This window comes from Erpetoichthys calabaricus, chromosome 1, assembly GCF_900747795.2.
Source record: "Erpetoichthys calabaricus chromosome 1, fErpCal1.3, whole genome shotgun sequence".
In the NCBI taxonomy this organism is placed as follows: domain Eukaryota; kingdom Metazoa; phylum Chordata; class Cladistia; order Polypteriformes; family Polypteridae; genus Erpetoichthys; species Erpetoichthys calabaricus.
In genome coordinates, this window is record NC_041394.2 from 305,578,397 (window position 1) to 305,701,110 (window position 122,714).

Sequence of the window (122,714 nt, forward strand, 5' to 3'; positions counted from 1 at the left end):
TATTTTTTGCAGTTTACTCACATGTCTTGATACCAAGGCTTCTTTAAGCAGAATCCCCAAAACCCCTTTAATTGCCTATAATTTCCAAGGCTGAATCCCCAGAGCTTCCTCTGACAGCTCCACATGTCTCACCAGCTTTGAACACTATTACTTAATTTGTAAATCATGAGATGCTGAAGCTCCATATGACTGCCTGGAATCAGAATAGAGTTACGCAAATAATAGCAATTTAAGCAGTGGAGCACAACATTGTTAACGTGGAATTTTATCACTGCCCTAATGTATACATGAAATCAGAACTTTTTACACATATACTAAATTTGTATTTCACTGAGATATCAGGCAATCTTAAACTTGTTCTGCTGTCCACACACTGTACAGCACACTCGTATTGTAGGTTGCCCTCTTCTGGATCTCATCTAATGCATCTTATTCTCCACTGCTCACATTTCTTTTATCTCTCAACCTTCATGTCAGCACTGTGTCAGAAGCAGTTTTTTTAGTTACATAGACTGATGCTTTATTCTGATTTGTGTGGCTTCCAGTGTTTTTGATGCACTTTTTCTTTTTCACAATCAAAAAACTGACAGTCATAATGTTAACTACAACATTTAAATAAAGTATACGTAATAAACCTTATTTATATAAACTTTATGAAAAATCAGTTTATGTAGTGTGGCAGGAGGCTGGGGGCCAGACCCAGCCGGGACGCCTGGATGGAGATCTATACGTCCCCCGGGCCATGAGGGGGAAACCACCCTGGATAGCAAGGGGACCACGGGGAAGTAGCAGCGAGGCTCAAACCCGTGGGGGCCCATGGCTAACGCCAGGGGGCACCCCAAGCCTCATAAAGCCCGGGAGATCCTATAGTCGAGGAGCTGGAGTCGGGTGCTGGAGTAGGACAAAGCTCCAGCGGATGAAAGAGAGGCAGCCCACGGTCATTGAAAGGCCCGAGTAAGGGTGTTTGGTGCTGGAAGCACTGTGTGCGTGTGGGACTTGTGTCTTTGGGGGACTTTGTCTTTATTAAACGTGTGTGTTTCAAGAACTGCCGGTGTCAAGTCTGTTTGTGTCCAGGCTGAAGGTCTTACAGTAGATTCTGGAGTCCTTGCATGGATTTGGAGGTCCCAAAACTCAAAATCAGAGGTGCTCTGTTGAACTCTGGTTAATTCCAGTACAGATCAAGAACTATTGAGACCCAATATCTCTTCACTGGACCAGACACCTTACTTTGTTTTTCATAACAGGATGCAAGACTGCATCCATAACATGTTGGAATTCCTGCTGCAAGCTGTTAGTTAGCTGGAATTCTCCCAGACTTCTACCTATCCTATTGTCTTTTCTATGTTCAGATAACCTCTGTCACCAGCTAGTTTGCCTGCCTCTAACAATCTTGGGGAACACCTCTTCTTTCTGCTTAGGCCACAGATACAGTAAATCTTCTTTATACTGATGAGCCTGTCTACGTTTTGAAACAGTTGCTCTGGTGTCTCAACTGGAAAGGTTTTCTATTCCCGGCATGGGTTTATCTTTGCGAGGACAAGTTTGATCAGGCACATCACCTGCCTTGCCTACTTCATATACTTATTTTGATCTCTGTCATCTCCTCACCAGCCCTGCACTTTGTCACAGTATACAGTATGGAATATACATATAAATATCTGTCAATTGTGAGTTATGTGTATATGTGTACTGTATATCAACAAGTATATAATACAAGTATATGTCAAAATCTGTTTGTCTAGCATCTACAAATAAGGGAAAACCTGTTTTCAGTTAAACCCAGTTTAGCTGAAATTCAGGGAAAAGAGCTTACAAATTAGCTCTCCCACCAATTTAATCAAGCATGTTTAATCAATCCATGATGTCAAATATAAATAAAGATATACAAAAAATCACTGAACAGTGAGTGTGTTAAGCTAAACAAAACAAATTACCTAAACAGTGAAAGGCATGGTCATAATTTAACAGATGAAGAAATCTACAGTAGAACAATAAGTGAAAGGTAGTTTGCAATGTACAAATGAAACTGAAGCAACAAAAAAATCCCAATGAAACTCTAAATTAGCATTTAAAACAAATTCAAGGGGATGGCTGTTGTTATTAATTGCAAATGCAAATCTCATTCAACAAAGGTCAGTGACAGTGAAAATCTAGAAGAATTTCCATTAGAAAATAAAATAATTTGCAATTGCAAATGAAATAATTTCTAAACATTATTGTGGTGCCATGGATCTCTGTTGTGAATATTCCATAAGTATCTCAGATGAGAAGACCTCAGTGCTTCTGCACTTACATTTAAGCACTAGACCAATGGTCCACCACTTGGCATTAACCAGTCCAGCTAATCTCATGTTATGAACGAATTCCATTTCTGCAGATGTCTGAAAAATAATTCTGGATGTAACTCAGAACTGGCTCTGAGAAATGTCTATTGATATCAAACCAAAAAAATGTATAATGGTTTATTACCTATTTTACAGAAAACCCTTTCAAACATATTAATAAGTGTGCTTTCAATTACAAATTACAAAAAATGTAAACCACTTTTATAATAATACAGATAGAGAAAAAGAACAATAATGTTATAAAAATATACCATTAATTGATTATAAGATGCATGCTGTCTCTGCTGAGGGTGTTGCTTCCCTCTCCTAGGGAATACTCCCTGATATGGCCTGCTGTGATGCATATTTGGATGGTGGGAATTACAAGCAATGAATCCAGCTGCTCAGGTAAATGTCCAGATGCTAATAGAAGTGCTTACCTGTGACAGAGCTGTGTGTCACCAGTTACGTGTCACTGAATGGGTAAGAGAAAGTACAAAATAATTGTGAATAATGACATGGGATGTATTGTGTTTTACTATGCCTCAGCATAGTGATGGCTGCTACATTTTCATATGCTTCAAAAGCAGTTTGCGACATCATTAAGCAAATATTAGGAAGTCACTAGTTATAAATTAGGTGGAATTCATTTGATTAAAAAAAATGTGCTTGTTAGTATCTGTGGATTACCACATGCTGAAATTGCCATAATCCGATGTCTGTAGGTTTATATAAAAAAGAATATTTCTATATAATGTGTATACAGTATGTATACATAAACACACAGTATATACTTAGCACTGCTTTTACACAGCTTTAACAACTTTGAATGTTTTTGCCTTACTTTTCTTTGGTTGTAACAGTTTCAGTGGTTTTGTGTCAAGTCAAGCTTTTTCGGTTAACTGGTACTTCTAAAAGATCCTGCTGTGAGTGCCCATGGGTGTGAGCATAAGTAGGGCCAGTGATGAACTGGCATCTGATGCTAGGCTGATTCTTACAATGAATGAAAGTGGGAGGGTTAACAGTAAAAAGTGATAGTACAGTATCTCTCAATTAGGTAAAACAGGGTATGTTATAAAATATTTAAGAGATTTCTTTTCAAACGTTCATTCACTGGGAAGCAGGTTGGAACTAAACCATCTCAGAGCACACTCATGTACCATTTAGTGTTGCCAAATAAATGAACACACGTCCCCAAGGGAAAAAAAACAACATACAGTAGACATGGTGAGAACATGCAGAAAACATTTCCTGGGATTAGGATTCAAGTACAGGATGCTGGAGATGTGAGGCAAGGGTGTGGCGCCATAATTAAATATATAATGCCAAGTAGAAAAAGTAGGTTTTTGTGCATAATTTGAACATTTTGACTGATTGATGTTTGCCCCAAAATCAAAAGAGAGTTCACTTATGAGCTCCCAGGTTTTGAAGATGTTATGTGTTCAAAGTATGTTAAGGCTGAAAATATGTATTTAGAGATTTTCATAGCTTTGTATTCAAAGTTTAAAGATGACTTTGAATTGATATTTGAGTTAAGACAGCTCATAGAGAAAAATCGTGCATCTGGTGTTAATTGTTTTGGAGAAAGCGTGTAATAGAGTGCCATGTCAAGAGGTCTGGAGGTGCATGAAAGAGAAAGGAGCTCCCAAGAAGTGTGTGAGGATTGTCCAGGATATGGGGTAACAGACAAGATCCCAGTTAAAATAGGTCTGCACTAGGGGTCTGCTTTAAATCCTTACCTCTTTGATCTGGTTATGGATGTGTTGAGTCATGGGATAAAGATAGATAGATAGATAGATAGATAGATAGATAGATAGATAGATAGATAGATAGATAGATAGATAGATAGATAGATAGATAGATAGATAGATAGATAGATAGATAGATAGATAGATAGATAGATAGATAGATAGATAGATAGATAGATAGATAGATAGATAGATAGATACTTTATCAAGGGGAAATTCACATACTCCAGCAGCAGCATACTGATAAAAAACAATGTTAAATTAAAGAGTGATAAAAATGCAGGTATAACAGACAGTAACTTTGTATAATGTTAATGTTTACTCCCCCAGGTGGAACTGAAGAGTCGCATAGTGTGGGGGAGGAACAACCTCCTCAGTCTGTCAGTGGAGCAGGACAGTGACTGCAGTCTGTCGCTGAAGCTACTCCTTTGCCTGGAGATACTGTTCAGTGGATGCAGTGGATTCTCCATGATTGACAGGAGCCTGCTTAGCGCCCATCACTCCACCACAGATGTCAAACTGTCCAGCTCCGTGCCTACAATGGAGTCTGCCTTCCTCTCCAGTTTATAGAGGCGTGAAATGTCCCTCTTCTTTATGCTGCCTCCCCAGCACACCACCGCATAGAAGAGGGCGCTCGCCACAATCGTCTGCTAGAACATCTGCAGCATCTTACTGCAGATGTTGAAAGACACCAGCCTCATAAGGAAGTATAGTCGGCTCTGTCTTTTCTTGCACAGAGCATCAGTATTGGCAGTCCAGTCCAATTTATCATCCAGCTGCACTCACAGGTATTTATAGGTCTTGTAAGATAGTCCACGGTCCATACCACCAGGTATGAATCTACTCCCATCTCTGTCAGCTTGTCCCTGAGGAGCAGAGGTGGGATGGTGTTGAAGGCGCTAGAGAAGTCCAAAAACATAATTCTTACTGCACCACTGTAAAAAAAAAAGGATGGATTTCCCCCAGTGCATGTTTTTTACTGATGACATTCTGTTGTGTAGCTCAAGTAAAGAGGATAAATAGGAAGAAGACAGAATATATAAAAAGAGTGGATACATTTAAATATCTAGAATCAGTGGTAGCCCAAGATGGAAAACAGGATGCAGAGATAACCCTTAGAGTGCAGTGCAGATGGAACAGTTGGAAGAAGGTATCAGGAGATCAGGAGATTGTGTGATTAAAGAATTAAGGTGAAAGTAAAAGGTAAGTTTTTTAAGACAGTGGTAAGACCAACAATACATATGGAGCCCGAGACATGGACAGTAAGAGGAGAGCAGGAGAAAAAGTTAGATGTGGCAGAAATGTCAATGTTGAGCTGGATGTTTGGAGTTACAAAAAAGGACAGAATAAGAAATGAGACAATCAGAGGTACACCAAAAGTGGGAGAGATATCTAAGAAAGTACAGGTAAGTAGCCGAAGTGGTATGAACATGTGATGAAGAGAGACAATGAATATGTTGTCAAAAGTGGACTAGGATTAGAAGTACAGGGGAAGACTAAGCGAGGGAGGCCAAAGCAGATGGATAAAGTAAAGGATGATCTAAAGGAAAAGGACTTTACTGGAGAGAAGGTGCAGGTGTTTGGAGAAGGTTCATCAAGCACATCAACCCTACATAGAAATGAGAAAAGATGAAGGGGAAGAAGAAAGAGCAAATCTCTATGGTTTATTTATATGAAGAGTAACATAAATGACATACTAATGTTAACATTTTGCATGAGAAAAATATTTAAAACCTGCTGTTTTAAACAACAATTTTTTATAAATTTCATGTTGTTGAAATCACAAATGATGTGAAATCGTAACATTAAAAGAATAAAATAGTTTTATTATGACAAATAAAATTTCTGCAGGGCAGATTGGTGCTCTAGTGAGGAACCACGGGGCATAAAGTCTGAAACAAAAATCCACAGGCATAGACAAAGAGGCTTGTTCGGAATCCACATATAAAGGTGGGAGAACTATGGTTCTGTTTACAGGCTCTTGAAATCTTACAAGCAGTGAAATCTTCAGCTGAAATTCAGTGTTTGTAAAGTTCATTCTAGTGCAGTGAATGAGTACTGGATGCACTGTGCTAAAATGATTTATAATTACAGTTTCCCTCATGTTTTCAAAACACTAGAGTTTATATTTTACTTCCCGTTTTCATCTTTGTTTGATAAAACACCTCTGCCGTGGGTGATTTCATTTTTCCCCTTTGAATTATCAACGGGATGGAGCTTGTTTTAATATATCCCTCGCAGTCTTTAATCCTTTCATGGTAGAAACTGAAAGTAGGATCAAAGATTAGGGTAAAAATCTGCCTGAAGTCTTACTTGAACAGGATTCTTGCAAAAAGAAGACATTCTAAAAGAAACAAAGAGTGAAAAAAGAAATAAAGTAAAACATGTAATCTTATTTTGATAGAAAGGTTTTATTTATCATTATGACTTATTTGAAAAGCTATTGTATTTGTTTTTGTTTCTTATTAGGTTGAGCATTCACTTTTCAATATAACTCCATATCACTTTATATCTGAAGAACTAAAAGGAAAAGGTATTACTTGTTTTATGCTTACTGCGTTTGTTATGTAACTTCAGAGTGCTCAAGGTAAACTAACTAAACAGTGGTCTGTTGCCAGTCAGTCTGTTGGGGAAACAACAGTAGACCAAATTAAATTTAATGTCAGGGAAAGTAAATCAAGAAATGCAGACAAGTTAGTAGATGTACAAATTACAATTTAGGATGTCTTAATAGGAATGGGGGAGTTACAAATAGTCTGTATGAGCGCATGTGCCATGATGAGAACCAAGCATCAAAATATTAATGGCTATCTATCACAACAAAAACACAGTTTTTGCCTGTTAGCAAGATGACACACTAATAGAAACAGATATGAGACATAAGGCATTTGATCAGGATAGCTGCACTGCTGACTAACACGTTAAGGTGATTGCTTCCCAGACAATCAGAAAAATGAGGCAATAGACTGACTGCATGTTTATCAGTTGTACAGATATGGTGCATATGACCACCTCAGATGTCCTTTCTTTTCAATTAGTCTTTCGTTATTGAATTTACTTTAATGTTATTAATTATTTTATAATATTGTATGAAATATTTTTATTTTATTTTATATCGTTTCAATTAAGTATATGTCTCTTATATTCCTTGTCTCATATTTGTTGAGCCCAAAGAGGCATTGCCGCCAGAAGTCACCATCATGGGACTGTCCCCAAACCTAGGACTAAGCTGGCCACTGTGGCATTAGTGAAAACTTCCCTTGTTTGTCCCCCTGTTGAATTATTGGATTTTATTTCTTGTAAAAGCTTTTTTGATATTCTGGTTTTGACCCTTTTCATTTTATTTTTGAATTAAGATTTCTGAACACGGACTGGTTTTAATTTACTTTTAGGTTTACCTTTAGACATGACTTTTTCGATATCTTCTTAATTTTGTTTTTAAATGTTTTGTTAACAAATCTTTAAATGTAACAAGCGTTATTGTGAGCCAGGGATTTTTTACAGGTATCTCTTTCTTAATTTTGTAATCCTTGACTTTTTGGTGTGCAGGCCGCAAGCCTGTTAAGAATTTCAGGGCAAGGTTTATTTTATATTTCTAGCCTCACCTGGAGCTTTGATGCCTACTTTCTAGGTAGCGAATGTATTTTTGAATTTTATGAGCCAGACAAAATCAAAAAGTGTCATAGAAGACACCTGGCTGGGATGAATGACTCCTTGCCTAACTGGGAAGCCTTGAAATTGGAAGAATGGAATGAGCTAGCCTCCCGGGGCCATGAATTTACCTAGCCCAATAGGTGGCAACAACTCTTTGGCAGGTCTGCCGTGTATGCACCTGCAGGGCTGCGTGGGAGCCACCGGGTGAGATGGTGGAAGAAGTTGTCCCCAGTTTAGGGAGGTTGTGCCTGGTGGCAACAACTCTCTGGCAGGTCTTCCATGTATGCACCTGCAGAGCTGCATGATTGAAAACAGATCGACCCCCATCCCTGAGAAAGAGAGCATGGCCAATGGGGTGAACCTTAAAGCCTGTAAACATAGCTAGATTGATTAGTTTAATACGGAAATAGAGATGAATGGAGAAGAGAAAAAAAATGCAGAGAGAATTGCTTCCTCGGTGATTTAAGAGCTTATTCTATAATCCAGGTAACCACCCATACAATCAGATTGTGATTCAGACTGGGAATGCAATGAATGTAATTACCCCGATCTACATACAAGGCAAAAGTCTTGCAACATTCAAAGATGATGGTTTGGGATAAGTACACCATACAACATAAAAGAGCTTATGAAGCCTTGAACCAAAAAAAGCAAGATCTCAGAGATCGTAAAAAAAAAAATAGGAGGTAATGTCGTTTTACTCGCTGTACATTTTACTCAAACATTACCAGTTATTCCACGAGGGAGACCAGCAGATGAACTCAACGCATGTTTAAAATCCATGCTTCTCCCACGCTCGGTTCTATGTCGCGTGTTCTCGGGTTGGTGCACCAAAAAATGTATACATTTAACCATGTAATGGGCAAACAAAAAATGAGGTATACCCGAAGGCACTGCAGTAGTACTTAATGTAACTTTACTTCTTAAATGTTAATGTTTTACTGTTTAATAATTTATACGCTTCTTATATGTTGTTCAAATTCTTTTATCAAAATACCACTGACAGCGCAATGCACGATAACATGGAGTGAATACACCATACGCATCCGCCCACGGCTGACCTGCTGTGCGCAGATACGAGTTGATTCTACAATAAAATAAAATAAAGATAAAACGAGTAAAACAATCATCACCCATAAAGCGTGTGTGTGTGTATATATGTATATATATATATGTTGATATGTGGATGTTTATATGTATATATATATATGTAGATATGTATATATATGTGTATATGTATATGTATATATATGTTTATATGTGTGTGTGTGTATTTTATATATATAAAACACAGCAACACTCATAACAATGACAACACAATTACATTGACACTCATGTTACGTTATTTTTAAAATGTTTCCTTTTTTTTTCATAACCTCTTTAACACACTACTTCTCCGCTGCGAAGCGCGGGTATTTTGCTATATAATATATGTGTATATGTATGTATATATATATATATGACAGCAACACTCATAACAATGACAACACAATTACATTGACAATCATGTTACGTTATTTTTAAAATGTTTCCTTTACTTTTTCATAACCTCTTTAACACACTACTTCTCCGCTGCAAAGCGCGGGTATTTTGCTATATATAATATATGTGTGTATATATATATATATATATATATATATATATATATATATATATATATATATATATATATATATATATATATATATATATATAATACATATATATATATATATATATAATACATATATATATATATAAAATATATGTGTATATGTATGTATATATATATATGACAGCGACACTCATAACAATGACAACACAATTACATTGACAATCATGTTACGTTATTTTTAAAATGTTTCCTTTACTTTTTCATAACCTCTTTAACACACTACTTCTCCGCTGCGAAGCGCGGGTATTTTGCTAGTAATAACAATAAACCAAGGGGTATGATGTTAAACAGTCTCCTTTAGGGTAGTTAAAAAAAAAAAAAAAGAAATTAGTTTCTTCCACACATGTCTATAACTGTAATTAAAACATAAACAGAAAGCGTCCGAGTAATGAAAAGGATGTATAATTATGGTACCCGTATCATTACAAGTGGATCAGACCACAGGTGATATCTCCTTGCCATGCCATGACAGGATGCGACTTACTATTGTGTTTCAGAATAGTGTTGGGATCAGCTTTCTTAATTCCTTTTCTGCTTCCTCCTTGCTGGAGAAGACGTAGTATTGGCCTTGCACATCCACTTTCAGTTTGGCAGGATACAAGAGGCTGTATTTGATATCGGCTTGCTGTAACTGCTGTTTAATGTTGTAGAAGGCTGCACATTTAGCAGCTGTTGTGGGAGAGAAATCAGGGAAAATACGAATGTGGTTATTTTCAAATATAATCTATTGCTTGTGTCTGAGGAGTGCCATCACATCTAGTTTATATAATAATCTCTCGAAGCGGACAATAAAAGACCTAGGTTTAAAGGTATTTGATCCGCGTATGTGGTAAGTTGCTACTATATCGGTATCTGATTTAAAGTCCTCTCCAATTATTTTAGAGAATAGTTCAACTGCAAACTTCACTGAGTTTGGACTTTCACGATTCTCAGGTAGACCTTCGATTCTAATATTATTCCTTCTGCATCCATCTTCCTTAGCCGCAAGTCTGTCTCCAAGTTTTTTACATTCGGAATTCGCAGCTGTAGCTTTTCTATTGGCATTAGATGCCAATTGTTCCGCTATTTCAATTCGAGCCATGAATGTCTGCTTAACGTCATCCAGCTGATCGGCAAGTTTCCTCAGTTTAGACGTATTTTCTTGAATGTGTTTCTCATTTTTCTCCAGCATACCTTTAATGGTCGCATCAAAACGATTATATAAACGCATTTCCAAGTCTTTATTATCCTGCTGCAAGTCACTTATTTCTTTCTTCATATTTTTCTGGATGTCTTTCTTAAGCACACGTATGGCTGTGACTGTGGCCGTGGCCAATGTTGTGATCATTTCCTTCAGTTCGGACAAATTGCTTCGGATTTCGTGCTCCGTGGGTGAAGTAGCAACCCTGGTTATGGCCGATGCTCTAGGCTCGCGAGGAGTAGATGAAAGCACCGACTGCAAGGCCGTTTCTAGTTTCAAGTGATCTGATCTTCAGGTGAGCAGCTTTAAAATTTAAAGTGAAACTGATTAAGCAACCAGTCCGTTTATAGTGCTAATTACAATAGCGAGGATAATGTAAATAGTAAGGTGGAAAAATTTAATACTAACGTGAGAGCTGCTGTTGACATAGTTGCACCTGAAAAGACAGTTAAAAAATCTTCTAGCATTGTTATACCATGGAAGACCCAAAGAGAACATGCCGTAGAGCTGAGCGTAAATGGAGAAAAACTAAACTAACTACCCACTATGAGACACTTACTGAAGGTTAAAATAACAGAATACAATAACACAGTCCGTCTTGAGAGGCGCTGCTATTTCTCTAAGATTATAAATAACAATGCTAGTAATCCCAGAGTCTTACTCTCTACAATTGATCGTCTGCTAAACCCAGGTAACTCAAAGGAATGCCTCCAAAATACTTCCAGTGAAACTTGTGAGGCTATTGCTGTATTTTTCAATCAAAAATTAATGATATTAGAAATAATATAGTACAGTATATCTCCCCAACACTGTGGATCCTCTTAAGCCCCAGTACTCTGTTATAAAAAAATTAAATTCTTTCACCAGGATAGATTTACCTGATTTACATAAAATAATTTCTCAACTGAGACCCTCCACCTGCGAACTTGACCCAATACCAACAATTTTTTCAAAGAAGTATCGGGCATGCTAATTGATAGTATTCTTGACATAGTAAACTCGTCATTAGATACGGGTGTCTTCCCAGACTGTCTTAAGACTGCTGTAGTTAAACCCCTACTCAAGAAAAATAATCTTGACCCCTCTGCTTTTGAAAATTGTAAACCCATTTCTAACCTGCCTTTCTTAAGTAAAATTCTAGGGAAGGCAGTCATTATGCAGCTAAATGACCACCTCAATAAACATGCTATTCTTGATACGTTTCAGTCAGGTTTCAGAACAAATCACAGCATAGAAACTGCACTCTTTAAAGTAGTAAATGACTTGCAGGTAAATGCAGACAGAGGCCATTTATCTGTTCTCATCCTCTTAGATCTGAGTGCCACTTTTGACACCATTGATCACAATATTCTTAGAAATCGCCTTAGTTAATGGGTGGGCCTCTCTGGCAGTGTCTCAAATTAGTTTGAATCCTACCTGGCAGGTAGAAAATTCTTTGTTAGTTGTGTTAATTATACTTCTATGATACATGATATTCTATATGGTGCTCCACAAGGCTCTATCCTGGGTCCGCTGCTCTTTTCGATCTACATGCTTCCGTTAGGTCAGATTATCTCAGGGTGTAATGTGAGCTACCACAGCTATGCTGATGACACGCAGCTGTATTTATCAATAGCACCTGATGACCCTGACTCTGTCGTTTCACTAACACAATGTCTTACTTGTGTTTCTAAATGGATGAATAGTAATTTTCTCAAGCTAAATAAAGAGAAAACAAAAATTTTAGTGATTGGCAATAATGGATATAATGAGGTTATTAGAAATAAACTTGATGCATTAGGATTAAAAGTCAAGACGGAGGTAAAGAATTTAGGGGTAACTGTTAACTGTAACCTGAATTTTAAATCGCATATTAATCAGATCACTAGTACAGCATTTTTTCACTTAAGAAACATAGCAAAAGTTAGACCTCTTATATCATTGAAAGATGCTGAGAAATTAGTTCACGCTTTTGTTTTCAATCAACTAGATTACTGTAACGCACCCAAAAAAGACATAAATTGTTTGCAACTAGTGCAGAATGCAGCTGCTCGAATCCTAACTAGGAAAAGAAAATCCGAGCACATTTCTCCAGTTTTGATGTCATTACTGTAGATTACCTGTGTCGTTCAGAATTGACTTTAAAATACTGCTTATGGTTTACAAAGCCTTAAATAATCTCGCTCCATCTTATATATCGAAATGTCTGACACCTTATATTCCAAATCATAACCTTAGATCTTCAAATGAGTGTCTACTTAGAATTCCAAGAGCTAAACTTAAAAGAAGTGGTGAGGCGGCCTTCTGCTGTTATGCACCTAAAATCTGGAATAGCCTGCCAATAGGAATTTGCCAGGCTAATACAGTGGAGCATTTTAAAAAACTGCTAAAAACACATTACTTAAACATGGCCTTCTCATAACTTCATTTTAGTTTAATCCTGATGCTCTGTACATTCAATTAATTATCATAACTATTCATAGGGGCTCTAAAATCCATACTAACCCCTACTCTCTCTTCTGTTTCTTTTCCTGGTTTTCTGTGGTGGCGACCTGTGCCGCCACCACCTAATCATAGCACCATGATGTTCCTACATTGATGGATTAAAAGCCAGAAGTCTACATGACCATCATCATCAAGTCTTTCCATGAGAACCATAAATACAAAGAGGACTGTTCATTTATGTTAGGTAGAATGCCCAGAGGGAGCTGGGCGGTCTCATGGTCTGGAACCCCTGCAGATTTTATTTTTTTTCTCCTGCCGTCTGGAGTTTTTTTTTGTTTTTTCTGTCCTCCCTGGCCATCGGACCTTACTCTTATTCTATGTTAATTAGTGTTGTCTTATTTTAATTCTTACTTTGTCTTTTTTTCTCTTTTCTTCATCATGTAAAGCACTTTGAGCTACATTATTTGTATGAAAATGTGCTATATAAATAAATGTTGTTGTTGTTATTGTTCTGGAATCGGTGAGCTATCGTGACCTGCATCACTTGCACCTTTACTTCCATTTTTACTCTCGACTGGAGATGATGCAATGGAGCAAGGGTCCTGGGAAGTCTGTGCATTTGCCTGCCTGTTCCACGTAAGTCTCTGAAAGGCTGTACCTCACACTTGGGCTTGATGTCTGTCTGGACTTGGATGTAGCTTTAAGTTTCCTTTCCAGTTCTTTCTGACCCTCTTTTTTGTTACTCATGTTTATATACTGTAGTGGAAACTCCTCGGGTCGGGTAAATACAGGATACGTCAAAATAATAAGAAATATGTGAAAAAATAAAGCCGCTGCTAATGGAGCTCCGCTTCAGACGTCCATCTCCCGTAACGGACGAGACCAACTCCCTGATGAACACACCTTCTGAGCCACTGGGTGGAGCTGGCGGAAGAAGTTGTCTCCTGTTTAGGGAGGTTGTGCCTGACCCAGTAGTGCTTCCTGGATGCAATGTGGTGGCACCTGAAGTACTCTTAGGTCTGGTATAAAGAATTCTGCTCTGCTTCACCCAGGGAACTGATGTTGGATGCAAAGGAAGGACAAAGCTTGTCAAGAAGAGTTGAGGAGAAAAGATTAAGAAGTTTATTGTAACAATAAGGGTTATGAGCAATTGTGTCTGGAGTTGTGGTGCTGTCAGGTACCCTGCTGGCCACACAGGCAGAGACAAGACAGCTGCACAAACAAAGCTGAAGGAGAGTTGTATAGGGTTTGGTGGCTTTAGAAGCACAAGGCCAGAACTTCTAGAAGGCTGAAATTACAGGGACAAAACAAAGCCACCATGAGATTTAATGGTGTTCCTACTCAGTCAAAAACACTAAGTCTTTTGCTGCTAAAAAATGCTACAGTTTATTTCTTTATCTTCTCCCTGCTGATCACAATTTGCAGTATTATTTCATTTTACTTTATCTGCATAGAGGAATATTTAGATAAAAAATAAATAAATAAATAAATATACAAGTTAATAAATGCATTGTGCATTGTGACAATAAAAATATAACAAAATGATTTGTGAGCATAAATGCATTTTATCATTAAATATTTTTTAAAGTTTTTTTCTTATTTATGTACTAGGGCAGGGGTAGGCAACGTCAGTCCTGGAGAGCCGCAGTGGTTGCAGGTTTTTGTTCCAACCCAGTTTCTTAATGAGCAATCAATTATTGCTGATGAAACACTTATTGTTTAAGTGATAGTTTGATGCTTCATTTTAGTGGTCTCGCTTGTTAAGTCTCCCCGCCCTTAATTGCTTATTTCAATCTTAAACAGCTGCATTCAGTGTGTTAATGGCTCCTTATTTAGTAATAGGATGTAAAAGACAAAGCAGCCAGAAGTTCTCCATCGAAATAAGCAATTAAGGGCGGGGAGACTTAACAAGCGAGACCACTAAAATGAAGCATCAAACTATCACTTAAGCAATAAGTGTTTCATCAGCAATAATTGATTGCTCATTAAGAAACTGGGTTGGAACAAAAACCTGCAACCACTGTGGCTCTCCAGGACTGACGTTGCCTACCCCTGTACTAGGGGGCTTTGCCCCCTGCTCACTTTGCTTGCCAACCTCCAGGTTTTTTTTTCCGGAAATACAATTTAAAGAGATTTTTTTTCATTGGAATTGTTACATACAGTATGCATTATGTTCACGTTTACTTTAAAACTTCAGTAAAAACAATATTTGGAATGATCTTTTCTGATATAATTTTTATGGTCTTCCACTGTTACATTTTCATCTGCTGATATCTTTTTCTTTACCTCTGATTCGTCTATTTCAAATTGCTCCATCATTATCTCTTCTGTCTTCTAACATTTCTTTGATGATTGAAAGAGTCGTTTGTTCATTCGACTTTTCGGATAATGTTCCTTTGAACGCTTCTCATAATTGTAAAGCATCAACTTCACCCATCATTATTAAGTACACAAAGAAGTGTCTAAAGTTGTCAGGCATCATTACAAAAGTGGCATGAGACAATCATTTCAAACATATAGTCGTCCGATTTACATAACTCAGCTGCTTGTGCCGCTTCTTGAAAGGTACCATACGTAGTTTCATCTATAGTTAGAACATTTTCATATGACGTTGCACCTTTCGATTCAGGTAACAACAATTTTAAATGAAACCGTTCTATAACTTTTGGTGATACAATATTTAATTGAGCAACACTTTTACAATTCATTTTTCTTGGACTACCTTGATATGATGATGGTAATATTACTGCTTTACCTATTTTGAATTTGTCTGAACTATTGATATTTGAATTTTGAACGTGATCAATGAGACCTTGCATATGTTTCATTCTAAGTTTTGCTTGATTAGATTTAATAAAGAAGAGACGATTAGCTTTGACTTTTAGATACACATTAATAATGTAACTGAGCGGTTAGATGACCGTGTTCTTGTTTGAAAATGGTTGTAAGTAGGGCGTGCCAACAACTGAGAGGTCAGATGACCATGACTTGTTTGAAAATGTTTGCAAGTATGGTGTGAATTGCTTCCAAAGGATGTCAGTATGACCTGACTTGACGGTGTCACGGGACGTGAAAGTGTCTCTCTGAAGTGTCTCTCTCTGACTCTCTGTCTCTCTTCAAAAGATTTTTTTTTTTATAATGGAGAGATGTACTAGCTGTGTAAGCCTGTTGTGTAAAAAGCCCGGGGTCCTAGAAACTATTGAAATCGTCAGAAAATTGAAAGGAACTACTCTGGCCATCTCTCTCTTAGGAGAATTCGTTTGGCTGGCGTTCTCGCATTGCTTGTGCATTAGCGGCGGGAGGAAAAGTAAAAGGGATACCATTTTGCCGATGTTAGCGGCTGTCTTTCTTCGGAGGTTTCGTTTTGCTGACATGCTCGCCCCGCTTGTGTTATTAGTGGCTAAGTGACTTTTCTGTTTCTTTGGAGGTGGAGCCCTTACCCCAAGTCCACCACTCACTTCTGGGCCGGACAAACACACACATTTCCACATGTAGACATTTATATAAAAGATATATTCAGTTAATTCTGTATTTATTTTGATGACTGACAATGCACACAACATGAAATTTTCTTTGCAATAAAAAGTGTCATTTTCACCCATCAAAGTTGAGTAAGCAGGCTCAGGTAGATACTGTGTTTTGATTGGTGAATCATCAGTAGAGTGGATGTAAATTTTCGTCCATCAAGATCCACATTGACAGCAGATATTTTATATATGATGAAGAATTCAGAGCTTCCTGAATTAAAGTAACTGTTTTGCATAGCAATTCCTGACAACTCTTTCTGCACACAAATGTGCATGCTGTGCTATCACAGCTTTGCTCATTCACTTCTCAGACCTTTAAAAATTAGGAAAGTGTTTTAGGACTATACCAGTCTGCAGCTGCTGTGTATCAATTTAGGGGCCTTCAGCCTGTGACAAAAGCTGCTATCTGCTAAAAAAGAACATTTGGCTTAGCAAGAACTGGTACTTCATAAAAAAACAGCATGACATATCATAGGCAGCATTTACAGAAACATCCTATTCTCTGTTGGCCCTCTGAAGTTCTGAAATTGATTTCAAAATAGGTCCTGTATAACTGGTAAAGTATTATTATGTATTTTTTAATTTATGTGTGAACAATAACAATCAAAAACAATTTGATCCTGCCAGTGTCTTGCTAAAAGATTGGTCATAAGGTCAGGGGGTTTCATATGCATCATGATGTCCATACTATCAACACTGCATTACCGGTACAAACTTATGTATAGTACATATCTTCAATGAAATCCCAAAGTCCAATGTAGTGCACTATAAAAAATGCATATGCAAAAATTAGAAAAGAAAAATGATTTTGCTTTCACTTATCAAAAAAATTTGCCAGTGGGGTAAGCCAAATTTACTTGACAAGATTCCTCAAAGTAAGCCAAATAATCTTAAATACAAATTTCTTGATGAGTCAATAGATCATACCACTAAAAAAAAAAAAAGTAATGGCTTGATGTAAAAAATTATTCACTTTTATAGTCTGAGTACCACATCTAGGACATCAGGCTATGTGTGCTGTTATCTTTTTTGATCACATCACAAGTCATGTACCATATGACTAGCAACAAGGATCATTTCTGCAAGCAATATAGTGGCACCCTGGCACTTGTGTTAGGAAGTGGTGGTGCCCAAGCAAGAAAAGTTCCCACAAAATAACAGAATGCTGATGTCACCCTTACAGCTTTACAGAATACTGAGATTGATCACAAAATTGAGATAGATGGAAGGACTCACATTTTGTTTTAATACATTTCCAATAATACCAATGTGAGAGTTTTGCCAGTGCATTGTCCCCAGTTATCTGGCTAATTATGTACTCCGCACCATGATCTACTGAATGAACATAATATACATTCATTACCTGCTTCAGAAATAGTCCTGTGGTGTAGGGGAAGGTCAGTCAGGTTTAAATATTTGAAGCTGCATTAAATAAAGTATTAATCCTTACCTTTGAATCATCCATTTTGGTAAAGAAGGGCAAGAAATATTCCAATGGTTCTGAAATCAAAAAACAAAATGACTTTCTGTTTTTGGTCTTGTGATGCACTGCTTTGTCAGCATATTTTGTAAGGGCTTCTCCTGGCAAAAACTGACACCCAAACTTAAAGTTTAGTTAGCTAAAATGCTTTCTCAGTTTTAATTGGATACGAAAATTTTCTAAATTAGCATGTTGGCAGAAGTTTTGCTGACTGAATGATTGTTTTCTTCATGAGCATTAGATTTGCAGACAGATAAACATTAGTAACTGAAAGGAGTACTGTCTATTATATGAAACAGTAGTTTCTGCTGCATTATGTAATTTTATGCAACAATTTAACACTTTTTTGCTTTTGTTGCAGAAGCAAGGAAACTTTATGACTTTCAAGCGAAATATTTGTTAGCTTTGCAGAAAATGCTAAATCACCTTTGGCCCAACACATTAAAATCATGAAGAGGATTCTGAAAAATGGAAGTTTAGAATCCATCAGCACATGACATTTCTGTTCATATGTTTACCTTCTGAATTCTTGCCATGAATGAAACAAAATTACAAGTACATTTTAGAGAGATGATGCTAAAGCTACATAAGTACTCCTTCACTTCTTAATGAAACCATCACATGCAAATGGACTATACATATGAATTCTCAAAGAATTAAAAATTCAAATGCTTTAGTTTTAAATGTTATAGTTTTTTGGAGAGCGAATTTATCAACATCATAATTCAAAAAATGAATGGCATCAGTATTGTTATATAATTTAATATATTATCTAATGTAATGATGTAGATGACCACAGATTGTTTAAGAGTCACTATAACACTGTTATTGTTTTAAGTGGTGGAGAACTTATAGTCAAAATAATGATAATAATAATAAAAGTAAGATCAAACCAAGGCATCTAAACATAAGCAGATACAGCATGGTGAGTCTGTATTAGCAGTCAACCGTCCTTTTTAAATCATATATATGAAAGCACCAGGTGTGTTGTTCTCATAGCAGTTCTACAGAACTTTTGCTTAACTAAAGAGTACCACACGAACACTCTGGAATGAAATGAGGTTTTTTGGAAACTGTTTAGCAACACCAGTAAGGCTAAATAATCAGAAATGACAAAATAAAATAATTATTTTTAAATTTACTTTCTGTCTGTTTGGTGAATAAGACTTTTGTTTCTAACCTCTAAGTGTGGTGTTTTGGTAACAAGATACTTGTATGGACTGTTTGAAGTAGCTTTGCCAAGTTGCTTAGCATAGTTGAATTCAAATAAAAGAAATCTCATTGTTCATGGCATGGATGAATCTGTATAATCGTAAAAAAAGTCAACAATTCAACATTTGATGAGTGCTCATAAGTATCTTGTTTAAGCCTGACTGACCACCACCAAGCACTAATGAAAGTGCCCTTCCAACCTCGTCCTTGATCATCTACTATAGATGTTACAAGTACTGAGTACAGGCTTTGTCTTTCGGGAGTCATTGGGTTAATCCCTCCCGATCCCGACCAGTGTCCAATGGTAAAATTGACTTGAAGAGTTCATATTGAATGCATTTGAGTTGAGTGTATACGTTCTTACAGGCTACTGTACTTGAGAGTAATAGATTTCTGATGATGACAGCAAAAAAATAAATTCACGAAAGTAGCCTAAAATACCATAAACATATAAACGTTGATTCCTAAAATAAACTGACAAGCCTAGTATTATCACAACATTTTATGATCTTTAAACATTGCATAAACATATACATAAAATGCAATATCTCCATCCACGACGTCAGAAAGTTTTTCAAATGAGAAACCTGACTTTACAGAATTTTTTAGAAAGGCTTATGCAAACGTGAAAATAGTGAACAACCAAGAATGATATTTTGCAAGTTTTAGCAAAAGTTCTAATGGAACCTTATCTAATGAAAGCAAGTAAGATGGTTATATTTTTACTTTGAATTAAATCAGTCTTTAGCAATATGTTTAAAGTCTACATTTACAATTACACTGTTGATTATTTAATTTTATTTTGCTGCACCTTTTATTTTGCTGCTATACTACTTTGGTTGGAGGATTATTATTATTGTTGTTATTGTTGTGGTTGTGATTTATGAAAATGCCTTTTAATGAGTATTAAAAGCCTCTACTCTGTTGCAAATCAAAGACCATGCTCCTAAAACACATCAGAGTTTTTGATGCATCTTTTAGTAAAAGCATTACCATGGTTCTCTGCTATTGAACCTTCCTATACAAATAACTGATCTCTGAACTCATGCAACAAGTGTCATTAAAGGTAAGCTATTGATTACTGCTGAATTGCATTATTATTATTATTGACTAGACATGGGCCCTGATGAAGTCAGGAAATAGAATAATTTAAAAATATTTGCTATCTCTTGCCCTTCGTGTACGTTCAACGTCTTTCCCATTCATTCGTGTGTCAATATGAGATATTGAAGGCTAAAATAACAGAAAACAACAACATAGTCCATCTTGAGAGGCACTGCTATTTCTCTAGAATCATAAATAACAATATTAGTAATCCCAGAGTCTTATTCTCTTAAATTGATCGTCTGCTAAACCCAGGTCACTCAATGGAATGCCTCCAAAATACTTCCAGTGAAACTTGTGAGGCTTTTGCTATTTTTTTAATCACAAATTAATTATATTAGAAATAATATAGTACATCTCCCCAAACTGATCCTCTTAAACCCCGGTACTCCATTTTAAACAAATTAAATTCTTTCACCGGGATAGATTTACCTGATTTATATAAAATAATTTCTCAACTGAGACCCTCCACCTGCGTCCTTGACCCAATACCAACAATTTTTTTCAAAGTATCTGATGTACTAATTGATAGTGTGCTTGACATAGTAAATTCATCATTAGTTATGGGGGTCTCCCCAGAGAATGTCTTAAGAATGCTGTAGTTAAACCCTGCTCAAGAAAAATACTATTTACTCCTATGCTTTTGAAAATTTTAGACCAATTTCTAACCTGCCTTTCTTAAGTAAAATCCTAGAAAAGGCATTCATTATGCAGCTTAATGACCACCTCAATAAACATGCTATTCTTGATAAGTTTAGTCGGGTTTTAGAACAAATCACAGTACAGAAACTGCACTCGTTAAAGTAGTAAATGACTTGCGGATAAATGCGGACAGAGGCTGTTTATCTGTTCTCATCCTCTTAGATCTATAACTGATCCTGCCATTTTCATTAGCTTGTTAATTTGGTGGGCCTCTATTACCAGCCCAGCACACCACATCACAGAAATTGCACTGGCCATCACAGAGTTATAAAAGATGTGAAGGATTTCACTTCCTGCATTAAAGGAACATAGCCTCCTAAGGAATAAGAGCCTACTCTGCCCTTTCTTATATACAGTAGTTCCTTTGTTTTCTAAGACCAGTCCTGTCTGTCATTAATGTGGACCTTCAAGTACTTGTAGAAGTGCAGCACCTCTACATCCACCTCTAGTTAAAATTTAGCATCTATGGCCAATTGGCAGATTAAGATGATTCACAAATAAAAATATCAATCCATCCTTTTACAAACTTGCCATGAGCAGGTTTCAGGGGGCAATTTAGCATATCCTAATAAATACAAAAAATATGATACTGTTCTTTAAACATGTATCTACTTTTTAAACAGATGTTTATACTTGGGAGCATAACTGAACATGTTGGAAACAGATGTACTGTAAGAGGTACTTTAGGTAAGCTGATTTGTGCTTTCTATTCAAACAAATGAAGTTATATATTTTATTGAATTATAACAAATGGCAAGATAATAGCAGTGAAGCACACAAACTGTGGTTAAGCCCAAATTAGGAGACTTTATTTCAAATCATAAATGGCTGCAAACCTGATGTACCTGTTGTTAAAGCCACTGGAAACACTTGACAAAATAACAAAGTAAGTAACACGGTGGGACTACTCTAAACTTTGCGCTCTATCTGTCTTTCTCCTTCATAATACCCCACTCTAAAGAAAACCATTACTTGTATTTATCCTCTTTGCCTTCCTGAAGGTTTGCGAGTAACACGCATTGCCTGCCTGTCTGCCTTGCCTCTGTCAATCCACACCCTGGCCCTGCCTCTCCTCTAGGCAATCCACCAGCTGCTCTGGTATTTGAGTAGATTCTTGTTTATCATGATGTCTGAGAGTGGTAATGTGTAGCGTGTTGGATATCTATTTAGGCATTTCATTGTACTCGGTACAATACTACTTGGTTTACCACCATTAACTGGATAAAAGATCATTTTGTTTCTACTTGTTTATTAATAAGAAGAGTAAGGAATAATACCAGTGAATTACAAGATTTTTATTGGCTTTAACAATAAACAGCGATAACAAGATACTTTAAAATATTCTTGTACATGTGAAAGAAGTGCGGTGGGCTGGCGCCCTGCCCGGGGTTGGTTTCCTGCCTTGCGCCCTGTGTTGGCTGGGATTGGCTCCAGCAGACCCCAGTGGCCCTGTAGTTAGGATATAGTGGGTTGGATAATGGATGGATGGATGTGAAAGAAGCAAAGGTAGCTAATATTTTTTTTTTACATAAAAAATGTATAGCTTGATGAAGTGTGTTTCATTCTAATTATCAAAACGTTAGTAACAATATCTTTGACATACTATACAGAAAAAAGAAGACAATGATTGTGTGTAGCTCTTCTCATTGCAGTCTTTACAATGGCCAAAAGCAATTAATGCCAAACAAGTGAGTTTAAAAAGTATGCCATTCAATTGCTTTCACTTTCTGTTATGTAGACTAAAGTTATATGAGTACAGTGAATTTTTAGTTACTAAATTATGATGGTGATGATGTACAGTAGTCTCGGCTATACTGTTAAATAAAAAAGACAAAATACAGCTGTTGTTTAGTACAGTTTATTTTCTCTTATGTAATTCATATTCATTTTACATATTTAAGGTTTAAAGCAGTATAACACACATTTATAAAGCAGCATTAGTGAACAGTGAAGGAACCATACAGCTTATAGGATACTGTATATACTAGAAATATACAATTATGACATACTTCTATTTACATTCTGGGTTTGATATCACATTCTGTTCAAAAAATAGAACCAGAATCGAATCAGATCTCCTACAACATTTTAAGATGTTTGAGTCTTAACTAGACAGCACACACAGAGTATTCATAGCAGACTTTAGCTCTCTTTGAGTCGCTCCTTTACCAGCACAATATATCTAGACTACAAAAAGAAAGCTGTGTTACGCTCCAAAGACTTCACCGACCTTGATAGGATTAGCCACTAGATTTCCACGTACACACCAGTGGAAGTCTCAGTCTTATTTGCTCAAAGCTGTGTTAGACTTCTAAGACTTCATCCTCCTTGATGAGATTAACCAACAGTTTAACGCATACACACCCGTGGCACTCTCAGTCCTATTTGCTCAAACACCTTGTGTATTCTGCTACGCCCAATACATAAAACAATACAGGCTAACTTTATATGGGCTTTGAATGCAGGGACTCGGACATCACTGTCACTGTTTGTAACAGACTCATACATGGATGCATGGTCCCAGTTTCACACATAAATATGAGGAAACAGTTCACTGCACTCTGCAAAATTAGAACATGCCCAGATGAAAGGACTTGAAATGCTAAGGATTAGAAATTCCATAAATATTACACTGTAAAAAATGAAGCCTAAGCCAAGTGAAAAGTATTTAAATCATGAAATGAAATCTAGGTTTCCTTTTTGTAAGAATCATTGACTAATCCAAAAATGTATATTTACGATGATTTAGCTTACTTTAAAAAATCTTGTCAAATAAACTTTGCTTACTTCATTGACAGATATTTATTTTGCTAAATACAAGCAAAACAACCGCCATTTAAAGTTTTTCTGTCTAGTTTTTGCATATGGATTTTTTGCAGTGTACTTGTACTTGCAGAAATTTTTATCTGCTTCAGGGTTTAAAATCTCAGGCTCTATGCTGAAATACTGTTAGTGCTAAAGTCATCACTGTAACAGTTTTCATTATCAATTGCTATGCATGTCAAAGAGATTATAACACGATTTCACCTTATCTTTATTAATTAACATAAGTATTACAGGTTTGCAATATTTAAAACACAAGAGGTGTCAACAGAAAAAAGTTACCATACTTTTGTTATATTATAATTACAGAGTGGCAATGTACCTTCTTAATGTATACAAATGCAATTACACAATCTGGATAGCAGTTTGTAGACAAAATGTTAACAAAAGAATATGGGCATGTGAACAATCAGAAAAGAAAAAAAAATATCAGTCAATCACACTAAGTCTACACAAGAAAATGAACCTTTTAAAAAACATTTTCTTAATAATACTACAGTACAGTGTTTAATGGAGCATAGAGTACAGACCTTATCAAATTGTGCAATACAAGTCTACATATACATTTATTTATTGTTATGTTAAATTATGCACATTTTTTCTAGATTACTTCTTTTTGCTGCTTTTCTACAATGGTTCCCTGCTATTTAAAACAGTTAAAGATGTCTGGTTCTCCTTTACCATGTTAAACTTTTCTTTATTATACATCAGAGCATAATCTAAGCTCACATGTTGCAGGCTATTGTATAATTTGTGGTTATATAAAATGAGATGCTGAACCTTTAGTTGCAGGTTTCTCTAAGTTCTGAGCTGATATGCAGAGGAAGCCCTGCCAACATTAGCATTTAGATGTTTTTGAACTCTATGTTAGCATAACCTACTTCTACAACTGCTATAAAGCCCATTGCATTTTATTGATCATTATAGGTATGCTTGCCATTTCTTTTACATTTTGGTTGTTTTCTTAATAGGATGTGCCATTGCATTGCACACTTTTATGAGTCATAGCCAAAGTCTTGCTTATTTGCTTTGACAGTTTTGCTTTTGTGAAATGAAAATGCCCAAAGAGCGTTTGGGGGTAGTTGGTTTGGGTGTTCTGTCAAATAACTTATTTTTGTAAAGACTACGGCCCCAAAAGAGGTTTTTCTTTCTGATCACTGCTGACCCTTTACCGTGTGTATGTGTGTTGTATATATGTACACTTTACACTGTCCACTGCATACTATATACAGATCATTAGGGACAGATTGATATTTTTGGATATGGTGGTACTTTTATAGCTCTGAACCACCGATTATGAAACAAATGTTGACAATATGAAGGGTAATCACAATGACAACAGCTTGGAGTAGTACAACTTTTATAGTACTAGCAATAAAAAATTGAAATAAAACCTATTGGTTATTTTTTATGATTAGAAAGTAATAAGGAAATCATGTCTCCAAACAAGGTGGCGTGTTCGTACAGCGGCTGTTGCTGCTGTCTCAAGGATTATAAATCCTGTGCCCTGTGGTTGTCTGTATAGAATTTGCATGTTCTCACCAAGTCTGAGTAGGTTTTCTAAATTATCCATGTGTGCGTGAATGAGCCCTGTGACAGACTTTCATGCACTAACAGTGTTTTGTTAAGTTATGCTTCCATTGAGACACTTTTTGTCTCTCACCTGAGGCTTTTAAAATGCTGTGATGTGTTTTACTATTGAGAATCGAACATATGTTCTTTAAATTCTGATTAAAAAATAGCTGGTGACTTTACTTTTTTCATTTTCTTAGGTTATGTTTTATCTCATTCGACATTTGAAAAACATTCTGACGATCTCTCAAATCGCAAATTATTTTTAGGTGGCAGCATTGTTTATTACAAAGTTTAACACTGGTGGAATCTTAGTGTACAAAATTATATGGATATTGAAGCTTAGTAAAATATTTTTATCAGAAAAATAAAAAACATTATTTGGGTAAACTATATCATCACAGCATGGCTCATTTGCACAACAGTTAGTGTTGCTGTCTCACAGCTGCATGAAAACGTGGTTTACGTTCCAGTTTATCTTTGTAGCTCCCTCTGCATCTGCATGAGTTCTTCTCTGAGCGTCAGTTGAATGTTACACATACTCTATGAATTTTCCTTACCACAGCTGCAATTTAGCATGTACATTTGAAAAATCAATACACAGCCATTGAGCAAGAACTTAGTTGAAGTAAAAATAAAAGCCAGCTTCCACACTGGTCAACTTTTAGTAACACTGGTTTGACAGAAAAATCTCTGGATGATAAACTGTCACTGATGACCACAAATGTCAATAACATCTATAGTGAGGGCAAATTTTCATTTATACAAATTTATATTACAAAGTAAATATTTAATGTTTATGAAAAAATCAAGTTATGAAAGGTATTTGACACTGAATGTAAGTAGAAAAAGAATACAAAAATAAATTCTAATTAAATTAAGAAGTTTACATGTCTCTAAACTTATATGGGTGGTGCAGAGATCTCCAAACAAGGAGATAATGAGTCCTGGCTATGTGTAGAACTGATGCCAGTGTCTGAGTCTGTATCATTAACATCTGTTTTAGACATTGTTTTGGGAAGTCTGTTTTGTCCTACGCTTCCCTTTTTCATGTCTTTAAAGCTTAAAGAACAGAGGTGGTCCACATTGTCTGCAATATGGAGTGTGCTAAGCTGCCCAGCTAAAAGCTCACACTCTCGCATCTTGCTCTGCATAATCACTTCATTGTACTGAAGCTGCTTTTGTATTTCCAGCAAGTTCATGTGGACGGCTAGTCCCTTTTTCATGCTGTCCTCCAGTTCATCTTTAAGACCTTCTACACTTGTATCGTCCTTATATTCCCACTCAGAATTCCCTGCAGCCTTTTCTGTGTCATCAAAATCCTTCAAACAAATACTCTTAATCTCTTCTTCGATTTCGTTTGTTAAAACTTTAATAAGCTGCTTATGCTGTTCCAGTTCCTCCTCTAGTTGCAAAACACCATCATTGGTGTAAATGTACTCCTGTAATTGATAGTCACCGGGTTGTTCACTGTAACAAGTTTCTTTATCAGTGTTTTCTTCTGCTGACTCTGTCCATCCCATGCATACTTCCAGCTCATTCTTTTCAATCGCAATATCAAGTTCGCGCATTTTTCGTATCTGTTGTCTTATGGTGAGATCTTGTGATATTACCAGTTGAATTAGACTTTCCATATTGTTTTTGTCTTGCTGCACTGGTTCGTGTTTCATCTTTTCTAGTTTTCGAAATGCCTTTCTGACCATCTTTTTCTGCTTGTGTACTGGCAACGACTTCATGTATTGAGCAGGACCTTGGTCCCACCTTTTTTCCTTTGCAGCAGTTAGATTAGTCTCTGATGACATCCAAGCAGCATTCCGAACATAAGCATCTGTTTTGACCAAGACAAACTGAACAAATGTTTTTTCTTGCCCCCAGGTCCTCAGCAATTTTGTCATTCTTGTTAATGGGGGCAAAGCTCTTTCAAATCCACGCCATCTCTCTATAAGGCAATATTGCTTTGAGTCTCCAAATGAAACTCTTTTGTCTCCACTTGAAGCCTTTTGGTCCTCCAACAAGGCATTGATAACGTCAGCACAAGTGGTGTATCTTGTTAAACCAGAAACAACTTTTTCTTCTTGGGAAACCCATACTTGAATTTCTTTTCCAACAGATTCTACTTCTTTCTTAGCAGTCCTGAAAAAGAGTAGCACACTTGTATGAGACAGAGAAAGGTTAACTGTTCTGTTGACTGTAAAACAAAAAGTCATAACAACTGCACTCCTAAAACTTTACTGAAAGAATTTACTACTCACAGCACATTCTTCATACTCTTTCTGCAACACAAACTTATGATTTGTTTGTGCCTTCCGTGAAGGATAACAGATATTTATATGCTTGCTAAATATGCAGAAATACCAGTAAGAGCAGATAGTCTTAACAAGTTACACAGGTTCAACAATGAAGTTTTCAGTTTATTGTAATAATGATACACTTTCCACATTGTGTGTATCAGCTAGGCATTGTTCCTCTTTTTGTAACTCCTCACTCAATAAGACTCTAGCAAGGGAGAAGACTTAATACCCCATCCTAGGGTTACACTAAGCAATTTACTAGAATTCTGGGATGGGGGAGAGTGCTCAGTATCTACTACAAGGAGACCAGCAGACCCTGGTGTTTCTACACCCTAAGCTTTCCATGAGCCCTAAAGAAGCATTTTGATCCCTGTATTTCCTGATTGGGACAATATGCTGTCATCTATCAGTCATGTGGTCTTTTACTTTCTCTTGCACAACTCTCTTTCTTATTTCTAAAACTTTGAGTTGTTGAAATGGACAGATCTTTCCAGAGAACAGCAGTTTCAGTCAGTAACCAAAGTTTGCATCACTTTGTACAGGGCAGAGCACCTCCAACGGATACCTTCAATCTAATCTCACTGACTCTAATTAGCTTTTGGAGAATTCATTACCCTACAACAGAGTTTCATAAGCTTTTTTTCCAAGGGTCTCCCTTAATAATAATAATAATAATTCATTTTATTTATATAGTGCCTTTCCCATGCTCAAGGCACTTACAGAATCTAATAAAGAATGGCAGGGTATACAGTATATTGCATTGTACAAACCAGATAAATAAATAAAGAAGATTAAGACAGTGAATTCCGAAAAAAAAACCAGACAACATAATTGATGGTCTAGCACACACACACACAGGTTACATGAGCATCTTGACATGGAGGTAAACTGAGAGAAGGGTAATAAAGTCAAGTAGAGCTAAAAGACTTCCTGAACAGATGAATTTTGAGTTGGAGTCAGCTGACCTGATTAATTTCGGTAGGTCATTCCAGAGTCTGGGCGCTATACAGCTGAAGGCCCTGTCACCCATGGAGTGTAGATTAGTGTGGGGCACAACAAGATTGCCAGAATCAGAGGACCTTAGTGAGCGGGCAGGCACATAGTGATGGAGTAGGTCACTGATGTAGTTTGGCACGAGGTTATTTAAGGCTTTGTAGGTTATTAGTATGATTTTATATTTGATTCTGTAAGACACAGGGAGCCAGTGAAGACTGAGCAGGATGGGTGTGATGTGCTCGCTGCTGCTGGTTCGAGTAAGGACTCTTGCAGCTGAGTTTTGAATAAGCTGCAGCTGTGATATAAGATTAGAAGGGGCACCTGCCAGTAGGGAATTACAATAATCAATGCGGGATGTGATAAAAGCATTGACAAGTTTCTCAGCATTAGAGAAGGAAAGAAAGGAGCGAACACGGGATATGTTACGGAGGTGAAAGTAAGAAAGTTTTTTAATGTGATTTATGTGGGTGGAATAAGAGAGGGAGGAATCAAAAATGACACCAAGATTTTTTACAGTAGAGGCAGGTCTGATGAGATCACCGCCAAGATAGACTGGGAAGGAGCTCATTTTATTAAGTTGCATTTTAGTCCCAATTTGCAGGAGTTCAGTTTTATTGCAATTTAATTTTAAACAGTTCTGCTCCATCCAGGTTTTAATTTCACTAAGGCAGGTTGTGAGCTGAGAAAGCTCTGATGAAGTTCCACTTTTAACATTGAAGTAGAGTTGAGTATCATCTGCATAAAAATGATAACCCAGTCCATAGCTATGGATAATATGGCCAAGAGGAAGCATGTAAATACAGAAGAGAAGAGGGCTGAGGACAGAGCCCTGAGGAACTCCTTGTGTGACTGGCACGGAGTTGGATCTGCTGTTGCCAAGACTAACAAACTCTTGCCTATCAGTCAGATAGGACTTGAACCACTGGAGGGCAGTGCCAGAGATACCCAGCATGTTCTCCATTCTGGACAGTAGGATGTCATGTCTGACAGTGTCAAATGCTGCACTGAGGTCTAAGAATTAATATGCTGGTTTGTCCAGAGTCTGCTGCCATAAGCAAATCAATGGTTACCCGTAGCAGAGCAGTTTCACAGCTGTGCTGCGCCCTGAAACCACACTGAAAGGGTTCCATCAAATTATTAGAGGTTAAGTAATTGGTGAGTTGGGAAGCTACAACACGCTCAAGAACTTTTGACAGGAAAGGTAAGTGGGAAATAGGCCGGAAATTGTTAAGATTGTCAGCATCAAGACCAGACTTTTTTAACATTGTTGTTACAGAAGCAGTTTTAAAAGTGATCGGCACACAGCCAGTGTCAAGGGATGAGTTTATTATTGTTGTAACAGACGGGATTATGGCATGAAGGCATGATTTAAGTAGTGTGGTGGGGATGGGGTCCAGTATACAAGTAGTCGGCCTCATCTTACAAAGCAGGTTATTAACCAACGCAGATGTGACTGGTGAGAACTTAGAGAAGGAGCTGGATGGAGTGGGAAAACAGGGAGAGATATAAACAGATGATGTATTTATGTGAGTTGAATTATTTAGATCTTTAATTTTGTTACGGAAAAAGTGGAGGAATTCCTCGCACACTTTAGTAGAAGAGGTAGTTGGGCCAGATGCGGGTTCGAGTAGTTTATTAACTACTATGTTGATTGATTAAACAATCCACAGCAACCCATCAGCAAGATGCTTTGCAAAACATTCATGACCAATTCCCATTAAATACAACGGTGAGTAGTGACCCTAGCCGACCCAGTGGTGGCAACCTGTCACCCATAGTTTAAGAAATTGTGCCCTAGAGGTACACATACTAGACTGTAAACAATATATTGACAATAGGATGTTCAATTGTTTGTGTGATATTAGTTGTAGAAGATTGTGTTTGCCCATTAATGAGACTTAATTGAAGATCAGACCACATTTTTATGAGTAATCAGAAATTCAGATTACAACTGTAAAAGGGACACAGGTGAAAAAAGGTGGATGTTTTGCACAGTGGTTTACTTATCCTTTGTTTCTGCCCTCAGGCAAGATGACCTGGAATAATGAACAATTTGTAACATCATCAGTGCCCAGCTTCCACTTCCATCGTAAGAAAAAACAACAGGAACAACAGGAAGAGCCAGTAACTTTGTTACCAACATAATCACAAGACACCTCAATGTTGCACACGACTATTATCCTATCACTACACTGCAAATTGTCCATCCATCCATCCATCCTCTTCCGCTTATCTGAGATCTCCCAGGCCAGCCGAGAGACATAGTCCCTCCAGCGTGACCTGGGTCTTCCCCGGGGCCTCCTCCTGGTTAGATGTACCCGGAACACCTCACCAGGGAGGCGTCCAGGAGGCATCCTGATCAGATTCCCGAGCCACCTCATCTGACTCCTCTCGATGCGGAGGAGCAGCGGCTCTACTCTGAGTCCCTCCCGGATGACTGAGCTTCTCACCCTATCTTTAAGGTAAAGCCCAGACACCCTGCGGAGGAAACTCATTTCAGCCGCTTGTATTCGCAATCTCGTTCTTTCGGTCACCACCCATAGCTCATGACCATAGGTGAGGGTAGGAACATAGATCGACTGGTAAATTGAGAGCTTTGCCTTGTGGCTCAGCTCCTTTTTCACCACAACAGACCGATGCAGAGCCCGCATCACTGTGGATGCCACACCGATCCGCCTGTCGATCTGACACTCCATTCTTCCCTAACTCGTGAACAAGATCCCGAGATACTTTAACTCCTCCACTTGGGGCAGGATCTCGCTTCCAACCCTGAGAGGGCATTCCACCCTTTTTCAGCTGAGGACCATGGTCTCGGATTTGGAGGTGCTGATTCCCATCCCAGCCACTTCACACTCAGCTGCGAACCGATTCAGAAAGAGCTGAAGATCACGGCCTGATGAAGCAAACAGGACAACATCATCTGCAAAAAGCAGTGACCCAATCCTGAGTCCACCAAACCGGATCCCCTCAACGCCCTGGCTGCGCCTAGAAATTCTGTCCATAAAAGTTATGAACACTGCAAATTGTAAACATTTCAATTAAAAGGGGGTAGCCCATGGCAGCCCAAATTTGTTCACTTGTTCTCTTGTCTTCTGTCCACAAGACATTTACAATATATTAATAAAAAGAGTTGCTATATATTTGACTACATTTGTCTGTATATAAAGCCAAGGTGAATTACTGGAAGTCTCTGGATAGTATCTTGACTACTTTTAACTGCCCTTCATGAGCCAGCAAAATGCAGGAGCAACAAAGAATTAAACAGCATGCAGTCATCTCCTAAATTTGTCAACCATGAAATTTTGCATATAAGAGACTAGCCTCTGTAACCAAAAATTTCCATAGCAAAAGACTATGGAAGTCATTTTCAGATAAGAAAGTGACGATCAGTTCCCAGAGTTAAAGAGAATACAATAGTGATAAGGTTGCCACAGGTGCCATAGTGTACAGGATTTGCAGTTTCAGTACAACAAAGTGGTATTTCCTGCCTAAGAATCTCTCTCTATGATGCTAAGATAGTACAGTTTGGTGACTCCATTAACATCTGTGGCCTTTGAAAATTAGGTGAATTTTGTTTATAGAGGTTTGTATCTGCACATGGAAGTCTAATGGAATAGCAGGGAGAAAAGAATGGAAATATTTTTTTCACTGGGTGCCGCTAGCGATTTTGCAAGTGAAGTGTCAGTTCAGATACAGTACAGATATTAAGGCATTTTGTGAGAAGCTGGATGATGGAAACATTCTCTGTGATTTGGCTTCTTCTAATGGATCTCTCCCAAAACCCCAACTGATGGAATCTGCAGCTGTAAGGGAGAAACCAAGCCAACTATTTTTTAGGACATAAAGGGTGAAAGGGGAATTGTAATTTGGATACAATTACGCAAATGCTGCTTCCTAAATATCAGGACCAGTTTGTGCCTAGAGATCATAATATATCTTTGATTATATTAATGACTGATGAATAATATACATTGGCATTGCAGTTTAAATATATATGACATTGATTTCGAACACCAAAACACTTTTATTTCAATTTATAAAGAACTACTGAAAAGCATTTTATAATCTTTGTTGAGTGTGAGCTGGGACTCCCACAACTTAACTATAGTTTGTATTTATATTTTCTATCCATCATACCCAACTGACCTCATCATTGGACTTGTATTTAGAGATTTAAAAAAAATACAATTCTATATTTAAGGACTATACCTCTCTTAATTATATATCTGCCTTATATACTGTAAGTGTACATTACTTATTTTTGTATACTATTCGTATCTAATTTTAATTCATTTTTTCTTTGCAGGTGACTATTTCTTTGACATCTTGTAAAGCATTTTGAGCTACACCCTTTGTATGAAAATGTGCTATAGAAATAAATGTTGTTGTTAATAAGCAAATGTATGGTGACCGGATGAGCCTTCTATGTTATGATGTGATGAAGTTGTAAGGAATCTTTCTGGAAATGCACCATTGTATTGCAAGGACTTATTTTCTTTTGACAGATAAAGTGTATGGATTTACATATTTTGTAAAATGCTCTATTGACAACATTTGTCTCCTTGTCAGTGAATTATGTTGTTGATAGGTAATACACTCCCATATTTTTATTTCTTAAAAAGGACAGAGTATGAAGCTGTATATAATTTTTAAATTAAGTTGCAGGGAAACTTTTTAGTTCATGTTTTGTTCCATACGGTTACCCTGAAAGTTTTACCAGAATAAACGGAAGTGCATATGTTAATGCCAACAGCAATCTCTAATGCCATTCAGCTCTTCATTATCCCTTTCAAAATACTCAACTCATCAAGAAATAATCAGATTATAACAGACAGAAATGAAACAGTAAATTTACTGTTATTATGTTACTATGTTATTAATTACAAATGACAAGAAAGTATTTCAAAACACAAAACAACAAAACATCAACACATAAACCCCCATAGCAACTGCAATAACAGTAAGATAAAAACATAGAAGTCATTAGAAAATATATATATACAGTATATATATATTAAAATTAAGTGTTTTATTAATGAATCACAAATCTAATACTGAAATGCCATTTCAGATGACATAACTAATGTACAGTATACATAGTAATGATATGCAGTAATTTCACAGAAATAGTCTAGCAGGAAAAATTCCAGCCATTTCCTACAAAAAGGGTATAACAGTCCATGGTTTGTGCAAATGAAAATGTGACTTGCAAAGCATTCTTACACAGCCATTCATAGCCTTATTGGATAATACTGTTTTGAATAAATTCTCATAGCTGTTTGAAAAAAGCAGCAGAAACCATTTTCATATACAACTGACTACTCTTTACCCGTGTACTCCACTAATTCCAAAACTACAAAACACAACTTTTAGAAATCTCTGCGTTGAATATTAGTATTTCATTGTGTAGGTAAATTGCTATTACCTTACATTAAAAGCAATACATTTGTCATAGTAACAAACAATAACAGACCATTTAATAAAAATACTATTTTCTCTGACGTTTTTTATCTAGGGTAAAAAGAAGAAATCTTTCATTTTATTTTTGACTTCATGTACTGCAGACTATTTATTTTATTGTACTGTAATACTTTGCTTATATATTCAAGAAATATGGATTAAAGTATTAAATAACATCCTTGCATTGTATATATTTAAGTTCCAGTAAGCTTTGACTCATTGCGGCCTTAAAGAGGAAAAGGTGGGAACAATAAACTGAGACATGTACAGTATATTTTCAGCATGAAACTTCATTTAGTTAACAAATTATACCACTTAATTACAATCCCTTGATATGGGAAGACTAGTTACTTATTTTTTAATTGACAAGCAGAGAAGTGTAAATAAAAAGTATCAAAATTGGACTCTATCTATCTATCTATCTATCTATCTATCTATCTATCTATCTATCTATCTATCTATCTATCTATCTATCTATCTATCTATCTATCTATCTATCTATCTATCTGACAGAATGACTTGTCTGTTTATTTTTGAGCAAATAGTTTGAAAGAGTATGCAGCCACTGGCTTGCAGCAATCTGACAATTAAAACCTGACATTTGAGCATGCTCACTGTTACTGATGATGATAATAAGGTAACAAGCTATTTTTTTTTCTTTTAAAGATTTTTTTTACAGACTTTCATTCTTTTTAATCATTGTATGATATGCCTCTATACTGTATTTAAAGAATCAGCCAATAATGTTATATCAGAGCTTCAGGACCACTAAAACATACTTTCAATATACTTGTGAGGATGTCACTAGCTGTAAAAGTGGCATCTGGAGTAAAGTTCATTGTTCTGAAATCATTTAGGTTACAAATAAAAAAAACAGTGACATACTGTAAGTATTTTTAAAGATATGCTGTGAACAAATTGGTTTACATACTGTAGTCCCCTTGAGGGCATGTAATAATGTGAAAAGAACCCCTCAATTCATCGATCTAACGAGTCATAATTTCTACTGCTTGTTGATGTAAGTAAGGCATCTGAAGATGGATTTTCAGCTGAAATTCCCTGTCACTGGAGAACAAAATGATTTTGTATAGCAGAATTTGTCACGAACGAATGCTTGTAAAGTATATTTGGGAGGTGGTAAATGAGTTGAAAAAAAAGTGGCAGACTTTATGTGGGAAACTTTATCTGAGAATGCAGAGAGCTAGATCCAAATCTCAGTGCATCAAACAGAGTGAAGTATTTGTCAGATCAAATATAAGAGTCTATAAATTTAAAACCTTCTTAAATATCACCTTTCTGGGAATATTTAGAGTATAATTCTACATGCCACATTATGAATTAATTGCTTAAACACTGAGGAAAATCCCAGAACACTATTACTATTATTAATTATTTATCAAGGATTATATTGAAACAGGAAAGGTGAATGCAGGCTCACATATATTATTTATCCTGGCAAGAGACATTGCCGCTGTATTTCAGGTTCTGTAAGATTTACCTCATGGGCAGCACCAAACAAGCAAACTGCTTCCACTGTATAAAACGCGCCCATGTTCCTTTTGTGTTTTTTACAGCTAATAAAACTTTTCAATAGACATAGAAGGAAGGAACAAGAACAAGTCAGCTAGTTAAGCAGGGGCAACAGAAAAACTTAATGGATTTCGCTGAACATGTCTTTACACTACCCACCCTCATATTATCTACTCCAAGGTTTAGAATATGCTACAGTATGACAGTTTTGGCTGCTGGCACATAAAAAGTAAAGAAAAAAAGTCATTAGGTTTCAAAAGAAATCTGTTGTACAAATGCAACAGATAAGCAATCTGAAAAAAGTAACTTTTTATTAGATTACTGGGTAAAGTACAGAAAGCCCAGTAAGCAAGCAAACATAGCCAGATTCTCCAGTAAAGCTTACTCAACAGTAAAATATGCAGCTCAGCCAGAGTGACATATGTTTTGACTATATAAGTGAAAGAATAATAAATTAAACTGACATAAAAGGTATAATAAAATATAAAAAAAGGTTTGAAATTCATTTCTAGAATAGAGTATGCTTTGTTACTATACATAGAATAGAGCTTGCTTTGTTGTTGTACTAATATAAAAAAGACACTTGAATGAAGGTTTATTGGCAATCTGTCTGATGCCATTATTATTGTAAAAGGATGTACATGAACATGACTTTTTTACCTACCACAAATTTATATACATTATATAATTCCAATTGTAAGTATAATTAATCACACTGAAAAAAGGATCAGGAAGCATACAAAAAATTAGAGTATCAGCACTTGCTTCCACCCAAAGTATTAGCCCTATAGCTTTCTGGACTGTGCCTTTAAATGTTGATTATATTTTAACAAGCTAATTTCTGAAATACTGTACTTTGTACTTCTGACTGAATTATATTCAGCTTGTTATGGTGTTTTTTTAAGAGTGACAGAATAATAATAAAACTAAACGAAAATATAATAGAATGAAGCCATACAGAATTTCATCATGTTGCCAGGATAGGGTTTACGTTGCCACAACCTTGCAGAGGCAGAAATACAGTACATTCAAAACATAAAGAGAACAATGGAATAAAAAACCTTACAGACTAAAAACATAAAATCTCCTCAAAACCCTCCCAATTTTCTTCAGACAAAAGCTATGACCACATTACCATATGCATCATTTAGCTTTATGTCTGGTATGGACTTCAAAACTCTCTCTTTGTAATACATTTATCTTGAAAAATCATATATTGCAGGCATGTCAAACTCACTACCATTGGTGGGCCGCTTCGACTGCCATACGTGCGTCAGCGGGCCGTACTGTAACAAATACTGTTATACAAAGTTACTGTAGCTTTCTTTCCAATACTGAAAACTTTAAAAAATGTAACACTTAAAGTTTAAAGAAAAGCAATTTATTTCCATACAGTCTCCATACAACAGTGTAGAATTAGAGTCTTAGCCTCTTAGCTAGGTCCTTATTATATTATATTCATTATATTCATTGCTTATATAGGAGCCTTACAGTGTGAGATTTATTTCTTTTGTCCCGACACTTGGCATCTCTTGTTAGTAACTAGTTCGTCAATATCAGGCTTGAAATCTTGTGCAGCTGCAACTTTTATGAGGGATGAAAGGTGCTCGAAGGTAAGTCTTGAGCGATGTGGGGTTTTGGTAGCTTTCATTAATGAAAACAATTGCTCACAAAGGTAAGTGCTTCCGAACATTGACAGTACTCTCGATGCCCACTTACGGATGTACACATACGAGGGTGGCAGGTAAGCATACACGCCTGGCACACCAACTTCGTTGTATTTTGCCTTCAGAATAGAATCTGACTGCACTTCAATCAATTCCATTTGGATATTCTCAGGCGCATTCCCAACGTTGTAAGAGAACAGCGCAATGCCCTGTTTGTGTGAACTGAAATCACAAAAATGCTAACTGAATTCATTGGTCAATAATTCAAGTTGGAAAACAAATCCTCCAAAATCAAATTTTACTTTACTAAGTTTACTTCAAAGTTTATATTGTAAAATAAGCCGATATGCAAAAAGCCACCTGACCTACAATAATTTTACAAACTTAAAATCACACAAATATGTTAATAAACAACTCACCAACTTCCCGCGTCCACTTCAGATCTTCAGCTGTAGTCTGCACTAACTGTTCGTTACAATACTAGCACAAAATTACATGAAACTAGAGCAAAAAAACGTGAAAATATGCGGGCTATTACTATTAGTGATGGTCAGTTATGCCCAGTGGCCAGTCTCAGCAGCCCAGTCAGTAGTGTAGCCTTAGCAGGGGCAGCTCTAGGCTTGTGGCGGCCCTGGGCAGAGAAAGAATCGGTGGCCCCTTTGCCTGCCAATGTCAATACGGTATCTTATGCATGGCGGATGGCCACATCCGTTGCGGACACTGCATAGCCGCCTCGTGCTCATGACACGCTTCTATATGCGCGTGTCCGTAACTTGAAAACCAAGTGGCAGCTGTGAAAACATAAAAAGATGTAATTGAACAAAATGTATGTGTGTATAGAAAATAGGACAGAGTGATGAAACTTGTTTGTGTTTTGCGTACGTGACAAGAAGCATGTATACTTTCTGGAAGTTTCTTTTGATGATGTGTGTGACAAGAAAATATACCTTTAGGGTAATGACTTTACAAAATTGGAAAAGTACAATGAGTCAGGATGCTATTTTTTGCTTACGTGGTCAACGATCAGGAGATTAGAAAGGTATAAAAGAACAAGGACATCTGCGCTCGAGGCAGATGAAGCGCGGTGTCCTAGGACTGTGTTTCTCTGACATTTTACCCTTGCCTGGTATGTATTAATAAAAGGTTTTGACTAATTTTAATTTTCTTCTCTGTCTTCAGTCACAAAAAGTGTCCACAGTTTTGGCGCCCGGACGTGGGGCAAGAGACGGCCGGTCGACTCCTCCAGCGAGACCATTTCAGTGATCCGTCTTACCAGCGGACTGCCGTTAACTTGAGATATCCGGCAGCAGAGCATGCAGCTCCGGCAAAAGTTAGGACTGCCCTGTCCTGAAACAGTTCTTGCGTGAGGAGCCCCTGGTCTCCTCTTTGCTACATCCACGGTGACTGAACGGATTTCCAGACAGAGCTTGCACATTTCCAGGCTGGGGTAAGCACCGGGGGATTTCCGAATATTTTTTATTTTCTAAATAACGGGAGGGCGAGTTTCCTGTTGACCGTCTAGTCATACTCATATCTCAACGGGTTGCTTAAGGTGATGGAGACTTGACCCAAGCAGTTTGACGCATACGAAAGGTCTGACGAAAGGATACTGGCCTCACCCATATCCTAGACTCGGCTGGACGTATTGATGTAGTATTCTGCTGAACCGAATCGGACACGAAGTCACCTGAGCTGGAATCCAGGGATGTGAGCGGACAGGCTAACGGGACGAGTAACGGGGTGGTATGGAAATATAAACCGAAAAGAGCACAGATTACAGGATTGCTGTTAGGACGAAATAAATAAATCTACATACAGAATAAGCAACAAAACCGTGTTCTCCTGGGAACTGGGACAGGACCGATAGTTAGGTGTCTCCCCTTGAAACTAAGAAGGGAACAGTTTAGGTTTAGTGAGTGGCACACTTAATGCCTTGCTGATTCATACGTACAAGGGATTAGGCGAATCAGTATATAGTTGGAAAATTAAATACAGAACCCAGGAGAGCAAGGGGACATAATGGGAATTTATAACAGTAAGCCTGTTAATCGCCGCACAGGGGGATCAAAATCATTAGTGCTGGAGGGATTATTTTCGGAGGATCAACAGACGCCCCGTAAAAATGGGTCTCCTAGAAAATTTATAGAAAAGAAAACAGGTTTAGATTTATCCTATTATTTTTTTCCCCTCCTCAGAACCGACCTCAGACACCTCTATTATCCCCTCCTCTATCCTCCATTCCGATTGCCCCCCCCTGCACTACAACTAGCAGAAGTTTCCCCTGATGAATCCCCAGGCACAGATCACTATGACTCACCCTGTACTACACAAACCCCCGTCTCCAAATGCACTCGAAGTCAAACCTCCACTCACAAACCAGCTCCAACTTTTTTCTCCTCTAATCCTTCACATTCACTTACTTGCCCTTTAATAGAAGTTCCCAATCCCCATTATAACCCTGCCCATCCAGCTGGACCCCAAAATCCCACAACAGTTATGATAAATCGGAATTGGGACATCCAAGAACTAAAAGATGTCGTGAATGCATTTCCAGATCCAAAGGAAGTAGGAGGACTAAAATTTGTTGAACAACTTGATCAGTTAGATAGCATGTATAAGCCTAATGCTGCTGAATGGACCCAGGTACTTCGTCGAAAGTTTGGGACCACATGGGCCACTGTTAGCAGGGGTGTCCGCAATGACATTCCATGGGTATGGAACCCAGCTTTAACTCGAGGACAGGGGATAGGTGGAGAAGGCGAATTTAACCCACAATGGGAGGCGTTGAGACAAAATATTGCAGAAAAATATAAAAAAGGAACGGACTGGTCCCTTATTTCTGCTGCAAAACAAAAGAGAGACGAAACAGTTGATGAATGGGCACATAGGATTCAAGACCTTATGGCTAATCACTCGGGCTTGGGAAATGCTGATGACCGCACCCGAGCTGCAGTTCCACCTTTTGTTTCCGGCTTGCGCTTTGATATACAAAACAAGGTCCGCACTTCCTGTATTGAGTGGGAAAGTGCCACGTTTGATGAAGTCAAACGACATGCTGAACAGGCCGAATCGAACTCTCATGCCAAATTACTGGCAACACAGATGAACTATTATACCAGGAATGCTCCTGACCAAGGTCGAGGATATGGCTTTAGAGGAAGGGGACGAGGACGAGGAAGAGGACGAGGTGGTTTTAGAGCTCCTCCTGTTGACCACACTAAGAATCCTTTTATTCCCTCTCCCTTTAATTCCAATGCTAATTCCTTCTCTTGCTACGCCTGTGGTGAAACTGGACATTTTCGTCGAGAGTGCCCTCACAGACAGCAACAGCCCCCACCTCCCCTTATTCCACCTGTTTCCTCTGACACCCCTGACTAACAATACTGGCCATAGGACAACACTGGGACCTCCAGCCACTCTTTTCAACTACCTTTGCTCACTCATAATTCAGAGACTGATCCTTTACTGACATTGTTCGTTGATGGCACTGAGACTGTTTTCTTAATCGATACTGGTGCCACTCGCTTGCTGGCAAAGGTCCCTGCTTCAAACGAAAACTGTTACTGTACTTACTGCTTCTGGACAACCTCACCTTCTTCAAGTATCAAAACCTCTTCAAGTCCAGTCACGTCCTGGCGGACATACCTTACTGCATCGTTTTCTTTTGAATCAGCTTTGTTTTTTCTGTTCAACCCCCAAGTTGTTGTGTCAAATTACCCCTTATCCCAAACCCTCTTTTGCAGCATAGATATTTCCCCACACACCATTCTCCTCAAAGCCCTACACTCTTTTTCCCCTTGTTTTTTCCCAATTTACAGGCCCCTGACATTTTACACTGTACTGCCCAATACTTCCCTATAGAAGTAGACACCACCTGGCTAGAATTTTTCCTTACTTCTGGTATTTGCCCCGAAACCCTTCACATCTACTGTGTTTTTATTTCATCCACAAAGGCAGCTGCTTCTGTTCATTTTACATGCTCACAGCACATATATTATCTTGGCAAAACAGTGCCTCATATTTCCTTAGCTAAATCACACACTGTTAAATGGGAGGAAATAGGACCATGGGTGGAAAAATGCCTTGAAAGAACAGACTGGTTACAAGTTACTCCGGGTATTTTTGATACTCCTGACCATTTAATAACTAAAGTAGTGTTTCAAAGGATGGCCCACTGTGAGCCTCTGGTGATCCACCCGAAATCCTCCTTCCGCCCGCACCGTGCCCAATATCCTTTGTCTCCCGAAGCAGAGGCTGGCATCTCCGTCGTACATCCCGATCTCGTCAAACGCGGTACCGCCGATGGACATGGACCGTCATGCCTCAGGGATACAGAGAAGCCCTTTGTGTTTCTGGTTAAGCTCTTGCCCAAAAATTTAGAAGGCTTTTGGCCGGACGAGATACAGTATGTAGATAGAAGGCTTTTGGCCGGACGGGATACAGTAGCGCTACGAAAGAAAATTGTACAATAGATACCCAGAAATTGTTGCTGTTTTTGGGGGACAATAGATACCCAGAATGTTTTTGGGGGACAATGGCCATAAAGTTTCTAAAAGTTAAGCTGCAGCTAATCAAAACAACTGTAAAATCGCATTACAGCCACTGCAGACAGTGGGTTCTAAATTTTACTGAAAGAGCACAGCCGTTGCAACAATTGGCTGAGAAGGCTCTGTAACCTCAAAGCTACTCTTTTATCTGCGCCCGCGCTAGGTTTGCCTGATCATTTCTCGTCCATTCACTTTGTTTCGTGGACGAAAAGCAGGGATTTATGAATGCAGTACTGACGCAACAACATGGAGATAAACAAAGACCGGTGACTTATTTTTTCTAAAAAAAAACTGGATCCAGTGGCCGCAGCACTTCCTCCGTGTCTTCGTGCTGTGGCTGCAACAACAGAAGCTGTATTAGCAAGCACGGATGTAGTTCTCATGAAATTTCTTCTGTCCTTTTCTTTTTTCTTGTGAGTTAATATTCTCTGTGACTGTAGCCTCTTTCTGGGAATGCGGTCTTGCTGTGGTATCGTACCGTGTGGTTTCTCGATAGTTGGATTTGTCCTTGTTGTCGTAATTGGATCGCCACGGAAGTTTTTTTCCTTGTTGTCGCTGACTCAGTTCGCCAACGGAGTCTCCTTGATCTGGAAACCGGCGCCGTTTAGCTGAGCAGGATTGTGTTAACACCAGCTAACATCATGAGAGGCTGTTTTATGTTTGTTTGTCCTGAAGAGTTGAACTTGCTTTTCTTCAGAGTCCATTTGTTTCTGTTTCCTTTGCTGCATTGTTTCCAAATATAGTGTATATATAGAATAATACTGGGGTGAAGTGTGTTGAAAATGGTTTGGGTGATTTTGTGTGTTATAGAGTGTATTAAAGGGATCCCTATGAGTATCAGAATGTACTCTGTACTTTGTCAAATGTTACAATTGAAAAATGGAGCACCCTCAACCAGTTACGCAGTGGTCCAAGGGGACCGCCTGCTGGAGGCAAATCAAATTTCATCAAGCTAAGTGCACAAAACAGCTGAACTCGTAGCACTCACTTAAGCATGTCAGCTGTCCGAAGGGAAGATCGTAACAATTTATACAGATTCCAGGTATGCTTTTGGAGTCTGCCATGATCATGGAACACTATGGAAACTAAGGGAATTTAAGACCAGTCCTGGAGAGCTCTAACTAAAAACTGAAAAAGATAATTATCGATTTGTGTGATTGGTTTAGCGCAAATGAATGTCTCCACTTTTGTTTAAGGCTTGTAAATATACAAAAGTATTTTTCCTTTTAAACCCTGATCAAGTTTGAAGGGAAAATGCTCTTTTAATAATATTACATGAGAAGGGAGACAAGTTTTTTGGCGATAAGCGGAATGTGTCTAATTGTGATATGAATGTGTGTGTCTAATTGTGATATGAATGTAAGTTGTGTATTTTAGGTACTATAAAGGAAGAGCATGGTGACGCAGTGGTCAGCACACTTGATACGAATAAAGGTTCAAGCACGTATGTTTTCCTTGTTAATAATAAGCATGAAGGAAAAGACGCGTTTAAGTATGTTGCATAGATAACCTTTAAGCACAACTTAAGACCAGTACTGGCAAACCCATCCAACATCAGAAATTGATCGAGTCCCTTTTAGAAGTTATAACCAAACCATCGGAGCTAGCGATTGTTGGGTGTCAAGCTCACACGGGAAAACAGGATCCTGCTAGCAAAGGGAATGATAAGCTGACCACTTTGCTAAAGAGGCTGCATATAATAACACACCAATTTCTTTATTCCAACAGAGAAATGACCAGGACCCTGATAATCAAATTATTTCTTTACAGAATGCAGCCACGGATATCGAAAGGAGAAAATGGTCCAAAGAAGGGTCCCTCTCTGATGGAGTCTGGACTCATAAACACACTAACAAACCTTTTCTCCCAATGATTTTCTCTCTAGTCTTGCAGGTTTGCGAACCTCGTTGAAGGAAATCCACCAGCAGGTTGATCAAGCCTGGAGGACCAGCCCCCTTTCCAAGGATTTACCAATTCCTTTGGGCACCTGGATCCTGGTTCGAGATACTCGGAGGAAAACACTGGCATCAGCCTAGGTGGAGAGGACCATTCCAAATTCTTCTATCCACACCACACGCCGTGAAAGTTGAAGGATTGCCTGCCTGGATTCACGCCTCACATTACAAGAGATGGCACCCTTGATTGCTGTGCTACTATGTTTTTCTTTTCCCTTGTCTACTGCCCTGGTCACCTTGACTTTCCCGTTGGGAATTACCACATCAGTGCAGTTTGATTTCTGCTCTATTATCAACTGTGGGACTGGTCGACAAGCCCAGTGGACCGGATCTGACAAATACGTGTGTATGAGGGGAAGTGACTGCGACAACTGGCAATGGGTTTTTGCTACCACTGGAACTGAGGACTGGGGTTATCAACCTTTTGAGGCCCAAAAATACGGTTTGAAAAATCGGTTTTCTATCATAAAAGGACATGCCTCTCATTGTATGTGCTGACAACCATTGTAACTCAGGTATTTATGTATTAGGGGCATATGTATGGCACACACACCCATCTCCCCAACTTTTGGTTCAGATTTTTCTCCTGTTAAGATTATGAATATTTCCACCCTTTCATCCACTTTTTCAGTAGAAACTGGTTATGGAGATCAGAATAGATGGTTGCAGTGGGTTCTCTATTCAGCTAAGCAAGTTAATCGTTCTCATTGTTATGCGTGCGCTGCAGCCCGTCCCCATTTAGCTATAGTCCCTTTCCCATTATCTAACATTTCTGACCCCGTGGGGTTGCCCTGCCTTCTGTATTTATTCACTACTTCCAAGAAACCCCTCTCTGGTTCAAAGTGTTCTAATCTATCTATTCTTTTTCCCCCCACCCGTCACATGGATACCCCTATGTTTCAAACTCACGAAGGAAATTATACATGTTTCAAATCCTATGGAACGACATGGGTAGGAGAATTACCATTTTCTTTCTGTTCTCAAACTTTTCAGGTTAACTTTTCTCTGAACACCGTTCTGTCTTCCTTTCTTCTCTCCCAAACCACTCCTAGATCAGATATTTGGTGGATGTGTCGTAGGTCCAAATTATTTGCCACCTTTCCCCCTAATTGGTCTGGTACCTGTGCTCCAATCCAATTAGTTATGCCTTTTAGACTTCTATCCTTACCTCCCTCTCCTTACATGGCCCTGGAGTATACATAGATGCTATTGGAGTCCCTAGGGGTGTCCCAGACAGATTTAAAGCTAGGGATCAAGTCGCAGCTGGTTTTGAATCTATCATACCCCAAATTACTATCAATAAGAATGTAGACTGGATTAATTACCTTTATTATAACCAACAACGTTTCCTTAACTTCACCAAAGACGCTATTGAAGGCATACATGAACAGCTTGATCGTACTTCTCTGATGACTTGGCAAAATCGTCTAGCCTTGGACATGTTACTTGCCGAAAAGGGAGGTGTTTGTGCTATGTTTGGTGATGCTTGTTGTACATATATTCCAAATAATACCGCGCCAGATGGATCAATAACTCGTGCATTGGCAGGCCTCACTGCTCTCTCTACAGAACTTTCCACTAATTCTGGCATTACAAATCCCTGGGATCAGTGGTTTGCATCCTCCTTCGGATCCTGGGGACAATGGATAAGATCTGTTTTTATTTCTTTGGTTGTGACATTTTGTCTCCTCCTCCTGGTTGGTTGTTGTATTATCCCTTTGTTTCGCTATATAATATCTAAGTACTTTACCGCCTCTATGGAAAGGGCATATGTGCTACATGATGAGTGCATGTCTCGTATAGCTTCTTCCATTTTCTCTCCCCCTTCCCCTTCATCAACCATTTCAAGATAGAATTATATAGGCCCACATCATTTTTGTTCAAAAAGGGAGGAGTGTGAAAACATAAAAAGATGTAATTGAACAAAATGTATGTGTGTATAGAAAATAGGACAGAGTGATGAAACTTGTTTGTGTTTTGCGTACGTGACAAGAAGCATGTATACTTTCTGGAAGTTTCTTTTGATGATGTGTGTGACAAGAAAATATACCTTTAGGGTAATGACTTTACAAAATTGGAAAAGTACAATGAGTCAGGATGCTATTTTTTGCTTACGTGGTCAACGATCAGGAGATTAGAAAGGTATAAAAGAACAAGGACATCTGCGCTCGAGGCAGATGAAGCGCGGTGTCCTAGGACTGTGTTTCTCTGACATTTTACCCTTGCCTGGTATGTATTAATAAAAGGTTTTGACTAATTTTAATTTTCTTCTCTGTCTTCAGTCACAAAAAGTGTCCACACAGCCCATTATATTCTTATTATGGCAGAACGTTATAATACTACATATAGCTTACTGCTCCAACTTGAGCGACATTTGTAAATACAGCGTACTAATTAATAAGAAACACAATGTTTTTCAGCCACATTGCCATCAGCTGTGTTGTTATTTTCTCTTTCTGTTTTATATTCAATATATATTGGCGTGGTGGCCCCTGGGACTTGACGGCACTGTGCAGGTGCACAGTTTGCACATGCCTAAGGCCGCCCCTGCTGCCTGCTGCTGCAGCCTAGCACTTCAGTTGTGACGCTGCGGTTCATTAACTTTGGTCAAGGCTCGTGGCTATACTAGCAGATGACGTTTCAGGTACCGTAATGCCATGGGAAAACGTGCTTTTGTCAGAAGGCAGAAGTAAGAAAAGTCAATAAGTAACACTGAAGATGCAGAATGATTCAATCACAAATGATAGTAATCATTTTGTACAAGTTCAGTGCTAACTAGGATCTGTCATGCGGGCCGCACAGATTTCTGTTGCGGGCTGCGTGTTTGACATGCCTGATATATTGTGTCTTTACAACTGATATTTCTTTATTACTCGTAATTGATTAAGTGAAGAAACTTAAGGAAAATATTTGTTAAATCCATACAACTCACAATTGATACAAAACTGAGTGCCATTATGAATAATGCTACACATCTTCTCTGTGATTCACTAACACTGAGGACTTTCAGCCAGCGAAATACTCTGCAGAAGTGTGTTAGGAAATGCCACTGGGGCTGATTTATACCAACAGAAATACACCTGCATAATGCCTCACTGGGACGGTGATTTCCATTTTTTTCTTCCTTTGTTGTCATTCTGGTGTGTGTTCAGACCATAGCATGTGTGTGTATATATATATATATATATATATATATATATATATATATATATATATATATATATATATATATATATATATATATATATATAATAATAAAAGGCAAAGCCCTCACTGACTGACTGACTGACTGACTCACTCACTGACTGACTGACTCACTCATCACTAATTCTCCAACTTCCCGTGTAGGTGGAAGGCTGAAATTTGGCAGGCTCATTCCTTACAGCTTACTTACAAAAGTTAGGCAGGTTTCATTTCGAAATTATACGCGTAATGGTCATAACTGGAACATATTTTTTGTCCATACACTGTAATGGAGGAGGCGGAGTCACGTATCACGTCATCACGCCTCCTACGTAATGACGTGAACTAAAAACAAGGAAGAGATTTACAGCACGAGTCACACGCGGGAACGAAGGTAAATGACGTTAATTTTTGACTGTCTTTTAATACTGTGTAAGCATACATATTAACACATGTGCAATTAAACGTGTGCATTTACGGGATGATTTCTCAGGCTTAAAAGCTCGCCTTTTATCAAACGCGGGAACAAAGGTAACTGACGTTGTTCACTGTCTTTTAATACTGTGTAACCATACATATTAACACATGTGCAATTAAACGTGTGCATTTACGGGGTGATTTCTCAGGCTTAAAAGCTCGCCTTTTACTAAAAAGGTAAATGCTAAACTATTTTCAATCAGTTTAATGAAACACTCCCGTTAAGGATTGCAATAACATATTCGCGAGATAAAACAACGAAGTAGGGGGAAATGACGTAAGAGCCGCAAACAGTGAAGAGCAAAAAATTAATTAAACAATTGAGAAGGGAGCGAGTGAAGCATTCAAGCATGTTCATAAGGGAAACAAAGCACGGTGTAAAACGTAAGTTTAAATTAAGTTTATAGAAACGCTCCCCCTGCGGATTGCAATAACATATTCGCGAGATAAAAGTTTAATGAGAAGACACGAGGTATAAACGAACCACACGCCGTGGCGCAACGTTAGGGGCAACAGTTTCAACCATTCTATGATCTGCTTCTCGCAACTGAAAGACGGCACATGGCGGATGTTAGCCGACTTGCTGACCGCAACATTAGGGGCTTCAACTCTGTAGTTGACGCCACATCTCAGTGCCAACACTTTCCACACTCTACTTAAAAGACACGCCCTCCTCACTGGACAGTTAAAAAGACCAATCAAACTAACGATGACATCAAGTATTACCCAATCAAAAGTAGGAAAGGAGGCATCTTCATAAAATGCGTGTGGGATGATTTGCATGAGACGCTGCTTTAAAAAAAATGATAAAAAAAATACGGGACAAATCCCGTCCAGTATTGATTCAAAACGGGACGCGCAATTTCATTCTCAAATGCGGCACGATTCCGTATTTTAAAGGACAGGTGGCAACCCTACAGTGCCAGGTAACCACCCATACAATCAGATTGTGATTCAGACTAGGAATGCAATGAATGTAATTACCCCGATCTACATACAAGGCGAAAGTCTTGCAACATTCAAAGATGATGGTTTGGGATAAGTACACCATACAACACAAAAGAGCTTATGAAGCCTTGAACCGAAAAAAGCAAGATCTCAGAGATCGTAAAAAAAAAAATAGGAGGTAATGTCGTTTTACTCGCTGTAGATTTTATTCAAACATTACCAGTTATTCCACGAGGGAGACCAGCAGATGAACTCAACGCGTGTTTAAAATCCATGCTTCTCCCACGCTCAGCTATATGTGTGTGGGATGATTTGCATGAGACGCTGCTTTAAAAAAAATGATAAAAAAAATACGGGACAAATCCCGTCCAGTATTGATTCAAAACGGGACGCGCAATTTCATTCTCAAATGCGGCACGATTCCGTATTTTAAAGGACGGGTGGCAACCCTACAGTGCCAGGTAACCACCCATACAATCAGATTGTGATTCAGACTAGGAATGCAATGAATGTAATTACCCCGATCTACATACAAGGCGAAAGTCTTGCAACATTCAAAGATGATGGTTTGGGATAAGTACACCATACAACATAAAAGAGCTTATGAAGCCTTGAACCGAAAAAAGCAACATCTCAGAGATCGTAAAAAAAAAAATAGGAGGTAATGTCGTTTTACTCGCTGTAGATTTTATTCAAACATTACCAGTTATTCCACGAGGGAGACCAGCAGATGAACTCAACGCGTGTTTAAAATCCATGCTTCTCCCACACTCGGTTATATGTCGCGTGTTCTCGGGTAGGTACACCAAAAAATGTATACATTTAAGCATGTAATGGACAAACAAAAAATGAGGTATACCCGAGGGCACTGCAGTAGTACTTAATCTAACTTTACTTCTTAAATGTTAATGTTTTACTGTTTAATAATTTATACGCTTCTTATATGTTGTTCAAATTCTTTTATCAAAATACCAGTGACAGCGCAATGCACGATAACATGGAGTGAATACACCATACGCATCCGCCCACGGCCGCCCTGGTGTGCGCAGATACGAGTTGATTCTACAATAAAATAAAATAAACATGAAAAGAGTAATACAATCATCACCCATAAAGCGGATAGTAGATGTGACGTACTATATGTGTACCAGATTTCAAGTCAATAGGTGAAACGGTTTGCGAGCTACAGGTGATTTAAAATCCTGGACAGACACACAAATTGCCACGGTAGCAAATTACAGAAGAAGATTTTACTGTTTAATAATTTATATTTATATAAAATGTGCTTCTTATATATTACTTCATATTCTCATATGATAATGATGTTAATATTTATATTGATTTCTATGTTATTGAAACTGCATGTATGTGTGTATATATATATATATATATATATATATATATATATATATATATATATATATATATACTAGCAAAATACCCGTGCTTCGCAGCAGAGAAGTAGTGTGTTAAAGAGGTTATGAAAAAAAAAGGAAACATTTTAAAAATAACGTAACATGATTGTCAATGTAATTGTGTTGTCATTGTTATAAGTGTTGCTGTCTTTTATATATATATATATATATATATTATATATATAATATACACACACATAAACATTTATATACATATACATATATATACATATCTACATATACACATATCTACATATATATACACACATACATAAACACACACATAAGACTTATTGACTGAAACGGGCTTTCACGAAAACAGTTAGGGCTTTGCTACAGGATACACCCTCCACAAGTTAATCAAGTAAAAATAAAATACATATTTCTGTTTTATTTAAACCTTTTAAGTTCATATGCATAGCCCCATTTGGCTGTTTAATTTTTTTTTTCTTTCTTCAGTAATATATATATATATATATGTGAATGTATGTATGTATATATCTATGTCTATATATATATATATGTAGATATGTAATTTTGTATATGTATATATATGTTTATGTGGATGTGTATATACGTATGTATATGTAGATATGTGTATATGTAGATATGTATATATATATGTTTATGTATATATATGTTTATGTGTGTGTGTGTGCATATTATATATATAAAAGACAGCAACACTCATAACAATGACAACACAATTACATTGACAATCATGTTACGTTATTTTTAAAATGTTTCCTTTTTTTTTCATAACCTCTTTAACACATTACTTCTCCGCTGCGAAGCGCGGGTATTTTGCTAGTATATATATATATATATATATATATATATATATATATATATATATATATATATATATATATATATATATATATATTTCAACAGCTTCTGTAAAAAGCCAGATTCCCCTCTATCTATCTATCTATCTATCTATCTATCTATCTATCTATCTATCTATCTATCTATCTATCTATCTATCTATCTATCTATCTATCTATCTATCTATCTATCTATCTATCTATCTATCCTCTTGTTTGAAGATCACAATTTTCAAGCAATGCTCAACTGATATCTGATATAAAGTACTAGCTTGTTGGCTAACAGAAATCATTTTTTGAAAGGGATAATTTTTTGTAGCATCATCCGAGCTTCTTCGAAACTACTGAAGAGCAAAAATACTTTGGCTCCAACACATTTGTCTCTACATTAGGATTAGGATTTAATGTTCATCGCATATAATGTAAGAGTAGAGGATTTTTAATGGTTGAGAAGACTGTGAAAACCTTAAAAGATTTCAAAACTTGTCCAAACTGAATACTGAAACATGAAGAAATATCTCACAGTTTTTTTATCAGGCTTTGCTCAGTTCATGAATATAATAAGATTTATTTATTTTATGAATAAGTGCTAGTAATTAAATATTACAACTGCAATGGGTTTATCAAAAATTAATACACAGTAGTTAATAGATAATATACATAACTAAAACAGAAAATGAAAAGACTCATAATCTCAGTAGTTAATGTAGCCTATCAGATTACTCAAACAAAGTAAATTCTGAAGAAATGCCAGAGTTCTTTGTCGGTACCTATAATATCATTAACGGCAGCAAGTCTCTTCCATAATTTTATCTACATTATTCATCCTTCTTCCAGCAAGGTCATCAGCCAAACTGCATACTTCTCACCTTACATAGTGCTGGGAGGCTTTGATGTTATCTAGTTATATAAGACTCTCTCACTGAATACAACACTTGAAAGTAACTTGTGCATGATGAAATCATATTTAATGATTCTATAATAATGTCTGAACATGTGCTCAGGCAATATAAATTTAAAGTTTGTAAATGACTGTATCTGGTGCACTGCAATCTCAAATTAGAGAAGAACTAAAAAGGAAAAGATTAATTACTAAGTAAAAGCAACAGGACTGAATGAATTAACATTTTTCATGTCAATGTTGTCTGTGTTTTCCCATCTTTGTGTATGAGATATTTTAAGAACTAAGCATTAAACAAAACCCAAATTCAGACGGCACAAAACTATGTAATGTAACCATCCGTTCATCCATTTTTTTAACTTGCCTATCCAGAGCAAGGTTTCAAGGCAGCTGGAGCCAATCCCAGCAAGCATCAGGCACAAAGTGGGAGCAACACCTGGACAGGGAACCAGCCAATCACAGTGAACACACACACATACTTAACCTGCAAAGTTTAGACTATTAGAGGAAAGCAGAGCACCCAGAGGAAACACATGAGGATGCATGGAGAACTTACAAACTCCAGGAAGGGAGAACCACGATCTCTATATTGCAAGACAGAAGTGCTACCAATGCACCACCATGTCACCAGCTGCCAACATAAAAGATACATAAACAGGGTTCATGGGAATATAATCAGATTCACATATTGTTTTTTTTCTTTAGTGATGGTCTGTAATTTATTCCCAGACACCTATTATTATCACTGTTGAAAATGAAGCAAAAAAAAAAAAAAACTTCACATTCAGGAAATATATGAGATCATTATTTACAGTATAAAGTCACGACGGGAAATGAGAGAAGGTCATGCTGCTCACACAATTTAGACAGATATTGTCCTGGTTATGTCTCAGGCTACTATCTTTAGTACAGTACATCTGCTATAAGAATGAATCAGTGCACAGGCATTTCCTTAAAAATTACAGAGTGTTGTTATTGATTTAATGTCTATAAATCTAAGCAGCTATTGAAGGAAATGATCAAAAGAAAATACTTTAAAGATCATTTACCTGGGATCATGTGTAGTAAGGAGTCCCTAGGGCTGTAAATTAATGAATCAAAAATATGAGCTCATTCATTTTGAAGAAAAATATCCAAAATGGGAACCCTGTCTCATATGCAAATTTTAAGTAATTATAAAAAATGTCTCTTTGGTACAAAAATGACCAAGACCAGAAATTACTACATTGGCTAGAGATACTAATAAGATGATCTCATAACTTGACTGTATAACGGGCTTTATGTCCTAAACATGTGTTGATCAACCTTTCAAAAGTGGACTCAGGTATGGTCCTCCTCAGGGAGAAAAAATGAGGCCCCTTCGGCCATAAATTGACAGATGAAAATGTGCTTTGTCCCAGGTAAATCCCCATCACCACTCCCTTTGTATCTGTTGTTTGGAATTACTTGTGTTAATGTTTGAAGACTTTATTTGCCTAATATATACTGCTCAAAAAAATTAAAGGAACACTTTTAAATCAGAGTATAGCATCAAGTCAAAGAAACTTGTAGGATATTGATCTGGTCAGTTAAGTAGCAGAGGGGGGTGTTAATCAGTTTCAGGAGCACTACAGGGTCAACAATGAGACAACCCTCAAAACAGGAATGGTTGAACAGGTGGAGGCCACTGACGTTTTTCCCTCCTCATCTTTTCTGACTGTTTTTTCACTAGTTTTGCATTTGGCTAAGGTCAGTGTCACTACTGGTAGCATGAGGCGATACTTGGACCCTACAGAGGTTGCACAGGTAGTCCAACTTCTCCACGATGGCACATCAATTTGTGCCATTGCCAGAAGGTTTGTTGTGTCTCCCAACACAGTCTCAAGGGCATGGAGGAGATTCCAGGAGACAGGCAGTTACTCTAGGAGAGCTGGACAGGGCCATAGAAGGTCCTTAACACTAGAATTACCAGAGCCAACGAAAAAACTTGTAACTCCGACCCACCTTAAATCCCTTCGCACCTCTCCGTCAGCCTCTTTTGTCTTCTAAATGTGTCGATAAGCGCAAGCAGCCTTATACCATCCCCCCCATTGCCTCAGAATGGCCAAGAAGTTCTCCCAATTCCTGCCTTGATTGATTATCTGGGAGTGAGCTACTCAGAAATGTAAGGGGAAATAACTTGAGGTGCGTTTTGTGTCTAAACAGTCTATGTAAACCGTTAAAACAGAAACGTTTTTCATGTTTTAGTAATAAATGACAAAATGTACACATGAACTATATAATATGTAAAGGCTGATGGCCAAATATCAAATAAACACTTCCATAAAAAGGGCAGCTACCATATGACAGCTTCCATGGTGCAGTGGTTAGAGCTGTCGACTTATAATCCAAAGGTCGTGAGTTTGAAACCAGCTCCCCTGCAAATTTACTGTTTTGAGTAGTGAGCTGCTCTTATTGTTACTATTACAGTAATCCCTCCTCGATCGCAGGGGTTGCATTCCAGAACCCCCCACGAAAGGTGAAAATCCGCGAAGTAGAAACCTTATGTTTATATGGTTATTTTTATATTGTCATACTTGGGTCACAGATTTGCACAGAAACACAGAAGGTTGTAGAGAGACAGGAACTTTATTCAAACACTGCAAACAAACATTTGTCTCTTTTTCAAAAGTTTAAACTGTGCTCCATGACAAGACAGAGGTGACAGTTCCATCTCACAATTAAAAGAATGCAAACATATCTTCCTCTTCAAAGGAGTGTGCGTCAGGAGCAGAGAATGTCAGAGAGAGAGAGAGAAAAAAGCAAACAATCAAAATCAATAGGGCTGTTTGGCTTTTAAGTATGCGAAGCACCGCCGGACAAAGCAGCTGCAAGAAAGGGAGCAATGTGAAGGTAGTCTTTCAGCATTTTTTAGAGGAGCGTCCGTATCCTCTAGGCCAGTGTGCGAACAGTCCCTCTGCTCACACCCCCTCCGTCAGGAGCAGAGAATGTCAGAGAGAGAGAGAGAAAAGACAGAGACAGAGAAAAACAAACAATCAAAAATCAATGGAGCTTTTCAAAACATTTCAATATATATCAATAAATCGTTTTTTAAACAGTTAGATTCAATAATAACCTCATTCATTTGGAACTCAAAACACCCACGTATCCGAAGAGCGACCCTACAAAGACCTCAGGCAGAAGGTGGCATGGCTTTACCTAATTTTCAGTTTTATTACTGGGCAGCAAACATACAAGCCATAAAAACCTGGACACAAATAAATGCACATACACAGGCTTGGTCTGCAATAGAAGTAAAATCCTGTAGCACTTCTTTATACTCCCTGCTCTGCTCTCCAATAAATGAAAGTTATCGCAAATATACTAATAACCCAATTGTGCTTTACTCACTCAGAATATGGAACCAAATTAGGAAGCATTTTAAGATGGAAAATCTTTTATCAGTGGCACCTCTGCAAGGGAACCACCTCTTTCAGCCTTCGCAAGTATATCCAGTTTTTAATACCTGGAAAAGTTTTGGGATTAAAATGCTCAGAGATCTTTATATAGACAACATATTTACATCTTTTGAACAATTACGTTCAAAATTTAACCTCCCAGCTACACATTTCTTTTACTATCTTCAAATTAGAAATTTTGTTAAACAGAAATTGCCCGATTTCCTTGCACCCTCCACAATGCTGGAAAAAATACTGCTCAATTCCGAGGAAACAAACACTATTTCCGCAATATATAAAATCTTATTAGAGTCCCTACCTTTCAAAGATCCAAGAGGACATTGGGAAGAAGATCTCTTAATCAATATATCAGAAAAGGAGTGGAAGGTAGCAAAGCAGAGAATTCACTCGAGTTCTATATGCGCAAAGCATAGAATTATTCAACTAAAAATTATATATCGAGCTCATCTGTCTCGCTTAAAACTGTCCAAAATGTTTCCAGGCCAGGATCCAACCTGCGAGCGCTGCAACCAAGCTCCTGCCTCACTGGGTCACATGTTCTGGGCCTGCACCAAACTAACATCATTTTGGACAAAAATTTTTAAGTGCCTCTCAGACAGCCTTAGTATCACAATCCCTCCTGACCCACTAACAGCTGTGTTTGGTGTCCTTCCAGATGGACTTGAATTGGAGAAGGACAAACAAACGGTGATTGCATTCACTACACTCTTGGCACGCAGACTTATTTTGTTAAATTGGAAGAATCCTAATTCTCCTCTTATAAATCAGTGGGAAACTGATGTTTTATATTATTTGAAATTGGAAAAAATCAAATTTTCAGTTAGAGGATCTGTACAAAATTTTTTCAAAACTTGGCAGGATTTAATCAATATTATTTTAGAATAAGAGAATTAACTATTATTGCATTTAACTCCCTTCTCCATCTCTTATTTATATAGATATTTACTTCTCCCCTTCTTTTGTCTAATGTTGCCTTATTAAAAAGCTTAAAGAAATTTTCCTTTAGCTAAACTCTCCTTCTCAGGGGTGGGGTTTGATTTGTTTTCAAATTTGTTGGGTTATAAATTGATCTGTTTGTATGGAATGATTACAATGAAAATTAATAAAATATTAAAAAAAAAATCAATGGAGCTTTTAAGTATGCGAAGCACCGTGCAGGAAGCATGTCGCTTGACAAAGTAGCTGCACGGAAGGGAGCAATGTGAAGATAATCTTTCAGCATTTTTAGACGAGCGTCCATATCGTCTAGGGGTGCGAACAGCCCCCCTGTTCACACCCCCTCCATCAGGAGCAGAGAATGTCAGAGCAAGAGAGAGAGAGAAAAGCAAACAATCAAAAATCAATACGTGCTGTTTGATCTTTTAAGTATGCGAAGCACCGTGCGGGAAGCATATCGCTTGACAAAGCAGCCACATGTAAGCCCAGCAAGGAAGGGAGCAATGTGAAGGTAATCTTTCAGCGTTTTTTGAGGAGCGGCCGTATCCTCTAGGGGTGTGAACAGCCCCCGTGCTCACAATATATTGAGGAGTTTTATTTAATACGTAATACGCGCTCTGGTTGGGTAGCTTCTCAGCCATCTGCCAATAGCGTCCCTTGTATGAAATCAACTGGGCAAACCAACTGAGGAAGCATGTACCAGAAATTAAAAGACCCATTGTCTGCAAAAATCCACAAACCAGTAAAAAATCCACGATATATATTTAAATATGCTTACATATAAAATCCGCAATAGAGTGAAGCCGCGAAAGTTGAAGCGCGATATAGCGAGGGATTACTGTATACAATAAAAACATACATTTCATTTGTGTCTGTAACAGCCGGTGTAAATTTATAGGACTTATAAAAGTTAGCCCCAGATCTGACGTGGTTACTTTTAATCTAAAACTGGGAATAACTGTAGATGTGAGTTGTGTTTTGAGACAATGGAACTGGAAATTCTCTGATCTGGAGGGGTAAAAGCTGACACACAAACGCTGGTGAATCTGCCTACTTCGTATCTCACCGTCACTTGAATTTTTTTTTACTCAGTTTTATTGAGTGTTCCTGCTCACGCTGAATTAGTATGCACCTTATGGTCCATGATGTCAAATAACTCATTTTATGACCTGTATAGTACATTTCGGAAAACATTGTGGCACTGATGCAACATTATTCATATTATTCATATTCATTCGCCTGCCTTCTTGCGCTTCTAATCAGTTTTTTTTTTTTTTTTATCTTGCCAGTGTCCACAATTCGGTGCACAGGTCAGTTCCGCGCTATATGCAACCAACAGATTCAAATGTTAACAGTTCACACACACCCAAGGACCGTCCTTTCTACGTTTAGGGCATGTGTACCTGTTGCAATGTACACACTTCTCTCTGTGCTGTGGTTACTATTACACTGAAGAGGCACCTGACACTGAGTGAGTTTGCTTTCCTGGGGAAGCAGCGGTCTTGGAACAGAAGCTTGTCGATGTTGCATCCTCTTTTGCTTTATCCATCGCCTTTTCTTGTAAGAAGCAACGACGAAGCTCCTCTGCAAAAAAATGTTTGTTTTTATTGTATAATAGTAATAATAAGAGCAGCTCACCACTCAAAACAATAAATTTGCAGGGGAGCTGGTTTCAAACTCACGACCTTTGGATTATAAGTCAACAGCTCTAACCGCTGCACCACGGAAGCTATCGTATGGTAGTTGCCCTTTTTATGGAAGTGTTTATTTGATATTTGGCCATCAGCCTTTACATATTATATAGTTCATGTGTACATTTTGTCATTTATTACTAAAACATGAAAAACGTTTCTGTTTTAACGATTTGTTTACATAGATTGTTTAGACACAAAATGCACATCAAGTTATTTCCCCTTACAATTCTGAGTAGCTCACTCCCAGATAATCAATCAAGGCAGGAACTGGGAGAACTTCTTGGCTGTTCTCAGGCGATGGGGGTATGGTATAAGGCTGCTTGCTGCTTGGGCTTATCAACACATTTAGAAGACAAAAGAGGCTGATGGAGAGGTGCGAAGGGATTTAAGGTGGGCCGGAAGTACAAGTTTTTTCGTTGGCTCTGGTAATTCTAGTGTTAACCTATCAACAGGACCGGTATCTTCTCCTTTGGACAAGGAGGAACAAGATGAGCACTGCCAGAGCTCTACAAAATGACCTCCAGCAGGCCACTGGTATGAATATCTCTGACCAAACAATCAGAAACAGACTTCATGAGGGTGGCCTGAGGGCCCGACATCCTCTAATGGGCCGTGTGCTCACTGCCTGGCACCGTGGAGCTTGATTGGGATTTGCCATAGAATACCAGAATTGGCAGGTCCACCACTGGCACCCTGTGCTTTTCACAGATGAGAGCAAGTTCACCCTGAGCACATGTGACAGACGTGAAAGGTCCTGGAGAAGCCATAGAGAATGTTATGCTGCCTGTAACATCGTTCAGCATGACCGATTTGGTGGTAGGTCAGTGATGGTCTGGGGAGGCATATCCATGGAGAGACGCCTAGACTTCTAAAGGCTAGACAACAGCACCTTGACTACCATTAGGTATCGGGATGAAATCCTTGGACCCATTGTCAGACCCTATGCTGGTGCAGTGGGTCCTGGGTTCCTTCTGGTGCATGACAATGCTCGGCCTCATGTGGTGAGAGTATGCAGACAGTTCGTGGAAGATGAAGATATTGATACCATTGACTATCTCCCATGCTCGCCTGACCTAAATCCAATAGAACACCTCTGGGACATTATGTTTCGGTTCACCTAACGCCACCAGGTTGCACCTCAGACTGTCCAGTAGCTCATTGATGTTCTGGTCCAGATCTGTGAGGAGATCCCCCAGGACACCATCCGTCATCTCATTAGGAGCATGCCCACAAACATTGTCAGGCATGCATACAAAAACATGGGGGCCATACAAACTACTGAGTATGATTTGGAGTTGCTGCAATGAAATTTTGGCAAAATGGATTAGCCTGCCGCATCATTTTTTCACTTTGAATTCAGCTCTCTGTAAGTTGATAATTTTCATTTTCATCAAACGATGTGGCATCCTTTAGTTGCTAACACATTACCCAGTCCATATCAGTATAGATATCCAGCATGATTTTTTTTTCTCATTGAAATTTGATGTGTTTTAAAGTGTTCCTTTAATTTTTTTGAGCAGTTTATACAGTATATATCTGAAATTTGAGGCTGGCATAAAACAGGAATGGGCAATTTAACTTAGATTAAGGAAGAAATCATGAAAACATAAGAAATTTAATAAACAAGGAACCATTTAGTCCATTGGGCTTGTTTGTTTAGCTAATAATTAAGCTGTCCTAATATCCCATCCAGACACTTCAGTAGACGGAGTGGTGGCTCTGAGGCTAGGGATCTGCACTGGCAGTCGGAAGGTTGCCAGTTCGAATCCCGTAAATGCCAAAAGGGACTCTGCTCTGTTGGGCCCTTGAACAAGGCCCCTTAACCTGCAATTGCTGAGCACTTTGAGTAGTGAGAAAAGCGCTATATAAATGCAAAGAATTAAAGATTGTCAAAGTTTCTGCTTCCACATCATGTCTCTATAGTTTGCCACAATTCCCACAATTCTTTGCATAAAGAAGTGCTTTGTGACATCAGTCCTAAATTCTGGTCTCCTTAATTTCCACATGCAGTGTGAAAAATATACAGTGAGTCCTTTAAAATGATAAGTGAGATATAGACATTTGACAGCTGAGGAGAGGAAAATAAATAATCCAGTCAACTGAATGTCTGGAGAAAACACACCTCTGGCAGGGCTACAGTCAGGGAACAGAAAAGGTTCTGATACCCTAGGGCATAGCAAACACAATCCCTTCTGGATATTCTGCAATATTATAATACTGTGCTAGGCATTAAATAATTTAATTCTTGAATGATAAGGCTCCTGGTATCTCTGGATACCTTTGAAATGGGCAGGAAAAGTGAGTTGGTAATATAACAGTGGCGCCAGAGCCACTAAACGATAATCGCAACAGGGACATAAGTGTGCAGAGTGATTGTTACACTTGTATTTTTATCCAAATGACTTAACCAATAGAGGTGAAGTCAGGTTATTGTAGAATAAAGTAACGAGGTTTCTTCAGGGTGTTCAAACCTGGATTTAAATTCTGAAACTGGCACCACTATGGACTACATACCCTAGGTCTGCTCCACATCATAATGGTGTGGGCTGCTTGGTGACCCACTGTGTTTTTTTCTCCATTTTGTGAGGAGTTTTCCCATTCTCAAGTAGAAATCTACACAGAAGATTCTAAATTTGCCTCTATGTTCAAATAATGTGTCACTATATGCTGTATGTGTAATAATAATTATACATATACAATAAAATTATGAAAGGAATGAAAATATCACTATGTTCCACCTCATTACAGATACATGAGCAATGCAGTGGTAATACGGCCAGGAAAATAGGTTTGAGTCTGGGCCCAATGTTAGTGTGCAGTTTGCATGTTCTCCTGTGTTTTATTCCAGTTATTCTAGTTTTCCTTCCACATAACTGATTAGCTCTGATTGTATGACAAATGGCCCCTGTGTGAATGAGAGTATACTTATGAGTGTTCCCTCTGAGGGACTGCGTCCAGTGTTGATTCCTGCCTACTAATTCAGGTCCCTGTGACTTTTATCATTGAATGAAGCGGGTTAAAAAGTAAAAACTTAGTAAATCAGAAATCTTTTAAAACAGGCAATTTTAAATTGTTCTTAACCAACAAAAATGTCTTTTGTCTTAATGATAATTACTTCCTTATGATTTTGTGTCTTTTAAAGACTATTCAAAAACTAAGCTTATTTTCAGTGGTCAATTGGTGTGTTTGTGTGTGTCCTGCGGTGGGATGGCACCCTGCCCAGGATTGGTTCCTGCCTTGTGCCCCGTGTTGGCTGGGATTGGATCCAGCAGAACCCCGTGACCCTGTGTTCAGATTCAGCGGGTTAGAAAATGGATGGATGGATGGATTTTCAGTAGTAAGCCAATAGCGTTTTCACAGCTTATATTGAAAGTGAAGTACGTAAAGGGTTAAAATCAAATGCTTCTATTTAAGGCCTTCATTCCTTCAGTGATAAAAGATCTTAAAGGAATGCAGTATCACACCACCTGTTAGTTAATCTTTATTTTTTCTGAGAACTAAATTCAAGGCAAACAAAAAGTATCCAAAAGGCAAACAAAGCAGTGCCCCAAGAGCACATAACATAAACTGCTGCTAAAATCCAGATCCTTTGTGTTCTTTCTTTCTTTACTTTGATTTGCCATATTAGAAGTTTTAGCATGGGAATGGTGCTATGTAAATCCATCCATCCATTTTCCAACCCGCTGAATCCGAACACAGGGTCACGGGGGTCTGCTGGAGCCAATCCCAGCCAACACAGGGCACAAGGCAGGAAACAATCCAGGGCAGGGTGCCAACCCACCGCAGTTTATTAATATTATTATTATTATTAGTAGTAGTAGTAGTATGTCTTAATCAATTAAGCATAATGATTAACTGTTAAATATCCCTTTACTGACTTACTTTTACTAAAATACTTAATAAAGCTAGATTCTAAACTATATTAGTGTCTGCTTCACATTTCTCTTTATAAGCTCTTTTATAATAACATTTTATGCAAGCTTTTAGCAGTACCCTCTCCTAGTTAACATCTGGATACTACTAACTGAATCAATCATTTAGACTTTTGATGGCATTACAGAAATAATACTGTACTCCACAGACTCAGTTTTTCTTTTAATTTTGATATCATTTTAATATCTAAAATGTTTTAAAAATTTTAATGTTTTTGATACTCTAAGGTCTAGAGGGATTGCATGTGATGATATTTAATTCAACTCGTATGTGGTTAGAAATATAAAACAGGGAGTTCTTTGCTAAAAAAAATCACTTTTTTCTGTGCTCAAATGAATTAAAAACATTTTTTTTTTATTTTATGAAAAAAAGTCTTTCCTAAGGAAATCCTGTCTGCAAGCCCTCTCCCCTTTCCTCCCCACAATATTGTTTCCACATTGAACACTGAAGCGGTCAGAAATGAGTAACATGAAATCATCTTAACATAAAGAATTCCAAGTGGTGTGTAAATAGAGATATGTAAACTGAAAAAATCAAAAATCAAGATTGAATCACGCAATACAAATATCGTTAAATGCCATATTATAAACTGGCTCTGTGATGGATTGATGCCCAGTGCTGTTTTCTGCATTGCAGCCAGTGCAGCCAAGATATAACATGAATGAATGAATGAATCAGTGAATGATTTTGGGCTGAGTAAAGGATGGAGGACAGAAGCTTACTGGTAAATGTGCTCAGACAGACAATCAGTAATGCTAGAATGACCTGTGTTTTAATTAATGGCCAATTATTACCTCTGTGTAGTCTGAAGGTTTTCCCCATGTGAGCTGGATAAGTGGGTCAGAAAATAGATGGGTGATTGAAACAGAGATGGAGAAATATTTCACATTTGTAGCATCATGAACATTGCATTATTAACTTAAAGGTTTTCAAAAATGTTGTAGAAAGAATAGTGTATGTCATTTTTGCAATTCATATGGTATATTACAATGATATTACTGATATTAATGTTTAAAGAGCAGACCTTTCACAAATGCCAATGAGGTCCTGCTGAGTATATTTATATTATGGGCATAGCCTATCCCTGGGTGGGGATGACAATGACATGTCATTTTTTAACCCACTGAATCCAGACCAGGGTCACAGTGGTTGCTGGAGCCTATCCCAGGTAACATAGGGCACAAGGCAGGTAACAAACCCTGGACTGGGCACCAGTCCATCAAATAGCAAAATATACACACCAAGGCCAATTTAACATTATCAATTCACCTAATCTGCTTGTCTTTAGACAGTGGGAGGAAACCTACACAGACACAAGACAGAACATGCACACTCCATTCCAGAGGGCCCAGGATAAGAGCCCTGGTCTCCTTACTGCAAAGCAGCAGCACTATCACTGCATCACTGTGCCACATGGACAATGATGTGGAATGTTTAAATTAGTCATATTTTATACAGTAGAACCCCGCAAAGTCGCGGTTCAGAGTTTGCGGCCTCAGTCATTCGCAGATTTTTCCTTAGAACCTATCTAATAATTGTTAGCGGAAACCACAAATATCCTCCGCAATTTTTTTGGCTTTTTTCATGGCAATACTGTACTGTAGAGAGAACAGGAAGCAACTGTAGAGGAAAACGCGGCTTGGGATGGTGAAAGTAGCTAATAGAATTTGAAACTGCAACTCCCAGCAGTGGCTCTGATTGGTCTTCTGCTGAGGGTGCTGGGGCTGTTGAGGTCAAAGGATTACAGCGCAGCTTTTAAAAAGAGGGCCGGTGACCAAAAGCAAAAAAAAAAAGTTCATGTAATTTGTGTTTCAAGTTCCTATCTGTCTGCCTTCTGTTGGGTTACCTATACTTATTCATTTTGTCCTGGATCATTTCGTGGTTGGCGTCTGGATTGTCTGCTGTCTGCCTGTGTACATGAGGACTGTAAGTGGATTCATGGCCATCCTGCAAAGAAAGGAGCGCTCCTGAACCCGACCACCTGTCTTCACCATTTCAGGAACTAGAGGTAGGACTATATTTACATTCCCATTCAACGTGCGGATCTCTGGACTATCTATTTTCATCATTACATATGATCCGTTGCCGTTTTTCGTGAACGTTTTTCATGATTTACTGTGTGTGTTTTGTTTCTCTTTTGTTGTATTTAATGTGTAATCGCCGTAAGGGGAACAGGGGTGGTCTCGTTGTTTTCATTTATTTCATTTGTTTTTATTACATTCTTTATTTGCTGTTTGATTACCAGTTTGCTTCGTTTTTGTCTCTGTTTGTGAGTGCGTGCGGGTCGGGCCAAGACTGGGTGCGTCCCTGGAATCTCCACCATAAAAATAAATAAATCACCGTGTTCTCGACGGTGTGAATCTTAGCGACACCGGACCGCTACAGCATTATTCATTTCTCCTTGTTGTTGACTGACTGTGTTGCATCTCCAGCTGAGTGTTCTTGTGTTTTCCGTTTTGTTCCTCTTAACCCTTAAACCGCCACAACCGTATAGTCGTTTCCCAGTACCATTTGCCAGCACACAGGAGCTGATCAGTCAGTGCCATACATTCATTGAGCAGCCAGCTCATGACCACTGCCAGCCCCTTGTGAGCAGGGGGGCTGAACGCGCTTGCATGAATTACAGTACATATAGCGGTAACATCTGTATTTTACATTCTACCACTGCGGGAGACATAGCAGTACAGTTATACAGGTTTACCTTGACATTCTTTATTTTTAGGTAATGTATTAAGCTGAGTTTGAAATTAAATTAAAGTGTTTTGGGGGCATATTTAGGGTTTAAACTATAAAAATGGCATTTTTTTTTAATCACAAGCAAAATTCACGTTTTTTCATAATTTTGGGGGTGTACTGTATAAACAAAAGCAGAAACCATTTATAACCATTTCAAATTAAACAAATAGTTCAGGTTCACTAAGCAATTTTTCCCTTTCTAGCACCTTTACTTTGCTGAGAAGAAAAACAGATTATTTCCAAAATGTAAAACATTCAGTCTGGGCATGACACAGGTACTAAGATAGGATGCCTGTTTACTGTAGGGCATACTATTCTATTATCTTTAGTTTGGTCCCTCTCTTTACCTAAGGTGTCTTACAAGATGAAGATTACATTACATTTTTATATATATTTGTTAAAGCCAAAACACAGGCAAGTAAAGCGATTTGCTCAGGATCACAGACTAACTCAGAACTTTTGGTTTAAAATTTAAAGCCTGAGATGCTACACCATTCTGCCAGTCAATCTAACCTTCATATCTTTGGGATGTGGGAGGAAACTGTAAAACATTTGGAGATAAACCAAACTGCCCACATGAAAAAGGAGACAGTTGATTTGCGAAACTGTTTTCCATTTGACTGCCATCAACAAGTTTAACTTCAAGTGAGAGATTAATTGTGATATACTTTAGTCAGAATATAAAAGGCCTTATTTAATTTTTGTGTTGCTAAACTGGCATAATATTAACAGGCTTGTACATATGCTAGCACACATCTGTCCCAAATGCTTTAATTGTTTATGCTTTAATGTTTTTAACGCCTTAAATGCTCAAATTGCTTTAATCCTTTTCATTTGTAGCTTCTGGCAGGTGGAACGAGCTGCCCACCTCCATTCTGACTCTCTGGATGTGTTCAAGAAGCATTTGAAGACCCTCTTGTTTGGTGAATATCTGCCTAACTGATAATGGCTGATAGGTTTGTTAAATCAGAAACTTGTAACTCACTTGTATTTTGTTCTCTGCCGTTCACTTGTGATGATCAATTTTGTAACCTTGGTCTGTAAAACTTGTCCCCAGACAGCTCCAGGACTGATGTTACTTGATTATGTTGACCTCTTTTGTAAGACTCTTTGGATAAAAGCATCCTCTAAGGAAATAAATGTAATTGTCACACCCATACTGTACTGTTTATGTGTGTGTAGGTATTGGCCATCATATACTTTAATAATATTTATTAACATGGGGTTTTCTCATCTCATAACAATAACGCATTACTGGGAAATTTCTGCTTGAATCAAGGACATTCAGACAATGAAGTGTACATGATTCAATGGCCACTAGACTGCAAAGGGGTGAACAGTGAGGAAGATTTTTGTTAAGGAATTTGTATAAACACACATGCAGCATTCTTAGGAAATAATAAAAGAGCATTTCATTGTATGTATCTGCATCAAGGTTGTTCCTGTGTGCAACAATGACCAGGAAGTTCCATCCATCCATTACCCAGCCCGCTATATCCTAACTACAGGGTCACGGGGGTCTGCTGGAGCCAATCCCAGCCAACACAGGGCGCAAGGCAGAAAACCAACCCCGGGCAGGGCGCCAGCCCACCACAGACCAGGAAGTTTACACCAAATATACTGTATTGGTTTATTAAAGAAAAAGACACAAGTGAAGGGTCTGGAAAGTCACAAATTAGAAGTAAATGAAAAACACAATACATAATCAGTTGCTTCCATGGGAACGTATGAAAATCGTTTGCCCTCTGTTCCTAGTGGGATTCCTCATTTGAAAATACCATAATACTTGGGTTTACCTGCCTCTTTTCATTATTTTTACATTTTGTGACCTTTTCTGCAAAATCTTCCTATCAGTGGGCATATGTCAAATTCACTATCCTTGACTCTAGCCTCAAAATGTACCTGAACCCCAACTTTGCCCCACCCTAGAGTTTACTTATATAGTAAAGAAACTAAGGACTATGTCTGCGATAGTACAGGGCCCATCTTGCATATATCATTGGACCACAGCTGTTTTTCATCTGCCAACCCCAAAACATACAGTATAAAGACACAGTTTGCTTCTGCCATGACTCCCACCTTCCTTCTGGAAGAATCTAATTGGTGTTCTGGCAGACACCCATAACAGTTCTCTCAGTACTGTGGACTAATCAAAATGTTCTTCCAGAAACACAAAGAAAGGCTATGATTTCCTTTTAGCTCTAGTACCACCACACTGACGTTAAGATGAGCTCTCTAGTTACCAATTTGGCCACATGTTTCTTTTTATTCTTAAGGACTTCCCAGTACATTGTTCACAATTACTTTCTGACTCAACAGCACTGCACCATTCTTCCAACTGGCTACAGTAACATATACAATACTTATCCAGTCTAACTAAAAGTTTTCGAAAACTGAAAATGATTTGTAATTGTGCATTTCTTGTAATTGCATTTACATTTATTTGCACAGGATGACAATAAATAAAGTAGTTATAGGATTTTATGGACCCCACCACAGCAGTTCACCTATTTAATAAAAGCCAGCCTTTTAGCATTTACACCTTTTTGAATGGCGATTACATTGTCATGTTGTTCTGATGTAGGGCAAATTAAAATTTTGACTCATGACAATAACACATTTATCTATATTTCAAAACATTTTGGTTTTAAAAATTAACTAGAGTGTAAATACTCACCTACTTTAACAACCTGGAAGCTATTTTGTTGTTTTCTGTAATTGCATTCTATATACAGTGATCCCTCGCTATATCGCGCTTCGCCTTTCGCGGCTTCACTCTATCGCGGATTTTATATGTAAGTATATTTAAATATATATCGCGGATTTTTTGCTGGTTCGCGGATTTCTGCGGACAACGGGTCTTTTAATTTCTGGTACATGCTTCCTCAGTTGGTTTGCCCAGTTGATTTCATACAAGGGACGCTATTGGCAGATGGCTGAGAAGCTACCCAGCTTACTTTTCTCTCTCTCTCTCTCTTGCGCTGACTTTTTCTGATCCTGACGTAGGGGGATTGAGCAGGGGGGCTGTTTGCACACCTAGACGATACGGACGCTCGTCTAAAAATGCTGAAAGATTATCTTCACGTTGGCTACCTTCTGTGCAGCTGCTTCGTGAAGCGACATGCAGCACGGTGCTTCACATACTTAAAAGCACGAAGGGCACGTATTGATTTTTTTTATCTGTCTCTCTCTCTCTCTCTGCTCCTGACGGAGGGGGTGTGAGCTGCCGCCTTCAACAGCTTTGTGCCGCGGTGCTTCGCATACTTAAAAGCAAACAGCCCTATTGATTTGTTTGCTCCTTTGAAGAGGAAGATATGTTTGCATTCTTTTAATTGTGAGACTGAACTGTCATCTCTGTCTTGTCATGGAGCACAGTTTAAACTTTTGAAAAAGAGACAAATGTTTGTTTGCAGTGTTTGAATAACGTTCCTGTCTCTCTACAACCTCCTGTGTTTCTGCGCAAATCTGTGACCCAAGCATGACAATATAAAAATAACCATATAAACATATGGTTTCTACTTCGCGGATTTTCTTATTTCGCGGGTGGCTCTGGAACGCAACCCCCGCGATGGAGGAGGGATTACTGTATATGTGCTTTTTTAAAACCCCTTAAACTAATTCATGGTCAAAGGGGACCAGGAGCTTATCTCAGCAGCATTGGGTGCAAGGACAAAGCAAGTCCTGTACAGTCCCATTCTGGGACCACAGGTACCAAGGCCAGTTTAAATTAACCTGCATATCCTTGGAGATGTGACAGCACACCAATGAGAACAAGGGGAAAACATAACATACAAACTCCACATTGACAAGGATTGGGCAAAATATTCAAATCAAGGATACTGGACCTATGAGGTAGCAGTGACACTTTGTTTCCCAAACTGCATTTTAATTTTTTTCATATTCATTATTTTCAGTGGCATCTTTAGGAATACTTTTGCTATTCAAGGAAACTACTTTTAAAGTATAAAAGATAAGCAAAATGATAACACACTGTGCATTCAGTCTTAATCACTAAATGGGAATAACTTATATTTACATATATACATTTAGGTAAGATCATATAACCCAATTTAGGTTATGTATCTCTCTTTTTTTTGATGAACCGCTAATTGTTCACACACTGGAGCACAGTGCTGGTGAAGAGTCAAGAATGGGGAATGAAAGAGAAATCTTGTGGTTTCAACTGGAAAGCTGCAACCACTAAGCACACTCTATTTACCAAAAAAGCAATATCTTCATTTATTTGCTTCCATTCTTTTATTTGGAAAATGCTTTATTTCAAAGCAGTATACAAATCACAGGGCGGCATGGTGGCGCAGTGGTAGCGCTGCTGCCTCGCAGTTAAGAGACCCGGGTTCGCTTCCCGGGTCCTCCCTGCATGGAGTTTGCATGTTCTCCCCGTGTCTGCATGGGTTTCCTCCAGGCGGGGGTTTCCACAGTCCAAAGACATGCAGGTTAGGTGGATTGGTGATTCTAAATTGACCCTGTTGTGCGGGTGTGTTTGTGTGTGTCCTGCGGTGGGTTGGCACTCTGCCCAGGATTGATTCCCAGTGTTGGCTGGGATTGGCTCCAGCAGACCCCCGTGACCCTGTGTTCGGATTTAGTGGGTTGGAAAATGGATGGATGGATGGATACAAATCACAAGCACATATATTTCCAGAAACATGCATCGGATCTTTCTCAGGCTGAGTGATTCACTCTGGGGCACACGGTGATTCAGTGGTAGGGATAGAAGTGGAAGTCGTGTGGATTGAAGCCAAATACTTTAATCACTAGGCCACATGACCTTAGATGATTATAAAGTAGCCAAGCCACGGAGATGTGGACTTAATTTAACAAAAATCAACAGAAAGAAGGAAAACAACTGCACTTTAGCCTTCTGCAGAAAGTTGTCACAACAGGGCTTCAACACTGATCTCTTTATCTATTTATTACGTACTTCTAATTAATTTAATTTTAGGGTGACGGGGAGCCCACAGCCTGTACCAAAAGCATCAGGTGTGAAACAGAAATGGTCCCTGTAAGGAGAGGCAACCCATCATGAAGTGCACTCACATACACACAGCCACCTAAAAATAGGCCAGCATGAGTAAGCTTATCCGAGGAGGGAGAAGAGCTAGTTCCTGCCTTGAATCTGATGTTGCTGGAATAACCTCTAGTGCCCCTTGATCCACTAAAGGAAAATCAATATAAACTTATGCCTATAAATAATTTATAAATTTATTTTAATAAAGGCATGTGTAAATTATGGATTGTAAAAGTGCAGCTCAATACAGATATTGAAATAGTGTTGTTTTCTTTAAAAATACAATTAAATGTAAGCATCGCACCCTTGGAATACATTATGTTTGAAACACAAAATTATTTACAAGAAAAAAATTAGCTTTTGGTCAAACATGTGAGAAAACAACACTCGATTTAAGCACCAGCCTTCAAAAACATTAAAAAATATACACACTATGACATATTACAAAGGCTGAAGAATATTAAAATATTATTGAATTCAGAAATTTTAAATATGAGGCAGAATAATAAAAGCTCAATGTAGGATAATTATATCACTGTGGGCTCTTTATTTTTCTAAGTCTACAATGTTCACTTCACTGTACAGAGATAAGTGCTGTGTAGTGAGACTATGTGGGATCATAAATTATGTCTCCAGTTGGTTTTATTTTACACTTTCTGGCAAAGGACCATTTAGAGAAAACAAAAAGCTACAGAGACAGAGTCAAAATCCTGGATTTCGCATTTCAAAACATATTAATATAGTGGGTCTGCAGTTATTATTATGTTTATACATAACTCACAGTTCATTGCATACAGCTATCAAATTTGCTAAGAGTATGGTGTAATTCTAAGACAAAACACTACTAAGAGATTAATTTTTGGGTCATTCTTTTTATTTATTTTATGATCTTTTTTTGTGCAATATCAATTTTCCAGAATTTTTTTGGGTAATTCTTTTTGTTTATTTTATTATCTTTTTTGTGCATTATCTATTTTCCACAATTTATAGTAGGCTTTAATCCACCTACCCAAAAAAACAGTACTACAGATAATTTGTTGTAATTACATTGCAGTTCTACAGTTCATGGTCACCTTCAGATTTCAGCTTCAGTGTCTTCAGTATTTATTTTTGACAATACAGATTAAAAAAAAGACCACTGGAGATACACTGATTGAAATCTTCCAAGAATATATTGCATTTAATGAGAGTATAATCTCAGCCTGCTCAGACTAGTCTTGGCTCACCTAGATAATTTGCATTTAATGTATATGCTGGCACATTAACTCAACATGAAGGAAAACACTGTTTATTGCCCTCACAGGTGAAAGACACTACAATAAAAAAGATTGATAGAAAATCATTGATTTGGAATAACAGTGATTACAATACAATTGTATATAATGTTATTATATTAAACAGAAATTGGAGATTTTTAGAGGAACAGAATAAAAGAAAAAACATTCATACCACTGTCTAAACACCAAATATTTTTATATTATTTATGAAAAAGCAGGCAAGATACCTTTAAACATGTCAAATGCAGTCACTGTGTTTTTCAATGAGAATATTATCCTTCTTCTGTATTGCAGCAAACTAAATTAAGGCTTGAACATAATTGGTGTTTTATTGCAGGTTTACACTACTTATTATATGAAAGCCAAAATAGTTATCTACCCTGATTTAATGTAGGCCATGCAAAAAATACCTGATGAAGGTGTTGACTGCTTATACAAAAAATTAAAAATAACGTTTTTTAAGTTTTATTTAAAATTTTGAAGCAGTATTTTTAAATTATTAAATGAAAAAAGGAAAACAAAACATGCCTAGACTTTTTCCACACTTTTACTCAGAACTAATAAGGAATGCTTGCAATTTAATCTCCAGTTAATTGGAAATACCCAATGTGGTCCTTGCACATTTGCAGTTGGCCTTTACAATTGCATTGTGCTGTGTATTTTTAAACACAACAATGAACAATGACATAAGACTCAATCTCAGGTGGATTCCTCTATCCACCCTACAGCTCTCTCAGATTTTTATCTCTGTTGAACCCTCAAAAATAACATCTTTGATGAAAGGATTGAGACTCACGAGGAGACCATTGAAGAAATGAAGAAGTGGCTGTGAGTGCTCTGTTCAGGCTGGTTATGAGAATAGAATACATACTTTGGATTCACACTAGCACAAGGCACTTGAAGTTGATAGAGATTATGCGGGAAACTGAACACTGTGCAACAAAACACTTAGCTATCCCATGGGAATGTTCAAATAATTCTGTAATTAATTACTACCAATTAAAAAATTGATTGCAAAATTTTCTAAGCAACCCTTATAAATGTGTATGTACTTATAAAATGTGTCAACCAAATAAAAGTATCTTGAGGCAAAAGAAAGAACAACAAACACAATTTCACAAAGCCAGTATTAGAAAATATTGGTCAGACAAATTTAACTTTCCAGCAACACATCTCTTTCACTATCTTCAAATTAGAAACTTTGTTAAACAGAACCTGCCTGATTTTCCTCATCTCCCACCTTCCTCTATGCTGGAAAAAATATTGCTCAGTTTCGAGGACTCAGACAGCATTTCTGCAATATATAAAATTATTTTACAGTCCCTCCATTTCAAAGATCCACGAAGACAATGGGAAAAGGATCTCTCACTCAACATATCAGAAAAGGACTGGAAGGTAGCAATGCTGAGAATTCACTCATGCTCCATGCAAAGCATTCAATTATTCAACTCATAATTATATATCGAGCACATCTGTCTCGCTTAAAACTGTCCAAAATGTTTCCAGGGCAAGATCCAACCTGCGAACGCTGCAATCAAGTTCCCGCCTCACTGGGTCACATGTTTTGGGCCTGCACCAAATTAACATCATTCTGGACAAAAATTTTAAGTGCCTTTCAGACAGCCTTGGTGTCACAATCCATCCTAACTCATTAACTGTGTTTGGTGTACTTCCAGATCGGCCTAAAGTGGAGAAGGACAAACAAATTGTGATTGCCTTCACTACACTCTTGGCATGCAGACTTATTTTGCTAAACTGGAAGAATCCTAACTCTTCTCTTTTAAGTCAGTGGGTAACTGATGTTATATATTATTTGAAATTGGAAAAAATCTAATTCTCACTGAATCTGTGCAGAACCTTTTCAAAACCTGGCAGGATCTAATCAATAATATTTTAGAATAAGCTCTTAAAGCACTGAGGAAGCAGACTCTCTTCCCATTTCTTTTTCTTCTCCATTTATCTTTATCTGCCTATTAAACTCATCAATTTATTTATTTTTACTCCGTTGGCCATGCTCGCTTTCTGAGGGGTGGGGGTTGATTTGTTTTCAATCCTATTTTTTGTAAAAATGTATCTATTTGTATGGAATGATTACAATAAAAAAAAGAAAAAAAAAAAGAAAATATTGGTCAGACAAATAGAGTGTCTCAGGTGTTATTGGCATAACATAACGTTCACAAACCCCCTTAATGTCAGCCTCTATTGTCCTTTCTGCAGTACAGGGAAAGACACCCAGTGAGGGCAACTGACTCCAGTCGCCTGTGTATAAAGCCTGCAGCTGCTGGAAAGAGGCATTCAGTTTGATGGCAGTGCAGAACCCTTGCACCCTGACAGGACGTGACCATTTACTTAGCTGGACACCTTTCTTATTTTGATATTTTCTTTGAACATATTAGTGCCATGCATTACAAGCCCTTTTGATTGAGTTTTGGACTGAATTAAACAGGGACACCGAGTTAGTACTGCAGCATTTAACAGTGGAACTTGCAGTACATCACTCGACCACAATACACAGACACAGGGAGAATATGGCAGTTACACATGGCCAACAACCAGGTGTGGAATTTGAACCCAGGATGAGTCTTCAGAAATAACCATTGTCCCTCCCTAAATGCTGCTGTTGACAAATCTTTTGCATTATGCACTGTGTATACTGTAATATTGAAACATTCCAAATAAACAACTTTTTAACTAAAAAAAGTGCCAAAAAATGTTTTAGACTAATCTTAAATACTACACATACTGAAACAAAATATTGTGCATTTTCTCAAAAAAATTGCCTCATAAATAAACTATATTTACAACAAAACAATAAGCAAGACAAAGATAATATTGTAATAGCAGTGTGGAATGTGGCTTCAACTTGTTGCAATATAAGTCAGCTTTACTGCACAGATTCCAAGTTCTTTAACCTTCTTTTGTATTATAATACAAAGTTTTATGTCCTCAATACACTTTGAAAGTACAGTAAAAGGAGGCAACTGCCAAATCTCTGGCATCAATCTGGATGAAAAGTTACTCCACCCCCAGTCAAGGCCCTTGCCTCGAGGCTAGTATGAATGCCATTGAGCACTGGTATGCCTGCTAACATCTGGACCAGGTACAGCAATTAAGTTAGCCAAATGGCCGGTTCACTTGAGTGAAGACGCCTTCCCAGAACACAAAAATGCATGTCATTGTATTGATAAACTGCACTGCTTAACGTAAAGACTAACATGACATGTATTTTATAAATATAGCTTACAGAAGTAAATACAGCACCTGCATGCCTTGCATAGACTAGATCTGAACCAACACTGTGGTTATTTTAAACAATTACTGAAATGCAATATCCCTTACATAACCACAGTAATTGTTATCAAACGATATTTAATCTATAAGTACACAAGAGCATATTAGCCTTGTTTTACACTTGCTCTTCACAGAAAAAATTACATAAAGATCATACTATAAATCTTTCACACAAAAAACCTGTAAAAATATAGGATCATTTGTTTACCGATATGATTTAAAGTACCACATTACCGATCCTATCATTCTTAACTCAAAGCAGTAATAAAACATACACAGTGTGCCTGGATATGGTGAGATGGAGCCTAGTTCAGATGGCACATCACATGAAGTAGGTACTAGTGGATATTTTAAAGTTGAAATTGGAATTTGGTTTGTGCAAAGAATCTGCAAAGTAACAGGCATAAAGGATGTGATTTCACATAAAATAAAACTACTTCTGATAGTACTTCATCAAAAAGACATTATCCATAGGAAACCCACAAGATGTAAAATGCAACCAAAACAAACAAAAACTCATATAACATCTTGTAATAAGATATAATGCAATGTACATGCACAACAGAGCTCTCATGTTGTGGTACATGTTGATACGATTTACTACAAAAAATTGGTCCAGTTAAACAAGGGAAGAACCACATCCCCTGCATGATATAAATCAAAAATGTTGTGTGCAAGACATACATCTTATTCTTCACTCACCACAAAAGCAGGCACAGACTGATAAGGACTTAGTAGCAGTACTAGTAGAAGTATTAGCAGTGGTAGTAGAACATTAGAACTTTAGAACAATCTAGATGAGAACAGGTGATTCAGCTCAACAAAGCTCACTAGTCCTATCCAATTAATTCTTCTAAAATAAGTCAAGTTTTGAAAGTTCCTGAAGTTCTACTGTCTAACACACTACTTGGCAACTTATTCCATATGTGTATGGTCCTTTGTGTAAAGAAAAACTTACTCATTGGACAGTCATTGTCTAACCTGCTATATCCTAACACAGGGTCATGGGGGAGGAAACTGGAGGAAACCCACGCAGACACGGGGAGAACATGCAAGCTCCACGCAGGGAGGACCCAGGAAGTGAACCCAGGTCTCCTAACTGCGTGGCAGCAGCGCTACCACTGCGCCGCCCCCTAACGCTTGTGTGAAGCAGCAATAGTAGTTATAGTAATCGTAGTAGAAGTACCACCTGCTCAGAGTTCAGTGAAATTCGTATTAGAATGTCTAACTAAGACTGGCAGTTTCAATGACACTATTCAAGTTTAGTTCAAATGTCTTCTTAAAAAATCTTATTTGAAGGCAAAAACTGACATTCAAAAGTTAGAGTAAGTGGTTGTATAGTTAACTCATACAAATCTGAGTACAGTGTTACTCTGGACACAGTACTGCAGTATTATATAGATCTGTTTTAGAACATCATTTCCATAATCAGCCTTTTCATAACATTGAATGTATTACAGGAGACACTACTAATTTCAGTAATGCCTTAAATTGATGATAAACTTGACAAGACCAAATGACAGGTGGGAGAGTCCAATTGACTTTTATGATACTGAGTTGTGGAGCGAGTTTCCGAAAGGAACCCAGGAAGCCACATTTAAAATGAGCATTCATTCTCAGTTTACTGTTTGCATACCTTCTGTAAGTGTTATCACATTTTATCAACCTCTAACACACACAAACTAGGATTGTTCCTAAGTCATTTATAAGATGATTGGCACTTGCAGCCAGAGTAGTATGAGCAGATCACAGGTAATACTCTAGATCTGTACCCATAAAAATTAAAATGATGAGGTTCCTGGAGTCTTTTCTTCAATATTCAACAATCTACTCCAGTCAGCTTGAAACTAACAGATATGAAAACACATTCTAAATCTTTATTCTTTCTTTAGGTCTGACCAGTAGCTACAAACTTAAATTCAAACACTAAATGAATTAAAATACTGGTGTGACTTTGCAAGTGTAGGAAACAAACTAAACACTTCTATCAGATACAGGAGGAACAAGTAAGATTAGGGACTTTTAAAGATGGTATTAGCTTGTGATACTAATTAACATTTACAAAAGTAAAGACAACAACATGAAATTAAACATAGAATGAACATTCTTATCCACCCTGGGAATAAGCAAACATAAAAACATAACTGATTTTCTTAATGTTTAGAAATGTTTATAGTAGCACTCACATGCTAATAACTAAAATAAGCAAAATTAAGCCCTAGAGACAAGTAAACTTGTGCAGGTGAAGGTGGACATATAAAGTATACAAGAAAAAATGTAAGTACTTTAAATAGACAAATAACAAAATCTTACTGAAGATACAGGCTGTTAGACTGCAAGTACCAGTATTCAAGGAAAGAGACATGACTCTGAGAGTGTGTTAACAGACTAAAAAAGATTCAATAATCAACCATATAAAAATATGACCATAAAAAAAACTTTGGACATTTACCAAAGAGTAATCAAGGAAGGTGCTCATTAAAGCAGGCATTTCACATTAGACAAATTCAAAGACTAGAAGCTACCAAATGTTGCCCCCTTATAGAAATAAGGGTGACAGCCCAATCCTGATAAGTATATGTCAGTAATCTTAATAACAGACAAGTTTATGAAAACAATAACAAAATATACTATGATATAATGTTATAATATTGTAAGTGAGTGAAAAGTATTTCTTATTGCTGTGTTAGTGGGTAACTAGCGGCTTCAGACAGAGAAGATCATATTTCACTAATATGCAGATGTTTCAGATGAATGGAAAATGTAATAGTGAAGCGTAGTCTGTTCTGCTATTATCCCATCTAAGTCAATCTGAAGTCCACTCAGGTTCCTTCAACATCTCAAAGGTCAAGTGTGGGTGTGTGTCTAATAACTAAATTGTCCCAATATATTATCCAGATTCTTCTTAAAGATTGTCGTGTTTTCTGATTCAACTACATGTCTCAGTAGTTTGTTCCAGAGTTCCACGGCTCGATGCGTAAAGAAGTGCTGCCTGGCTTCTGTTTTAAATGTACTTCCCCGTTGTTTCCACTGTTGTCCTCTCATATGTGATTCATTCTTAAGCTGAAAGAATGTGACAGGATCTACTTTATCAACATCCTAATAACTTTGCCAATTTATGTTTACAATATTCTAGCCTCCTTTACCTACTATACCTCCTATACCTATACCTCATTCTTTGAGAATACACACTGCATATCATTTCCCAGTCTCATTCACTGAAATTTTGAAAATAAAAAGAGCAATTTAAATAAATGGTAGGCATTTAAGCACCACAAATTTTCAATGAAATATGAATAGTGAAGGAGCAAAAGTAGAAGCCTCCTTAAAGTCAGGAGAAGTACCAATTGCCTCAGAACCTATGCAACAGTGTGAAGAATCAACGCAAAGCTTTACATGACAGTATAGCCAAGCTGGATGACTTCTACACAGAAAAATCACCCGTGCTAACATTTCAAGTGTTCATATCGGCAATTTTTTGCATATATGCATATTTAACAGTTGCTCTGACTCTATCAGAGTCAATTCAGTACTTTGATCCACTGGTATTTATGATGTGACTGTTTTCTTTGTTTATAGAAATGGAAGTTGTGTATGCAACCTGAGCCTGACGCAAGTTGGTGCTTTGGACCAGAATGTTGCCTGCAACCCAAACAATGGAATGATTCCTGTCTAGACTCGGGCACAATAAATAGACATGCTTGCAGCACACTAGCAAATATTACTGCATGTTATCATTTCCTCTCAAGCTGTGGTTTAGGTAGCTTTAAAATATGTACTTATGGATTGTATTTCTGAGCTAAGCTTACTTAATGAAACCCTTATGTCTTTTTAAGTTATTGTTATTATGTAGGTTGATGATGAAATGGTTATATGTATAATGAATATTTATGATTTCCAGACTAGCTGAGGATTTCTTCTGAATGCACCAAGAAAGAAAATTCTGAACAAACTGAGCTTGACTATCCATTCTTCCATATTGAACAAACTTAGCATAACACTCCATTCTTCCATTATTGTGAAATGACTTTTTCCAAAACAGGGATCTGGACTAATAAAAGACATATAGCTATCAGACGTTTTTTCCGTATGACTTTTAACCTTTTGAAAACATGGCTATAGTGTGGGATTAGTAGCAAACATTTGGCTAACTGCTTAACTAATGGATGCAACATTAATGACACTTAATAAATTAAAAATATTAAATCATATTAAAAAATATTCAATCATTTAGCTGTAAATAATATGAAGTCTTAAGTGTTATAAAACAATGTTACTATTCAGAGAGAGGTGAACTGTGTTTGAACTTGAAATCTGTCTTGCATTTCTGTCTCACCGTTGCCTTTTGCAAACAATAGCTGAGGCTTTGCGGTGAAGTGTCATGTTTACACAACACTTACCTTTCTGTTCCTAGCAGTGTACAGGAAACATAGCTACCAGCAAAACAGACTTGAACTATATGGTCACATGGCGTGTACACTTATGAATATGAGTAAGAAATTGATACCTGCAGCCATTGCCCACTTTTTTGATTTCACATTATATTGCTGTCAAAGTTAAAAACATTAAGCCTTATTTTTTCTGACAGAAAACAAACCTTCTGGTACAAATGTAATATACACATCAAAACCTTCTGTTGTCAACATAATTTTCTCCCACAGGTAAATTTTGTAGGTTTAGAAAACATTTCGCCTAACATACACCAGCTTTTAATGAAATTGTGGACAGGATAGCATTCATATATCAGAAATATGTAATGTTGTTTTTACCTTTTTTTATACCTCTAAGCAAGAACTGTACAGTTTACGCATGATCAAAATTAAGTCCTCGAGTAAAAATAAGCAGTTTGGCTGCTTTGTTGTTGAGTATTAGAGCAATATATCATGAAAAGGTAAGTGTTCAAAACAAAGTCAATAAGAGGCTTTGTCAAGTAATACATACAACAGTCCATTTTTTCCATTTCTTGCTTTTGGAGAGCTAAGTGGCTTGGGAGACAAAGTCAGAGAGGCAAGATTGCGTTGGTTTGGACACATGCAGAGGAGAGATGCTGAGTATATTGGGAGAAGGATGTTAAGGATAGAGCTGCCAGGGAAGAGAAAAAGAGGAAAGCCTAAGAGAAGGTTTATGGATGTGGTGAGAGAGGACATGCAGGTGATGGGTGTAACAGAACAAGATGCAGAGGACAGAAGGATATGGAAGAAGATGATCCGCTGTGGTAACCCCTAATGGGAGCAGCCAAAAGAAGAAGAAGAAGAAGAGGAGAACCAAGTGGCTGTGTCAGTGGCATTGGATGCAAGGCAGCACCACTGCAAAGCTCACACTCACCCACATTAATATATTCCTACACTATCATATTTAGCCAATTTAAAGTCATTAATCATGGGATATTAAAAGGAAAATAAAAAATGTTTATATATGTACATAAATATTTTTTATATATTATGTTGCATGGTGGGCGGCACGGTGGCGCAGTGGGTAGTGCTGCTGCCTCGCAGTTGGGAGACCTGGCGACCTGGGTTCACTTCCCGGGTCCTCCCTGCGTGGAGTTTGCATGTTCTCCCCGTGTCTGCGTGGGTTTCCTCCGGGGGCTCCGGTTTCCTCCCACAGTCCAAAGACATGCAGGTTAGGTGGATTGGCGATTCTAAATTGGCCCTAGTGTGTGCTTGGCGTGGGGGTGTGTTTGTGTGTGTCCTGCGGTGGGTTGGCACCCTGCCCAGGATTGTTTCCTGCCTTGTGCCCTGTGTTGGCTGGGATTGGCTCCAGCAGACCCCCGTGACCCTGTGTTCGGATTCAGCGGGTTGGAAAATGGATGGATGGATGGATATTGCATGGTGTTTGAACATTTTTGTTTTATATTTTCTTCCCAGTCATTTATGTATTGTTTTAACTTTACCGTATTAGCAAGTATTGTATATTACCTTGAAATTAGTGGTAACAAAAAGTGTGATTTGTAAAAATAAAATTAGTTGACCAGTTTTTTCCTTCGAAGTCCTCATATTCTGCTTGGGCTCCATTTGGTTTTCTCCAGATACTCCAGAGTGAAATGTTAGAGTGGTTAGCAAATCTTTCCAGGTCTGGTATAAATATATGCAACAGCGTGTCGAGTAATGGACTAATGGCAGATCCATAGAAGTACTCATACACAGTGCTGCTTTGTTATGGTTGGATTACTCACTTGGCATGAAAGCTTTCTTGAAGGAACAGTCGATTGCTGCTGAGGTTAACAAAGCCTGATATGTCAAACTCATTGTCAGCTGCCACAGTGGCTCCGACGAAGAAATGCAAAATGATGAGATGATATCATGATTTGCCTAAACTAAAACTATTTCAAGAGAATCAAATATTTTTTTAATTACAATTTTTTCAAAACAAGAAAGTTCAGTTAAATTAAGTTGGCATAATAAACAAACACAATGGTTGATTTATTTAATGCATTCCTTAAAACTAATGTCTGTGTGTTTAAAGAGGTAAGATACTCACAGCTCATATCGGTAAAATGGCCACAACTTTATTATTATATGTCTGAATGGCAACATTTATATAAAGTACCTCACAGTGGCATTACATTAAGGTACATACTTTTTCTAACATGTAGTTTTTACAGTTGGACCACAGATAAATGAAGTTACATTTTGGGACAACAGTGAAGCAGAGGCAGGAAATAAACCAGCATTCTTGTGCCTTAACCACTACAACCCTCTGCACTACATCAAGCTACTACTTAACGTCAGAGACCGCTCCAAGCCTGTTATGGCACATATACTGGTGTTTCTTTACACAAGGGCAAACTAAGAAACCTAAGAATGGAAAACTGTAGAATCAAAAACTCACTTTCAGACTCAGATCTCAAGTTGCCCCAGCTGTAAATGGCCCACTAATCTCTTAATCCGACATTTCATGTTTTGAAACACCCACCTTCGTCACCTACTCTGGCCCCACATTTCTACCTTTCCTTAGTTTTCTGTGCTTTCCAAATCTACCTCACTGAACCTTTTATAAATTGAACTTTTCAAAAACAAATCAGAAGAATTAAGAACATACTATGAGTTTTTAGCCAAACATAAGGAGCCCACTCAATTCATGAAGCTTGTAAGCATATCCAACAGTTAAATTGTCCAAATATTTCATGCTGGTCAAGTATTTTTTAAAAGTTGCTCGTCCTACAGGACCATAACCACTTCAATGAAGAAGTGCTCTCTTGAGTCCACTTACATTCTTGATTACATGATTCACTTGACAGCTGGCACAGCAAGTCTGTAGCTTTCATTTAATTTTTTAATTTTGCAATTACCATATACCTCTTTTCAGACTACAGATGTCTGCTATCGGAGGCAGGCCCTACGGTGAAGTTACTGTCCACTACAGCGCTGTCTCTGCTCGTCTCAAAACTACTAGGCAAGCACTTAATATGTAATTTTCTGGCAAATCCTCAACTCCCTCACTCAATTTTTTGAAATTTTGCATATCTGCAGTGGTGAAGAATGCATGAATAGTGGACATTCATTTTTTGATAATTTTATGCACTTAATTTAATGGACCATTTTTTTATTAATTGTATGCTATGACTGAATGAATGAAGCACAGAATGTAATCAGTTTCTTGGTGAAAATGGGGACACTATGATTAATTGTTAAAGAAAGCAGCAGATACTATAAGTGAACAGAGGTTACAATGCTGTAAGACCAAAAAGTTCCCTCAACTCCATTAACCTGCTTGGTATTGTGACATTGTTTTCTGAAATCAGCTGCCCAAATTCTTCATTCAAGCCAAGGTCGCACCATCAAACTCAACACTGAGAATGAGTAGCACCTTCATCCAAAACAGAGCCAATGATGAATTATGCCTCATATTGTAAGTGTTATATCAATCTAGACTTAGACAGTTATTGAGATGCCTCTAGTCAATCATATGAGGAGACTCATATAAATTAAGAGACACTAGGGTTCACAGACAGTAGCCAGTGATTAAGAAAAGAAAAACAAAAACAACTAAAGTACATATTTAATTAGAAAAGGGAGAGGAGACCATTCAGTCTGTCTTCAAGATATATACCGGTAGTAGTAAGTACTCACAGTACTGAGTAAAGAGGTGTTTCTTGGCTTCAGTCTTAAATGCACTTCTCCTTAATTTCTACTGGTATCCTTGCATGTGTGATTCACCACCTATTCAAAAGAATTCTGCTGGATCAACTTTATCAATGCCTTAGAGAATTTTGAAGAACTGGATTAAGTCCCCATGTGTGTCAAAGTAAGACATGTCCTTTTGGTCCTGGGATGCACTTGGTTGCTCTGCTCTGCACAGCTTCAAGTGCTGCTATGTCTTTTTTGTAGGATCATGACCAGAATAGCATACAATATTCTACACTGCAGACTCACTAATGCATTATATAGTTTAAGATATAAACTAACATTTTATTTGTTGTTGTTATATCACCCTAAAACCCTTATATTCTTTTCAGAGGTTGATTCCTGGAGGAGAGTGTTTCCCATCTTGTATTTATAAGTGACACTTATTTTGGTCCATATGTAGCACTTTGCACTTTCTACATTAAAACTGCATTTTTCAAGTGATTGCCCAGTTCTGAAGATTGTTCAAGTCTTTTAAAAATTATTTTTATAATATAGGAAGATATCTAATTTCAGGGAAGACATAATCTTTGTACATGACCAGAGACACAGGTGGCTGCATGAGGAAAGCAGACCCTTGAGATTGAGGAGTGAACTTGAGCCTTGCTTTACTTCTTATATAAGTGCCAACAACACATCCACAGAGCTCATGGAATTTTATACTTCCAAGGATTTCTACTTGTTCTGGTTATCAGAATTCGAAAACTGTGGCAGCTACAAATCTATTATAATTAAGTCTTGAAAACAGAAGCAGGTATAAATGCCCACCCTCTGCCTGTCTCAGATAAAAAACTTTAAATCATATTAAAATCAGATGACAGCTTCCTAGCTGGAAGACATGTGGCTACAAAGGGAGAGAAGAAAGGCAAGGAAGTACGAAAAACCCCTAAAGGATGTAGGCAAGGTGACTTAGCCTTGCCTATAATTTCAAAGATGCAGCTAGGAAGGTATTACAGTTTTAATATGGTCAATCTCATCCATAATTGTGAACTTTGTCTGCTAGATTTCCACCTTCTTTTGGACTATAGTTGTCAGGTACCACTCTCTGGGGTTTGTAGGGGGAATTCTTTGCCACAGTCCAATTCCCCTTACTTTTTTTCTGTCCTATATCAATAAACCACTCTTGCAGTCCAGCTCTGTCATGGACCTCTAGCCCATATGTTTTTGTTTTTAATCTGGCTATTGTATAAAGACCAGCACCTACTGTTTTTTTTTTATTTAAATCTATTTTTTAAATTAATATTATATTACATCTGTACATCTAATTAACCCCCAGCCATTATTCAACATCAATGAAACCTGCATGGTTTGCTTTCTGATTGACTTCTCATGGAATGCTGTCTTAGCCTTTGTGTCTATTGGATCTTGTTTCAATTTGACACATTTACCAACTACATAGTGTACTCCTAAACTGCCTCAAGAACTGTTAGACTGATTGGCATCTGCTACACAATTATGTGCTTTTATCTTTTCAGTTTCCCGCCCGGAGGTGAAAACTGCTCTTTATAGTCTCTTTCTCCCCAGTAAAATTTCCTGAATATTCAGGCCTTGCTTGACATGCTTTTTACTTTTCCCTATACTTACATCTTATTATATATATAACAATGACCTAATTCCTCATGCATGTTTATGACTAGTTTTGCATGTTTTTTTTTACTTGAAGATTTAACTCTGTCACAAGCATGCTTTAAAAATGTCAATGTCCAGGTTATATTCAAAGTGTCTTCGGCATTTACCATACTGTATATTTAAGCCTAGACTCATTAACCACAGTGACCACTTGGAAATCTCTATAAAAGGCAATTCAATTTAATATTTGAAATCTGCCGACTGAGTTGACATGGTGGAGCCCTGGTTAACGCTCACGGAATAAACGCCCTTTGATGAAATCCTGCACGTGGCAATTGTTCTTCAGGCATATCCAGCTTCTCCTCATGTCTGCATGTGATTTTTATCCAGCTAGTCGGGCTTCCCTCTCACTTTCTCAAAAATGAGCAGTTCAGGTTATTTGGTGACTGTAAACAGACTCTAATATGAATGATTGTGTGTACCTTGTCATAAACTAGCGCCATGTGCAGGGCTGTTTTCTCATGAGAGTAGGCTCTGGCAACTGTTACCCTGATTTGGATTAATTGAGTTTGATGGTCTGTATATTTACGTCCAACCTTTTTAAATCCTAATAAGATGTGTTAGTCTTGGAGTAAAATCAATCAACATATATCTATAAATTTACTGAACATGTTTAATCTAAACTTGCAGGGAGCCATAGTCAATTCTGGCAAGACCCAACCCTGTCCACTGCAGAAGTCTCTGATCCACACATCAAAGTCAATGTCAATTTACTTTTAACATCTGTTTACATCTTATTATATAGCACCTTTCAATAACCAAAGTTTTACCAAAGTGCCCTACAGCATAATCAAACAGTACCACAATCTAAAAATTCCAACATAAAAACAAATACAGGAAAAATAATCAAAATGCATGCAACTAAAAATGACATACATGAATAAAAAATGAGAGTTCAAGAGCCCAAAAGAGCCTTAGAAAACAAATACACCTTAAGCTGTGTCTTAAAGGCACTAACAGAAGAAATAGTCCAAATAAACAGAGGTAAAGTGTTCCAAAGCTGTAAGGTAGCTCTCAAAAATGCCACGGTCTCCTTTTGATTTAGGTGACAAGGCCATCTTCAGCCTGCTACTGAACAGTAGCTCAGGGAGGCAGACTATGGAGGGCTTTGTAAACCAACAGCAAAATCTTAAATGAAATTTTGAACTTCACAGGAGGCATATGAGAAGAGTCCAAAACTGGTAATATTCTGAGCCTCTCTTTAGTGCCACTGAGCATCCTAGCAGCTGTATTCTGCATTAATTTTAACCAAGATAACACAGAATGAGCAACACCCACGTACTGTGCATTGCAATAATCCAATCAAGAGGTAATAAAGGCATGCATAACTACCCAAGTCCTTCAAAGACACGAAAGATTAGAGCTTGGAAGTTAATTTGAGATGATAAAATCTGCTCCTGACAATTGAATTTATCTGACCCACAAATCTGAGTTCCAAATCAAGAATAAAACCCAAGCTCTTAACAGTTGAGTTGGGTATGATTAGTCCAAAACCTAAATTAAAATTCTTACATTTATCAGCACTACCAAAAACAATCATTCATATCTATGCACAGTCATACGGAGAGAATTTGGAATCACCAACTACCTAACATGCAAGTCTTTTAGATGAGAGAAATTTTCCCTCATTTTCTTTCTTTAATACATATTTATTGTCAAGAGAAAATGACAATTTTCAGTCTGATGATTTAGTTTTTCAGAATTTTGCTCTTTATTCATAATAATGAAACTCAACACGGTACATTCAAAGCAAAAGAGTTCAGCAATGCAATGTTGTACAGCCTCGTAAATTAACTGTTTTTATGTAGTTCAAATTTGTGAATGCAAATTCATTCAGTGGGAGTGACAAAATGCAGTTTATCAAGGATGTGCTTCTGAATAACAACATTAGTTATAAGTTTCCTCTCACATTCTAGTAACACATACAGTGAGGTTGTGTTAGCAGTTTGAATTTACGCTGCTGTGCTTTGCTCACAACAACTCTGAATCTGTGACCTGAAGGCAGAAATGTGCCTTCTCAAAAGGGAAACTAAAAATCTTCTTTATTTCATAGTAATACCTTGTGCAACACTGCTGCCTTAAACCATTTGGACCTCAGTTTGATTACAATATAAGCTACAAATGATCTAATGTTTTTAACTAGTCTGTATTTAAAATTGCTTCACCTGTATTGTATAAATGTCATATATCATTTCAAACAACAAAGCTATAAAACATTAATTTATTGACAAATTAAAAATAAATTTGTTTGCACAATATTAATACAAAGCAAAAAACTACTTACATTTGTTTCATAATCCTTTCAGTTGCTCTGACACAATTAAAGTTGGTTAAGTGGTGACAGAACCACTGTCTCGTGTCTCCAGAGTTGTGAGCTCAAATTCTAGTTGACTTAATGTCTTTGCTTGGTTTGCACAGTCCTCTAAGTGGGACTTTCTAAAGCTACTTGAATTTTTTAGTGTTGGAGTAGCTGGCATTTATAAAGTGGTCCTGTATCAGTGAGTGTGCCCTGCAATTGGCCAATAATTTGATATAATCAGGTTTCGGTTGTTCTTGAGATAACAAGAGTTGTTGTTCCATGGCAGTTAATCACCTTCAAGAAATCAGCTTCACACTCAGCCAATGACATCTCAAACAGAGAACTAAATAAAAAAACATGCAAAATCCCAGTTTGAATTAAAAAAAAAAGACAATTCCATTCTCATTCTCAATAACTCAGAGCATGTACATAAACAATCAACCATCTACATTGAAAAGGTTGGATTCTACCATAATCCCAAAGCTTCCAGGGCAGAATCCAGCCTCTAAGACCCTGATCTCAGCTAAACTAGTTCAATAATGAAGGAATGGAAGGACAGTTCAATAATTATGTTTTCAAATAGTCACCAGGGTAATAAAGAATAATGTATAGAGTAAAAAGTTTGCTTTCATGAAAGTATGCATTTGTTCCATTCTACTCAGTTCAATTTATTTTCGAATTGTGTTCTTCACTAAGCGCAGGCTCTGGGTACTCACATGTTTAAAAGTTCAGTGCCCCAAGGAAGCAGCAGCAGCATGCTGGTGCAGTGCTTAGTGCTGCTACCTCATAAATTCAGCATCTTTTGTTGTTGTCCATGTGGAGTCTGACTATTCTGCATGTCCAGAAGGGTTTTCTTTCAGATACTTAGATTTTTTCTCACATTCCCCAAAGATGTGAATGTTAAGTAAATTGCAATTCCAAACTATCCCCCTGTAGGTGAGTCCATGAGAGATCCATATGATGAACTGACACACCATCAGCGAATGTTTCCTGCAATATGCCTAGTGCAGCTTTTATAGGCTCCAGACACCTCAGCTGGATGAATGGGATTGAAAATGTTGATTATGTAAAAGCATTATAAAGCATTATACGTTATAAATAATTAGGTCATAAATAGTTTTGCCTACCTACTTGTCTACCTCAAATCTTATTTGATCTTTTGAGCACATTTTGTTAATGCTGCTATAAAGACTGATTGAGAGTTCAGATAAGGTTGGGGTTCTTTTAAATACTACTGCAAATTATGTCCTTTACTCTTCTGCAGGCTACTAAAATTATGTGTCCCCAGAATGTCTACCCAGGGAGGCTCACCAGATTTACAGACACAGCTACAAGTGTAAGACCCTGAACTCAAAAAGCCACATAGAAACACAGACAAATTAAAGGGCTGGATAGTTTAAAATCAGAATTGATTAGGATCAGGGCTCTACCTGAAAGAATGTATCAGACCTTTCATATGGGAATTGTCATAGAGAGAAAGTAAATTCCGTAAAGAATTTAAAATGTAGGCTAAAGAAAGAAAACCCAAATAAGAAGAGCTCTCCATATCAGTCTAATATGCTGAGGTAGCATAGCATAGCTAACAATCATTACCTTATTTTACTTTGTTTTGATATGTCAAGTTAGTACATGTGGTAAGTAGTTCATTGGGTAAAGGTCTGGACAGCATGAATAATCCATCCATCCATCCATTTTCCAACCCGCTGAATCCGAACACAGGGTCACGGGGGTCCGCTGGAGCCAATCCCAGCCAACACAGGGCACAAGGCAGGGAACCAATCCTGGGCAGGGTGCCAACCCACCGCAGGACACACACAAACACACCCACACACCAAGCACACACTAGGGCCAATTTAGAATCGCCAATCCACCTAACCTGCATGTCTTTGGACTGTGGGAGGAAACCGGAGCGCCCGGAGGAAACCCACGCAGACACGGGGAGAACATGCAAACTCCACACAGGGAGGACCCGGGAAGCGAACCCGGGTCCCCAGGTCTCCCAACTGCGAGGCAGCAGCGCTAACCACTGCGCCACCGTGCCGCCCAGCATGAATAATGGTCTGCTGAATTTATAAGAAAATGATTTAACAGATTCTCTGAATTTACAAACTGCCTGAAGAAGGGGCCTGAGTTGCCTCAAAAGCTTGCATATTGTAATCTTTTTAGTTAGCCAATAAAAGGTGTCATTTTGCTTGACTTCTCATTGCATCCATAATGGCTAACACGGTATAACACCCTAGTACTCCATGTTGTATGATGATACTCACCACTGTAAGCACTATACAAAATGCTCTTTATATCATATCACTAAAGAGTACAAAAACATGTAATGATACATTATAATTCACTTAATGAAAAATAATAATGAAAAAGCAAGGATAAAACTAAAAGTCCTTGTTTCATGCAAGTGTTGTTATTAGTAACAAATAATGGATACTTACAATCATTAAACTAAAACCTGTGAAGCAATGTTATGTAATTACAATGTTAAATAATGTAACTGCTAATGTTAGCAATGAATTGGGGGGCTGAACACACTCCTAGAATACGCGGTCGCTCCTCTCAAACCCCCTCTTAAACGGTGATACAATGGGAAACAAATATATATTTTTTAACCTCCTCTTTGCTCAATCGGCTGTTGGTTTGCTGCTGCTACTGTGCCACAAGAAAACCCTCAGTGCAACTGTGTGACCCAAGCCTGACAATATATATATATATATATATATTTATATATATATATATATATAGAGAGAGAGAGAGAGAGAGAGAGAGAGAGAGAGAGAGAGATCAAAAACTTTCATCTTGGAAAAGTCTAGCAATAAGCTATAAGTACAGATGAATGGGAAAGATGCTAACAGTGAGAAAAAAATGATTAATTACCTTCATAAATTCACATGAAATATGGTTTGTGGTAAGGAACATCAAATGAAAACAAACATGTTACTAAAGTATTTAAAAACTATTTCACAGTTTAATCCAACTAGAATAGTGTGGCAGTTAAGTGTCATTGATACTGCTACCCAGATTCTGCATCGTGGGTTTGAATCCAGTGCTTGGTAAAGGATTGTGTGAATTCTGCATGGTCTCTCCATATCTCCCTTGGAGTATTTAGTTTTTTTCTTGTTGGGATTACTTTTTTTCCTAAATATTGAAATATCAAAATGTTTTTTCTGAGCATATACATATTGCAATAGATGAACAATATTGTTGAATTTCAGCTTTTTAACTAAATGCAACAAATGCTGTTTTATTGATGAGTGAGTGAGTGAGTCAGCCGTTGAAATTTGTATTCTACTGTATAGACAGACAGACAGACAGACAGACAGACAGACAGACAGACAGACAGACAGACAGACAGACAGATAGACAGATAGATAGATAGATAGATAGATAGATAGATAGATAGATAGATAGATAGATAGATAGATAGATAGATAGATAGATGTCTACAAATCAGGACACAGACAATCTGTTAACAGACTCTCCCAAGCTAACATCGCAGGCCTGCATCTAGGAGTGAGTGCCAGTATCTCTGTCCTGAGCCAGGTGTCCTTTGATTTAAGTCAGTTCACAAGGGTAGGTTATGGATTGTTCTTTGTGTGTCCCACTCCCCAGATTGTCACGGGCAACCCAAATAGGAGCCCATATCTCCAGACAATAAAGCTCTAAGAATCGTTGAGGAACACCAGAACCTCAACATGCCAAGGTCATAATTCTAACTTTCTTGTACAGGATTGCTGTTCTCTTTATTTTCTCTCTGTATCTCTGTCTTTGACAGGGTAAGAGGCACACTGTGAACCACTAAAAACAGTTCACCACATTACACTTTTACTGTAAATACTGCATTATACTAAGGCAGATAGAAAAGGTCTTAAGAAAGTCACAGAGATTTTTTTTGTTCTACAGCATAGAAAGTAGATGTCATTTTTTTCTGTTTCATATATTGTATAGAACAAAGTAATACATGTAAAAAGATAGGCTCACCCTGAGTAAGGGAGTCTAATTCCAAAACAAGTCAGCAATATTTTTCCACTGCAGTGTCTAAGATGTAGACTTTGAGAAGACAAACAGTCCTTGTTTAGACTGAATTGAATTTACAAATTAGACCATTTTGAGTCCCTTACAAATGTTGCCAGGGAATAAAATATGTAAAAATTGTTTTTATCACACATTTTTTTCTACTTTTTTTATTTCTTATATGTATTATGTGTAAAACTGTTTTGCTTATTTTGGGCTTTGTTTACATAACAGTATATATTTTTTTCCTTTTGTGATATACTTGCTGAATTACAATCTTAATCAGAAAAAGTGGAACAAAAGTGATAATCATGATGATGATGTTGATTATATATAATGACAAGCCAATGTAAATATAATATGCAATTTCGTGATGTGCTTTTTAACAAACATATACTGTAGTTTAATTCTGGACTTGCAGCCTTTAAAGCGAATGAAATTCTTTCAATAACAAAATGTCTTCCAGGAAAAAAAAACACATTACTGAATTAAGACAGACATGAGTCGAGCACTAACCTTTAGAGACACTTCCAAAAGCCTGTTTAGCAATAATATTAAAGTTCTCTGTTCAGTTCAAACATTTGTGTAGTCAACATGCCCTAAAGCCTTAAAATGTGTTAAGATCTTTTTTTTTCTTATTTGATGGCTAAAATCAAAGTAAGGAATGAAAAAGCAATCTGTGCCAACCATCTAGTGTGAATATATCAAAGGAATAGATATTCAACTATAAGACTTGGGTGCAACTTTTCACAACTCTTCACTTATTGGCTAAAACACAGTTTGGCAGTACAAAAATGAATGTCCAGTCCACAGGCAACCTCACCCGTACTTCAGAGGTGAGTGTCCCATTGGAGTTGGAAACCAATTTTTTTGGTATACTATTAATGAATGTGTACTGTATTTAGGTGATAATTATTCTAATATTTAACTTACTGTTAGTAGAATCCTTTGTCTACACTGGCAAAACACACAGAAAAATTAAATTAAAAGGGCACAAATACAATGACATACTGTATAATTAAACTTTAACATTACTTATATTTTATTTCCAATGGTTAATCTAAAGCTTATATTTCACTTTCGCCTATACACTTCCATAGGATTAGTTATTTTTTTAAAGTTTTGCATAGCCCTAACCGTTCCTCATCTCTGAACTTGATAAGTATGGAATGGATAGATGGTCATGAGTTCCAAAAAGCACTGTCTTGTTACTCCACAGTGCACATAACTTAGGAAAACAATTTACAAAAGCATAGAATACATTAGCTCACTGCTACAGAATGGCAATGTTATTTTAAACAAATGTGAACAACTCAAGGAGGGCTATGGAAAATGGAGAACATATCCAAAGACTGGAAGTCATAAGCACACTCAAACACAGCAGGCTAATTTAAAGTCTCTATTTTAACTAATGTGCACATTTACCAGATGTATGACAGGAATCAGTGCTAAATATGCAAAACGTGCAAACTTCACACAATGAGTCACATATACAAAACCTTGTTCATGGACTGTGAGGTGACCACAATGCTGCTGCCCACTTTAAATGCAGCATAATAAACTGAAAATACAACTTTCACCCAACAGCATCTAATGGCAAAGCTGGAGTTAAAACATAAAAGGATCAACAGTGAATAGGTAAAGCAGTATATAAACGACTATGCGGAATAAAATTCAGTACCTTAAAAGCCCAACTGGATCTTCTTCACCACATATTAACTGGCAAATTTCCTTTTGTTTTGCACTTAACACCCCTCGGAATTGCAAAGTAAGATAACATATGGCTCTGCATCCATCTATCCATTATTACCAACTTATTAAAAATCAGGGTTATATCCTGGCAGCAAGAGTCTTGATGAGAAACCAGTCACTTGCAAGACACACTCATGCTCAGACCTGCACTCATACTTAATTTTGAAATGTCAAATAACCTAACACTCATGTCTTTGTGCTGTGACAGGAAAAGTGAACATGCAAACTCCACAGAGAAAGCAACCTGGAATTGATTTGAATCCAGGACTCTGTAGCTTAGAGGAAGCCTCTGTAACCACTGTACCACCCCAGTGCCTATCCAGTTTTATAACAAGCTAAAAGTTTAAAAGTTCAGCTAAGCAACCACAGCCCCGCTGAAGAAAGTTACAGTTAACAAAAGCTGCAATTTTTTCTTTCAGCACTAATTCCCCAAATGACATAAGCATAAGCTAATAGTACCATGACCTGTATAGAGGAGCCTCCAGTAATTAACAATACGTTACTCCTCCAAGCCAACAGTTTAATTGGAAGGCACTGCAACAAGTACAAGCCAAAGAAAAAATGTGTCAAAATATGTCATTGGGGAGGATTTCCACAGCCATTTACAACCACAGCTGCGTGGTTTTCACTTATTCCTGCTATATGTTTTCAATTAAATTAATGCTATTATAAAATAACATTCCCACACCCACTTAATACAGTTCATGGCTGCGAGGGGCTACAAAACTGTGTGCAAGGAGGGATATAGCCCTGGACAAGGGAGACAATTCATTATAGGGTCAACCTAAGCACACACACAAACACTCATTAAGCCAAAAACCTACTGACAAGATCAGAAGGTGCAGACTTTACACAGACAATGACCAGGGAAGCGATTCCAACTCAGCAGTTGCTCACCAGCACTTAACACTGTACCACTGTGCCATCCAATGGTAATATACTTCTATAAAGTAAAATTGCCAGGCAGTGCTTCAAATTGAACAAATTCCTTTTGAAAATCCAAAATGCTGCACTTCTTCCTATTACATTTCATCCAACCATCCATCCAGGTTCAAGCTTGTTTAATCCATTTCAGAGTTAGGGGGAAACAAATGTTAGCAGCACTGGGCACAAGGCAGGAATCAATTCCCAGATGGGGCACAAGTCACCGGACCATTGTCATTCAGTCATATGGAGCCAAGGTAGGACAGCAAGTTAAACTAACATGAACATCTTTGAGATGTTAAAGAAAACTAAAACAAAAACGTTATATGCGGGAAGAACATGCAAACTACTGTGCCATCCCTCTAATTTGTACTTTGTTGTTATTGCTAATAAATTGTTAACCAGTCTAGTTTACAAATACACATTTTTGGATTACATGAAAATAATAATTTCACTGTTCACATGACAATAGTACTGTTACTACTACTACATTAAATTGTCTAGTATAGTCAGTAATACTCTTTTGACAAATACACAAGAGAGCTAGTGAGTGATGATGTTTTCTTCTAGTATGTGATTTACAGGAACACCTTAAAAGGCTTTGGTTTTTGGATATGTTAGGTGAATACAGATTAATAAACCAGGCTGAAATAAATTACTTGTAATTTTCAACACTGTATAATATTTATTATATTCATATTGCTAGTTTAATGGCACCATTTCCAAAGTTGTCCCTTCCTTGCACCCACTACTGTTCCATTACCCCACAACACTATACTAGAAATGGATACTGTAGCTCAGCTCATTTGATCCCTCAGAAATACCAGTGTCTTGTATCCTGTTAATTCTTTCTGAAATCTTGTTCCTTATAAAGTCCATTTGTTTTTTCTATTTCCTCTCTGAGAGTTGCCTAAAGAATTCATATGAAGAAGTACCCATTGATCATTTTGGTAAAACAGCACAACTCGCTGTGTATGGGAATCAATAAATCAAAAATATCTTTCTTGGGTTGCTATCTGCTTCAATGATTAAAATAAAAAAATATACATATGGAAGCCAAAAGGTGCGCCCACTTTTACTGTGGTTCTCACGTTTAATAAACAGGAACCCCCACCCCTCCTTGTTCGCAAAGTGGTGGGCAACACCCAGAGCTGAAGTTATTCGATGTGTGTGTGTGCAGCATTCTATTAATAGCAATTGTACAACACCTCTAAAGTCTCGTAGATGGCCAATGTTTGCTTTAACCTTTAAATTCCACACTGTAATTAAAAAGCAGAAACAATACAAGGAGCTCACATTTCATCAACAGTTCCTGCTGGTATGGCATATTAAAATAACAGAGTTTCTTTTCTTTCTTCATTTCTTCACTTCATTCACAGCAATATTAAGCTTTTGTCACGCCACCATTCTCAAAAGCCACTTAAATCCTCAGGTAAGGTGCTAATGGCAGTTCCACAGTCTAAGCTAAAACCTGTGGATGATTGTAGCTTTTCTGTAAAAGCCTCTGGACTTTGAAAGAGCTTTCCCGAAAATATAACAACAGCTGTTTTAGCACAACCATTTTAATCCTCGGTAAAAGCAAACTTTTATAAAGTTGCATTTACATACATTTACTGCCTATTCTTGTATTATGATCTTAATTGCATTTCACAGGTGGTTATATAAGTCTATTTGTACTGCCTTCCTTTTTTTTCCCTACATAGTCCTTAAGTATACACAATATGTGAGGTCTGTCATGAAGTTAATGATACCAACTGAAAACATTCAAAGATCTGACAGACCTCACCGAAGACGATTTCCAAGAGTGGTTAAAGGACCAACTTGTAATAACCTGTAATACTTTTATCAATAAAATTCTCTTTAATATCAGTCTCAGTTTCATCAGAGCCCTGGTATACAGTATGGTGATGGGATCAAATGTTCTACTTTCAGTTATCATGTTTTAGGCATCCCTGTACATGACATATCCACAATGGAAGTGATGTCTGTGTGTATGTGTGTCAGGAAAACTCTGAAACAAATTAAAAAATCCAAATTAAATTAGCACAGTTATTAGCATTTTGAAATCTAAAGAACCTGTTGGTTTTGAACATAATAGCTCCAATAGATTTTGCTATACAGAAATGCAGATATTGTTTATGAGCATATTTTTGTCTCATTTGCAGTATATGATATGATTACTCCACTTAATTTTTTGTACTAAAATATTTGCCTGCAATATTTAACCACTAGATTGTTATCTTTATACATGAGAAGCTGAGTGTTGATTTACTGGTGTTCTTATTCACTGAATTAAAAGTAATGACTTATGTTGAAGGAATCTGTGTTTTATAAGTTTGAAATCTGAATCAAACAGATGCCTAGGTGGGACCCGAGTCCATCACATACAGGAATTTAACCCATCATTTTGCAGTAAGGTGACACAATTGAGTATCTCCTTTAAAATTGTTGTTGTTGAGTTATCTTCAAATGATTGTCCTATTTGAATTCTTGTGTGTAATGCATCTTATATAGAGAAAATGACAGATGCCTTCTTTGCATGGAAATATATGTGCATCTTTAAGGTATTCTTATCATATGAAACCAGTTCCAAGGAAAACTGCCAAGCTCTTCACTTAATAATTAATGTTGGCTTGTAGGAAACACAGTTGTTATGAAAACCACAATCTCTAAATGTATCACTAGCCCTAAAACATCAATTGATCTAAAAAATTGATTTCTTATTAGTTTTCGTTAATTTTAAATGCAGTCATTGTAAATATATATATATATATATATATATATATATATATATATATATATATATATATATATATATATATATATATATATATATATATATATATATATATATATAACAGCTGTTTGAAATATACTTCCAATATTTAGAAATTTGAAGAGCGACTACACTGTAAGTCCAACCAGTGATTCTGAATTAACATTACTTTGGCAAATGTCTGTATTATACAAAAATATGATCAAATTCTAGTGTTTTTTTCTTTAAAATCTGTAACCATTTTCACCTGGTGATGTCTCACAAATCTTAAAACACCTTACTGAATCACAGGGATTATTATAATAACAATGCTAAATCCTCTCGTATTAAACAGCAGCAGCAGCAGGTGTTAACTTTTTATTTTCCTTATTTAAAATCAAGCCTCATCAGGCTTCAATTTGAGGATCAAGTTCCAGCAATGAGGATCTGCATCAAGGCCTTCAAATCTCTTAAACTAAAAGTGGAGTGTGCTATACCTTGATGTTAGAGTGAGCCCTCCCTTGAAATGAAAAGAGATTAACATTCAGACAAGCTTTGCATTATACAGCACCTTTCTATGCAGAATATAGTCCCAAAGTGCTTCACAAGTCCAATTAATTGATCATATATTTTACACACAGGGGGTCACACTGTAACTTTGTAGTGGGAACTGAACTAGCAACCTCATAATTTACTATCCAACACCAAAGCCATAGGGCAGCACTGTGTATACAGAATACATCTAATAATATATTGGAAGAGCGTACACTGGCATTCCTCAAGCATGCTTTACAGGCTGATTCACTGACTTTTTGTAAAAACAGCTGCTCCTTTAGAAAAGGGTCTTCAGCATGGATATGGGACGTGGATGAAAGCTGGTTGAGAGTAAATTATGCACAAATGTTAGAAAATATTTCTTTGTGCAGAATACTGTTGATATATGTTACTAGTTACTTACAATTATTCTGCACATGTCAAAAAATAAGAGTTGCTAAACTAGACTTGTATGAATTGTCTGCTGTTTTCAAATAGATATAGATAGATAGATAGATAGATAGATAGATAGATAGATAGATAGATAGATAGATAGATAGATAGATGAACTATATAAAACTGTAAACATTCAATAGATAGATTGAAAATGAAAGGTACTATAGAAATATTGAGAGTAAAAGCTCAGTAAATAGATTGTGAAAGACACTTTATATTATAATAGTGTAAAAGCATGATAGATAGATAGATAGATAGATAGATAGATAGATAGATAGATAGATAGATAGATAGATAGATAGATAGATAGATAGATAGATAGATAGATAGATAGATAGATAGAATATCAAAGGATAGCATTGTACTATGTTTCAGTTATTGCTAGTTGGATGTTTGAGGCCAGATTAAAGTCATAACATCTTCTTACCAAAAGTAACAAGTCGACCCGTCATACAACACAAACTCCAAACATTAACACCTACGGAGAAAACTTTCGACCTACTTTTTCAATAATACCAAACAACTAAACAATACATATCCCTCTAACGAGATTCGTGCATTATTTCGGTCATGTTTTGGAGAGCGTGTAAACTGAGCCTGAACGTATCACATAAATATTGTTTGAGCATTTTTTTTAAAAACTTTTGATCGTTGTACCTACTATATTTGTAGGTAACGTTAGTGCTATAGCTGCACGTTCATTTTCCCTTTACAACAGAATAGCTGAAAACCCACTGAACCTTGTGCATTTTTCAGTGCTGCAATACTAAAGTTTAATCACATTTCGCATACCATCAAAGCCTCACCAGCTTTTCTGAAACTGATACAGGTGAAAGTCCTACTTTCTTTGCAACAACGGGAACAGATTTAAACATGGTTGTTTAATCAAGGGCATATGTTTTATGAAAAAAGATTACCTATTTTTCAGGCGGGATTTTAGGAAGTTCTTTCCAAAAGGAGCCATAGCAATTTCACTGGAACAGCCGTTTTTATAGGAAAAAGTCCAACAATGCAAAAGAATCTACATTTTTCGTTCACAGCTTCTTCTGGTCTTCCTGAAGTTTGTACAAGTGAAGTTAAAGGAAACTCGAGTGCAGCTATGAACTCTCTCTCTCTCTCTCTCTCTCTCTCTCTCTCTCTCTCTCTCTCTCTCTCTCTCTCTCTCTCTCTCTCTCTCTCACCGGCCCGTCCCATTTCAGGAATACGCACTCAGGCATTCTTCTCACTTTCATTTGTTTCTATGCGGCGCGGCAGTTTGTTTCGTTGTAGCGTCTCAGCAGTTATTCGATGCCGGAAAAAAAAAATTGTTGTCTTAATACGTTTGGATTTCTTACCATACTTTATCCAATGCCCCGTGCCTTATTCAAATCTTTATAAGTCTGAATACGTCATTACTATGCTTTAAAAAGTTACAACTTTCTTCTTGTCCTTTTCTCTTAAAAATAAATAACTAGTCTTGCTAGAAGTGTGTGTGTACATCCATCTGAAATAGCATGGGTCCAATTAAACTCTTACTTGTGGAGTTTTCATGTTCTCTCTGTGTGCATATATGCATGCTCTGTTCTTTCTGAATAATTGAAAAATTATTTTTTGTGTGTGTCTATACATTTAACATACCAAAATACAAGTGCCAACAATTGCCAGATGTCCTAGCAATTTTCCATGTGTTTAACTATTCCCTTAAAGTAAAAGATCCTGCTGGTCATGACAAGAATGTTAGAGGTTTTATTGATTGCCTGTTAGATCAGCAAATCAAATTAATAAAGTTTACAACAAACAGCTGAAAGTTATAGCAGTCTACTGAATTAGTGTGAGGTCTTTTTTGTTTAATGTCTTTTGTTTGTATTATTACAGTAATAACATTCAACACATAAGTATTTAAATTGACATACTTAAGCAGTTTTAAATTTTCATGGCATTGCTTGGAATTACAATTTTTTTAAAACTGTGGTGCATTGGTTAGCCCTGATGCCTCACCCATGCAGTATCACATGTTTCAATGCTGGGCCCACTTGGCGTTTATTTGGAATTTTCTTGACCTCCTGTCTGGGTTTTTTTTTTTCATGAATTCAATTTTTTTCCCCCCACATTCCAATGATGTGTGCATTAGGTTAATTTGTGAACGTAAATTGATCTTGTTGGGTAGCAGGCCCTATGATCTCGTGATGACTCATTCAGGGTTGGCTCTAGCCTTACACCTGATGCCTCTGGGACATGCTGTTGAACCTGCTAACTCTAAAATTGCACTAACCACATTCAGTACATGGACTTGTGAATCAATAGAAGGAGAAACAGTTATCGTAAATATATTTGTATTTCTACTTAGGTATTTTTTTTAATCATTTCATTTCATACTACTAATTACAAATGTTGAATTTGTTTTAATATTTTTTTTAACAGGACATGCTGTCTCTCTGAGAAATCAGAGCATTGAAATGATTTGTGGTAGACATTTCTTTGATACTTACATTTACATTATTTGCTTGGCAGACGCATTTATCCAAAGCAACTTACAAAAGAAGTAAACATAATCCAGTAACATTAGGCTAAGACCTGTTTGTTCAGCAAATGTAATACATGCAGGTAACTTGAAAATGAAATTTAATGATGAATGAAATTTAAATTTAAATTATTTAAAGCAAATTTCATGAAATTTATTTCTCCATCAAGTTGTTCGAATTTTGCTGTTGTAGCAGTATTGATAGGTGTACAGAGACTCATAGCAGCTTGAATTCAGTCCTTCTGCAGTAAAATATTGACTGGGAGAATTTTGTATTAATCTTGTTTATGGGAAGATACAACTAAATAACACTTTTAAACAACTTTAATAACATTGTACAGAGGACAGGACATATTAATTACCCATCTGAAATAAGTGACCTTCAGACTGTGGGGCTGATTGCAGGGCAGTCAGTTAATAAAAACTCTCTAGCTTGTGTTTATACTGGCCAGTTAACTAGAGGAATATGTAGCAAACATGAAATAACACACAAAGGGCATTTCCTTATGTTCATAATATTTGTGCTCTACAGTTCTCTGTACACAGGGAATACCATCTTTTATGCATTTTGACACTAGAATTTGTGACATTTTGTGTCTGTAATGTAGGCATCAAGCAATATCCATGAGAATTTGGTATATTTTAAGCAACTATTAGAAATACCTGCATAGCCAAGCATAACTATAGACATTTCTGTTTAATCTGAGAAGCAAGAGAAGGTTTTTTTTTACGTATAGGGAGCTGCCGACAGAAAATCTATGAATGAAGCCATTTCTTCTTTTAATTAATGGGGGGTCAAATTGTACTATATATCACTATTGTGTGCAATAATTAAGGACAGTAATGCATGCAAATGAAACTTGTGCCTATGACGATAGTTTACAGTGACTGAGCGAGAATTAACTAAAAAGCACAGCACCACTAAAATATCAGGTCACAGGTGTTCAAAAACATTATGTTGTGACATTGGTACATTACAGAATTCAGCCTTCCTTTAAACAAACAGACTAGCAGTGCTGAAATAAACATCATAGCTACCATATAGATTTGGGAATTTACTAGATGTTTTAGCAGCAAGGCAAAGTATGATTGGTTTCAAACTACAAATGCACTGGCCAGTCCCCACCAATAAAAAAAGAAAGTCTTACTCTCATTGGTTCAGTGAATCCACAGGTGAGTAAATTAGCCAGAGATGTGCTGACATCACAGTTTCAACAGTTTATAATGTGTGCTGGTGCTCCGTCTATCAATAGTTTCTACAAAAGTGTTTAAATACTTTTGATCATTGGTACAGAGATTTTGATTTTTTGGGCACTTTATTAATTATTATTATTATTTAGATTAACTATTATTTTAGCTTAGGGTTGATTTTTGCCTTACACTTGATGTTAATGGATATACTCTACCCTTTGACAGCCCTTAAGATATTAAAGCTAGTTTTAGAATGCATTCAAGGTTAGAAAACATTATTTCTAAAAAAAACAAACAAAATCTGACTTTCATTTCTGCCTAGTAGCTGTATTTATACAGTTGTGTGCAAAAATATTCAGTCCCCTTGAAAGCGATCATAGTTTTCTGCATGACAAAAGTTTTGTACACATATTTATCCATTCAGTATAATGTGAACTCTTATGCTGTAACAAAACATCAGAATAGAAAATTGCAGAAAATTATGGTGGCTTTCTTGGGGATTGAATACTTATGCCTGCCACTGTAGGTCCTGCATGTAATAAGGCATCTCTGCTTTCTTGCTCTCATGCCAATACAGGATTGTGATTGGCTAGTATTTAAATATATTCCTACCCTCAGTCATGAGACTTAGTTTGGTACATGTGGGAATCTACTCTTGCTATTTTTGCATATTTATATTTTGTTTTTATTTGTTTGAATATTATTTTGGTGACCTCATCATGCCATCATTTTGCTGGGGCTTTTCTGGTTTGAGTATTGTCCATTTGAGTGCAGTCCTTATGGGTGCTGCCATAATGATAGCAGAAACTACCCTGTTACAAGCCATGATATTTGACTCATACTGTCATCACTTTGTCTCTGTAAAAGACAGCATTGTACTTTACTTAGTGTGGGAGTTTTTAGGATAATAAATAAATACATACTGTACATACATAAATACATACATACATACATACTACAACATCTCATGGTTTTTTTTTTTCAAAATCTTTTTATTAGGGTTTAAGAGCCCCTAGTTTGGTAATGACCTTTTGCTACAAATCTTTTGATTATTTGCATTTATCTCTTTACAGTCTTTTTCATCCAATTTGTGTTTTTGACCATATATTCTGTCCGCTCCTCAGAATAATGTTTCACCTCCTCTTTGTTAAATATCCTTTTTGTCTTTTGCCTTTAAAAGTTATTTCACTGCACCTTCACAAATCACCCTCATCATGCTGCTTTAATCAATACCAATGTGCTGTAGTTTAGATCAGCTTTGAATTACCTTTATAACATTATTAATCCTCCATCCTGTGATTATGGTGAATCCATATGAAAGACTCCAATCATGTGTAAAATGGTAGACCTTAGTTATTGATAATACTCTAGAACTTACAAAATTCTCATTATGAAGTTAATGGCACTCATAGATTTACCAAACCGTTTCTCAGTTCATGAGAAAACCTTTTTGAGGAACATAATCTTGACAAATAAACAAAATGTGTTAGTAATGCTCCATTACAAATAGCATTCACATTGTCTTCATACATAAGATAATTTCAACTGTCAGCATGCCAGCCTACATTCCATTCATCCATTCATCCATCCATTTTCTGAAACCATTTTTACCATTATAGGGTTATTGAAAACCATCACAGTAGATGAAATCAGTCCTTTAGAGGACATGAACATCTTTGTGTACCTGGTGGACACAGAGAGTGACTGGGCAGGAATCAAACCCTGATTGTTTTCCTCAGAATGTTTTAGCCACCATGCCAACATTCCCACTATGGTACCAGTCTGTGATACTTCTAGAGTAATTGTTAATCTGTAAACTCTTAGACCTAAGTTGTTAGCTATTTACCCTTCCCATTCTTTGTGACTTTGGCCATGATAAACCCAGAATAAAAATTAAACTTGCTCTGTGCTAAATCCTTTTGTTAGAAGATTGGAGTGTAGTTGCCTTAGCCACGTGCATTGCCCATTTCATAAACATACAAAGTCTAATTTTGGGGTGAAGCGGATCTAGTTAGTGCCACCTCTAACTGGCATCATGGGCACTATTAGTTAATAGTACAGTCTATCAACACTTTAAAGATAACAGGGTAAAGAAGTGTAAAGCTCCCGCACAGCTATCAGGAATTCCCCAAGTTGCTAGACGTGGCTGTGAGCCAGATATGCAGTGTGTGGGCTCCTCAGTTTGTCTGGAGCCCACTGGTACATTTATATGGTCTGGGAGTTTAAAGTCACTGGAGGGCACTTCTGAGGATTGGCACTGGATGTGATCTCTTCACACACTTATACAGTAGGTACTCTTGGGTCAAGACTTAAAAGGCTGGTTAGTGAGAACCTGAAGTTGGGTGGTGTCTTAGATGAGACCTGGGCAGGAGGAAGAAAAAATAGAGCAGGAGAAGGAAAACCCTGTTTGTTAAGATAATTGAAAAGTGGGCTATTTAATGCATATGGTAGGTAAAAGGAATACCGGGTACCAAAACATATTAACTTCTATGGCATAGAAACCCCATATGCTGTAGAATGTATTGGTTTTCACATTTTGATTCTTTTTCTGTTAAGCTGTGAATTCACTTGTTTTTGGAACAATAAAACCCTTTGTTTTAGGGTTCAAGGGTCACTCAGGAAAATCCTCAAATTTCTTCAAGGCAGACACAAGTGTTGGATTTGGTGCCAGTTTATGTCACAACAGACTCACATGCTCACAGCTACTAACAGAAAACACTCGCAAGCATGGGGACACTATGTCAACTACACAGAGGGAATGAAAAGTCAGGTAATTGAACTGGAGTCTTGGCAGTGGAAGCTTTGATAATACCTGTGCAACGATCCTCTTAAAAATAATGGTTCTTTAAGGTCATTTTATGGTTCTTTACTGGGTTGTGTGGTTCCTCATAGAACCATTGCTTGACAAAACACCATTTAATTCTGGGAAGAGTTCTTTGCATATGGAGTTGGTTATTTGTACTTTGATTGAATTCCTAATATATAGAAAAAAAAACTGAAATCTAGAATGTATTTTATGCTACCTTTCAGGACAAAGCAGATTAGGAAAACCTGAACAGTCTGTGTTACTGTATGCTGCAAGAGTCCTTTTAAACATTCATGGCTATTTACTGTATGGAGCCTTTTACAAATCTAAATAAATAAATTGTTCTTTCTTAAGCCTTTATATGGATGGGTGTTTTGGGGACCAAAAATGGTTCCTCTATGGCAGGGGTCTCCTACTCCAGTCCTGGGGCCTCATGTATAAACGGTACGTATGCACAGAAATGTTGCGTAAGAACATTTCCACGTTCAAATCGCGATGTATAAAACTTACACTTGGCGTAAAGCCACGCACTTTTCCACGGTACCTCACACCCTGTCGTACACAAGTTCTCCGTTAGGTTTTCCAAACTGGCGGCACCCAGAGTCAAAGCAGTGCTACTGTTCCTGTGTGGTTACCCTTTCTTAGATCCACATCCACGACGGCAGCTCAAGTGCTCCTTGTAGAACTGTTTGTACTTGCAAGTTACCATGAGGTAATTGTACTTATGATACAGTTATAATATTGCACATCCTGAGTCACTTTATAAAGCGCATATTTACGTATGATGACGATATCATTTTTAAGATGAAATGCAGCAAAATATGTTGATTACATTATACAGATAAAACTTTAACTTTAACTACACGGTGCCGCAGCGCTAGCAAGATGCTTGAGCTTCGTTTAAGGTTTGTTCCTGCCTCGCGCTGTTTTCATGCTGTGGCTGGCGCGACACTGGAAGGATAGATGGAAAGGATAATTAAACATTACAAAGATATTTCGATGTTCCTTAAACGTTTTGAAGAATCGCGTTTTAAGCTTACAGATGGCTTAACGTCTATTACAGAGCTGATTGTGTGGCGATTGGGTATTTGGAGAAAGAAAAGTAAGGGCAGGAATTGGGGGTTAGTACATTTGAAAAAGACAGTACTTCTGTAATAAAGCATTTTATTGAATGTCGCGCATGGCGCAGCAAGCATCTTGCTGTAAGACATGAACAATCACTGCGCCACCGTGTTCCCATGTTTAATAACATGCTTTAACTCATATCATCATGAAAATTACATCACGTATACTTCTCAGTATTTTAATTACTCAGAGAGCTGTAATATTACGAAAATAATGGATTCTGTGTCCTGTCGGAGGAAGAGAACATAGTGATTCAGGCACATAGAGCACATATAAGATCAAATACAAAACAAAGAATTTAACGTGCTACTTTAGTTACGATGGGATTTGAGAAACTAGTAAATTAAACGATTTTAAGATGAAGTTTATGATGTTCTACTTTAATGACAAAATAAACTACGTGATTAAAGTGGAAATTTTGAGATTAAAGTTGACATTTCGTGCTTTTTCACACTGTGTGCCTTTTTTTTTCACTGTACCCTAATAAGCTTTCATATGACACTCAAACGTTGGGCTATGAGTCGCCTTTTCACGCCGACTTTGATATGTGACAACTTTTTTATTTCGGGCACTGTGCGACTTTGTGAACTTGAGCTTTCGAGTTTTCTCCGACACGTTATGTCACTCGATCAGCTTCCTTTTATTACTTATATAACTGTTTAAACCAACAAATAGTACGTTTTTCTTTGCCTCCATTTGGTATTCGCTGAAATTCTTCTATTTTTCCTTGTACTTTTGCCATTACCTGCTTCTTAAACGGGCTTTCTCTTTCTCCGACAGGACACATAATCCATTACATTCGTGATATTACAGCTCTCTGAATAATTAAAATACTGAGATGTATACGTGATATCTTTTTCATGATGATAGGAATGAAAGCATGTTATTAAACATGGGAACACGGTAGCGCAGTGCTTGTTCATGTCTTACGCAAGAGGCTTGCTGCGCCATGCATGACCTTCGATGAAATAATTTATTACAGAAGTACTGTCTCTTTCAAACGTACTAACCTCCAATTCCTGTCCTTACTTTTCTTTCTCCAAATACCCAATCGCCACACAATCAGCTCTGTAATAGACGTTAAGCCATCTGTAAGCTTAGAACGCCGATTCTTCAAAACTTTTAAGTAACATTGAAATATCTTCATAGTACGTGTTTAATTATTCTATCCGTCTATCCTTCCAGTGTCGCGTCAGCACCAGCAAGAATACAACGCAATGCAGGAACAATCCCTGAACTAGCTAGCACTGTGGCACCGTGTCCTCACATGTTTAATTATTACCAATACAGATTATTTAAATTAAGTTAAAGTTTTATCTGTATAATATAATCAACATATTTTGCTGCATTTCATCTTAAAAATGATATCATCATCATATGTAAATACGCGCTTTATAAAGTGGTGCAGGTTGTGCAATATTATAACTGTAGTGCAAGTTTACAGTGAGGTAATTGTACTTATAAGTACAAACAGTTCTACAAGGAGCACTTGATGGACTGATTGAGTGCGTTTATAGTTCTTGGGATAAAACTTTTTCTAAACCACGAAGTCCATACAGGAAAGTCTCTGAAACGTTTTGCCGTGGCTCAGGCAGCATCTGCTTCATGCTGTATACCGATAATTCTCTTTCCAATTAGCTGCTGCTGTGATTCCCCACTCAGATACAGTGATATAAATACTCCGAGTGGTGCAGTGAGAGTAATATGGAAAAAGATGATCTGCTGTGGCAACCCTTACCGGGAGCAGCTGAAAGCAGAAGAAGATGCATTGAGAGTAACAACGCTAAAGCAGTTATGGTATTTGGAATACTATGGATATTCCCTGGACCATTATATTGCTGCAGGTTAATTACAATCAGATGCATTACACTAATAAATAATATGCAGTTAGTTTCAGTGTATTTTAAAGCCGTGTCAGGAATGTGGATCTAAGTAAGAAAGGGTGGCCACACAGGAACAGTAGCACTGCTTTGATGCTGGGTGCCGCCAGCCTGCAAAACCGAGCGGAGAAATTGCGTACACCAGGGTATGAGGTACTGTGGAAAAGTGCGTGGCTTTATGCCAAGTTTAGGTTTTATACATCGCAATTTGAGTGTGGAAACGTTCGTACGCAACATTTCTGTGCGTACGCACCATTTATACATGAGGCCCCAGAACTGGAGTTGGAGACCCCTGCTCTATGGCATTGCTCTGAAGAACAACTTAGGCATCTTTATTTTAAAGAATATGTACAGCCCTTCTAATTAATAATGCTTGTAGTAAACTACTTTTGTCAAAGTGAGTTTTAGTATTAACAAATATATTAATAATGAAGCATTCTATAATCTGTTAACTTGTCTCTGATGTCCATGTTCAAGTTTTTAGGGTATGTAATGTTAAGCAGAGACTTTGAAAATGATGCCTATATGTATTTGTAGCTTGGTGAAAATGATAATTAAATGGGCAAGGTTGAATCAAAATGAAATGTCGGAAACGTAAGAAAATTGGTTGGACACGGAGACAGAAGACAAGTGAAGACTTCCTAATTTAGGACCCAGTGTGTGTTTTTTTGAAAGATGTTGTTAGATGAGAATATTGAAGTTAGGTAAGGTAGAATTGAAATTGTCACCACAAGGCAGTATATCAGCTGCAAAGAATGACTGAAAGAACTTTCTTTTCCACAGAAATGTCACAATATAATTTATTGCCGAGTATAATTAAAATGTCTTCTTGACTTGTATAACTGGTTCCTAATCCTTTTGTGAAACCAATTCTTTTAGTGGATTTTCACATCAGGAAAGTATTCTGCTTAGAGAATATTTTGGAATTTCAGGGAAACATAGCCAGTATTTGTATTCTTGCATGTTCAGCCATTTACTGTCTGATTCTCTTAGAACATTTTTTTTGGTGTCACAGAAAAGTGACACATGACTTAAGAGTTTTATACAGTATTTTCACCACAGAATCAATATAAAAAGGAAATAAATAGAAAGAAATTTGCCGTCTTTGCTGAGAGTTTCTTGGAAACTGCTAATTAAATAGGCAATGGCTAATTTCATCCATCCATCCATTTTCCAACCCGCTGAATCCGAACACAGGGTCACAGGGGTCTGCTGGAGCCAATCCCAGCCAACACAGGGCAGGAACCAATCCCAGGCAGGGTGCCAACCCACCGCAGGACACACACAAACACACCAAGCACACACTAGGACCAATTTAGAATCGCCAATCCACCTAACCTGCATGTCTTTGGACTGTGGGAGGAAACCCACGCAGACACGGGGAGAACATGCAAATTCCACGCAGGGAGGACCCGGGAAGCGAACCCAGGTCCCCTAACTGTGAGGCAGCAGCACTACCACTGTGCCACCGTGCCACCCTTCATCCATTTATTAATTTTCTTAATCCACTTTTTCCAATACAAGGTCACGGGGAGCCTAAGGATAACAATGGGTGCAAGGCTAAACACACTCTGCACAGGGTGTTAGCCCACTGTCATAAATCCATATAATTGTTAGTCTTTATCCTGAGGAAGGAAACTTTAATCCACAGATGAAACTCATGACGACATATGGATTATAGAAAAATATACACTCAAGAGAACCCAACTAGAAATGATCTCTGTGACTGGGAAATATATTTGGTCCCGTTGTGCTATGCTGCTAATTCAATGGAAGATGTAGTGAAGAGCTGTTAATTAATAGCAGAAAACTGCACATGCTATTACCATTTAATTTGCCCTCACTTATGGTTTATAACAATAATTTCGGAAAGCAGTGATTCTCAGAAATTATGAGAACATTCCCGATTGTCAAAGTGAACTTGTAGGAATTTTTGAATAATGAACAGTGAAAATTTTATTTGTTAATAATTAACATGTCCATAGGGAGAAGTGGCATTTTCCACACAGAATGTTGAGGATTAATTGAAGTCAAGCTTTTTAGTTCATTACTTAACGGATTTACTGATTGGTTCAATTCCCATGTATTTACTTAATTTATATTATGAAGCAGACCATAGAGAAAACAAGGTATAGAGTTGTAGTCCCAGTAGGGGAAATTCTCTTCATTTAAGATAATTTTATCCTGTGTAAGTGTATATATTTTGTAGCCACAACTGCATGTTTCTTTTAAAAACTATGATTAGAGCTTATTCTGTGGAGTTATAAACTGACAATGAGATGAGAACCACCTTTAGGTCACAACTCTGCTTCCAAGTCAGCGACTTCAGGGCTTTAGAGGAAAAAAAAAGATACTTTACATTTCCATCCCTTTTCCTTTCACTTTGCTGTAGACAGATCATATCCTTGTGCAAAAATCTTAGGCCACATGAGAAAATTATTTTTAAAGATATGTATCTGGGCAATATGTTGGCTTATGAAAACTAAATAACAATAGAATAACTATAAATAAAAACTGACACAATAAAAAAGTAACAAGAATGCAGTGAATTTTTAAAACAATTTATTGGTTTGTATGGTCTTCCTCAACACATAATATAACATTTAAAAATATTATTAATCCCACTCATTTTCACTCCGTTACTAACAGTGGAATGGAGCCAATTAAAACTTGTTAAATAACCTAACATGCACTTCACTGGGGACTGTGGGATGAACTTTGGGGTACCTAGAGAAAAAATATGTAACGGCTCAACCCTAATTTCAGATAGTAGTCAGAGACAGTTATGTGCTCATGCAGTTCCATTTGCTTCCACATTTCAATATCCATCATGTCTGTGTTTTACCCCTTTCTAAAACACTTTCTTTTTAATACTTGCCTCTATGGTAGTTATTTGACTTTATGGATGGATGAAGATTGTCTACAAGAGTCCACAAATATACTGATACTGGATGCACAATTATTTGACAAGTCAGTTTTCAGACCTTAATTATTCCCACAGTATGTACTGTACATGTTCCAACTCTAAATCATACACTATACTCTTGAATGCTTTTTGGATGTACTCATTTTCAAGTGGTATGTAATTATTTAATGAGGGAGGGTGTGGCTTAAAGTGATTAAAACCTTATATTAAGATAATGTTCAATGTTCCCAAAGCCAGTCTCCATTGTTAGGATGTAGGTCTTGCCTGACCCTCACACTTCGTCTTGCAGGTGTTGAGCCCACAAGACAGCTCCACATCACTGTTTTGGGCCACCAGGTGCTTGCCGGGAAACAACACCTCCAGATCTCTTTCCAGAAGTGGTTCCCAATAACCCTTTCCCGGGCAGGATACACTGGTTTTTAATTTGTACCTTCATGTGAGTCAGTGTAAACTGTTATTTGTCTGACCTTTCATCCCAAACCTGTTCATCAAGGGAGACCCTACTAGGAGCACAAATATCCAGACAACCTATTTCTGATGGTCACTCAGTGTGAGGACTATATTAAGGTGTACATAATTATTAGATAGCTTTGTTACCTCAGGTAAAATGGGACAAAAAAGAAATTTAATTGACACTGAAAGTGAGAATTTTTAAAATGCCTTTCAGACTGATGCAGCACTCTGGAAATACTAAACAATCGAGGTGTGGCCACCAAAGAAAGTGCAAATTAACTATGAAAGACTTGAGAAGAACTAAACTTGAAGCTACACATTAGCTTCCAGTGCCACCATATTCTAGAACTGCAACTTAATTGGATTGTCCAGAGGTGTAAGGTGTCAAATGCTCAGAGACATGGCTAAGGTGAAGTAGGCTGAAACACGGCCACCACTGAATAAGTTCATCAAATTTATCAAGATTGGATCAGAAGATACCTGAATATTAATTTTTTTAAAGATTTTATAGACAGATGAAATGAAAGTGACTCTTGATGGATCAGAAGGGTGGGCCTGTGGCTGGACTACTAATGGACAAATGCCACATATTCAAGTCAGGAGCCAGCAAAGTCAGAGAGAAGTAATCATGTGGGCTGCCATTATTAAAGATGAACTAGTGGAACTTTATAGGTTGAAGATGGGCTGAAAATCAACTTCCAAACCTACTGCCGGTTTCTGGAAGACATTTTCTTTAAGCAGTGGTACTGGAAGATATCAAAGCATTCAAGAAGGCAATGATCTTTATGTAGAGCATTGCTCCATCACTGTTATTCAGGTACTGCACTGCTTCACTAGCCAGGAAAGGCCTCAAAGATGACCAAATAATGACTTGGTCCTCTTTCTCACCTGGCTTAAGTCTTATTGAGAATTCTTTGGCCCTCCTCAAATGTGAGATTTGCAATGAGGGAAGACAATACGCCTCTGAACAGCATTTGGGAGGTTGCTTTCAGCAAAGTTTCATGGTGAATAGATCAAGAAACTGACAGACTCAAAGGATTGGGAGGCTCATGACAGTTATTGAAAAGAAGGGTGACTATGTTGGTCACTGAATATTGCTAAAAGACCAAAAAAGTAATTTGTTAACTGTTAAATACTATTTTATTGTACTTATTTGTTGTACTTACTAGAAAACCTGAGAATAACCAAGAGATTGTTAAAAAAATATTTGTAAGTTAGTTACCTAATAATTGTGTACACTGGTTGTTTCCTAATAATTGCATGCACTTGCAATTTACCCTGAGAAAGATAAATAAAATTAACCTTAGCTAAACATTCAGGGTTGATATAAATTTTGGATTGACTTAGGTTGAAGTTGTTAATCAATAATATTAATCCTTAGAAATACCGTTTGCCTAATAATTGGGCACTGTATATATGAGGAGGGAACCAAAAATCCCCAGAATTTTTAAAAAAGTCTTAATTATAAAACTTGTAGGCAATTCCCTTTAAATCACCTTCAAAATGTTCTTCTTGAGAAGTAAATCACTTGTCTCAGTTCTTCTCCCATTCCTGAAAACATTTCCTGTACTCATCTTTTGTTACAATATATATATAGAGCCTCCAGCATTTCTTCTTAGATTATTTTTATGGCAGCAAATTTTCTTCCCTTCAGTCTAAGTTTTAGTTTTGAGAACAAAATTGAGACATGGGGAGAAAGATCTGGCAAACACTGGGGGTGCAAAGCAACCACCACATTGTTTTTGGTCAAAAAGTCTTTGACTGAGAAAGAGGTATGTGTGGGTGATTAGTGCAAAGTGCGGTTTTTGGACTTTTTTCCTGATGCTTGGCCATAGACACCTCAGTAGTTTAATGTAATGTTCCTGAATAACACTATGCCCACAGGAAATAAACTGTTTTAACAAGTCCATGAATGATGAAAAAGGTGATCATCATTGTCTATTAAAAATCTGCCATCATGGCTTAGAGAAAAAAAAAATCACCCATATCACATGCATAGTGAATAAATGCCAGAAATACACACTTGATCAACTCCGCATGATGCTACTCTGTGGACTGATTAACCAGACTGTAGGCATATGATACCTAGCAGCATATTCAAGATATACACCGTGTCCTGTTGACCAATTTCCAGGAATTTTTGGGCTCCCCCTTGCATATACATACTGTATATATACAGTCAATTCTTGTTATCTGTACATTCCTAAAAAAAAACAGCGGATACAGGAAATGTGGATACTGAAGCATTGATCATATGGGGAAAATGGGGTTATGTTCCGGCTGGTTACCAGCTCAAGGAGAGTATCAACTGTAGGGTTGGACAGACATGCTAGCGCTCTGTTCTCCACCCTTGTGTCTCAGTAATGATCTTCCCATAGGTTTACCTTCTTATGACTTTTACATTCTCTAAAGTCAAACTCAGTTGTCCTGTTGGCACTCTGCCAGAGTCCTTGATGTCCTCTGAGGAACTCTTTAAACCATCCAATTGGTGGTAGCGACAGGAGGTGTATACAAAGGCCAGGGACTTCATCAATACAATCTTATAACTCACTCTTACTGGGAATTCCTTGTTCATGGAGAATAATTACGTGCCTTGGCCCCCAGTATGAATGACATTCAAAGTCTATACAAACATGTTGATCCATTCAGAGCAGTGTGCATGCATAACAAACCTGTTATTGCTCAATCTCCCTTTTCACTGCTGTGGCATAGGCCTCTCATTTATTTTTTTCTACTGAGTTTAGCTGAGGATACAACTCCTGAAGTTCATCCCCACTGCACCCACCACAGCAAGAATTAAATAATGGGTGTTACAAAATGAGCTATAATTTTATAATAGCGATTAAGTGAATCCGAAAAGGAAAGGAATCCACAGATTGAGAGAATTTATTATATACTGTAAAGGACGCCTCTGCTGCATCTGTTCCTTTGGAGCCACCACGGGCAGCTCAATACCTCCCCCGGGACGCTTGGTGGCAGCCTCCCTGGCGGATGATGATTCCCCAGCCTGGCACATGGCTCCATGGGACATGGAGTCCTCCACAGCCTGGTTGGGGGCTTGGATGGCCGCCAGGGGGAGCTGCATAGACTTTCCAGTCCGGCTGGTCAATTCCTCAGCCCCACCCGGAAATGCAATTAGGCCCAGGTGACCAAGTATAAAAAAGGCCAGCCACCACCACTCGGGAGAGCCAGAGTCGGGAGGAGGAGGACTAAGCCTGAGGAGGAGTGGTGGTAAAGGAAGAAAGGAAGAGAAGAGTGTTGTGGTTTGTGAGTATTCTGGGACAGTGTTGGGCTTGTGGGACACGGGGAAGGCGTGCCCCACGGCTGAAGAGAAATAAAAAAGTGTGCTTTGTTTAAGTACGTGCCTCTGTCTGAGTCTGGCGCTATATAGCGCTCATATTACAATACTTTAATGGAATAAGTCACTGCAGGTTCCGTCCGGAAAATGATAGGACGCCAACCCAGTCACCCCCATTTAAAACACAAGAATGAAACAAAAAAGGACACTATGCACACCTCTGTAATAAAGCAACAACAAAACAAGGCAAATAAGCCAGCATTTTCAGGTAGTCTTCACTAGCTTTTTCGGAGCTCTGTTCTATGGTTCAGTTGAATCAGAACTAAATGCCTCTTTCCAGCAGCAATGGACTTTAAAAGCAGAAGACTGGACAGGCAGAGTCAATTTCTGTCACTGAGCATCTTCTTACTGCTGCAGAGGGAAAAGAAGAGGAGAAGGCATGGGATGGTAATACCTACTTCAGATGAGCCCTGTGGGTGATCCACAGGTGTATATGCGTGACAATATACAGTACATTCAGTATAGTATAGGAGTCACACTCTTCTTTGTTTATTGGGCCTTGGTCAAAAAATACACTGACATCCTATGATGCAACAACATTGTCAACAGAGACAGGGGGTCTTTTGAAGCTGTGGATTTACTGTTGTTCCTCAGGAGCATAGGCTGTGGAAGGCACAATGCTTTTGAATTACTTTGAGTTTTCTCCAAGTTTGTGATAACAACAATTCATCCATTGTCTTAAACCTGCTAATACCCATGCATTTCTACTGGTCTCCCTCACATTTCAATAGTGTCTGTGCAATTACATTTGTGACTGGCTCTTAGTATTTATAGGACTTTTTGATACACCTGCTAGTGTCTGCCTGAAAAAGAAGTGTAACATTGCTATGCATGCAATTAGAGAACATATAAATGTATGCATAAATACTGTAGATATATATTTATGATAATAAATAAAATATAAATTGCTTCTAATTCCTGTCAAGAAGTGAAAATTATTTATAATCATCCATCTATCCATCCATCCTCTTTCGCTTATCCGAGGTCGGATTGCGGGGGCAGCAGCTTGAGTAGAGATGCCCAGACTTCCCTCTCTCTGGCCACTTCTTCTAGCTCTTCCGGGGGAATCCCAAGGCATTCCCAGGCCAGCCGGGAGACATAGTCCCTCCAGCGTGTCCTGGGTCTTCCCCGGGGCCTCCTCCCGGTTAGACGTGCCTGGAACACCTCACCAGGGAGGCGTCCAGGAGGCATCCTGATCAGATGCCCGAGCCACCTCATCTGACTCCTCTCGATGCGGAGGAGCAGCGGCTCTACTCTGAGCCCCTCCCGGATGACTGAGCTTCTCACCCTATCTTTAAGGGAAAGCCCAGACACCCTGCGGAGGAAACTCATTTCAGCTGCTTGTATTCGCGATCTCGTTCTTTCGGTCACTACCCATAGCTCATGACCATAGATGAGGGTAGGAACATAGATCGACTGGTAAATTGAGAGCTTTGCCTTATGGCTCAGCTGCTTTTTCACCACGACAGACCGATGCAGAGCCCGCATCACTGTGGATGCTGCACTGATCCGCCTGTCGATCTCACGCTCCATTCTTCCCTCACTCGTGAACAAGACCCCGAGATACTTGAACTCCTACACTTGGGGCAGGATCTCGCTCCCAACCCTGAGAGGGCACTCCACCCTTTTCCGGGTGAGGACCATGGTCTCGGATTTGGAGGTGCTGATTCTCATCCCAGCCGCTTCACACTCAGCTGCGAACCGATCCAGAGAGAGCTGAAGATCATGGCCTGATGAAGCAAACAGGACAACATCATCTGCAAAAAGCAGTGACCCAATCCTGAGTCCAAACCGGACCCCCTCAACACCCTGGCTGCACCTAGAAATTCTGTCCATAAAAGTTATGAACAGAATCGGTGACAAAGGGCAGCCCTGGTGGAGTCCAACTCTCACTGGAAACGGGTGCGACTTGAGCTTTTTCCCTCGCCCGGACGCGGGTCACCGGGGCCCCCCTCTGGAGCCAGGCCTGGAGGTGGGGCTCGATGGCAAGGGCCTGGTGGCCGGGCTTGCACCCATGGGGCTCGACCAGGCACAGCCCGAAGAGGCAACGTGGGTCCCCCTTCCCATGGGCTCATCACCTATGGGAGGGGCCAAGGAGGTCGGGTGCAGTGTGAGTTGGGTGGTGGCCGAAGGAGGGGACTTTGGCGGTCTGATCCTATTTATAATCATGATTTTATTTTTGTCATTTCCATCTCTTTACTTCTTCCAAATTCTTTTCTGCTCGGGGTACAGCGTAGTCAGAAGCTGGCGTCACTGAGCTCCTGTCACTTGCTATGTTGTTGCTCCAAGCATTGCATGTGTCAGGTGCTGCTCAAGAGGTCCACACTGGAATAAACAATTTAGGGAGCCTGGCAGGAAATGGCCCATAGCTTTTCATTTTCTATTTCAATTGCAAAAAAAGGCTTAGAACTTTGTTGTTGTATTCTTTTTAATTTTAAAAGATCCCTCGGGTCTCTGTTCATGCTTTATTTAAGGTATACTGTATTTCTTTATGTATTACAAACTTCACCCTTGCTTTTGCACATTTAAGCACTGTGAAATTCAACAGATTAAATCATAACAGTAAAAATACCAAACCTTTATATGTTAAGCTATCGTAAGTAAATAACAAATTATAAAAAGACTTTCCTTTCATTTTAGTTAAAATGATCTTGGCTATACAGACAACATAATAGATAGTTAAGAAACTCATCTTAATACTATGCTCTGTATGATTTCACAGTTTGCCTCACATCACCCTCATGAGGCTCAAAGGGTCACAAGGTAGGCAAATTGGGAAATCAGTAAGATCTTCAGTTGCCTTAAGCCAGATTCTACCTTCTCCTTTTGAGACACACCATTTAGGAAGGTCAGCTGGACTAAAAAGGAAAAGAACACATCTAATAAGGGCAAAAGGAGCCATCCCAGCATCTAGATGAGAAGTTTGTATTCTGTGCCTGGAATAAAGAACTCTAAAAAAAAAAAAGGTCTCTTCATGTAGCCAAACTACAATGTCTGGTTGCTTCTGTGAGTACAGCCTATGATTGGAAAACATATCTATTAATGAATAGCAACAACATTATCTGAATGTAATGTATATACGGTATTGTATGTTTAAAGCATTCGTGTATCAGTGAATATATCCATGCATACTCCTGACCTTAAAGCAAAATAACATAACATTTTCAAACCATCTTATCCTAAATTAATTTTCAAGAAATGGCAGGAGCTTATCCCGGCAGCACTATATGCTAGGAGTAGTGTGTGTGCATCACAGGTCCCACGTGTAGGTTCATTTACAGCCTGACTGTAGGCTTTGACAGCCGCATGAGCAGAAACCAAAATAATCTTAATGTGCTTCTTACCATAATTGATAAACCATTTTAATCAAATTGTAAACATATTGCAAAAGCTGATGCATTGTGAGAGAAGACAGATGCAATAAGTGTTTCAGCTAAACATATAATTATGCTAGTTTGAGTAATGTTCCCTGTTAAATTTAAAATTGGTTCACTGAATTATTTTCTAATGCTATCAGAACATAAACTGAAGAGAAAAGAAGCTTTCTCCTTCAGCTTGCATGCAACACAAAGTTTTGCCTTAGACTTTGCTCACATGAGACACCTAGTGGGTATTATGTGCTCAACACCTAAATCACTAAAAGGACACCAAAACATGCCCAAAATTATTTCATGTAATGATTGCTGTTGTCATTTTATTTGTCATGCACAAGTGCATGTTTTTTTTCATTCATTAATTTACAAAACCTTTTAATAAAAAATACAGTAAATGGAACAGGAAAAAATGTTACTACAATTAATGAATGTGGGTGAAAATTGTTAGTCAAAAAAATTCTCTTTGGATTAAAAAAAAAAATGAAAGTTTAGGTTTTTAACACCTTAATGTAATATTTTGTAAGCCACAGCACACAAAAGCCTGGTAATCTTTGTAGCTGCTCTAAGAGTTGTTCAGTGCTTTAGCAGTTTGTAGAGCTACCTCTCTTTCATTTTCTGATTAATGATTTATAGTTTGACATTTCATATAATATTGCTTATTCTTGTTCTCTTTTTCTCCTCTGGCACTTGACATTCTTTTTTTTTTTTGAGCAATATACAGTATCTCTCTGAGCCTTGGAAAGAAGCCTCAGAATGGAGGTTATACAGTGTCATGTGGATGTAAGTTTATAGGGTCATTAGTGTCATACTGTATATTGAAGAGATGTAGAAAATGGCGGAACTGGTAAAGTAGTCTCTTCTTTCTAAATGATGCTTATTAATCATGTCCTGATTTCACCTACTGGATCATCTAATGATCAAAAACAGCAGACTAATAATTAGTGAAATGAAGAATAGAAACAAAATATGAGGGTTGGGGTTCCGGAGAATGTCCCATTTAATTTTGTCGTTGGAAGGATGAGGAAAGAAAGCCAACATGCTGAACAAAAGGCTGGGCAAAATGTCTGAATGTTAACTGAAGCTGGTCTGATAGTGACTGGCGACTTCCACTGAAGGCTCCAATTAAATAAGGCTGAGATCAGAAGGAACGTGGCTTCATGTTCTAGGGAAGTGATCTCATCAGCCTTCCGGTGTTCTCTCCTCCTATCGGTGGTGTCATAATCGTTTCCATCCCTTCATGTACAGTACAGTAAAAGGAGCACAAAGAGAGTTTTAAAGGGTTAGAGACCAACTTGAAAAAATTCATGTTTATGCAGAGGTTGTTTTAGATATAGTTGTGTGAGCAAATTACTGACAATGACCAATCACTTGTAAAGAAGTTGCACAAGTCAAACCTACAATCCAGTCATAAGACAACTAGGAGCAATGGAATCATGTGAAGGACCTTTTATAGAAACAGAAGGGTCGGTGTATTTGGAAAAAGAGAGTGAGCTCACATCCTTAACAACAGACAGGCAGGCAGACAGACAGACAGACAGACAGACAGACAGACAGACAGACAGACAGACAGACAGACAGATAGATAGATAGATAGATTATAAATAAGCTTAATTATGATTTTTGATCTTTCATTCATATTTTTTACATATGCAGTATATGCTTATATTCTGCTGGTAAGCTTACTTGTATTTAATTTAATCGTGGCCACTGCCAGGGGGTCCCAGGACTTTTACAGGGCCCTATTTGGCAGCACTTCCGTCACATCTGGAAGTGCTGCCGGAAGAAGCTTGTTGGGCACCTGAACTCCTTCTCCGGGTGCCCTATAAAAGGAGCCAGTCACCACCACTCAGAGTCAGGAGTAAGTGGACCAAGCTCATGAGGAGGAGTGGAGGTGGAAGGACTGGCTGAGAGAAGGAATTCTTCTGGTGCTTGCCTTGTGAGCTGTGGAAGGCAAACTCTGTAAATAAATTGTATGTTGTGTGCTAAACCTGCATCCTGCCTTTCTGTGTCGGGGTTAGGCGGCTGTATATACTGTATATACAGTATATATATATTATATACATTGTGAATTTCCCCCTGGGATTAATAAAGTATCTATCTATCTATCTATCTATCTATCTATCTATCTATCTATCTATCTATCTATCTATCTATCATATATATATATATATATATATGTATGTATGTGTATATATACAGTATATATATATATTTATATATATTATATATATATATATATATATATATATATATATATATATATATATATATATATATATAAATATAAATATTTTTTAAATTATTGGAGGAACTGGAGTATCCAAAGAAAGCCCACTCAGACAATGCGATGATTAGTAAGCACCCCACAGAAGGTGCTTAGGGCAGGGTTTGATCCCAAATCTCTGGAAGTGGGAGACAGTAACTTCTTCTTCATATTTTACACTATACTTATTTTATTCAAATCATATTCCATTTTCAAATTGTAGGTACAGTGATTAGAGCATTTGCCTTACATCTCCAGGCGCCAGGAACAGTTTTGCCAATGCTTGGATAGCATTTGTGTGTTCTCTTCTTGTCATGGTCAGTTTTCTCAGGGTGATGATTTTTCCTCCTTTTTTAAAAGATATTAAGAAAAGTAGCATCTCTAAACTGGCCTCCTGTGATTGGTGGTGAACGAATGTACGTTTCAAGGGATGGCTTTCTCTCCTATTCATTCTTTTCTTGTGCTGTAATAGGCTACAATTGGGTCACAGACATCCACACTCATAAATTAGAAAAAAGTTCAAGAAATTCAATAGACTGGCATGTTTGTGACTCTGTGAAACTCTCTGAATTTGTCACTGAGATGAGTGCTGTAGAAAAATGAACTGATATGAAGTTTATTGTCATTCCATATGGTGAAACTATCAAATATTCAGTCTACCCATCCATTTTTAATTTTATGTATTTACTTCATCATCTTTCACACTTTGTATCATACTTAAATATTTAATCAAGTTCAAGTCTAAAAGATTACCTTTTTTCACAGTGAATATGCTGTGTTGAACAGTGACCTTGTTCAATGAATATTTTGCTGTAAATTCTCGGTGCAGCCAGTTTAGACAAAATCTATGCTTTACGAAGCTACCATGACATCACAGAGCCATAGCAGCCATGCTCAGAACTGTCATACACGTATTCTGTAAGCTTACTCACACTATGTCGCTGCCTGATCTTTTTCACACATACGTGATGTCACTATTCCAGCTGGATTTGTGCTTCGCATGTGTTTAAAAAACGGTATTTTCATTTGAGGGGTACATTAGCTGACTATAATGAGAAAATTCTGAAAATATCTCTTCTTCAATATAGATATTGTTATGTTGCGTCTTCACTGCTGGATTAAGCACACTGTGCTCCTTGTCATGTAGAGCAGATCAGGGACTGACAGGCACAGCCTCCCAAGTACAGTATATAATGCTAATCTCTTACATCATAGTCTTTCTGGCTATACAGGTATGGAATGGTATGCATACATTTATCTGCCAGTAAACCAAAGCTCAAACAGGGAAGTGCTGGTCCAGAGAAGAGCAAAACTGATTTTTGAATCCCGGTGATAGATTAAAGATAGCAATGCCTTGTAAATAGTAATAACTCTTTCATTATTATTATTATTTGTCACACTCTCATGCATTTTCTGACATTGGTGCATATCCATATCAGTTTGTGCAACCCAGTTTGTGGCACAGCCAATGAGACCCCCAAAGATTGGATGTTTGTTTATATACACACACACACACATATATATATATATATTATTTATTGCTACTTTGTGGCCAATTGTTGGATTTTGTTTGTAGTTATTGTTTCGATTGCATCTTTGTTGTATGAGGCAGGGTGGCACAGTGGACAGTGTTTACTGATAACACTTTTGACCACAATGATTGGTCCAGCCTAATTAGATAGATAGATAGATAGATAGATAGATAGATAGATAGATAGATAGATAGATAGATAGATAGATAGATAGATAGATAGATAGATAGATAGATAGATAGATAGATAGATAGATAGATAGATAGATAGATAGATAGATAGATACTTAATTAATCCCAAGTGGAAAATCACATTCTCCAGCAGCAGCATACTGATACAAAAAACAATATTAAATTAAAGATTGATAATAATGCAGGTAAAAACAGACAATAACGTTTACTCCCCCGGGTGGAATTGAAGAATCGCATAGTTTGGGGGAGGAACGATCTTCTCAGTCTATCAGTGGAGCAGGTTAGTGACAGCAGTCACTTCAGTAACCCTCAGGGGTACTTAAAGACTAATGCCCCATTTTAATTTACGCAAACCGAATTCAGGTCTTCCTTCCTCATTGACCTGAACACATTTCACATAGCTGGTAGTGTTCCTGAACATTCCCGTGATTTTACTGAACTCAGGGTGAACCACAATCTGTGGGTTTCACTCATCACTAGTGGTTACCACAGCTGTCGCCCACCTCTAGGAGAATATGTTCCAACCCTGGTCGGGTCACTATCTATGTGGCGTTGGCATATCCCTTCCTGTGTTTCTTTCCAGTGCAGCTGGCACATTCTTCCTCCTCTTCCAGTATCTTAGACATAGAACAAAAAAGCTTAACTAATGAGAGAAGTTAATTCAGGCCATCAAATTTGGTAGGTTAGCTGATTAGCTATATTCTCCCAGTACCTCATCCAGATACTTTTTAAAAGTTATCAAGTTAAAGTTTAGTACAATTGGTGTCCTATACACTGTTGGGTTCTGCTCTGCACCAGATGCCTTGAATGACAATATGTGGGGTTCAAACAAGTTTTATTATTTTATTACAGAAGGCTTATGTAGGGTCATTTATATTACAAGTCAATGAGACTCAACCAAATTATTGAAGATGTTGACTTTGAGTCTCTTTTGCATTGCTAAACTTGAATGCTGATAAATAATGCACCATCAAATAATGTACCATCAAATACTATTAATAGTTAAGTGACCAGTAAGTGGGCATAGTTATTGGTACCTCTTCACATGAAAACCTTTCTGGGTGGAATTTGCCTGTTCTTTCTGTGTTTAAATCAGTTTCCTTCAGTTCCCTCTACCTGTCTACAAAGAAGATGGAAGAATAGTTTGTGACTCTGAATGGCCCTGTCAGTTGTTGTCATAGGTTGTCCATGGAGCGAAAATAATGCTTAATAAATGGTCGTGCCTTGCAACCACTCTGGTTCCAATCACCCTGGTTTCAATCAAGTGTGGGTGGGTGCACAAAATTCGCTCACATGTGTCACACCTGCATGGCAAAAGGATGGCCGAGAAAAGAAAAGATGAAGGAAGGAATGGAGGTTAAAAGAGAAAGGAGAGAAAGCACCAGAAGAGAGAGAGTCGGCTGAAGTGAATGAAAGCTGGTGGTCAGGAATGAGACTCAGTGCTGCAGGAGCCTGAGGCTGAGGAAGTGGTATTTCTATTCTATTGCCAGAGGATAGCCGTTGGGTGTGCGGGTCACTGTGGCGCCCCCCCAAAGGGGACTCGAGCATGGATATAATGGTTGACTGCACCTGTAGGTTAGGCATCTCCTTGGTTGCCATATCCCGTATGGATTAAGCCTGTGAGACATTGGCTTGTAGAAGGCAGCATTGGGGTTTGTGAGTTTTAAAGATACGTCCCTCAGATTTTAACCTTGTTTTTAATGGATTACAAAGGGGCTTTGCCCACTGCTCGCTTCACTCGCCAAGCAACCCCTCAGCGCTACACACCAGCCACTTCATGTCTCTGCCGCTCGCGTTGTGAAGAGGGGGGCTGAACACACCCCAAGGAGATGTGGTTGCTCCTCTGAAACCCCCTCTTAAATGGTGATACAATGGGAAACAAATATAGTTTTTTTTTTACCTACTCTTTGCTCTATCAGCTGCTGGCTTGCTGCTGCTGTGCCGTGTGATCTGCATTTTGTGCGGCACTTTGAACATTTAAAAGCCTGTGCAGCAGCTGTCCTTTTGTCTCACTGCCTTGTTTCTCTTCTCCCCCAGACATCTTCTGCTCCTGTTGGGGGCCCCACTCCAGAGGCGTGACCCTATGAAGAGGAAGATTTTCTATTCTTTTAATTGAGAGACGGAACTGTCCCCTCCGACTACATATGGAGCTCGATTCACTCCTGAAAGAGACTTATGTTTGTTTGAAGTGTTTGAATAAAGTTTCTGTCTCTAAAATCTCCTGTGTATTTGTGCAACTTTGTGACCCAAGTGTGACAGTGTATGTGGATTTCACTTTCACCAAACAACAAATCTTTTCATTCTCGCAGATACACCTCTTCGTTAGGAAGAAAAACTACTTTTCCCTGGTGGCAACACAAATTAGACGATCTACAAGTCTCTGATGTAACGTTTAAATCTGAACAATATATCCGATCTCTTTTTGCCGTTCTGTTATTTCACCGAGTAATAATTTCATTTGTTTGCTATAATTTGATCTTTACTATCATTTTTTTGAAACTTTCAAATTTTCATACTTCCATTATCACTAACCTGCTCTGCATGCGTATTGCACCGCTTTTGAATTCTTTACGACGTTGTACTTTGTCATCTACTCTTTGTCTTTTATTTCTAGCCCCGGGCGTGGTTAAATCTCATGGCACAAAGTCTCGTCTCGCAGGATGTGAAAGTGTCTCTCTGAGAAAGTCATGTC

The 122,714-nt window shown here is 37.7% G+C and overlaps 1 protein-coding gene across 1 annotated transcript; it reads right to left on the reverse strand.

The window, feature by feature from the left end:
* Window positions 1-25,137: 25,137 nt before the first annotated feature.
* Window positions 25,138-97,524, reverse strand: rassf9 (Ras association domain family member 9). Its single transcript, XM_028817252.2, has 2 exons — window positions 97,341-97,524; window positions 25,138-27,537 (listed from the first exon to the last, which is right to left on the reverse strand). Exons 1-2 carry the CDS (start codon window positions 97,385-97,387, stop codon window positions 26,307-26,309), a joined length of 1,278 nt encoding a protein of 425 aa, XP_028673085.1. The 5' UTR covers window positions 97,388-97,524; the 3' UTR covers window positions 25,138-26,306.
* Window positions 97,525-122,714: the final 25,190 nt, after the last annotated feature.

Coding starts and splice junctions, on each gene's coding strand:
- rassf9 (XM_028817252.2), bottom strand. CDS start 97,387: ATGGCTCCTTTTGGAAAGAACTTCCTAAAATCCCGCCTGAAAAATAG. Junction 27,538..97,340: donor AAATCCCGCCTGAAAAATAG/GTAATCTTTTTT, acceptor ACTCTTTTTCAG/GACTGCTAAGAAAGAAGTAG.